General features: G+C 41.6%; 4 protein-coding genes across 9 annotated transcripts; 1 reads left to right on the top strand and 3 right to left on the bottom strand.

Annotated features, from left to right (window-relative positions):
* Window positions 1–5,972: 5,972 nt before the first annotated feature.
* LOC6618225 lies at window positions 5,973–75,529 on the bottom strand. Of its 5 annotated transcripts, XM_032718514.1 has the most exons (5): window positions 75,307–75,529; window positions 60,668–60,723; window positions 55,291–55,292; window positions 28,624–28,768; window positions 9,285–9,966 (listed from the first exon to the last, which is right to left on the bottom strand). In XM_032718514.1, the coding sequence occupies exons 1-5, from the start codon at window positions 75,390–75,392 to the stop codon at window positions 9,746–9,748; spliced, it is 510 nt and encodes a 169-aa protein (XP_032574405.1). In that variant the 5' UTR covers window positions 75,393–75,529; the 3' UTR covers window positions 9,285–9,745. The 5 variants fall into 5 exon arrangements, with proteins under 5 accessions (XP_032574383.1, XP_032574394.1, XP_032574388.1 ...); XM_032718492.1 differs by lacking the exons at window positions 9,285–9,966; window positions 28,624–28,768; window positions 55,291–55,292; window positions 60,668–60,723 and adding exons at window positions 5,973–6,543; window positions 6,761–8,184 and having other exon boundaries at window positions 75,307–75,505; XM_032718503.1 differs by lacking the exons at window positions 9,285–9,966; window positions 28,624–28,768; window positions 55,291–55,292; window positions 60,668–60,723; window positions 75,307–75,529 and adding exons at window positions 5,973–6,543; window positions 6,761–8,184; window positions 8,784–8,953.
* A 1,087-nt stretch (window positions 75,530–76,616) lies between these two features.
* On the top strand, window positions 76,617–81,583 carry LOC6618226 (integrin beta-nu). 2 transcript variants are annotated; one of them, XM_002042465.2, is made up of 6 exons: window positions 76,617–76,772; window positions 76,836–76,912; window positions 77,089–77,275; window positions 78,784–79,534; window positions 79,593–79,788; window positions 79,897–81,583. In XM_002042465.2, the coding sequence occupies exons 1-6, from the start codon at window positions 76,685–76,687 to the stop codon at window positions 80,998–81,000; spliced, it is 2,403 nt and encodes an 800-aa protein (XP_002042501.1). In that variant the 5' UTR covers window positions 76,617–76,684; the 3' UTR covers window positions 81,001–81,583. The 2 variants fall into 2 exon arrangements, with proteins under 2 accessions (XP_002042501.1, XP_032575414.1); XM_032719523.1 differs by lacking the exon at window positions 77,089–77,275 and having other exon boundaries at window positions 76,680–76,772.
* On the bottom strand, window positions 81,506–95,473 carry LOC6618227 (estradiol 17-beta-dehydrogenase 11). Its single transcript, XM_032719538.1, has 9 exons — window positions 95,341–95,473; window positions 93,463–93,690; window positions 86,169–86,322; window positions 85,975–86,099; window positions 83,748–83,858; window positions 83,548–83,673; window positions 83,368–83,489; window positions 83,162–83,278; window positions 81,506–82,299 (listed from the first exon to the last, which is right to left on the bottom strand). The coding sequence occupies exons 1-9, from the start codon at window positions 95,362–95,364 to the stop codon at window positions 82,065–82,067; spliced, it is 1,242 nt and encodes a 413-aa protein (XP_032575429.1). The 5' UTR covers window positions 95,365–95,473; the 3' UTR covers window positions 81,506–82,064.
* A 1,045-nt stretch (window positions 95,474–96,518) lies between these two features.
* On the bottom strand, window positions 96,519–98,362 carry LOC6618229 (KH domain-containing, RNA-binding, signal transduction-associated protein 2). Its single transcript, XM_002042468.2, has 6 exons — window positions 98,105–98,362; window positions 97,926–98,047; window positions 97,497–97,864; window positions 97,289–97,378; window positions 97,109–97,185; window positions 96,519–96,858 (listed from the first exon to the last, which is right to left on the bottom strand). Exons 1-6 carry the CDS (start codon window positions 98,259–98,261, stop codon window positions 96,731–96,733), a joined length of 942 nt encoding a protein of 313 aa, XP_002042504.1. The 5' UTR covers window positions 98,262–98,362; the 3' UTR covers window positions 96,519–96,730.
* Window positions 98,363–101,122: the final 2,760 nt, after the last annotated feature.

Below are 101,122 nucleotides of genomic sequence, written 5' to 3' on the forward strand. Positions count from 1 at the left end.
TTATGAAAGGATTATCCAGAAATTACTGCTAATATGTATATTGCTTTTATATTTTGAGAAGACATAAAAACGAAAATTAAAAATAAATAACTATTATTTGCCAGCTAATTCAGGGTGTAATGTCTTGAAAAGTTCATACTTCATTTTTGGATGTAAACAGCTCCTCACATCTGATAGTTTAGTAAGCAATTTTTCTTATGGCTTTGGCTTTCCTTTCGGCTGACTTAAACTATTGATAAGCCATGATAGTTAATTCTCCCGGGCTTCCGGCTGCAATTTAACTTTGCTCAAAGGCGACTTAAAATTTGATTTATTGCACACTCAAGTCGGGCTGTCGCTCCGCGAGTCCGTCATTCAGCCAGTCAGCTGTTATGGCTGCCGGTGGCTGATGATGGCCAGGGTATCTGTATCTGGCGGATCGACTGCTGCATAATAAAAATAAAAATTTTGAACGCTGCATAAGAGCATAAAAAAGCAGCAGCTCTGGCGGCGGGCAAACAGGAGCGTGTAAAAGTGCTGTAACTTGGCCGGTTCGCCAATAAAAACAACAGCAGTCCGCGACGAGGCTACAGATACTGCTGCGCTGCTGCTTTGATCAATCAAGCGTCAAAATTATTGCCCCGTGCCAGCGACAGTTCGCGTTGCAAGATGGGCTCGCTGCACTGCGAGATACATGCCACTAATTCCTGAATTCGTTCTCTAGTCAATCGAAAAAGGAAAGCTCTCAAAAATGCATAAAAATAGTGGGTATTTTTAAGTGTAGCCATTCAGCATTTCATTGTCCTTTGTTTAATAATTTCCCCAAAAGTGAGGATTATTTTGAAAGTAAAGCCAGTAAATTAAAGTCACACATTTAATACATTCGTTTTTGAGTGCACAAGGGGGCGGAACGGCTAAGGTGCGGGGAAGTGCGGAGGGGCGTAGCGCGGATGCAATTATAACCATTTCCACGTGACGCTTCATTGGGCCGCGCTCGCTCATTCGCCGCTTTCCCAGCGGCCTGCGCGGATATCGGGTCGAGTTGAGTTGAGTTGAGCTGCGCTGAGTTGGTCGGCGGCAGAAGCCGTTAGTTGTTGTTCATGGCTAAATGGAAATTTATTGCCCACCAGCAACGCCCACACAGCTGCCACCAATTCCAGACCCCAGAAACACACACTCAACTTGCTGTTGCAACTCTAATGAAAGCGAATCGCAGGGGCTTCACCAGAGTTCACCGGAGTACGAGTACGGTGGCCCCAGACCCGCGTAACGTGGCCCCAGACCCTCGTTCTGGAGTGGGTCTCGAATACATAGAGTAGTGCCAGGCATAGAACCTATTTAACTTGCTGTCCAGCAATACATATGTATGTGAATTATATATTTACTGTTCCCTTCTTCCATATTCCAATCAATAATTAATTGAATTTTCTTTATATTATCTAGGAAAGTAAATTGGTTACTTCTAAATGAATGCTGTGATTTAGAGATACATTTACCCTTTAACCAATATAACTTCCCAATATAGGTGTTCCTCCCTGATTTTATGGATTTTTGAGAATAATCCAGTTTGATTTGAATAAGGTGAATCCTGGACCTCTTTTCTGAGTAAATGGGGACCAACTCTGATGATGCAACTTGATGGAGATACACCTGAGGGCAGAACGTGCATCCGTCCATTCTGGAGGCCACCATGCTGCCGCTGCTCAAGAGGCGCCCACTCACACATGCAGCTGCGATGAGGAGGAAGTGCAACATGGCCAGCTCGGATCTTGGAGTGCGCCCAAGAGGTTGATATTATGCCACCGGTGTGGCGCATAATGCAGCTTATCTGGGGAATTAGGCTAGGAATCTGGGAAGGCTGACGAAAGCGACGATATTGCGCTGCACATTGCAATTTCGTATCTTATTACGCAAAGTAACTTGGCCTGACTCACGCTTATCGTTGGCCAAGTGTCCTACTCCTGTCCCAAGAATTCCATTTTTTCTCCCTTTCCGTTTTTTCTTTCAGGGATTTACGACAGCACGCACAGTCAAAGTAGCTAAGCGAATTAAAAAAGTAAACTCGAAAGTAAATTAAATGACGGCCAACTCGAAGACGGAGGAAATGAGAGGCGGCTCAGCCAGCTGATAAGGCGCTAAGCCCGGGAGAAAACAACAATGACTAAGAAAGTGGAGCGGGGATGGATATCGCCAGCCGAAGGATCAGGGGCAGGAGCGGCGACCGCAGCGAGGAAAATGTTTTAAAATGAAATCACTTTTAATGAGTCATTCAAGTGGCATGAAGACGGCAACAGACTCGACTCGACTCGACTCTACTTCACTCCGCTCCTCACCTCACTGGCGAGGAATCCTCACTCCTCGAATTCACTGGGCAGAGAGTCTCGCTATGCTCGACTTGACTAGCCAGCCAGCCAGGCAGCATAAAAATAATAATTTTTACAGCGCAACAAACAAAAAGAACATCGAAAAAATGATGGTAACGAAAGCTGCATTTTAGAAGTTCAACTCCTGAAGACTTAATACCCTTATGGTAGAAATCTATGATTATTATATGTTCGCAATACTCCGCTTTTAATTCTTTCCAAGATGTAATTGGTTTTATAGCTTGCAATCAAATAAAACATTTATTTGGGTAATAGTTTTAAAGTGAATTGGGTTTCCTTAATATATGAAATAGTACTATGATTTTGAATGAATATTAGAAAAATCATAACTTTTTCACTAGTTCCTTAAGTTTTTAATAAAGATTAAAAATCTTAACTACTTTACTAGTTCCTGATTCTTCTCCTTCTTGATCTGAAGATGGATTCTTCCTTCAGTTTCAGAAGTACCCTCCGATAGGGTATAAATAGATTGCCGCGAGAAGGAAGGCAGAGCAATAATGATTTCTCGTACGGACACTGCCAAGTGGAAGCGCCAAGCTCCAGGAAGAGTCAGTCGCCTCCAAACGCCCCCGCATCCTCAGATGCCCCTGCCCGACCATCAGTGCAGGAAATCACTGGCAACAAGTGGCCACGACTCTGGCGGAGATTCAGCTCCTGCGGCCATTTCACTTTGCTTTTCATTTTATTGCTAATTTTTTTTCGCTCTCCCAGCGAGTTTTTGCAAATTATAATGACAGCCCCCGGCCCAGATACAAAATACGGAATACTGTCTAGTAGTCTAGTAGTCAGTTGATGTCGAGTGGAGGATGGGAGGAGACGGCGCCTGGGGGCTGGTCAATGGGGCGAATGGACATTTAATGAAACGAAACAACAAATTGTTTAAACATTATTTGCGCTTTCCCTTTGCCGTTTCGCCTTTCCTTTGCTTTCTTCTCAGCCATTTTCCGAGCAGCCTTTTTTATACACGTTATTGTTAATAAACAGACATTACAAAGCAGATAATGAACGACAAGTAGGAGTAGTAGGAGCGGAGCAGCAGGGCACTTGTCAGAATGGAAATTGAAATTGCGGGCGCTTTGACAGGAAACTGGAAAATCATTCATACAGCAATTTTTCAAAGAGTTGAAAGATTAAATTGAGGGAAAATCAAAGGGTCCAACGTTTATTTTAAAATATGGTGCATACTATATGGCACTATTTGTATGGTCTAAAAAAGTTCTTTGTATAAGGTCATAGAGAAATATTGTATATAGTGCATTTGTTTAAAGATTAAGTTCCTCGAACTTATTGACATCTAAAAGTTTACCCACTTTTCATTTTCCATTTGCGCAATCCTTTGTGCGGATTTTTAATCGTGTCGCCAGTTCCTTCGACTGTGAATGATTTCACTTAACGCTCTCGGGATAGGAAAACAATGTTATCGCTTAATACTTATATTTTCCTGTCATTTAATTTCTTTTCCACTTGGTTCTCTCCGCTTTCTCCTTTGATGCTCGCTGGTAAGTGGTTAGTGGGACTCACTCTCAGAATCGACCCGGTTTTATGGTTCTTTGTTTTCGCGCCAAACGATTTTGTTCAGCGCGATGCCAAATAGAAAATCATCATAATTTTCCTTTATTACCAGACTTCTTACCCATTTGCCATACTTGTTTCCATGCTTTTTACGGACCAACTTTGGACCGATTCCGTAGCTGAAGCTGTAGCTGTTGCCCGTAGCTGCTGCAGCTTTAATTGCCATTGTCATGGCTGGGCTTGCTCATTGCCGTTGTCATTGTTTGTCACAGTCTGTTCCACCAGAGCCCCAGTGCCCATCGGAAAAATAAAAAAGAGGAAAAATAACTTTGTCGGAAACTCCTTTGATTTGTTTTCAGCACAGCAGTATAAAAGTTTCGTACGGAACGAAGAAGCGTCCTGATCCCGAACTGCGAGGAGTGAGCTTAACTTTTTGAAGACAAAACATTTTTGAGTTATTAATGAAAAGTTGTTGTCTATCCGGTGTAGGTACAAGCAGGGCCGGGGCTTCAGTTTATATAGCGAATGCACAAGTGCTAACTAAATGTTATGCTTTCATCATGCTCAGTAGCCCCCACAAAAGTTTCGCCTCCGTCGAAGTACCGAGCAAGTTCCTCCTGGTTATTGGCTTACCTGATTTCTCTCCTGTCCCATTCAATTTGGTTTTGTTTTGAATTTTTCGTTTCTTGCAGACACGCATTTGTTTGCCTAAAGTGCACTTTTTAACTAACTTGTCTAACGAAACTAATGAAAAGATTTGTTATTGGTTTGGTTTGTCTGGTAGGAGTGCGAGAAGTAGCAGCAGCCACACCAACTGCCACCTGGTGGTAGCTGGTAACTTTGCCCAGGGAATTATACATAAACATTGGACCAAACCGGGCAAGAAGAACGCACAACATATACACACACACGGCTCCCAAAAAATATAAAGAAATATGCTCGCAACTTAAAAAAGTAAATAAATATTTGAACAACTTCTTATGGCCAACTATTTGTTTGGCAGGCGAAAAGAACAAGTTTTGGGCCAGGCCAAAGCAAAAAGGTAAGCTCAATACTGCGCCGGGGTGTGGAACTTTCGAAGCCATTATGTAAAAGTTTTATTTCTGCTCGGCCAGGGCCTGGCAATCGACAAGTTTTCCTCTTGGGTGGCTCTAAGTTCGGCAGGAATTGGATTGCCAAATTGTTCAGCACATAATTTTAGAGGCAATTTAACGAAATCAAATTTAAGATAAATTCTTTCAACAAGAATGTGCAAAATTAAGTGTATAAATATTGCTGTAAATTTAAAGTTAATATGTATCCTACGGTTACTAATCCATAAGTTGATTTGCCTAAAACGAACAAAGAGTGGTTTTATTATACCAGACATCTATCTATGTAAATCAATTTTATGAATGAATTCTGTATTATATGCCATATATCTTCACTATTTCCCAGGTGCTTTCAAGCGAATTGTTAAGCTGCTCAAATGGCTTGTTAATATGTTTATAAAGGCCATTCCGCGCTATGTTCGAGCATCTCTAAAAGCCAGCGCTAAATATGGTCATAACCATAAGCCAACTGTGGTCATTGTTCGCCACACAATTGGCATATTAAATTACCGCTTTTGTAGCATATTTAACATAACACTCACACGAACGTAGGCTATTTTTGGCCCCTCGGTTATCTAAACAGATAATTAAGTCCGCTTTGAGCCGCGGCTGTCTGCCAGCTGATTGATTGACTTTATCGGCCGTTCGAGCGGGTCTTATCAACACTAGACCGGAGTCAATCTTTTTGGCCCGGTCCGTCCCCGGCCTATCAAGATGCAGTCAGAAAGTGCATAAAAGACGTATCTCACTGCAAACGGCAATAACAAGAGCCACAGCTCAGCACAGCACCGCAGAACACACCGCAGGAAGGTAGGTAATAGTCTCAGATTAAAACGAGTTCTTAACAGCAATCGTGTAGGCCGAGGAGTGCCATCTTTATGGACAGGTTAAGACAACTTCCTGCGTCCCCGACCCTCAACTCCATCGGCAACGAGGAGTTGCTTGATCGACAGTTCACCATGTAAACGAAACCAAAAAGGATGACACACCACAAGACCATTCCCAGTATTTTATATAAATTAGTTTTTATTTCCAGATCTTAAGGTTAGTTAACATAGTTGTCAGGGTGCGGACGGACTTAGTTACTAACTGCTACATTCTTGTACTTTATTTTACAATTTATGCAGGCATTAGGATCATATAATTCCTAAAGTTCAGATTATAATATCGTTGACGAATGAATATATCATTTCTTGAGCACAAGCATTGCGGTTTCCATACATAGTTCAGAATTTTATACAATTTTTTAAAAATACAAGGCAGTCTTAATTTACCAATTCGTTAAGCAGAATTTCTTTTAAGAAATATAAATTTTAGCTTTATTTCTGCAGTCTAAGACGATTTGACATTTTTATAAACAATATCTACATTTCCATTTCGTATACTTTGAGTCGTGCAGCTGACTTCCAGAAAATGTATCCCAAGTGTAGTAGAATCCCGGCAAATTTATTATCCTCGACATCTGGCGTCGTTCCAGGTGTTTATTTTTTGGCTGGTGGAATCAATCAAGCGCCAGGTAAGATGGCCTGGCGCATTCTGCAGTTTATGACACTCTGTCACACAAAATTTCCAGGCGGCTGCATAAACGTAGCGACATAAATAAACAATTTAAAAATGCATGTAGTAAATTTGATTAATAGCGACAGCTAGAATATAAAAAGCACAGAAAAAATTATTCATAAATGTTGAATGTGTTAAAATGAGTTATTTATGACTTTACATGCAAATCAACGTTTGCAACAGTGGCGTTTCCAAATTAAAATGATTCAATTTTTTTCTTTCTACGTTCATTACCTGCTCATCAATTTGTAATTGGATCCCATGTTATTTAAAACAAATAAGGAAACCTTGGCTGAAAAAAACATTTGTTTGCTGAAATATTCATTGTTAAATGCTGCGAAAGAATTCATATTTATTGCTGAAATGATTTGTGTGAATTATTTAAGCTGAAAAAAATTGAAAATCAATGGATTAATGATTATGATTTCAGCTTCCACTCCATTTCCATTTCCAATCCATATCCAGATCCAGTGACCAATCCAAACCAAACTACAACAATAGCGCCAACGCCTGTGAAAGAAGGAAGAAACGGCACGGAACACGAAAAAGTCTGGACAACAGTGCCCGGCATTAAACCTATAGGATTAGGTGGGTCTGGGGAATTGAGACCTGGACGTTGGACGTTGGTTTCAACACCGCCACTTGGGTGTTTGCTGAAAGAAAAAAGCGCAAGGGAGCAACTCTTTTCCAAAAAAAGCATAGCAATGCATATATTTGTATATGTAAGCATGGAGCTGTGAAACACGCAGCTAGAAAATACTTAGAAGAGGCCAAAGCTCCGGAGCTGTGAGCTGAAACCGTAACTGCAGGTGAAAATGGATTCTGAAAATTGGGTTAATTGATGCTTAGTGTTTTGCTTCAGTAGCGGGGTAGAGTGGGCGTGGGTGGCGTTGTTTAGCGCCAAGTGGCTAATAGTTTTTGCCACCCCCGCCGCGTGGCAACCGGAAGCAGAAACCGGAAATGCGCACAAGGAAATACACACAGACATCGGCACGGACGTATATTCTAAGTTTATGCTAAGAATATCATGAATTCTGCACTTGGCGAAAAGCGACATTACTTATTTCGTTACTCGCTGGTCCTAGAAAAGAATAATATTTATTTTAAATCATATTCTAATTTAATTTGTTCGTTCGATTTGAATGAATGCTCTTGTAAGCGATTTTCATAGAAACGACTCCGCATAAACCTCTAGCAAATACCAAAATGGCGACGTCGTTTACGTTGAGGACCAAAAGGTAAAAAGGTCAGCAAACTGCCACGTAAATGCCATGTATATATATACGGGTAATTAGCATTAACCCATTGTCGAATTATACACACCGGGACTGCCTGGTTCCGTGAGATTGGCAATGAGAGTGGGGGCTCCACTGCTTAGACTCCCCCCACCCGCGCCACCGGACGCGGCAGGACCTGCAGCTCCGGCCGCTGCGCCACCACTTCCGGCTGATCCACTGGCAGCCGCCGGATCGAGCGTCTGGGCAATGAGGAGGAGCAGCAGCAGGGATGCGAAGGTGGCTCTAAGCGTTGGCCGCTGCCTCATCTTGCAATTTGGTATTTTGGCTATGTGCTTGTTGTACTCCCGCACCGGCATCAACATGTTCCATTGGTTGCTTCTTGGCTCCCTGGCTACGATGGCGCTAATTGTGGACGATGCTCTGGAAATAGAAGGGGTAAATGGGTCAGTGATGAATTGGTTTCGGATAAACTGCATTTGTGGAATTAAGGCGGCAAAAAAGCGGTTTATTCTATCTCATTTCGTGTGTCTCACATCTTTCTGGACTGTTAAAAATTCATCTCATGGATACAAATTCGCTTAGCTTTGAGATCCAACTAAACCATCTGCCATACGACTAGTAGCAGTTGCAATTAATGTTCTTTGCAAGTTTATTGTAGCACATCACACACGCAGACTCACACACATACGTACGCAGCCTGTTGCAAAAGTATCTTATGGATACGCTTTGTATCTCAATGTTGTTCGGTTTGCTGCACACACTTCACTTCACCAACTGGTCGCAATTAAAGTTCCTGCAGTCCTGTTTAGTCGACATCTGTTCGACACATACACGAAATGTATCTCGGCCAAACATCAAAATTACACATTTGGCATATAAATTGCTCAATTTAAAATATTTTGCTTGTGTCGAGATGCTATTAAACCAACACACAAAATTACAGACGCTACGCTAATGTATCTTGTAGATACAATTGCGGAAATTGCACTATTATCACACAACCACGAACGACGGCGCACCTTGCTTCGTAGGGAAATTCCATTTCTTGAACACCCATTGGGTTAATTAATTTTTCACTTCATCGATTTATGATCACTTTTGCTTGTTTTCACATACATCCCAACTGCAGTTGTTGTTGCAAAGGGTTAAGTTTCACCTTATTTTGTTTGCTTGAATTATAAATATTAAGATCAGGCAATTGATTTGGTTTAAATTTACAGCTTAGCAGTTTAAATTAAATACTTCTGCCCTAAATTATGAATTTATAGCAGGACTTGTTGTTAATCACAAAAAAAAAACATTACACCTTGTATTTTCGCTGTCTTCAGTTCGCATCTCTTTGTTTATATTTATGCATTGCACTTGTGCCAAGAGCTTTCAGCTTTTCACTGTTTTCCCCGACTTTTTCCCGTTTCGCTTTTCTGGTGGCGTTGGCGTGTGTGCGTTGCTTTTGTTACATTTATAAATGGTTTAGAGCGCACATGTGCCGCACAGCACCAAAACACACACGCACAGCTGTGGCTACAATTTGTAACTGTAGCGCATTTATAACCGCTGGCTCCTTCGATGTCCTTGCTGCCGTTTTCAGATGCTCTCCGCTGCTTGCTGCTGCTACTTTCTGTTTTTCAGCATTTCCAGGACTGGCGGGCGGGCCAATGTTTACACACACGCTCAAGAACTTTTGTTGGTCGTCAACAAACCATCAAGCATTTGCGTTATATTGCTTATCAGCGACCGAGATATGGCAGAGGGTATTGGGTCGTGGGTACTGGTTACTGGTTCCTGGGACCTGGGTACTTGTTCCTTTCGATGCGGTCTGGGCCTCGTATTTGATTTACCCTTCGGAAAAGCGGAAAACGTGCTCACATGCGGCTTGCCTGAATTTTCCACTCGTCTCTCCGTTCGCTTTTGTTGTTTCAGTCAATTGCCGCATTTTAAAAACGCATAAAATTGCTTTATGTTTGCCTTGCCAGTATTCTTCTCATCCTTCCCCCGCTTTCTTTTTTGGGCTTATCCCCTGGCGTAAATTTATGCAAGGCGCCTTAGTTAGGGGCCACAAAACTCGCACATGACAGTCGGCGAGACGCGTTGGCGTTGGGTTTTCCTCCTTCCACTCCACCTTCCATTCCTCCAGGAAAATAATGCAGGCTGCACAGCTGCAGTTCTCCAGGTATGTGTGTGTCTTCGTCGCCGGGTAAGTATCTGTAAGTGGTGCATAAGTGGCAGAGAAATGTTATTGATGATTTATTTGCATTTGGCATTGATATATGCTAATGTTTTTCCCTCGCTATCTGCCTCTTTCGTTGCCCGACTCCCTTGAAAATGAAAACAAAACCGAAAAAGGTTGCTCACGGTTCCAGGCCATGGATTATGTTATCTTTGAACGCGGCCTGGCCTGTTGGCTTTTCAATTTTTCGTGCCGCCGCCAGGCCAGCGAAAGAAGAAATTATTATGGCATTTTCCCCATCTTCCCTGGACTTTCTTAAAGTCATTTTTATTTGCATTTCGTGATTTCGAACAGACACACAGCGATAAGCCTGCAATGCTGTGCCAACTCAAATATTTGATTTAATTCCCTGACATAATAATTAATCACTCGGCACCTTTTACGGGACGTGAATAACCCCGGGGTCTCGTTTATTTGTTTATAATTAAATATTATTTGGCAGTCCAAATGAGACAGCCAAGCCGAGTGGCATTTATCAGTCGTTCACTTTGGCTAGTTTCGTTTTTCTTACTTTGTATTTTATGTCTTTCCCTTCCCTCCCTTCTTTCTCCCTCCTGCCTAATGAGTTACAAATTTGGTTTTTCAGTTGTTTAATGGCTGACAGCATTATAGATTAGTGGCCGAAAGTTTTTCTAGGCCGCCACTCCGCCCTCCCTTCTATTTTTTCTATGCCATTTACATGGGAGATCTGGGGACCGTTTGCCCCGCGGCCCTTTTTGTCGACCGTCTGTCGCCGGTTCGGTTTTTTTGTATCTGGCTACTTGGTGGGTCTGCAGATACAAATGTATCTACGATGTGTGTTTTTCTGGACTAATAGCTGGCTGCCAATGGGAATTTGTGTTAATTGAATGCTCGTTATGAATGTCCGTTGGCATTTTAATTTTGGCAGAGATTATTTGGTTATATAATACTTTGGACAAGGGTAATTAAGTGCACATATATAAATATATATAATATACAGCATAATTACAAGGTCGGTAATCATATACATTAAAAAAATTTCAAACGGTGCTGATGATATACCTGTTGCCCTTGTTCGCCGCACAGCATTTACTCTTCGGGAGCATTTCTTGGGTTAATTTACTTAGTCAAATCTGGGAATGAAAAAGTTTTCCGCTTGATGCGACTCAACTCGCTGGGTCGATTAGCATATTGGGAGGAGTACGGGCTCCCTAAGAGATTGCCCCATTCCGCATTAAAAATTCATGCTCCCAACTGACAGGCCTTGAGATACATTTGAAATTCAAGTGCCAAGGCACACGCGCATCGCTAAAAGTGTCAAATTGGCAAAAGTGGACTTGGACTTGAAGGGGAAGGCAGCGCCAGCAAGGCAAAGCAGAAACATTCTAAAACAAACTTTGATGCCCTCTGCGATGTGCTTTGTGTGTAAGTGTGCTTGTGTGTGTGTGTGTGTGCGGGGTCCATAAGAAGAAGAAATTGATATCATTTATCAAACTGACACATACACAAAACAGCGAGTGAGGCTGTGGAGCGAATCTTTTCTTGGGCAACTTTTGCAAATGAGGCAGGCAGCCAGCCATTCGGCAAACGCCACATAAATAAACGGGGGATGGGAGGCCTAATTGAATTCAGCGTTGCGAGAGTAAGCGAGAAATACATAAATAATCGGACGAGATCGCAGCTCTGCCGCAAAATTAGTTCATTAAAGAAGTTCGGGCGAGATTTGCATACGAAACAAAAAATCGACATCCCCGCCGAAAAACCTCAAAAATGAAACGCATAAAAGCGAAAAATAAATGCAAATTAAAAGAAGAAAAAACAATGCAGAGAGGGCTATCCAAATGTTTTTTTCATTTTCGTTTTTTCGGGGCCAACCCAAAACTCCGCCCACTCGACAGAAAGAAAAAGTTCCAATTGCCAAAAACTTCAAAAGTCAGCAACATGCAACATGAATATCAAAATCAGAGAGGCAGCTATAAAAAGCATATAAAAATGCTACGAAAGTGGCTACTACTATGTGTATGCATGAAAAGAGTGTTGGCGCTGCTTGTATTTATATTTGTATTTCGAGGAAACGAGTGCAGCAAATCAATGCCCAACAAACGGAACTATGAGAGCTGCGTGTCAGGGCCAAAAAAGAAAAGAAAGAGCTGAAAAATGGGAGGATGAGGAGGTATGAGGACTACACGCATATACATAAGTACACAGACCCCAACGAATAATTCCGGGAAACCCTCTCAGCGATCACAGGCCCAGCCCACTTGTAATAAAAAATATTTTCAATAATAAAGTGTATTAAGTTGTGAAGTGCACACAGCCATGCAGGCTGGAGTGAAAATAAATGAAATGTGAACCATGGAAAAGCTTCGAAAAGCAATAAGAGCGAAAATTCTCCATCCGCTCCTCTTTTTTTGTATTTTATAGATACATATTTGTGTATGTGTGCTATTCACAAAACAGAGAAGTACAAAAAATAACGAAAAATATATATGTGTGTGGAGTGGCGACGCCGCTGTATGAGTTGCGTGTAAATATAAATATTTTTTCCATACAAATACCGAAAAATGGGTGACGGAGATGGGAGTTACATTCCATGGAGACAACTCTGGTTTGTTGATTCTACGGATACGAATACGAAATACAAAATACGAAATACGAACGAATGAACGATCGCATGAATGTGTCAATGGCTCAAAACGATTTATACAGCATATTAAATTCTGACATCAATGTTTGATTGTCCATACATGAAATGTAATAAAATGGAGGAGTAATGAAATCGAATAAAGTGTAGCTGCATCTAAAATTGATTTCCACTCCCTGAAATTGAAACTCATGTGGGGTTCGATTGTAGTTTCACGTTTAAGGGGATTACACTGAAATTGAAGTGGCTGCTGCACTCTGGAAATCTAGACTTTCCTCTTATACATTTTATTTTATTTCACTTCACTCTTCTTTTTTCCGACTGACCCCAGGCTGACTCTGTGCACCCATTGTTGTTGTTTGCGCAGGAGGGGATTCGAAGAGGCCACCAAAAAGCTGAACCGAATTGGATTTAACCTCTTTCGGGCCAGACATCAGAGCAGAGCAGAGGTGGATGGATGTATAAGCCCACTCGCACACGTGCCGGAGGTGAATGCCAGAAGGGATTTCTGTTATGCAGAGAAGCCAAATTCAAATTGCTGCATACTTGTTGATGCAGTGAAATGTCTTCTGGCTCAAAATGCCACTACTGGAAGTCTTTGGGAGGCGGGGAGAAGCGATGCTGAGATTTATAACTTTCTCAGGACTCACAATTACGTAGTAAAGTGCTCACGATACACACGATGAGTGAAACAACCATTTACTATCTCTAGAGTTAGCTAAATATGCAGAGATTTAGTTGTGAACGTGCCTGATTTATATTTCCTTTCCAAACCTATACATTATATGCTGCCCACAAAGATATTTCTCCCTTTTAAAAATTCCTGTTAACCCTTTTTAAAGTGCCGCAAATTGATGACCAATGCCCGTTGAGCCAAATTCCATAATGAGCAGGTCAATTTGCAATTCTCTCTGTGCTGGTGCTGCCCCATTCGACACCAGTGTCTCATCCCAGTCTCACCCCTTCGGTACGCCCTCAAATGGGCTCTGTGCCCCAAAATATTCCTTAGTTAAAGGGGCAATATTCAAATGGCAGTCATCCACAAATTATCGCGCTTCGCACAAACCCGCGCACCTGCCTCAGCATATGCTAATTAAAGGGGCCGCTCGCTCACTTTGGGGCGAACTAACTGGGTCACGGGAATGACATCGGGCGAATTTGCACACCGATAGATTTATGTAAGTATGGAGCCGGCTAACGGCATTTGGCCAGGCCCCAAAGAAGAACATTATGACGGGGATGACGCCTATGGAGCCTGCAGAGAACTATCAATCTTGTGCGAGCGAGCATAATTCATAGCCAAAGGGGTTGGCTGCATCTCTCGAAGCTCTTCTGCATATGGCACAATAACCAACGCCTACTGCAACGCCTACACTGCAATCCGAGTTCGAGTGCGTTCTTGAAAAGTGCATCCTTGAAAAGTGCATCCTTGAAAAGTGCTGCGCCATGTTTGGATTGCACGAGGCAAACGCTTCCTACTAAACACTTTGTTTGATAAAGATACAGGGCTAGTTACACAGACTAGTGAAGTTTAATACAATCTGGTTAATGTCTCCAGTTAACAATAATATATAGTGTAAATTGTTCTCAGTGCTAAGGAGGCGTGGTCGGTGTGTCCGTGCAAGTTTTGGGACAAAAGGCAATGTCAGTTGCGGTTCTTTTAATGAGCCGCCAAAGCGTGAAAAGCGCAGCGATGCCGTCCGCCTTTTCCTCCAGTTTTCCCCCGCTCTCAGCTGGAAAAGGTGAGACGGGCAGGCAGGCAGCTTGCCAGGTTGATAATTATGAATGGAGCCAACTGTGAGCTGACACAAAACAAACTCAACCCACATGGGGCCATTGAGCTGTCAGCTGTGGCGACCTCGCTGATGCGGCAGCTACACCCAAAATGCAACGCCCCTGCAGAGGTAAGCAGCTTAATCGAGCTGCATCTACTAGCTGCATCTCTGCCACAGCCCCTAAAAGCAAGCCGTGCCCAGACCCGAGCCCAAGCCCATCCACATGGCCATAGTCGGTGTCTGTGCCGCCGTTATCATTAGTTGCATCTTAGAGGCACTCAGCTGCAGCTGAAAAGCTTTCAAACCCGCTCCCCACCTCCGCACTGAGCGAAAATATGCACACCACTTGGGTAGGAGGTGACTTAACTGCAAAGTTTTGTCACTCCATTTGGTCAGGTGAATAAAACAGTATTATTGTCATCTTACCAAATTGACGATCAAATCGCATAAAATCACCCTAATTCGTTCGAGTTAGCTGCGTTTGAGTATAATTCTTTCAGTGTAATGCCCATAACCAAGCCCCAGCCAAGTGCAGAATGCATGGATAGGCCAGAGCTAAAGGGAAACGCTGAAGCGGGACTGGAAAAGGAGAAAGAAGGCAGGTTGGTCGCTGCGGCTGAGCGTTTTATTAATTTATTGCCCTGACGATAGTGGAACAAATCTATTAAAATGCGCATATTAAGCCGAAAGCAGCTTAAGTAAATTACGCACTTATAGATGGCAATAACGAAAACGAATCGGGCTCAGAATCAATGGGGAACTGGGCACAGGCAATCAGCGACGGGAATTAAAAAGAGCAGCCCAAGATGGCCAGCTAAAACAAAAGTCAGGTCGTGGCTGTAAAAATGGTTTAATGAAGGCTCTAAAACTTATGAAATAAAAGTCAAGTAGATTCGGAACGGGAAGGGCTGAGTCTAAAGTCGAAGTTATGGTACCCTGCTAGTAGAACAAGATTGAGAATAAAGATAGTCAGAGGTAGCTACATAAAATCCGTAGTAACATAACTTTTCCTAAAAGGTTAAATTAGTTTATTTAGTTGTTGCCAGACTTTATAATAATTTCTTAGTTATGTCAAACTAGATACAAACAGCCTTTAAAGAGAAATACAAACTTAGTTTAGTGCTTTCCCATTCAAATTTCTTTAAAATCTGATTTACCATATATTAAAAACAACCGATTTTATGGCCAGAAAAACTCCAATACATCCAATCCAATTTCGTGCTTCTGTCAACGATTTCAACGAAACCTTTCAGGGAAGCGTAAAAACAAAAACGGATAACACCACATCGATTTTTCAATGGCATGGACATAAAAAGAATTCAAAAACGAACAAAAGCCGAACAAAAACTTATCATTAAGACCATAAATAATTAGTAACCCTTAATGGCGAAGCGAAAAACGCGGCCTCTGATTTGGCTCAAAAATTGCCTAATTAGTCACGGTTCCATCGGTAGTAAAATGCGTAAATAATGCATAAAATATGGCAAGTTCTTTTTTTTTTTTGTATGATAAACGCTAGTGTGTTTTTTGTGAGCTGAGAAATTTGAGAAATTGTTTTCGTGTATTTGTTGTTTTCTCGCCTTTGTGTCGGGTTCTTTATTCTGTTTCCCCCCCCCCCCATCCAACCTGGGCGGTGGTTTATTTATGGCTTTGCATTTATTAAATATATATATATATATATATACATATTTGTATCTGCCTTGCGTAACAGGTTGTACCGTGTGTGTGCGTTGAGTTATTTAATATCAATTAGGGACCCACTCCACAGTGTCTGGGCACAGCTGATTTCAAAATAACGACACGCATTTCACTTTATTCCGCATCGGGTTCCACAGTTTATTTTCGCTCCTAAGAGCCAAACAAATGGCTGCAATTAGAACAATATGGCGAAACGCGGACAATTTGGAGGTTTACGGGGCTTGGGGCTACAACAAATGTGTGGCAAGAGGTCAAATTGATCGGCCCATGAATATTGATAAATGATCGACACTCGATCGTTACCGAATGAGAACGGCTGAAGTTTTTTCTGCATGTGCTGTAATTGCTTGACATTTGACTGAGTTCATTGTTCGCTTTTTATACTCGCTTATACATATCTGCTTATTTAACCAAGTGTTTGTACAATCAACGGGGAGACATGACATTGATTGATTGGGGAAGAGATATTTATATTATCTGGAAGTGATTGTTCTGGACGCTTATTTGGGGTCCGATGTTTCTTTAAAATTAATCAAAGAGCACATAAGGGAGGTGGCAATGAAACCAGTTTGCTTCAACATTTATGAACTTTCCAATCAAATTATACTTTGCCAAGTATCTAGCCAGGCATATAATTAATATATACGGACTTCTTATATTTTTTTCCTAAAATCCTTCACTAATTTATGGTGAAGAAATGCTGTGCGGTATCAGAATTTTGCACCACAAAAATCACACGCTAAGTGAATCTGATTTGTCCATGAAGCAATTTGTTTGAAATCCAATAATAGGACCACAACCACAATACAGTTTGTATATGGGCAAAGAATCGACGCACAACAGCAACAATGGACCTGGCAAAACCAGCTCATTATAAATTGGATTGAAATTCATTTTTAATAATTAAAGAGCTCGACTAAGGCCGAAAAAGAATGATGCCCTGTGTAGCGTTTTATATGTGCGGAATATGTTCCACTAATTTGCGGCCTATCTAATTAATGGTTGCTGTTCCCCTACTTGGAATTCTTTGGTATTATTATTTTTCCGATGAGCGCTCCGAATGGAAAATAAATAAATTGATTGGAGGCGCGGATCCATTGGTTGCGGCCGATTGAGTTTGAAAAACGTTTACAAAATATGTGCCCACTAATTGACAATTAAGCAGGAAGTACATAGTTGAGCGCAGCATATACATATGAATGTATATGTATGTACGTCTGAATTGGATGATTGATAAAAGCGCTTCGAGTTTGAATATCGAGGGGCGTGGAAGCGTGCCAGACATTCTCTCCACGGGGGAGAAAACTAAGCGGCTAACTGATTTCCGAACAAAACTTTCAACATATTAAAACTGCACTTGCCGGGATGGATATTTCCCCTGGTCTGCAAAGGAATGGCAGCACAAGGCGCTCAAGTATGTTGAACACGCGTCAAGTTCCTGCGGAAAACTTTTGCGTCAACTTTTGCAGGACCAGAAGACCCCAGACGAAGGTGAGCTTCAGTTGGCCTGGGCACTTAAGAGCCATTGACAATGGCAGCAGAAGCATCAACAGCAACAGCAGCCAGCAGCAGCAACAACAATAACAATAATTCTAATTAAAGTTTTCAATTTGAAGTTTCGACTTCCCCAGCCACCCGGCCACCCAGAAAGAGAGACTCTTATCGCAAGGCAACGTCGTAGGCGATGAAAACAAAGCCGAGCAGACAATGCCAGCAAACAGACAATGGAGCGCCATCGAGTACAAAGCAGTCCCGAAATGATCCCAAGCTCAAAACACTGGGAAAAAAGACGAGATAAACTGGCTGTCTTCCTGCAGTCTCACATACTAATAGTTGCTATGATAAATTTAAGATCAAACCAGCAGCTCATCGGAAATAATCGACATTCTATCGGAGTTATCGATTAAATCGATCCTTCGAGGGATACATAAATATTACAAACAATCTTTTACATGAATTTGGTCTATTATCTAAAGTTCTCATTGACTAAAATCCAATATATTTTGCATTGTGCACTCCGGCTAGGTGTAATCTAATAACAAATAACTTTGGGAAGTATTAATCATATTCCCCGGCGGCGTGTGCGTCCTTGTGTGTATGTGTGTGTGTGCCGGGGTGTTTTGTGCGTGTGCTGCTTCTACTAATTATAAGTTTCAATTGTTCACTGAATGCATTCGGCTGGCGCTCCATTATAGAACTCTACTTCGGCCCGAACCCATCAGGCGTGCCTAAGCGGCTCAGACCATTGAGGCATGCACTCGGCCAACTAACTATGAATCATGCAACGAGATGAAGCTCAGTCTGAGACCCACGGCCTATGCTCTGCCTGATAATAATAATCTGCATAATCAACATCATAATGCAAGCAGACAAACACACAGACACACACTCACACGCCATGAGCCACAAAAAGGGAGGCTGGCTGTCTGGCAAAGAGCTTTTGGCCAACGTCAAAAATAAAATTTCAACGAGAATCGGCAAACAAAACAATTTAATAAACGAAATTACATTTTTGGAAGATGTTCTGGCAAGGGGAAAAAAATACGCTTTTAAATTGGTAGAAATTCCAAATGTTTGCCTTCATTGTCGTTTGGTTTTCATGAAATGCAATGGATTAATTTTCTCAAAAGAGTTTTATATTTCCGAGATACAATAACTTCGATGTTAACATGGAACCAACATTTCGATGAGAGATGTTTATATCGGTTTCGAGGTGTTTGTTTTCATAAATATTTAGCAGCAGCAATCACCAGTAGTTATAAATCTTCCTCGAGCGCAACAAAGCAATTTGTAAGTTGGGTACATAGTTTCTTGGATCTATCCAAGTAGATGCAGCCACAGAGAAAAATGCTATGCAAAAATGGGGAGAATGAGTTTGCGGCACGGATTGTTTGCATATGGCGGTGGCTCTCTGTGTGCTCATCCGAAGCTGTAACCGAAATTATTAAAAGCGGTCACAGCATAAAAAATAGAAATAAAGAGAAAACAAAAATAAAACCGTAGAAGGCAGCACACAAAGGAGCGTTGACAGAGAAGCGATGAACCAGGGAAAATCCCCCCCAAACCTCACCATCATCGCTCCCATTGAAAGCTACCCGCCCACGCTGAAAATCCAGCGCCATGACAAATCAATATTGGTTATTTTTGTATGCATGAAGTGGGGGCGTGGCGGCCGTCTGCCCTACCCTCCTCCCCGCCACCGACTCCTCCGTTGCCAAAATAATCATCACAAACTTTGACGCAGCACTTAATAAACTCGCAGATACGGGTTCAGAAAAGTATCTCATAGATACGAAATACAAGTACTCGGCACTCCAGCATGCATAAATTAGTCCGTTCGTTGCCTGTCTCGCGGAATGTTGGCCGAAAAGCATTGGCGGCGGACGGGGAGAAGGATACCGCGACGGATTGACAAGCGCGATTCCGAGTAATTAAGAGGGAGTTGGGTTCGACTCCCACCCCTTAGGAGTGGGTCCTTGAGGCGGAATTAGATATTAGCCCGCTGCAGGTATGTGTATGTGTATGTGTGTACCGATGGCTGGTTAACCCCCAGAATCAACGAAACTAAAAGTGTATTTCGTTGGAGGATAGCTTAAATTAGTGATCACAAACAGGTAATCGCAATTGAGGTATTCAACTGTGGATTGGAAGAATGGGTTCCCTAACCAAAACCAGTATAATGATTGATGGAATACCGATTATTGCGATATTAAATTAGCTGTGAGGACTTTATTTCCTCATTAGGAAGAACTGCTAGAACAAAATTCGGAATAGTTGTTCCTACAAAAACAGGTCAAATTAAACTTTATCCTATCATTCAAATGATTAAAGATCCTATCCAGTTTGGCCGATCATTAATTTGATGTCTCTAGTGTATATATAGCCTCTTGCATTTATTCTCCGACTTGCATCGGTTGCACTGATGAACGTTTTATTAGCTCAATCTTCGGGCTGGCAAATAGCAATTACCAACTTGGGTGCAAACTACCATTTGTTCACTGCCCATTGGATGCAACGCAAAGCGACCGAGCAACAAGTGAGCCAGCTGCTCCTCTCAAATTTCCGACCTCGATGCCAACGTACAGCTAAACGGAAAAAATTAGTCAGAGATGGATAAAAGCCGAAAATTCAAAGCTGAAAATGTGCATTTGTATTTCCGATGGCCACAAAATGAAGAATCCCTTGGACGCAGACATCCGACCCAAAAAGCGAACGGAAAACTGATAATGATTGTGGCCTGCGGGGGCATTCGATGGTCAAAAGCCCGAATCGAATGGAACTCTGCATATCGAAAAAGCCAACGTAGCCCAACAAATCAAAAATCTATCAAATTGAAATTTTGCAGGTAATATGGCAACTGTTGAAACTCGTTTCCTTAATAAATACACATGGGAACATAACAGCAAATGAAATAAAATATTTTTAAGACGTGAAAACCTTGTTACCCGGAAATGTAGATCCCTTTTCGCTCAGTCTGCGGATTCATGGATGCAGAGTGAGAGCCATGGCAATAACTGGCGCCTGCCTAACCAAAATTAGTTCAGATCCAGGGGCCTACCACTGATGGTGGGCACGAGGGGCTGCAAAGGATAAAAGGCAAAGGATATTTCGGGTGCATATTAAAAGCCAGGCAGCAGGCGCAAGAGAGGCAAACCAAATCAAATGACGTCCCCGCATAGACAAACAAATTTCTCATGTGCATGTGCATGTGCAATGGAGGGAGTGAGTTCCGGGGATATGGGTGGGGATGCCAAAATATTCTATGGGTGGTTGCCCCACTCCGGCTGGTTGGGGGCGTGGCAGCTGCAGGAACAGCCCTGGCATCATCATTAAATATCATTAACACAGCAACGAACAAGCAGCACAGACAACAGACAACTGACAGCAGCCACATCAGCAGCAGCAACAAAAGCAGCCATTCGGTGATATCATTAACAAGAGCAGGATGGTGATTTTAGCTCGAGATCCGGGGAATGGAGGGAGAATGGGAATGGGCATGGGTATGGGTAGGGCAATGGCAATGGCAATGGGAGTACTTTAGGCAAAGGAAGCTCAGGCAATAGCAATTGCAAACGGAATCGCAATAACACACAGCAGTAGCAAGCAGAAAGCAGCTAGCAGCAAGCAGCGAGCAGCATTCAGCATCAGCAGCAACAATCTGGATATCTGGCAAAAGGAAGCAAATGTGTATACAAAATGTTTTTAATTAAACGCTTCCTCCCTCTCCCTTTGAGCGGAGCGTCTCCTTGGCAAAACGAAGTTGACAGACTTTCTCGACAAGCTCGGAACTGAAAATGCCAGTTGTACCTTAAACGCTATCAGCGGCAAAAGTCATCAGCAATTTACAGGGATATTCCATGAATATTTCAATCAATTGGGTTTCCCCCGGTTTCTCATTTCATTTTCTTGTAGTTTGCATTTGGATGTCGCTCGGTTTATATAATGCACGGATAGAAAAGAATACATGCGATGATATTTTGACTCGTTTAATTGATGAGAATCCTCGCAAACATAATTAAATTAACCAAAAACTGTGAAATATTTCAGCGAAGTTGGATGGTTACGAATCAGAAGTGTTTTGGATTGAAGTAACATTTTCACAAGCTCTTGAAATTGCTTCCCATTTTCCAGCACTTGACAAAAGAGCCTCAAATGGTTTTCCGATTTTTTTATGTGTGCTCCAAAAGAGTATATTAGTTGCAAGGTATTTTTCCCATTCGCCGGCATTCAACTCGATTGCTGCACTTCGCATTCTGCCGGGAAGAAGAAAGGGTCATGGATATTCAGTGCTATGGATGGATGGATGAGTGCTGGCATAGACGAATGGATGGATGGATGGATGCCTGGCTGGATGGCTCGTTGGATGCAAAAGTATAAAATTACCGAACGGCATTCCACACATTATGCAATGCGCGGATGTTGCCGCTGGTTGTTGCATGGCAGCGTCGCAGTCCTTTGAAATCACATAATAATGTGCAGCGCCCGCTGTCAGCTGGTGTTTTTATTGCAGATTATGAAGGCAAAACATAAAGCAGGAGCCGGCGCGGCGAACCAACATTGCCATGATTTGTATAATTGCAGTGCGAATAATTACATCGAAATCAACAATGCCGAGTGCGGAGGGCAGACAGACACAATAAAGGATTATGCTCTGTGATTGCCAGTGTTCCGTTTTGCGTTCGGTTCGCAACAAATGTTCTTATTTATGCGCTTGAAAAAGTTTTTAATTGATTTAATAAGTAATGCGATTAATGCCGAACAATATGCGATAGCAGAGAGATACTCGTATCTACATATCCACATGGCCGTAGCACGGACAGTAGCGCACTTCTATCGGAGACCTCAAGAGCACGGTGATTTGCTTTTCCTGGTCGTTGGTTTACTGATTTGTGGCATTTGATATCGGGGGTCTTTGAAAAGCTTTTAATTATGTGTTCGACTCTTGAATTTGCGATGTATTCGAGCTTTGACGGCTTACTTCTAATGAATGGCCCGATTGATTGGCGGGGATTATGCGACTCGGGCAGGAATCCGGGAATCCGGGAATCCGTTTACCTGACAACCGCTTTCCACCCTTTATAAATGGGCTCCCATTTGGTGGTTTTCACCTAGAGTTTCTGCTAACTAGATGTAAACAACCTTCCACATTTGTTGCCCCGAGATAAGCAGTTCGAGAAAGCAAAAGGACAGATAAGACAGATAAGATCTGTCCATTTATCATTTTTCCCATTTATGTTTATATTGCGATGCTCCCCTGTTAAGTCCTGAAAAATTGCAGCACCAAGGCGAGCAGAATCGCCAAGGAGGCGTGTGAAAAGCGCCCTCACAATGGCCCAGAGCTGCGGCCCTGATTGCTCCCCTCAGTTCGGATTGCCCATGACAAAGTAATGACAGTTTACAGCAGATGAAATAAACAAATGACCAATGCCCATCGGAGCATCTGGGCATCTGAGCTGAGCTGTGCGGGATGATTGGTGTTGGCGACTGTCAAAGAAACTCTGAGCTGCACTCGCAAAAAAAAGCAACTGCATTCGCACGGTCTTACATTTCGTGTATTTGCAGCTCATTAGCGAAATGAGATTCATAGTATCGCACTGACCTCAAAATATTGGCTCGCCCTAATTATTCCATAATTCAATTTTGGGGACTTGGCATCATTTTTTCGAGTGCCAAACGAATTGCTCAAGTACTTTACTCCGAGTTGGAAGCCAAAGCTGATCTCGAGCTTCGTTTCATTTGTTTGTTCGCAGCAGTTAAATGAAATGGCAAGTAGAAGGCGGGCCAGTGGGCACTGGTGGTTGTCGATGGACGGACGGGTGGATGGGATGTTCCTGGGGGTGACAGTGACTGACTATCATTACGCATTTATTGTTGCTGCCCAGCGCCATTGTGTTGGTCAAGATGCTCGTATGAGAAGAATCCCCAGATGACGACGGCGAGGAGGACGACGATGATGATAATAACGATAGGAACAGACGTTCGTTGCCGGTGGCCGATGGGTGTGAATTTAATAAAGCCCCCATAAATACACACATGTGTGAGCGGGTGTACAAAGGCCGCCATGGCAACAGCCCTCCATATCCATCCACCTCTTAATGTGCAACAACTATTTTCAATTATTGCCAATCAAATGTTGCATTCAATCGATGTTTATTTGCAGCAGAGGCGACCTCATTATGAGGTTGCCTCTCAGCCTGCGGGTTACAAGACCCCAGTGGGTGGGGGGTTTGGGGTCGATTGGTCCTTTTCGGGGCATGAGGCGTTGCCTAAGAGCCATGTAATTAGTTTGCAAGTGAGTGTCAGGATTAATCTTTGAGTGTGTGTTTGATTGTCGCCACTTCACATGAGACTCTCTCTACCGCACAGATACACACACTCTCGTTAATGCAGCCAAATTGGAGATGCGTGCGTGATGGAAATATTAGTCGTGTCATTGCGATTTGTGCGTGCTGCAAGCGCTAATTAAAAACAGACATCGCAGAGATATTTGTGTTAATTTAATTGTGTTTTTAAATTATCAAGAACATGATTAAATCGCAATCGACGCAAGCAGATTTCCCCAAGTTCACAAGAAAAACTTGTTCGTAAATAGTTAGTGGAAAATTATTTAATGGGAAAAACCCTCACTTGTACAGCTATAGTGAAATAGCTCTCATCTCGATTGTCTGTGCGTATGTATCTGGCCAAAGAAAGTGCGTAGCGCACATGTTAATTGAAGGGAGTGCAAACACAGCAGAAACTCAGGCACCGAGATGCCGCTTCAAAAAGGAAAGAGATGGCAAAGGGAGCAGAGCGAGAGACAACCATATAGGTGATGAATACTTCAATGGCCATGCCATTACGACCGCCAACGAAGCCTGCGACAATGCAACATCAGTAATCAGCCTTTGAAGAGCTATGATGGGCTTTTGCGATACCCGATATCCCAGGTGGGGAGGAGTAATAATTGTTATTTAATTAACTAGTCGATTCCCATGCTTCAAAGTCCATTGAAGGTTTGGCTATTTAGGGAACTCATTTCGATTCAATTAAAGCTGAGATTATAACGGATCAAGTGCAACAGTGAAGATAATATTGCTATTTTTCAAGATTAAAAGTAAAAAGTTATACCTAATAAAAATAGCCATTGCTTGCAACCACCGTTGGAACTTTAATGCAATAATGTGGTGTTCTTACATAACTCTACTTTATACGAACCACAAATTCTCGGGTTCGCATGGAACAATCACCAGCCACAAGGAAGCCAACGTCCATCTAATTAGGTTATGTTTGATTATTGTAATATGGCCGATCCACCGCTCCGACTCCTTGTACTTCTTCATGTGCCCGACCCTATCTCCAGAGATTCTCGGGTCAATTCCATGGCCGACCCCAGAGCTCAACCCGAGCGAAATTGGAACCGCCAATGGAATTTAATCAAGTTTTATTTGCACTATCCGAGGTCCCTGGGCAGCGCAGATGAGCAATGAGAGCACATCAGCAATAAAATCTGCCATATGTGTGTGTTTCTGCTACAGTGGGAACCCGTAGGAAACGTACACTTGTCGTTCACTACTTCAGTGGGAATTTTAAGTGACTTTGTGCGCCTTTAGATAGCATTGAAAATGACTTTTAATTTAGTTTGCCTGCCTCTGCAAACAATTGTATCTTATTAAATTGTGTCAGAACTTGTGCTAATAAAATCACAGTTCGATTTCTAGAGGTTGAACTGTATATATTCGAGTATCTGTGTGGCAAGTACACCAGCATGTGTGAGTATTGATTGTCATAATTAAACGCTGCTGCTGTTGTGCAATTTCCCTGACCATCACGTATCTTTCCCCACTTTCCCCATGTTTTCCTTTCTTGCTCTTGCGTTTGCTCCTGCCCCTCGTGCTCCACCAGTTTGTCTGAGTTTTGTAACTGCGCTTTAAAAGTTTGTTGATTGAATGCAGCGCTGCACAATTGTTGCGAAAGGGCAGCCATAAAGTGGCCTTATACAAACACAATCCCACCTATAAGTCCACTCCCTCATGTCTTTTTCCTTTACACCCACACGAGCAGTTTTATAGCCATTCTTTTGTATACTCTGTGGATTAGTTCTTCATTGTTTAGTTGGCAGCGTGGCGCTCTGCAGATAGCTGACAGCCCAGAGAGAAATGCCAAGAAATGCATTGCAACTTATCAGGGCGGAGAATACCAAATACCGAATACTGAATAGAGGGGCAGATGTGTGCAGAATGTGAGGAGATAGTTGGGTGTGTGGAGCTCCAGAGATGCACAGAAAGCGAAAGAATGCACTACACGCTTAAAGGTAACATTCAAACTGCACTTTCTGTACCGCACCTAATGTTTCAGAAATATTAATAATATTAATATATATAGAACTCTTTCGACTGGCATGAAATTGAGGAGTACCTTGAATATTTCATAAGCTTACAACTTTCGGTGTTTTTTTTAGTGCATCATTTCCATTGCAGCTGCTAAGTAGTTCTGGGGGCGTGCCAAAATGCATAGCTAACTAGCTGGGTGAAGCTCACTTAAGCAGCTCAAGTCGAAATAGATTTCGGGTGCCATGAATAAAATATCTCAGTTAAGAGCTCACAGCTCGGCACGTGTGCGCGTTTGATAAAGAGCAGGTTTGCTATATTGTGCATGTGCAAAGATTTCAGGTTTCTGCTAAATACCTATTGTTGAATTACTCACTTTTGTGATTAGCTAGCTCGGCGAATGCTGCATTATTTATAATCTTAGTCATTGAGACATCAAATGCGGCACGTGATGTTTGCCAAAAATAACTAAAGACGCGATTCCGCTTGTTATTAAATAACAACAAATTGTAATAAAATCACACCTAGACCTCAATCGTCTTGCTCGATTTAAATCGGCATCACCTCAACGAAAGGTTCCTCTTTCTAATCTAAGCAACTTTTGATTCCGCATACAATGCCTGCGCCATTCACTCGACATTTTCATTTAGTCCAGCACTCCAGGGGCATATTAAAGCGACGGCTTTCGACATTTTCGACATTTTCACTTAGTTATTACATTTTATTTGCTTATTTATGGGCTGCTTTCACGCTGTCCGCTACTCTTGGGTTCCTTAGTTCCTTCCATTCCCCTCCTTTCATGTCAATTGTCGGCACATCGGTTGGCCATTGACAAATATTACAAGTCCACCCCCTGGGCAGTTGTGCTTCGCAGTCTGGGCACCACCCCCGCCAAGAGTTGTTATGATTATATTGTGTGCGACATTGTCAGAGGCCGTTTCCATACCCAAAACACGTACACTTCTCCATCGCCAGTCGTATAATATGATATTTGCATGAAATTACATGGACAACGCTGATCAGGGGATGTGATGAGGGGGTTGGAGATGGGGGATTGGGGATTGGGGACTGGAGGTCGGAAGGCGTGGCACAGGCCCTTTGGGTTATTAACATGCTCCAGAGATTAGACCGACGCCGGCAATGATGACAACACTTGATTTCTTTTCCGTTTACTCAGGACTCAGGACTCGCCTTGCAATTCGCAGCAAACACTTGGGAAAAAGCCAGCTTATCAATGAGAAATTGAAATTATTTTTTATTTATGTATTGATATAATAATATATAATTTCTTCCACTTTCGGATTTTTGTGCATCTTTTTGTACAGTGTATCCCTTCCCTTCCTTTTTTTTGTGCTAATCAGCGCAAATATCCAAAATACAAAAGCCAAATCGAAAGTAAAAGCAGAAATCAGTGAAAGAATGAAAGAAAGGAACTCCTCAAAAGAGCTTCCAGCTCAGACAACCTTCTAACCGCCGCCGCCCATTTTATTGCCCACCCCGAAGCCAAAAAGACGTCAATCAAGAAGGGAAAAAATTTGATATGCCTTCTGGGTTTTGTGTTGATTTTTTCGTGGGGTTTTTGGGATTATTGATTTGTTCTCTGCTCGCCTGTAAACTGATATTTGGCATTTGAAATGCGAGCAATTTTGTGTATTTCCTTCTTTGTCAATGGGCAAGGGAAGTTTTTTTCTGTGATGTATGATAAACTTCAGGCGGCAGCCGTCTGCGGCTGGATTAGCCGCTCAACGATTTAAGTGATTGTATATCTTACAGATATACGATTTCGACGAACAAGTGGCGAGATTTAATAGCTCGGGCCAAAGCAAGTGGCACACACTCAGGTGAACTGCGGATGGTAGATTTCGGTGCGGTGGTCTGAAATCAGAAATCCCCATCTCTGTGGCCCGAGTTTGTCCTTACAGTTTAAAGTGATTTGTGGCGCTCGGAGTGGCTAAGAAAGTTTCCTTTCGCCTATTCCCATTCCCACTCTGTCTGTCGGTGTGTGTCTCACTTTATTTCGCTTGGCTGGAGGTTTTTATGGCTGTGCAGTTGGCAGTTTTAGCCGGGAAACGGATCAACTTCTCTGGAATCTGGTAGCAATTGCGGAATTACACTTTGATTAACAAATGCTAATGTTGTTTCTATGTTTCATTGTTTAGATGGGCTTTGACTTGCGAGCCTCACTTGACTTTATTGAATGCAATTGTTTGGAAACTTTTGTGGATAAAGTTGTTGTTCAACTGCAATTGGAGACGATTGATTTATATGCGACAATATTTCAAGATTGTGATGCTAAATGTCTTTGGGTAAACGGCTCTTTTAACGACTTTTTAGGGATATCGGCTCCTTATTTCGATTAATTTAAAAGAAAAAAATAATGATAAGCACTTCCTGACTCTGGGATATGTAATTAAAACTGCATTAAATCGTCCTGATACTTTTGAATTACCTCTATCATTTTAATGAATCCCAACTGAAGCGAAAAGGCCAAGCTGCGGAGATTTTCATTATCAAATACCTATTTTATCCTTTACCCTTGGATTGCCATATCCTTAGCCTAATTTTAATGTGGATATCCCTCTGTTTGGATAACATTCCCAATGACCTTTTGCAGAACTTGTGCCCGCCGCTGCCGTCAGTAATTAAAATCTGTCCAAAGCCTTGCAATTACACCCCAAAAATAAAACCAATGGCTAACCCCTCGCCGTGAATAAAGGCAAAATACATATTACAATGTATACCAACCTTGAGCCTTGAGTGTGGAAGGATCTGGCCTGCTTAGTGGGGGCAAGGAGGCGCCAGGAGCTCGGCACACAAAGCAATTAGCAGAAAGGGACGCATGACAGGACGAAGGGTTTCGGTTCCAGCTGGAGAAGTGAAACGGACTTGTCTGTAAAAAGAGAGCAAGGTAAAATATTTGCATTAGCTGGGGTATAAATAAATGAAATATACAGGTGTGTCCAGAATAATAGCCGGTGGTAAGCGATTCAGTAAAAAAGTGTTTAAGCGGAGAGTGGTGCTCTCTTGTTCGATTCTAATGAGTTTAAAGGCCTTATTGTTGACCGGGACACACTTTCAAGCTCTATGCGAAGTGGATACTAATTTTTCGAGCCCTGCTGTTTGCATAGCTGGAAAGCAAGAAAGGACCTGGCTGCGAGAGGTAGAAATCCTTTTTTAATTTCCTTACGCGCCGTAATTGTAATTTGTATCTGAACTGTTTGCCCGGGCTAAATAAAGTTATAAAAGCATAAAGAGAGCGCCCAAACACGCTATTCGGCGGAGGATACTGTTGAAAATCTGGAGTGCGTTTCTGCTGCACATAAAATTTCATTGATTACATTTGTTTGCCGTTTGCCAGTTGGGCGTTAAAAGCCCTGGAGTGGGTGTGTTGTTCCCCCAAACCAAAGGACCAAGTGTGTGTGTGTCTAGGATCGCTTCCTGTTTACACAGCCAAGACCTAGGGTCCTGGCACACGCGAACCCCGGGCACAAACACACCGAATTCATGGCCAGGCCACGAGAAATACTTAACAAATAAAACGGCGGTAATATATCTTTGTTGCGGATGGGGGAAAATACCTAGAATTATGTGCGCCTAGAAATATTTAAAACGCTATTTATATGCTAATAGCAGCGAACACACAAATTCAGGGAAATGGAAACACCCCGAACTGCAATAGAAACCCGAAAAGCGAACGGCGAGGGCGGTGGTGCAGTGGAATTTCCTTCTTTTTTATTTAATTCCAACCAAACCGAAAACAGTTTTCACTAAATCTTCATTAATTAGTAGCATTTAGGGCGGCATTTTTCTGCGCTCTCGTTTGTGGGAACCACGCCCACCGCCCCCGCTTAACAGCCCAGCGATGCGGCAGCATTAAAGCTACTTAGCATTAGGACCGAAGCCAGGCACAGTGGGCCCCAGCCCGACGAACCGTCAGCCAGGCCAGTCGGTAACAGGTGTTGAAAACCGGCCAATGACATTACTCAGCACTTTGGGTGCCCGAAAGAGCCCAATGATGCATGAAATGAACAGGTGTCTGCGTCATTCATTGGGCTTACCCAACCATTGATGTATATTGAATGGGGAGAGGAGGACCATCCAAAGTCTTTAAAGAACATAAATCAGTTAAGGCTAATTTTGCCACATCGAAAAGTTCTCCTATGCCAGTAAAAGTTATTCGAGTGCGTTGAGGAAAATACAAAAAGTTTGATGCGCTAAGTGAGTGAACGAATTTTGCATAATTTAAGTGAATTAAAAGATTTTTTTGCTGTTAAAGGGGGACAAAGCCTCTGAATAGAAATAACTCTTGGTCGGTATTTGTTACATTACGCTATATAATATTTTAAAACAATCATATTTTTCATTGCATAAGTTTGCACATAATATTCGCCGTGTATTTAATTTTCGTATCAACTTCAAAAAAGTAATTTCGAATAAATACTGATCCCACTGTGCCAGCGCCAGTTTTAGCAACACCCAAAAATGTAGGCAACACAAAAAATAAACACTCAAAGCTGGTGCAAAACAGGAGGGAAAACATTTCATATATACCATCAGGGGAACTCTGCCCTTTATGCGAACATACAACAACGACTATGCAACAACGACTATGCAACAACGACTATGCAACAACAACTATGCAACAACAAGAACAACTACAGGGCAGTGCGAGTACAACATAAAACGACAGCGACTAAGACAACACTACAAATACCATCGGACCGTCGACGGTCGAGGCATTTGCCTGCATTTAATAACGTTTAGCCTGTGTGAAAACAGAAAAAGAATATTTGGAAATAAAAAATAAAAGGGAGAAGGAAAAGCGAGCGGAGAACAAACAAAAACAGAGTTTTTCAAATTGTATGGGAAAATCGGGGAAAAAGGGAAAATTCCTATCCCCAATGCCGAGACACGGGACCGTGCAACGCATTAATTTCATTCACACTTTGAAAAAATATCTACATACATATATTTAAGGCAAATATGCAATAACGGCGTGTCGGAAACAATAATATTTGTCTAGGAACCCGAGCATCGTTCGGATGAAAGAAGGAAAACCGGGCAGACCCAGCAGCAGCCATACATGACACTGCTGGGCATTCTGGGGTTAAGGGTAATATGAAAATGAAGCACGCGCAACATGGAAAAGAAAAAAGCAAAGGGCCTAAAAAAGAAAAGATCCCGGATCGTGTTGGCCAACAATGAGGTACCATAATAATAATTGCTCAAGTATGATGGCTGCAATAAATGGTAGTACCTTGAAAGCAACAAGCATTCCACTTTTTTAAGTCCTGATTTTTTAAAATATGTCAGCAATAAAAATAGGTATAAATATACTTAAAATATTACTTATATATGAGACCATTTAGAGCAAGATGAGGCTTCAACATCTCGTTCAACCATTTCCGTAAAATGTGATCGAAGCAACGGCAATCCTTCCGAGGCCATTTGATGACCTTCCCCCCAAACAAATCGCAGCCAAATGCCGATAAATCCCCTCAGCACACCCCGTTTTTGTGTGCTACCCGATACTAGATATTGAAAATATCCCAATGCCCATGCTGCCCAGTGGCAGCTGCAACTGCTGAGCTCTGAGCAAACAAAGGAGCGTGGTGGCTGGGGCTTTGTGCATTTGTCTCGCGTTGCCTTGATCCCAGACCCATTACATTAGGGAGCCGCCATCCCCATGTATACACACAGTAGCCACCTTAACGGTAGCACAGATCCCAGACGAGCTAAAAAAGAGGAACTGGGAGAAAAACGAGTGGTGTCACGGTGCTTGGGACTTTTCAATGTGTAAAACTACCTGTCGCTGGGCTGTGTGATTGGGTTTGGGTTTGGGTTCGGGTTCGGGGCAGTGTATTCCATTCCATTCCATTCAAACTGCCGGATTTCGGACTCGCGTTGAGCTGGGCAAAACTATCTTTTAACACGCACAACGCATTATACGAGCACCTCACATGCACACGTCGTCGCTGGTGCCACGTCAGTACAGTAGAACCATGCCAGAACAACCAGGACCCGGTCGGAAAGACGGGTTGGGTGGTTGTCCCAGTCAACGTATTTCCCGGGTGTTTTCCAGCCGCGCCGCCACCTGAATTTCAATCCTGCGATTTCCCCAACCACCACTAGATACACCGCCTCCCCTTGATTTTCCCGCTTTTCCGACCGCCGCTTTCCACTTCTTGCTGTTTGCCGGCGACATTTGTCGGCTGCTCCCGCTCCGCTCTGCTGCCTCTGCGTGGCGTTTCCCACTTCTGTGGCGATACTCTGGAAAGGGGTATTCTTTTTGCAACAAGGATGGTGCTGTGAAGAGTTGGTATTCTAGAAAAACGTGTACTTTTCAATAAGCTTGTATTGAATGGAAAATACTTTGAAACAGTTAGTCCCTCAGAGTATTTTATTGATTGCTTTTTAACGATCTTAAAGATAGACTTGCGATTGTACTATTTTTAAAAATCGTTTCAAAACTAAGCATGGAAGCCGGAAAATCTGGTGGTAGTTACTTATGCAAATACTTTCAGAATGCGAAAGTGCCTATGGAACGAACTCACAAACTAACTTGCCCACACTTTCAGTTCTTTCTTTTAGCACGGTATAGTTCAGTTTAGGTTTGGCCTGGGCTTTGCTCGCATTTGCGTTGGCTTTTCCTTTCAGTTTTTATTTCTGCTAAGTGAAATGTGCAGTAACCCGCACACCGAACCCAAATCGGAGGACACAGAGAGCGATGTGGAAAAATATTCCGGCTGGAGCAGCAGTAGTCGCAGTTTCGTGGCTGGCTGTTCCTTAAATAAATTTAGCTTAGTTTTGAATGGTTTTTGCACTTGAGAGGTTTATATTTTGCACTGCTCCCTTCTGTCTGAATGTGCGATTCTGGGCTGTGTGTGCGAGAGACATTCGAGAATTAGATTTGCATCAGTTGAGTTGGCGTAAATGCATTTCGGGGGCTATGGGGTAATCTCGGTGTGGCAGCAGCATATTTACGCCTCAACTCGTTCTACTCAATTGCCGGGGCGTGTGGAAATGCGTTCGCACTGTTTGAGCGATTCCTTTGGCTTGAAACCCGTGCACCGAAAAGAAAAGCATTTATCTAGCGTAGTTTAAACGACAGCAACTATGGGATACCGAATGATTTAAGCTGCTTCACGATGCGTTTTTAAAGATTGGAAAATTACCTTCTACCATTGGCATACAAAATAAATGTAGAAAGAAATAATAATAATAAATACTACTAGTTGTATAATATAATATAATAATATAATATAAGCCTAACTGTATCTAATAAGTTTTCTTGGAAATTTAAGAAATACTTTACTTATTTTTCTAGGTGCCCTCCTAAACTTCTAACATTTTTCTTGACTTTGAATCGCACCGAAGTTTTGGTCCAACCGAAATGCAATACTTTTACTGAGTTTAGAACTTTTCAAATGGATTCTCGGACGATCAAACTTTAAGTTGAATCTTTAACCTGTTTATTGCCCCATTTCGCGCACTGAGATACATTCGTATCTGGATATCTTTATGCGGAACTGATGCCTGCAATGACAAATTGCCTAAGCAGTGGCAGCAGAAACTTCAAGCTCGGTGCCACGAAATGTTGCAATTTATGCAAAGAAATGCAGCAACCAAGTTGCCAGCCCCGCCCCATCGCCCATCTGTGTGGCTACTTTTTATGCTGCCGCAAACAATTCAGATTGTATTTTTTCCTTTTTGCTTTCGCCGCTGTTGAATGTTGGCCATAAATTGTAGCACACAGTGCGTTTCGTTTGGCTTGGTTTCGTTTCGTTTTGCAGTTTGCAATTCGCAGTTTTGCAGCATATTTCAGTGAGATGCCCTTTGTTGCAGCTACAGGGCTTTCATTCGCCGTCGTTGTTTATGCTTTCCATTTTATACTCATCCATAAATACATGTTCTGCAGTGTACATGCATAACTATACATAGTACATATGTACACGTGCTGCACGGCTGAAGTAATTCATAAACAGGCAACTTGGGTGGCACTCGCGTCGCAGGCCCAAGGCAGAAGAAATAAATACGTAGAGTAATGTTTAAGTCCACAAAAACCGTACTGAATTTTACTGATTGAACGACTAAGTCTTGCGATGCAGAATGTTAACGAATATTTTATCATTGAATAATCTAAATAGCTTTTTCTTTATAAAATTGATAACGATTCAAGTCAATTGAGTTCGGATTAATTGGACGAACAAAATTAGATATTTTTCTTAGTTATTAGGCAAATTTAATATCCGATAAAAGAGCGAGTAGTTTAACCCGATCAGGATTATTAGTCGAGTCTATCTGTCCGCCTGTCTGTCCTTCCGTATGAACGTCGTGATCTCGAGGTCGAGAATTCTAGAAATATAGAAGACTAAGCATGCATTCATGTATGTTTCAAAACGCTGTCACGCCCACTCTAACGCCCACAAAGCTCAAGAATCTGTTTTATATTATTATACTACTCTTCTCCCTAAATTTGATCTAGCCATTCTACTCGAACTAGCTGAATAGCGGGAGCTTCTAATTTTCCAAAACTTAGTACAAATACTTAAATTAGGACCTGACCTAGGCGGAAAGCGAACAACAGTCTATATAGGGGAGAATCCGCGGCTTGGAGGCTCCGCATCCTTCGTTCAATCCACACGAGAAAACCCCACGGAACTAACAACTCCCCGGAGAGTATTTATGCGGCAGGCCGGACGGCAGACATATTTGTATTTTTTTTAACATTGCCGTTTCCACTTTCAGCGTGCGTTAACTTTTCTGCAGCACTGTGCGAAGAGTTTCCAGCAGCAGTTGCCAGCATTCCCATAGTCATCGCCATCGGCAGCGGCAAATATTTTGCATCTTTTGTCTATCTTTTGTAATAAATAGCCCCTTCCTTCATGATTGTGTAACTTGAGACGCAGTGCGCCATGAGTTGAATGCGTGTGTGTCAGGTAGCCGAAGGAAAGTTCTTTTCTTATATTCATCACACTCATCAAAAGCCGCAGTAACCTTCTTTTGCACTCTTCCTCAAGAATGAGTATTGCAAATCGATAGGAATAGTGAAAATACAAGGAATTCGATGCTCAGTTTGCACTCTATTTACATTTTAGGGTACTACTCAGTCGACGAGGCTTTTTCGCCTTCAGAGGCCATCATTTTCCCCGAGTCTTTTATTATTATTTGATGGTGGAACGTTGGCGGCGGCCTGTCAAACTCCATTTGCATTTGCCAAAACGTTGTCGAAAATTGTTTCTCCTCGTCTAGCGACCAGTGAGAAAAGAAAAAAGGAGGATGCGGACGGAGATGGCGCACTATAGTCATCCATCCATCTATTTGCCTAATATATCTTCATAGTCGCCGGTTTATGGCCTGCTTGGTCCGTCTATAGCTATCTGCCAGCGGAATCTGCCGCCCCTCCCACATTTCTTCCTCCTTGCCACCACCCAGTGCATCACGGCTTCTTCTGTCATCGTCTGTCTGCCAAACGGTTGAGATTGTAATTTTTTCGAGTTCTCGAGCTTCCGTATACTAATGCGACCGACAACCTCGGACTCGGACCCTGCGCCTCCTTTTCAACTCCACTGATTTCTGTCTGCTTTGTTTGTGCTTCATATTTACGACTGGTCCAGTCGCAGGAGGATGGAATCTGGCACTGGGGCGACTGAGGCACTGTGAGAAAATTGCTACAAAAATAGTAATGTTGAATTTCGACGTAGAAGAATTGATTTCATAGGACGAAGGTCCTATTTCTTAGTCATAGCTTCAAAAACGTATTCAAATTTTTATTTTAATGTTCAACAGTCACGCCCAAAAAATTTTACTTTTATTGAAATTTATTTTTTCCTTTCCAATTCCCAACTTCTGTCGACTAAGGGGTATCCGGTAGTCGAGAAACACGTATTTGGCTTGTTTCGACTGTGTTTTCCAGGCAAAGCACACATTTGCACACTCGGCGAAACGAGTATCTGATGCCCCCATCTTTTAAACGACAGCGGCGGCAATTCCTCAAGTGTTTGGCTGCCACGGCCGCTGGTCGCTCCACTTGAAAATTTGGCATCAAATGTCAGCGTCAGCCTTTGTCGTTAGCATTTGATTTTCACTAGTTCCCGGCTCGGTCCGTTCCCACCCTCGAGTTGTCTGTCCATTGGATTTAAATGAGTTTTTCAAATACTTGTGCACGTACGTACTACGGTAGTCGGCGGCATCATCACCAACTTTCTTTTATTCCTTTATCTTCTGGCACGCACTGACATTTCCTCTATATAGCCCACTACTATTCCGGATCGTATTCAAACTTCAGGCCCCAAACGCAGCACAGAAAACACTCAACTCTAACTTCGGCTCTCAATTCAATTCATGCTCTGTCATTTTTAATGAATCACTTAATTGTCGTCCGAGTTGGGTGGACTTGAGTTCTCGAGTGTTTTCAAGGGATCTGGGATCTGGGATGGGGTTGGATTTGGAATTGGAATTGGAATTGGAATAGAAGAGTGGGAATTGAGGGAGGAGGAGTCTTAGCAGGCTGCCAAAACAGTCGAGAAATACGAGAAGCAAAGATGTTTCGCTTGAAGTAAGTCGCAACGATCCGAATAGTCGAGATTTGATGAGGGATATTTTCTGGATTGCGATGTTTTTCTGATCTGCACGCTCTTTTGACGGCTGAAGTTGATTGGCAGGCGACTGAAATGGAGATCTGTGAACTGGTTGTACATAGTGGTGCTGCTATATTAACAAAACTTCTTCCTGAAGTACGTATACAGCACTCCCATACTTGTAAATTTTTTATTATGTATTGAACTACTTATTTAATTTGCATAGCCTTGCAGTTCGTATGCAAATGATTTATAATGCCACTACTGAGTATATAACCAAACGCTCTGAGCCCAGGTCAATTACGCATATTAAAAAGATTTTTATGACACTCGCTTACTGCAAAGCAATTAAAATTCCATTTGCAAGCTGTAAATAGCCGAGTTATTTGTAAAGCATAAACAACGGAATCGTAAAGCGCTGACATGTTTTATTTCCATAGCTGGAGCTACTCCTTCACAATCAACACCTTTTCAGCACTAAATGTACACTCCAGACCAATTCGACTAGCCCATAAAAATTCCGAAAAGAAACTCCAAACAGAATGTGAGTTCCTGAAAAAATCCCATTCCCCAGGGAGGACATTGCAACTCCATCAAAACGGTTCGCACAACATGGAATTACTCATAAAAGTGCTACCCCAAAACAAAAAATAAGAGAAAAAAGGAACAATTACGTATGGTACACCCGAGTAGAAGTGAAGTGTCTCGTGGCTGTCGTTTCACGTCAACATCTCTCTGGGCCTCCTCCGTTTGATGGCACTGGTACTGGTGCTGGTACTGGGAAGTTGAAAGTGGTTTTACCCATTTTTGGCAGGGAGTCACTACTCTTTGGCACCTCGCCTCGTTGTTGCCGGCGGCTTCTAACAAATTTAAATGGTTTTCAACTTAATTTTGGGGCCCAGTTATCATGGCTCAGTGTGTGCTTCCTATCAAGACAACTGGATTTTCTACACATGCAATGTGTCCCTGAAATATCTGTTATCTACACTTAAATACGTCCACACTTTTTGGATACTCCTTTTTGAAATGGAAAATACAACTTGATCATTTGGCTAGAGTTAAAAAATGAACTTTGATTCAATGACGAAATATCATCAGATTTATTTCCCAGTTTTTTCGACTGTAAATCTCCTTCGAAAAGCATAAACAAATGAAATGAGGCACGTAAGTATATATCAACGAAGCGCGGAGGAACATAGAAACTCGATGAGGCCGGCTTTCCTGGCCGCGGAGGCATCTTCATCATTTTCCACGCATGATTCGGCATAAAATTTCGTTCACACCATTTAATTTTGGAGCACGGGGCGTCGAGACGAGACAGTGGGAATGTGTTCCGAATTTAGAAAAAGACATAGGAATGGGAGTGTGCTTATTGTTGACATTTCGGCTCAACACTCCTGGCACACGCATCAGCAAATCGTGTGAGTTATAGTCGTTGGATATCGAATGGGAAGAAGGCTCCTCGTCGCTCCTCCGTATTTATGGAGAACGAGATGGGATCGTAACAGACATATGGGCATGACACTCATTCCGCTGAGGTCGGCCGCTAATTAAGTGCAGCCGAACATGACTTTTTATAACTCAGATTTATGTTGATTTTATGGCCGCCCAACTCAGAGGGACCATCCACTCGAGGACGGTTTTTGGGGCTTCCACGCCTTCTGCTTGGCTTGAGATCAATCAGCGAGGCGATATATTTGATATGTAATTAAGAGTAACGTAACTGTTTATACATCTCCGCAACCTTGGACCCGCGGTGCACTTCTAAGGTCCGCATTTCGTCGTACTGCAATGAAATTTGATTGAGTTTTACAGCCCCCATTCTAACAGACTTGCATGTGATTAGAGAATGCATCTTCAACCATAGAGTAAACGGTGGGAACTCAGTGGGGCACGAATAACAAAAATCTAGAACCGTAGCCACAACTTTTCCGTGCGGTTTTGATTAAGTCTACACACATTTCTGTTTGTTCAACTTTCTTTCATCTGCTGGTTTTCTACTTTTTGTTGCCACTATTTTTATTAGCATTGGCATTATTATATAGCATTATACAAAATATTTTGGTAGCACCGCTGTCAAATATGACAACTGAAAGTCCACACATTCCATTAGGCTGACAAAACTCAAGGGCTAAGTTATCGACTACTGTATAAGTAAAATAAATTAGAAAGCATAATTTAGGTAAATGTTTCTATTTCAAATTACTAAATGTTTTGTTGCAAATCCATATTTATTATATAGTAAATTACTGTGAGATTTAATTTTTAGGGTTGAAAACATAGCGAAATCGATTGTGCAAATTGTATATCGAATAGCAAGAGCTCTCTTTATTTATGAACACAAATTTGATTCGCATTGTTTATGAATACATTAATATATTCATCACTCCGAGGAAATGTCAGAAATTTCACCCTCTACCGAACAATTTTGTTTTGATTCACCCATTCAATTTGAGAAGGCAAATGCAATGGCAAATGCCCAATTCGCTTCAGTTCACTCTGTCGCGCTTTAAGCGAGCGATTTAATTCCAATTTAATTCGAGCCTAATCCAAGGCGCCAGCCAAGAAAGAAGCATTTCCCAGGCATAATCCTCTGCGCTGCCCTACTCAGAATAATTTGAAAACTTTAAGCAGCAACTTTTTACCAGCGCATGCAGCTGTGACGCGATTGCTCCGAGGCAGGGGTACGTGGGTGGTAATCAGCGTTGCGAGGTAGCAAAGAAATATTTTACATTATTTAATAAATATTTAGCACGTTTGAGCTGTGTTACGAAGAGATTTACTTCGAGAAAAATATATCACAAATGTGATGTATTTATCTTGTCATATAATATTAAAATACTTATTGTCTTTTGAGCTTGCAGCTAATTCGCTAGTAAATAGCTAGACACTCATCACTGCTGGTAAGGAATGTTTTAGTCCGTAATTGTATCTGGCCAAAGTTGTGGACACTGGAAGGATCATCTTGGGTCCCTGGGCCAGTTTATGCCTACGGTTATCACATCATTATTCAAGCATCAACTGCTGGTTTTTCTCCTCTGCTTGAATTTTTTTCCTCCATTTTCCCTCGTTTTCCGGGGGCCTTTGTCAAAGCCAAAACTTAAGTTAAGCCACTTGAGCGACATTGTTGAAATCGGTAATTTGCCTGCTGCCCCGTCTCCCGATTCGATTCTCGTTTCCCTGGCTCCCCGGCTCCTCGCCGACCATAAAAAACGCGACGAGCGGCTGGCAAAGACGGCTAACGACTTGAAAATCCTTATTAATCACGGACAGTCGCAGGTCCGGTCGGCCTCCTCCTGCTCGTGGCCATAAAAAGTCAATGCTGCCACTGATAAGCAAACGGGCGACATGGCCAACGAACGCAGCAGAGCAACAGAGCAACGCCAAATAAAGCGAGGCAGACCAGATATCTTGTGGCTTCTACCAACTCCGATCCCGGTCCCGCCACAGCTCATTTTCAATTAATTAATCCAACAGCATTCCAGCACTATTATCTTGGCATATCTCAAATATTTCCTTTAATTACGCCAAGCGAACGAAAGGCCGGGCAGCAGCAGGAGTGTTGGCCGCAACAACAAAAATCTGACACCTCTAACAATCAATACATCATCATAAGTGCGGCATGCAAAATAAGCGAAGAAAAAGCCACAAAAAATAAAGGAGTACGGATAAATAAGTAACAGACACGCACACACAATTACAGGCACGATCCCAAGGACTGGGCCACTCCATCTTCCCCTTCTAATGTAAAAAAAATTTATGCCATTCAAAATTAGCAAAGTGTTATCTAAACGCATAAATTACATGCACGTACAGAGCAAAAGTGGGTGGCGGGGGGGTCCAATGGGCTGCATGCAAATTGCCAGCGAGCCTCCTCACATGGTTCCACAGGATATATACATACATATACACACATATAGATGCTATATGTGCGCTAGTGCGATAAGTTGAAAGACATTTTGCTGAAGAAGCTGCCACAGCAGCCAACTAGTTACTATGTGTACAGAAGGGGTCAACAAAATAGCAGCAACTCTGGGTTTGGTTTGTATCGTATTAAAAAAAAACTAGAGCCTGAAACTATATTAGCTTATGTTCCGTTCAATATATTGTTTTGTGAGCATTTGCCTACCATTTAATAGGTAGATAGTATGATTCGTTTCTTCCTATAAATGCAACCCCACCTGTATATTGCGTCTGTGTTTGTGCGGCAATGCGGCATAAACGATGCCAACAACTGATTGTAACGTGAACTAAGCTCGTAATGAAAGCATATATACAAGTCGGCCAGGAAAGGCCAGAACTGAACGGAATATAGCCAAACTGCGCTGGATAGAAAAGAAGAAAGGAGAGGAGACTTGGTCGAGCGCAAAGATTGCCAATAGACCCAGCCTCCATCTCCGCTGGTTCTCTTGACCAAGATGACAACGTGGCCATGGCTTTGGCGTCACTGGCGCTGCATTGGCCAATTGCCTGTCGCCGTCATGTGAAGAAGTGCTGCAAAGCTTGAGTCATGCTCAGGCACAGTGGGGCCAAGTGCAGATCTCATCTAGTCCCGATAAAAAATCTACTTCATTGAAAAATTGAATAAAAAATAATAACCTAATTTAAGAATAATGAACTATAGGAAATTATCAAAAGAGTTATTATCAATCGTTAATATTATTACATAATATAAGAACAACCTATACCACATACAAGTTCTAACTAGTTAAAACTGAACCACATGGAAGGCCAATTTTATAGTATAGTAATATAGTAAGTAGTAGTAGTATAGTAAGATACCCAGTTTCAACCACTGTGGCCCACGCAACCGCGCAGTTCTTTAACTGCCTGCAAAGCAATCTCCCAACGCAGCAGCAGTCCTCCAAAGAGCAAGCCAAACCAAACCGAAATGCCGCATGGACTCCATAGACTGGGAGTCCCAACTCTGGTCTGGACTTGGACTGCGAAAAACGATTCGGGATTCGCGACTCTTGCGATGGCACGACTGTGGCGAAATAAGATATAAGCACGACATAAATGGTACTTTATATCTGCAAGATATTGTTTCTCCAACCATACACAGAAGGTTTATGATTTTCTCTAGATATTTTGTCATCTTTATTATCAGAGCGCGCCTGAGAGGAAGTTGTGGAGTCGAAGGAGAAATACAGGTAATGGCGTAAAGTAACCAAATAAGCTCAAAGCAGCTGAAGATGCGGCTAACCGGTGTCATGGGAAAAGGCCAATGGCAGGAAAATGAATAAATACGAGCGCAAGAACAAGGATGCCTGATGCATTGAATGCCAGACGCAGAAGCAGAAACTGAACCTGAACCTGAAGCCGAAGCATAAGCTGAAGAAGAGCAGAGCACACCAGTGCTAAAGGCCATGTGAGTGTCAGCCCGAAAGGCAGGAAGCAACTGCAACACTTGACCAGCAGACGTCTTGCGATTCTGCAGACGACACCACAATGGAAATGGCACTGGCCAATGGGAATGGGAATGGGAATGGCAACGGGAATAGGAATAGGAGCAGTTGCGTACCTTACACTTGACCACTCCACTGTGCAGCTAGGTTTCAGCTGGGCCAGGTTACTCCCTTCCTCCTCGAGGTGCGTCTTATTTATGGTTCGGTCCCCCACATAAACAACATTATTTGCCACCCCACACCAACTCGACCCTGTCATAAACTAGTTTCACACACATCTATATCTCTATGTGCAGAGAAAAAATATCTACATAGACGTTTGTAAGTTTGGAGGAATATTGAAGAATGTTTCCAAGAGAAACGATTTGTGAAATTAAAACATAATAAACCTCCTAGATCTTTCGGTTGGAAAAAAGCTAGTTCTTAAAGGTTTGAAGATAGTACTCTTCAACGAGATACATTTAAAAATTTTCCAAACTAATTCTTTTCTGTGTACACCTCTCTTGCGAACACTTCGTCTTGGAACTATATTAATGCGTGAGCACACACAACTTGGCTACCAAGCTCAATGCCTCCACCCCACGATCCCCATCTCCTCGGAGGGTTTTTCTGTACGTATAGATATACCTATATATATATAACAAAAGGCGCCGTCCAGGGCATTGAGGCTTCGCTTCTTTGTTGTTGACTTAGGCCCACGCCAAGAGGCAGAAAGGCTTCTTCTTCCTAGAGTCCGGCATAAAAAACCACAAAAACCAGAGCTGGCATATTGCCGCTATTGTCTTTTATAGTTTCCTGGAACATTTGCCGCTTTGGCTTTCCATCTCGGGCCACAGCAGCACCACCATTCCATACCATACCATTCCATAGCATTCCGCACCACCACCGCCGTTAGTGTGGTGCAATACTTGTGCCCCAGAGCTTTCCCTGTGGTTATTTCAACAGTGCCTCGTGTGTTATACGTCTTCGCGGTTGCCATCGGAACAGTTGGGCCCGAATCTACTGCCGTATTCTTTAAATATGATTTAAAACTTTACCGCAGCCATTTGCCAACTGTAATGTGACCCAGTTAGGGGTGGACTGTGGGTCGAGTTAGTGGTAGGGCTATTGTATGAGAAAGTTAAAAGAAAAGTTTTTTAGGGCAAAGCGAACATATCTTTGTCAACTTTTAAATCTTCTTCTCAATTTACTAACAATATTCTATCATTTTAAAACAGCAAATAAAGTAGCCTACCTAAAAAGCATAGGCATTTGTGGCACTGATTTTAAATTGTGCATCAAAAACGTATCCCATATAAAATCAGTGTGACGAACTGATTTAATTTCCTAACTAAAACTCCCACATGGCATACACTTTTTTATTCAATTCCAATTTCGAAGAGATCTATATGCCCATATGCACAGGTATTTGAAAGTGTCGTCTTTTGGTTTTATGCGAAATCGAAAACCGATAAAATCCAAGAGCGACTTCCAGGGCAGCAGGACAGTTGGGAAAATATATAGATGTTTTATGCCAATAGGCTAAATCGTATTTCCCATTAGAGCACAGTGGGCTTCCTCGCTTTTACTAGCTCCATTCATCTGCAATCATAAACTGCGCAATGGGGTGGCGCAGCTTAAACTCAATCTGCTCGGGGAGTCTAGTTTAATGCGGCACATCAAAACTTAACGACAACACCTACTCCAGTTTGTTTTATGGCCACAAAATGAAACAAAAGACCGACTCGGATTCGCTGGCTAGCTGCTGGTGCTTATGCCGTGGAACCATGCCAAATGGCAAATACGGACGGGAGCTCATAATTTTACACAATTGTTGCCCCCAAAACTTATGAAACATGCATGTCCGTCGACACCCCGAAAAAAACTAAAAGCAACAAATTACGACAGCACCAAAGGCACTTGAACTGATGCGGCACACACAAAAAACTGAAACTGCGGAAGACAGAGAAACAATACTTAAGAGGGTATCATTAAAAAAGCACAAACCCTAAAAACAGAAAAACCCAAGACCAAGACCCACGAATCTCGCTCCGAAGTTGAGTAAACGCTGCAGCAGCGGCGTAACGAATTTTTATTTGGCTTTTTTCTGGCCAAAGAGCAGCTGCCGCCGTGATCCGAAAAAGGCGAAAATCTCAGGAGAAGAAAAGGCAGATAATACAGTTGATAATAATCCCCAGCAATGTAACTCAATCTCTGCTTCTAAACCCCGCCAATGGGATACGAAAGCGGGCAGGATGCACGGAGCACATACATCGCTGAACCTCACCAGAAGAAATAAATATGGGTATTTGGTATTGTTTCTCCCGAAGCGAATACAAAATATGCTATAAGAAATTTTCAAACTTAAGGATAGACTCCTTAAGAGATCAAAATAACAAAAAGTGCATTACTCCCTTTGTTATTAAAAGATGTAACTTTTTGCTTTACCGGACAACTAATGCAGCACATTGTCAATGTAATGTTATCATAAGGTATAGGAAATGAGTTTACTTTTCCTGCTCCAAAAATGTAAGCGATTTAGAATCTAGTAACTTCCCAGAAGCGTATCAGAGTCACCACACTCAATCCCAGAAATAACTGAGATCCCAGCAATGCGCAAAATAACGTGCATGAATGATGAAATGCAGCGAAGGCTGCCAAGAAGCGGCGCTCAGCAAAGATGCAGCGGCACGGGTAAGAAAAGAGCAGAATAAAGCTGAGGCAGGGGCGGAGCAAGCGGGGGACTTTGACTGGCTTTGGGACAATGGTGCGGCCTGCTATTAACGTCCAGCGCACACATGAAACAAGATATTTGTACCAGGACCCGATGAAGTATACTTCTTCGTGGCTCTTAAGTCGATGCTATTATTGCCTGTAAGACTTCGCCTTGGACTTCTTCTGGCCTTAAACTGGCACTGGGACTCCGACCTGGGTTGCGACTGAGGCTCGGGATTGAGGGTCTGAGGCAGGAGGCTCTTGCAAGACAGCGGAACGGGTTTGTCAGTTTGACTTTGACTCCTCGCAGGCCGGCCAGTTTTCGTGATGCACTGCGAGCAGAGCAAACACGAAGTGCATTCCATTTCTTTGAATTTCATTTATATTCTAATGTATGGAAGGAAGTGTTTTAAAACGAACTTGAATCTACAAGAATCTCATGTATGAAAGGAAGAGTTTTAAAGCGAACTTGAATCTACAAGTGTGCTGCCAACATTAGAAACTATATTTCGATTCCAACTCAAATTAAACAAATATACTATTATTATTTTTCCCACTGTAATGATGGCACTCTGGGTGCTGCCTTCCCGCAGTTTCATTTCGGACCTCCTTGCCGCTGCTAGCTCGTCGACTTGTGTTCATCTTTGCCTTCGTTTTTCAAATTTTTTGTTTCTGGTTCTTCTCGGCTATACCAATATACAACGAAACGACACACGCTGCATGCGGTGGGGTCCGTGGTGCGATACTCGGACCAAAAACTCGAAACCGAGGACCCAAGACCGGACCAGGGGATCTTCGATGGACCGGTGTGAGTAATAGGCGGCGTTGCCGTTGTAGTAAATGAGCTTACCAGGTGATACCAAAACACAAAAGAAATTATAGTAATCAAATCATTTTTATGTTAAATTATGATCGACAGCAGGCAGGCGATGCGGCGCGCTGCGGTGCGATCCGATGGCAACGATGGGAAGAGGGTCTTCTGTGTTCATTGTATCTTTGAGATACAAAACTGCATGATGGTCCGTGCAGTCAGTCGTAGTGGGTTTTTAATGAAACTTTATACTAAATAGCAAATTGTTGTTGGCTCTTGTCTTTTGGGTTTATGTGATGTGTGCAGCGCGGTTGGTCGGTCGGTTGTTCGCTGGTGTTGCTCAGCTCTAGCCATGGCTAATTATCTTTTGGATTGCAACAAGTTTATTAATGTTTATGCGCTGGTGTATAGAGCGCCCGACTTCGTGGCTAAAATTTATTGTTGCACTGCTTCATTGAGGCGCGGCGGCTGTGGTAGCTCGATTTTTAAAAGGTTTCAATGAACATTTATTATGATTGCAGGCCGGTCCCATAGTCCCCGGGTTGCAAGCTTCAAGCTTCAAGTCCCTGGTATCTGGTCCCTGGTCCCTGTTCCCCCGATCTTCGGATTTGGTCTGGAGGCGAGCCTTTGGCTAATAATAAACATGTATACATAGTTGTTGTTGGCTAATATATCAACATTCTGGGACCCAACAAAATAAATGCTCATGTGTTCCCGATCTCCTTTGCCCATAGTCTGCACTTTGCCAGTGTTTATTCATTGTGCCAAATCCATAAATCATAGGAATTATGTTTATTCGACTGGGAACACCCAGCAAGTGCAGTTGCAGTTTTTCTTAATGAAAATGTTTAAATAAAAGCCCACTCAGTGTGTGCAAAATAAATCAATGGAAATAATAGAGAAGAGGACACATGCACATAATCCGGATGCCGTTCTGAGTGGATTTTAATTAAATTTGGTTTATGTGTTTGTGATTTAGAGCGCGGCAAACATAAAAAGGATTTTTTATTCGTTCTCACATATTTTTTTTTGATGACACATGCATGCAGTTTCAACAGCAATCAGTCAATTAAATGCGAGTTCCACCGATTGCCATTCATGGCAAATAGGTTAAAATATCTTTGAGTTATTACTCTCGAGGAGAGAGTGTTGAATGTTGATTGGAAGTGCGAGAAACTTAATTGCAGCTCAGAATCCGAAGATTTAATCTTAAGATTGTTGAGAGGGGATAAAACCGGATTTATTTCATTACCATGACAAGTACCAAAGGCAAAAGCCAAATGGCATCAAAAATTATTAACTAATAAAAAATAACAAGTTAACTATAAAATAACACTCAACAATTCAACCCAGCAGACCTCTTAATTAAATATTATTTAGTCATCTAACGACCTAGCTTTTATCACACAGCATAATAAATTAATTTGCCAAAATGGCTGATGAATTTCACATGACATAGAAAACACACAAAACCTTGACATCCAATAGACCAGATCCAAGTCGCATAAATTTTAAATTGATTTCCGCACACACGCAAACACTTTTGACTTGAGGCTGGAAAAATCCGTTCGAGCACTTACATCTGCAAATAGAGAGGGAAAATGGGAAACTTAATTAGTTAAATTCACAAACAAAGGCAAACACAAACAGAGGCAAACAGAGATGAATGAAAAAGAGACTCCGGAGTCAGTTAGCAGATGAAGACAAATAAAAGTGAAGTGGAGTCAAGTCGAGTCCACTGTCAGGTGGAAAAGTGAGGTAAGCTGCAGATATCGGCTGGGGATAAGGACCAGACCAGCGCCAACCAAACCAAACCAAACCAAGCCGGGCAGAACGAGACCAAAGATGCCCAAGATACCCGGGTGTTGTGTGAATCCCCCAGAGAGTGAAGTGCAAAGGATGCAAGCCGTCACGTAGTTCTTTGGCATGTGACGTCACACACACACACACACACTCGCACACACAATTGCAGACATTTTAATGGCTAATTAAATTGAAACAGAGCAATGCTTTTTCCACAGCCACCCAGGCATCTGTTTCCCATTTTATTCCTTCTTTCCCAACGACACAATTACAAATTGCCTTTCACAGCTGCAATAGTTGTGCTTGGAAATGGTAAATGGCAAATGGTCCGGGATCTTGAAATAGTAAGAGGGCGCTAAAGATAATGAATCGAATGACAGGAATCCCAACTCATTACGTAAAGAGCTCAGGTGCAGCGGAATTTTCATTTAATGCACAAGTAAAAAATGCATGTCGTTAATGAACTCTGTAGAAGTGATATTATGTGGTTGGAAATAAAACATAAATGCTATCCGAAATCTATTGCCGCTTTGTAGAACATCATCCACAATAAACATGCACAGACGTAAGATAAAATAATCCTAATGATTCATAATTTTAACGAGTCATTCATAAATTCTGCTCTTGATACTTCCCAGTTTATTAAGTTAAATCATTTCAGAGCCATAAAAGTGATTTTCTCCCACAAACACGCATTCAGAAGCACAGAAGAGCGACGAAATAATCAATATATTGTTTTTATTATGTAGACTATAGAGTGAATATCGAATTAAACTGACCAAAAAAAGAGCGGGGTTAAACGTGTGGCGGTTCATCTTCAAAGTGAATAAATCGAAATGTGTCGGGTTCCTCGCCTCCAATGGCTGCCAAATTGTTTCCCAAGAAGCGTATCTCAGTGTTGCCTTTTTCTGGTTTTTGGACAACAGGAAATCGCTGGCAGCCTCCGAATTTTCAGACAACGCTTTTCGGTAGATTCTAATACAGTATGCTAACACCTTCACCGCGCTCAACGGCAACTCTGCCGTATTCCTAATCTCCTCGGGTCTCTGCTGTATCTCCTGGACATGTGAGAAATGTTGCGCATGTTCGGACAACTTTTGCACGATAATTAAATATTTTTAATTGCTGCCATGCACAGAATGCTGCCGCCGCTGCATTCAGCAGCACTGAGGCAGCTTTGCAGAGGAGCAAAAATTATTTCCATAAAAGTGCAAATCATTAAATCTTTAGCCGCAGGAACATAGCTCTAATATTTGCCACAACCATTCGAGCGCATGTATCTACCAGATGCAGAATGTTTCTTTCCTCTTTATTCCTCTTTTTTATTTCTTCCTCTACAGCTTTTCCACAAATCTGGCTTGCATTTTCGGATATACCAGAGATTTAGTGGCTTGGAGGAGTGGACAGAATTAAGGCGCAGTCGCAGTGGCAATGCCACACAGTGCTGTTAGTATAGCTTTTTTCGAGTTGAGCCTGAGTTCATCCAAAGGTGAAAGCAACACGGCAGAATAGTAGTATGTGTGTATAACTTGTATTTAACAATAATGTTAACGAATATTATGCACCTAAAATGTAGGAATGCGAAAAGTGCAATTCAGATATGGTAACAATATATTACACCAATATTAATGAAGGAAATCAAATTTGTTTAATAATTGACTAATGTTTTAAGAAGTCGCTTGGAAATGTTTGCACTCAGATTTAGCGGCTTTTCTAGTATAATATATGCCAGGCAGCACCGTTTGCCAACAGAAAGAAGCAACAAAATTCATGGAGCCGCAGCAGAAGTAGAACTTTGTGTGAGTTGGTTTGTTTGTTTGGCGCTGCCATAAAGCTGAAGCCAGTTTTGTTTTTAAGCATACATCGCACACAGACGAAGATCCCCTCTTAACCCCTACTTCATGCTTAACCCCCCACTACCCACTCCAGTGCCGACTCGCTCGTATGGCTTCCTTGCCGGTGCAGTTGCAGTTGCAGTTCCAGTCAGAGTTGCACTTAATGCATTTTTCAGTAGATGTTTTTTCATGAAAATATTTCGTGAAATTATAACGTGGCGTTCTGTGACTCCCTCCTCCCTACCGAGTTTCCTCGTGATCTGTGGCCACTTTGCCCCATAATCGTATTTATAAGATACAGTTTTACTTTGTCAAGCCACTTTTTCAGCATGGCATACTATATTTAGTGCGCACTTGGATGGGTTTCCTTTGTGGGCCAGCTCCTAAGAGTTTCCCTCCAGCCCCGGGACGGCTCACTGGCCGTGATCTAGGAGATGATCCATCAGTGAGTTGCGTAGGTGTGAAAACTACAGGTATGCTAATGAAGCTGTTGGACCATGGGAAAGAATTTAGATTCCCGGAAGGCGGAGAAAGTTCAAGTGATATTGGCATTGACTTCGTATACAAGAAATTATCTGTGATTTTATTAGAATAACTTGCCTAATTTATCTCAAAATAGTAATGTAGTTAATTTAAACTATACGTCATCTCGCCCTATAAGCCCCTAAAAATCTTTACTTAAGTCGCCGCTTTATTTCATCACACAGCTTATTAATTAATTTCCAACCCTTAAACGAATTTTGAGCTGTCTTAACAGCTTAAAGTGTTTGTTTGTTATCGCAGTATGGCAAATTACTTGGGCCTCACTGCCCAATAGTGGTGTAGATAAAAAAATATCTGAACGGAGATCTGCATGGGATTAATGCAAATTTCACTTAGACAAATTGCTGAAATAAACCGCGAGTTCTTTTACCCACCCCCGAAAATCCCACCAGAACAGCAATTCCATCATCGGAATAACAAGCGGAACGAAGGACGTATCTAATTGAAAGTCCCCAGTCCTTCCGTAAAAGGCTTCTATCAACAACAGTTTTTCCAACCACTCCACTCAACGTAGCTGGTTGCATGAGAGCGTAAAATCAGCTTTCGGCCGAGCCGAATACAAAAAACATTCCAATCAGCGGCTTAAGAAGAACCTGGATGGTCCAACACAATCCATCGAGGGGTTGATACTGGCCACCATGAAGAAGGATTAGGACTACGACAGGAGGGTGTTTGATTTGGGCCCACATGGAAAATTAATTAAATTTGATTGTCTTGAAATTTATGGCCATCGCTTTGTGATTGTATCCAAAATCGCTGGAATTTGTTCAATGGCATTAAATAGAAACGATAAAGTTTTAAGCAAACAAAATATATATATAAAAAAAAAAAAACAATAAGTATTTCGAGACAAAAATCAGTTTTGTTTGCTTTGGGAAAGATGTGCAGCTGAAAACCGAGATTTATTCTGAAAAACAGAATACAAAGCTTTAAAAGTTTGCACTTCTACTCGAAATGAAAATGTCGTAATAATTTTTCCTGTGTAACCTAGGCATCCCTTACGTCGGTTGCTCCCTTGAAATGTATCTTTTGTATCTTTGTGCACTTAACACGCATTCTAATTGCAAAAGCCGAGCTCCGAGAAGTGAAAAGAAATTATTAACAACAAAAGCAGAAGCTGGAATTCCACTTGGCTGCGATCTGGGACTGGGTCTTGGTCTGGGAATAATACTCCGTCTCCAGTTGGCGTGTGAGTAAGTGCGCCCCGAAACGGAAGGCGAGTTTGGACCGAGTGGAGAGGTAAGGGTTAAGGCGCGGCGGGGCTGCGGATGCGGACGGGGATGGATGGGGGTATATAAAGCGTAGCAAAACGTTTGCACGTTGAAGGCATAATAATAAAAGGTTAAAAAAGGCGCAAAGAAGATTAAATGCTTGAGAAGATGCAATATTTTTTGCTTCGCCTGCTGCTGCTGCTGTTGCTGCTTTTGCTGGTGCAATGGTTGTTGCTGTTGCTGTTGCTGCTGCTGCTGCTGATGGTGCTGCTTTTCCTCTTCCTTTGCCTGCAGAAAGGGGCGGGGCAGGGCGGGGCGGGGCAGACACTGCACTTATGTTGCTTTGTTGCTGTTGTTGCCGGCCGACTGCAATGTTGCCGTTGCAGTGCTGCAGTGTTGCTGCTGCTAGCCCGCCTTGTAATTGCACATCATGTAGCTGTTGCCGTTGCCAGCTTTCGACCTGGACTTCAGAGCTCCCCTGCCCCACTCCACTCCACCTGCCCCTCCCCCGGCCGACAAGCACTTGCCTTTTAGTTAACTATATTGTGTTCAAGTTGAAGGCACATGGTAATGGCAATGGTTGCATCTTGCTCACATATTAATTGCCGCACGGCTGCGCGCCTTTCTGTGGCTCCCCAATCACTTGGGCTTCCAGTTTAGACTTAGACCCCTCCCGTAGGTGCATATACACGTATGTATCTCCCGCTTGGTCTTCGGCTGCATCACGCAATCGCCTTTCGCTTTATTATACACTCGACCAATGGGGCTTATTGGCCGGGTGAACCCAAAGGATAGATGTGAATTTTTGAGAGTATCATATATTCCTATCTGATCTTTGAAAGAACAGTAGTTCATTTAAATAGGAAAACGAGATGAGTTAAGTTAAAGCACGTCAAATTATGGGACTTTATACGCTTGATTTTTAAATTTCACACATAAATATTTCAAAAACGGTTTATATATTCCCCAAACTAGTCTGCTCTTTTTAGAGAGCATTCTTAGTTCTACCTGCAAAGCCGCGTTTACCTTAGCCTTGCTGCTTTCCCCTTCCCCTTTTATGCGATATTTAAACAAATTGCTTGTAGAATATTTGTGACATTTTGTCATGCCCGGCGAGTTATGTGAGTTCGCCTCGTCGGCGGCGAGTGTGAGTGTGTCTATAAGCTCCAGGTTCCAGGCTCAGCGGGCAGTGAAAATTGAGTACAAGTTGCTTTGAGTTGCATCATCAATCATTGCACACGTTGAATGATGTTTTGTCACAGATATGCCGCCGGCAGCAGCAAAAGCAGCATCAGGCACCGCCAGCGACATCAGCTACACCGGCAGCATCAGAAACAGAACCCGAGCAGACGAAGATATTGGATGGAGAACGGCGGAGGTATCTGTCAGCTACAAAAACAAGTCAAAATATTTATAAAAGTCAAAATTGACGCACAGTTGGTGGGAGGAGGTGGAAGGTGTGGAAGGTGGGGTAGGTGAGTTTGGGATTTTCGTAGTCGTTCTCGTATTCGATTTCGATTCGGTTGGCTGCTGGTTAACTTACACACACACCTAAACACACCTCAAACCATCTCATCTCTCATGGCATTGTAATTAATAATCCAAGATGCGCGTTTCGTCATTTTGAGCTTGAGAAATGACGCCGAGAAAAGTTATTCTTGCGAACCATTGTCCACATCGATTGGATTTCTGCAGCATACATACGTAGAAGAGTTTCGTGTAATGACAAAAGTATTTGTAATTTTCCGTTTTAGTTCCGCTCTTTATTATTTTCTCCTTCGTTTTCGGTGCGGTGTCCCCAAAGCGTTTTGAGTTACAGCAACGAAAACTAGAGGAATTCCTCTAATCAAAACTTTTAGAACCAAGACGAAAAAAACTTGAAACTTTAGCTTAACTCGAAGATAAATGATTTGAGTGAGAAAAATACTAAGAGCAAGTGTTTAGTTTAGATTAAAGTTTCATAATTAGTCGGCAAATAAAACGGATTAATTCGTGAGTAAATAAGTTTCTCACAAACAAAAAGATTCGTCAATGCGAGGCTTATGAAAGTATTCGATTGTGAAACAAAATGTGATTCACAACACACCGAAATTTGAAGCTTAATCTTACTATGGTAAATAGTGTAATAGCGTAAATTTGTCTATTACATCTTAGATACGTATTTCCTTAAAATGATTCAACTTTTTTTCACTTAATAATCGCGTATTAAGAACTTAAATCCCAAGAAAATATAATCCCTTAAGTTTGGGTTTCTTGCAAAAACCACAAAAACCGAGAGGAAAAATTCAACAATTTAATGCAAAATTAGTGACCGTGTCTTCGTTTTCTTATCCGCATCTTTCCCCTTATCCGCATCTGAGTTGTCAACTTTAATTATTGGCCACAAAAACCAAACTGAGACTGAGACACGCTCGGAGAACTTTAAGCCTAACCATGTCAATTGTTTGACATTAAAATGCGCAGAGAAAGACAGTACAGAACTGGCTCTAAACAAAAAGCCAAAATTGAATTCCAAAAGCGAAGTAACGAGGGATGCAGGAAGGAGGCCAAGACGAGGCGAGTCGAGAGTAAATACCGCAAATAAAATAAATTAAATAAGAAAACTACCGCTGTCAAAAGGTTTAACATTTCACTTAAAAACAAAAACAACCGAGAGTCGAGAAGAAATGCTGAAGAGCCGAGTTGAGAGTAGTGTTCTGCGTGTGTTTTGCCTGATTCTCGGTTTCGGTTTCGGTTCTTCGGTTCTTTGGTTTTGTGCCTCCACTCAGCTGAAGTCGAACAACAATTTCCAAGAAAATTAAAACATGTAAAGACATATCTTTTCATCTGACAAACAAACATGGACCTGGACGGTGTCCCATGCATATGTAAATATATCCGTGCTTCTGCCCCTCGTCTGCCTGTTCGACTCCTACATTTAGCATTTAACTCTTTTGTCGAACATTTGACGATGGGGGGCACCCGAAAAATAAGAAGAGCGTAACCTAAAGCTCAAAAGGAAATTACAGAAATGCCTGAAATCTCATAAATACTTCAATCAAGTATGTCCAAAAATAAGTAAAGATATTTAAGCCCAGGGGCCGGGAGTGAGTGCCTCCAAAATGCTGAAGGTACATATATACCATACATAGTGCCTAGTCCCCAACCCGAATGGCGACAACATCTTCTGAGGGATCGGGATCGGGATCGGGATTCGGATCCCAAGACAAAACAGAATACTGCTGTCTGGCATTTCTTATTTTATTTTTTATCCCGACTTGAGCCCGCTCGTTGTTGTCCGTGTGTATTGAAGTATGTGTCTTGTCATGACATAAGAAATTGACTCCACTTGAATTCGAAAAAGGAGTGCAGCGGCAGCAGCATCAACAGCAAATGAAATTAAAAAGTAAATGCAACCATAAATGCAAGCCCCAGACAACCGAACGATGTCGAAGTATCTGTATCTGCGGAACTTGAGCGGAGCAAATGAAGTGCCTGGCCCCGAATTGTAAAGACTTGGCAATAGCAGCAGCAGCAAACAACACATGAGAGTTCCTTTTGATTTGCTCAAGGAGTTTGGAGGCGAAGTTTTAAAGGGAGAGTAGGTATTGAAGTTTGCAAAATGTCTAAAGAGACTTTAGACTATGCTCTTTTACTATTCATGTTGAGTTTTTGCTTTGTTGATAGCTGTCAACAGATGCGATTTACTAATAATTATTTATTAATAGTTATGCTATAAAATTGCTAATATTAAGTTGGCACAGCAACAATTGTGTTACAGCGACTTTAGGGCTCTTTTAAAAGTCCCAACTTCTTTAAACTACCTTGCGAAGGTGATTATTTTTTATTAATGCACCATAATTTAAAAAATTGGTAAGCCCCAAGTGGCTGCCTCCTTATTCTTTCTTTGAAACCTCTTTTTACCTTTCGCACACCAACTTTTCATTTATCAATAATCAATAAAATATTAAAACTTCCCTCGCCCATGTTTAAAGCTTTATTGGAGACTGCAACTGAAATGAAGCATCCTCCTTTTTTGTTTTCCTTTTTTTTTTTTGGTATTTATATGTCCGCCAATTCATATACATACATATATAGGAGTATGTGTCTGTAGGTTTTGGCGCTCGCCGTATTGAGCATTGTTTTTGTTGTCTGCGCTGCCTTAATTTTTGTTTGGCTGAAGAAATCCTTCTTCCCTCCTGCATTTTATTTTTTGGATGTGAGTTCTCAGTATAGTGGTGCGTTACTCAATAAAATTATAGATCTTTATAAAGGTAATAAACTGCTTTTACTGAAAGATTTACTTTTTCCACTAATCATGTTTTTTAATCATATTTCCCGTTCGACTTTTGGTATTCCGCCAGTATTTCTTCGTTCACTTTTTTGGTGGGACTTGGGGCCTTTTAAGCACATTGCCAGGGCAGCAAAAGCAGACAAGAAAACAAAACCCACATGTGAGCATTTAATTTCAACAACTGTCGCCGTGGCTACCAGGCGAAATTCCAATACGAGGCCAAGAGGCGCTGCAGCCACATCCTCAGCAGCAACATCTAAGGCAGCAGCAGCACCAACCAACAGCATCAGCAGACTCCATCTGAGCTCCACATTCCCTGCCCCATCTCTTGCCCGCTCCCTCACCTCTCCCTTTCTCGCATTCTCCGGTTGCAGGGAGCAGCGTTGCCGACACCAACGGCCCTCATGTTGGACACTAAACAGCGGGCGCTGCCAAATGACAACCAAACTACATGAAGTACAACAGCAACACCAACAGCACAGCAGCGACGGCAGCGAGAACAACAACAACAGTGGCCAAGTAACAGTGGGAGCCGCATTAATATGGCCAAGGTAAAGGGTATTTAAAAGCAGCCAAGCCACCAAACCAGGCCAAAAAAACCGAATTCCAACTCAAGCCAGGAGAACCCTGGTGAGGCCAGAAAAAAAGACAAGAGGAATGGGAGCCGAAACGACAAATGTGGCTGCACAGTGGTGCCGATCGAGCAGATCATTAAAAATATAACTTTAGCTGAAACATAAACGGAGTTAAGCCTAAGTTTAATATAACTTAGTTAAGCCTATAACTTATATCGTTAGTTTGTTGATGAAAATAAGGGAATGAACAGTAATACATTTGATTTCATAATTTATTTCGCACTTTTATTAGAGCGACACACCTATTTTAAGGCATATTAGTGCAATTGAGTTCCCAATTAAATTTGAATTAACCTTTTGCATTAGGGATCTCGACGCGGAACCACTGTGCCCACTGGGCGTTGTTTGCTGGCTCGACAGTTCTGTTCAGTTCGCCTGACGTTGGTTGTTCGTTTGGGGGATACGAATACGAGTATGTTGTTGCGGCTGCTGCTGTTACTGCTACCTCTGCGGTGTGTGTGGGTTTTGTGAACAGGTAGTTTTCGTCTTATTTGGTTTTTGGCCAACATTTTTAAGGCCGAAAGGAAAGGAAAGTAAAAGCCGCTGCGCTCGACTGTTCTTCGTTCTTCGGGGTTCCCCTGCTTCTGCAACCCCAGCTCTCCGCACTCGAAAAGGATGAAAATTAAAACAGTCTTAAAAAACATGACAGGCAGGCAGTCAGTCGGCCGCACAACCCCGAAATTAGTTGACAAGGATGAAAGGAGCAGAAAAGTGGACTGGGACTGAGGAGCCCGAAAATGAAACCGGCTCCGGCTGAGCCGTGTTGTTGATGGAAGATTTACATAATGCAGATGATGGTGGCACCGTCGTGTGGGAATTTTATTAATGAAAGAATTATGAGAGGTTACATAATGAGGAGCCCCACGCCGACCAACTGGCTGGTGGCATCGATAAAATCCGGTTCCCGTGCGTGTGCGTCTGTTCTCTTGTTCCATTCGACGCGGCAACTAATAACGAACCAATGTCCTAGCCCTAGTCCTCATTCCAATCGAATACATTAGCCCCAGCTCATTGTTTGAGTCGACACAACAAATTAACAAAGTTTTCCGAAGAAATGCGTAATTGAGGGTCAGTTAGGAGAGACCTTTCCCTTGAACTAATTTGACAACTCTCAGGGCGAAATTAACGGTCACATTTGGATAGGGTTTCGGGTTATTCAATATTTTACATGACAGAATGGAACAGCAACAAAAAACGTAATGGTTACACATGCTGCTTTGCTTTTAGCCAATCTGCGGATGCGAAATGGAAACTGTTGCCAATTTCAAATCGCAATACGCACCTGTCACATAAATCACAGTCCAAATGTGATTTATTAGCTATTCATATTAGTTACTTTGGCTCCTGAGGGGCTCCCAACAAAAGACACACGCTAATATAAAATAAGCAATATATGTAGGTATGTGTATAACATATGTATCTATGAGATATATTGTGTTCGCCGTCTTGCCAGCTGCAAAACTGAGTCCTTATTTTTTGTTTTTATTTGTGGTCTGTAAAATATTGAAATTGAGTGCAAACTACTTGAACTTTTGCCAGTGCCCTGTGTGGCGAACCACCTCGCAGATACATTATTAAAATGATATAAAGTAGCTGAGACATGAGTGCAAAGTATCTGCAAGTTGCATGCGAATTGGCAATGAACTCGGGCCAAGTGGCTGCCGTGCAATGGCCCTAAGTTATGGCGAAAGTATCTCGTTGTGCTGCTTTTTTCGGGAATTTCTAACGGAGGCCCCGCTCAACTGTGCTAAGCATGTGAAAATGTATCTGCGGATTAGAGCGAGGAATGTATGAAGAAATATTTACGTAATCTGCGCTGTGTATCTTTGAGTTTGGGTTAACTGATGAGTGATACAGCTGAGGCTGCGTGAGAAAGTTATGAAACATGGAAGTGATTCGGATAAATTTGTAGATATATTCATTCATATATATTACGATAAATATCGTTTGGAGCAAACAAGAATTAAAGAATTTCAAAAAGAATCTACCAAAATGCGTGCTGATAGAATACGAAATTGTTGTCGTTGGCTGCAATTTTATCTAAAATTACCCACCACATTAACCATAAAATTTACGATACTTGCAAACGTCCGTTAGCCATAAAATACCCACCCAAGTGACTGCGGACTAAGAACCTAAGGTGTATGTATGTATGTAAAGGTGGAGGCACAAACTACCAACTATCTAAATGTATATAAATATCGTAGAAACCAAAAACATGCTCTGCCATCCAGATAGAGCTTCTTCTGAAGCAACAAATTTTAATTACGATTTCCGTGCATTCCACTCAGTCTTGGCCCAATCCCATCTACTCTTTCAGCATCCCTTTACAACGGCGTTCCATAAAAACCAGTCTCAAATGCGTACATTTTGGCTAGATTATGCAGAAGATACAAAAAGCACACACTCTGAGCATAAAGCTGGAGAGGATAGCCACGCTGTTAACTTTTATTGGCGAGCTTTAAAGCAAATTTGTCTTGGCCATTTCAGTTGGCTACTGCCTCTTCCCGCTGCATCATGGCTAAAAAAAAAGATTTATGACACTGCCGCGCGTACACCGCGCATTCAAAAATTGTTGAAAACAATTAGAATATTTTAGCAACGACCAGGGGAGACTATAAAAGTTATATGAAGAACCCGACGAGTTTCGAGTTAACAGAAAAGCGGGGCAAGCGCCGAGGGACCCGGTTGTAAAAATTATGCGCCAAAATGACTTTGACAGCAGTCGCGACTGGCGTATAGCGACCATCCCCCGGTTGGCCTCGTTTTTATGGTCATAACTAAGTAGCAGTCATTGTTTCATATGACTTATAATTTGGCACACATTTACGATCTCTTCGGCCGTAGAGAAACGAGGAACCTTAGCTGGGGAAAGACCAACCAACCTCCCGGGGCAACGTCAACAGGCCGTCATCAAAGTCGCTGCTGCTCCATGATACAACATAAATGACGCGAGCGTGGGTTGACAACAAAATAGGGTAAGTCCGATGCGAAGGTAAAAAATGACATCAAAAAGTATTTTAGTCCTTCGGAATACCTGGAATACCCTTTACGAAATACGGATACTGGATATTTTAACCATCCACCCATAATCATCAGCAGCTAGGTCCAATCATATTATAAAAACGGCTTATTAAGTTCTACTATCTCTCAATCCCACCTCGCAGCGACGATGAGCTCTCTCCGCCATATCCTTCGCAGCACCGGCAGCAGCCAAAACCCACTCCTATTTTACGGTTTCCTCATATCTATCTGCGTGTCGATTTAGTAAGCGCTCTACGACTCGAACTTCAAAATGAGCCGCAGGCCTCAATCACATCCAAGCACAAGCAAACGAGGCAGCCAACCAAACAACCTAGCATCCATCCATCCCAGCTTTTCCATCGACTCGGAATAATTTTATTTTGTCCGCCTGCCGCCGCCGCCTGGCCTGTGTTTTCTTTCATTCGCTGCACATTTTCCATTTCATAAAGCAGCCAGCTCGGCCTGTTTATGATTTAAGTTCGCTGGGAGAGGCTGCTTATTAGAGGCCGACTTCCTTCTCTATGGAAAGAAATCCAGAGCGGGGAGGGGGGTACGGGCGGAGAAATGTCGGCGACGCATTAATGATTGTTAGTGAGTTGTGAAATTGCTCTAACTGCACTTCAAGCAGCAAGGCAGCAAGGCAGCAAAGCAGCCAGAGCGGCTTCCACACCATTTGGCCTGACCAGCATCGAGAATCCAGCATCCGTATCTGACTCTTTCCGGCAGGTTCTCGGGCTCAGAAGCCAATGAGGCAACGGACCAACCCGTTCGCATATTAAAGAGTAAATTTTTCAATTTCACAGACATTAAACGCGGCTGCTGCTGTCTCCGCTTAACTTAAGCTAAACGCTCTGCCTTGGGCCAATTCCAACCCCCGGCTCCCTGATTCTTCTTTCGTCGGCTTTGAATTTGAGCCGAGTCGAGTCTGCTCTCAGTTTAGCCATTAAATAGTTTGTTAAAATTTGCCTTATTAGATTATTAAATTTTCGCAATTTAAGCAAAATTCGTTTTGGCATTTTCGGGGCCCCGAAACGTACACAGAAAACAATATTTTAAGTCTTTTGATTAATAGACACGGGTAGAAAATTTTGGAATGATAAATGTAAATGTAGAAATGTCAAAAGTTTTGGACTATGTTCATTAAATAAGGGTTTTTGCATTAAAAGTTAAGAAAGTAGCGAGAAAATTGCCCACGGGAAAATAATTTAGTTTTTGATGGTTTTTTGAATTTGGCCAAACTATTCCGTGTTCAAAATAAGGTTAAAATAAATATTATGTGCAATTACTGTTGTGAATGCAGAAATTTAGGATTTTTGCAACTGGACGATGGGCGGGAAGTAATGGCTGAACATTTCTCCAACTGGCCAGTAAATCATTTCTAATCCATCGCTTCTCGGCATTGTTTTGGCCCCAACTACCATCCTTGCTAGCCCTGGATCTACATACCACTCACAGATACACACGCACATGTGGGCAAAAACGTATCTGCAGCTTGCATAACTCTTCTTTCGCCACGTGTAGGAAAGGGTCAGCAGGAAGGGTGGACGGGGGGAGGTGGAAATGGGGCTGAAGGCTGAACGGCCAAATTCGCATTACCCCCCAGAGTGCATGCCTGGCATGTCCTCATCATCGTTCTCAGGCGCTCCGTTTCGAAACCTCCTCGTCTCCCTGCGAACCTCATCATGGTGTTCACTATCGCCATCGATGTGTGTAAGTTGGTTTATCGACATGTGCGCCCTGGTGAAAGACTGGTGAGGAAGATACGGTCGAAATTCCTAAAGAGGAAGTTCCTCAAGATTAAATTTATTTTGGGCAACTTCAAGAAAATTCTTGAGAACTGACGTTTAAGTACAGAAAAGAACTGCAGAGTGCTGACATTTGGTATTAAAATATTGAGAGCGAATATGTATTTATTAATACTTCTGGGGATATATAGTTTTAAGTGCGTAAAAAGATTTGTATCTAAACTCACTTGAGAATTTCGGTCCGATGGCGATATTGTCTTGCGCATATAAAACTGAAAGTAAACTGGGATAGAAATGAAATTTTTTAATGACGAATGTGTTTATGTACGAACATTTTAAATATAAGTAATGAATAATCTATTAAGTTTTTTAGCTGTAAACCTTTTTTCTAACATCCTGTAATCCTGGCTAGTCTCACAATTTTATTTGTTGAATGGTTCGTTGTAGGCAGCATAAGCTGTAAGCTCTATACAAGGCAATCGGGAAGGTGTGGGCAGGAGGTAAGTGGGTGCCTTTGGGGGTTCAAATGCAGTGCCCTGTACGGGGCTTTTGTTGCTACTGGCCATATGCCAATTTTCGGTAAACTAACTTGCCTAAACTCGACAAGCAAATTGCCTTCATTAAGATACATGCTTGCTACCTACAATTTAGGCACACATACGTGTAGCCATATACATGGCTAGGCGTGTGTGTACCTCCGTGGACATGTAGTGGAACCTACCATCTTCATTCAATGTGCATTTTACTAGCGACCTGCACTTCTTCTACTTTGGGTATCCCTATTTTCCAACGTTTTTTTTAGCTTTTTCCCAATTTTATTTTGAGAGCTTCTCTAACAAGCGAAGCGATGACGACGACGTTGACTACGTCAATTGGGTCAGAGCGGCAAGAGCAAGAACAACAATATGGACAACAACAACTACAGCGATTTCAATAGATATATGGAAGAATATGGGGGCTCTCGATGCACTGGAAAAGCGGGCGCAACAGTAGCCACTTTAAGACGCCCACACATCGAGCCCCCGAAACCACACATTTCCAAATCAAATACTTAAAAAAATTATAACAAAATGGAAAGCCTAAGCCCGAATATACAAAGCCCAACAACCCATAATGAATGGAGCAAGAGTGTTAGAAATGCTTTTTGCTTTAGTTTTTTCTTCGCATTTCGTGTTGCTTTGCATACACATTAGAGTTAATTTCGAATCGCTTTTAAATTAGCTTAATTCGCATTAAGTGAGCTGAAATAAAACTCACGCCTACAAAAACTAAAGGAAGAGGCTACAGCAAACAAGAAAGCGTGAGTGTGAGTGGGATTTTTAAACGCGCTGTGATTGGGGATATACCCAAGACTTCGGACCGAATTCTAATTTATTATCAATTCAATATCTTTAATTAATATATTTTTACTATAATCGTAAAAAAAACAATTTTATATGTGATTGAAACATGTAACGATTCTTTCAGTACCTTTTACATATTCATTTAAATTTAGTTTTTTTATGCCTTGAGAGATCTTCAGGTGCCAGAACACCCTTCGTACCCTTTACACTCTCGAAAGCCAAGCTCAACCGGCAGCTAAACATTTAAATGTTGTACAAAAGCAATAACAAACGAACTTAAGCTGCGGAGACCTCCGAATACGAAAAAAGTGCTGAGGCTGAAACTCAACCTGAAGCTACATGCTCGAAAGACACAATCCCAGCTGCACACACAGATACATTTTGTATCTGGAAAGCGTCGAAGGCGTTCGACGGAAAGAAAACAAAAACCGCCCGCAGCCAAAAAGTCAAGCCGAAGAACCATCAACATCAACACCATCAGAGGAAGATTCAGAAGGCAAGTGGCAAACTTTAAGATACATTTCGGTTGCTGCTGTCGATTGGCGACGGCCACAAAATTTTTTTAAACGCTAGAACGCCTCTTTCCAACACTTTTGCAATGAAAAAACCGCAAAAAAGTTTTTCCTCTCTTTTTGCAGTCGCTGCGGTTTTTTGGTTTTATTATTGCTGGGTTTGTTTCTATCTTTTTTTCTGGTCCGGCTTGCAGATTCTTTTGAACAATTATTTGGACTCGCAGTTTTGCGGCCTTTTTGGGTTAAAGTCGCCAGAGCAATGAAACAAATGAAACGAAATGATGTTGAAAAATTTAAATACATTGCAAGGAAAAAAGAAATTCCAATTATCAATTAAGTCAACTCCGTGCTGCTGCTGAATGTAATAAAAAACAGAGGCAGGCGAACGATGCAGCAACTGGATTCTGGGATTCTGGACCTGGACTGCGATGTCTGGGATTCGGTTTCCTGTGTCTCTGTCTCTCTGCGAGAGAAATATTATTCGGAGAAAACGACGAGAGAAGGCTGAACAAAAAGATAAAAACATTAATTATTATTAATTGCTTTTTCTTTCTCTCTCCCTCGTTGCGCATTCTGTGTATTCTTAATAATATTTTTTCCTGTGTTTTTATTGTATTTAATGCCGTTTTGGCCTTTGTTTCATCTTGTTTTATGTGCGCGCATTTTCTTTCATTTGGACCTTTTTTCCCCAAGATCCTTTTGGCCACAATGTCTCCGTGTCCCTTTTATTATTCCTGAAGTTTTTCTTCTGTGTGTGCGATTTAAGCCCTTGAAGGCAATCTCTGGGTCGAGATTAAACCTGTTCTTTAGTTAAGTTTTTTGGCTGAGAATAAAAACTGAATCATTTGACTGTGTGTCTGAAGCTAATCGGAATGACAAGATTCTAATTTGGAAGATTTACAAATTCTTGTTTTCATTTTGCTGTTTGTGTTTGTATTCTTTTTCATTTGATTTCTGCGTAGGCAGCAACTTGTTTGACAAATTGCTGGGTTTTATTTGGGCCGAGAGCTTCAGGGCTGACTTACAAAAAATCGCAAATTTATAAACGATTAAATTTATTTTATTGAAAAGATATGGTGGAAGAACAACCATCAGCTGTAAAAATTCAGTTTTTCGTCTCGGTTTAATTGATTCCCAATCATACAATACGATACCATTTACCATGATGTTCGTGTGAAGACTTTTGTGTTTAGGTACTTGTGATATGGCTTATTCCCATTAGTCTTGGATTCGGTTTTCCCGATAAACTCTTTTACATCCTTCGAGGCCCGGTTATGCAGTCTTGCCACAAAAGTTTGCCTGTTAGCAGGCGATGAACCGAACGGCCAACCGAAAATTGCCAAGTTTATCGATCAGCTCGGAAAACTAAATAAAATAAACTGCAACAATTTGCAAAAAGCCAAAAGTGGCAGCTCGTTGGCTCCCAGGACATTGCTGCCGGTCCTGGCCACTGGGAACATTCCCAGCATGCCTGTCGACACTTTCGCTTTAATTAAAAACTTACAAAAACCTCCTTGCACACACACAGTGTCCATAAAATTTGCCAAGCAGAAGTTGAAGATGCCCCACGAAGAAAAAGGAGCAGGAACTGAAAAATTCGCATAACATGCAGCTAAAGCAAGTCTAGTTAAACCCACAAGCAATTACAGCGAATGCAAAAAATTCAAATATATATGGGGAATAAAAAATACAAGAAAAAATGACTTAAGTAGACATATATATATATTTATATATATAATTTAGTTAAACATTTGTTTCTAATATGTTTATTATTGATTAGAACAGATATTTCCTAAGCAAGCAGGCCTCACTCAACACTTTGATCTCGTCCAGGGGCTAAAAAGGGTATCAGAGTGAAAAGAAAGTTTCACCGCATGCATTTCCCCAGAAAACTTTATTATTATTCGTATATTTATTTTTCTTTGGACTAAACCAGAGGCAGAACCGAAACCAGAATGAGAACGAGAGCTCGAAGCCACAAACGACAGTGCATAAAATATATTTTTACTTTTTACTGAAAATTCCCATGCATGTTTCATGTACATGCATCCCCCTCTGAAGGCCCACCAACCTCAAAGTTATATCTGGTGTATAAATTTGCGTATGCATTTTTTGGATGATGAGGTTTGGGGTGGGTTTTTTGGGGTTCTGGGGGATAGAAAGCGATTGTCTGCTTGTTTATGCTAAAGCAAAGAGATCCGGGCAACTCGGCGAGGATCTGAAAAACGTAAACAAAGCCTTTTTGTCGGGGCCATATGCTGGATTTCGCTTCCTTTCAAAATATTCCCTTTTGCTTTTGGATCTAAAAAATGTTTAGACAAATTAAAAATAGTAAGAGTAAAGGTTCTATGGACGGTGGAGAATTTATTTTCTGCGTTGGTAACGCGCATTTGGGTCAAGGTGTTTGTTTTCCGTTTTTATTATTCTTATTGTTGCCGTCGACTTGTTTTTGCTTTATTATGAAAATTGCAGCAACGACAACAATGTATTGTTTTCCTTGTTATTATTTTTCTTGTTGGCGCTGTCATTATGAAAGCGAAATGCAGGACAACGACAAAAAGGAATAAACACCCACTACCGCCCACATGTGCATATAATATGTGCTTGATTAAAGTGTTCGTGGCGTGTTAGCCATGCCAAAACGCTAAAAAAAAAATAAGTTGCCAACTATAAGTCATTTCCACGTGAAGCTACCATTTATATATCGGCACACTAAAACTGCAGCTATTCTACATGAACGTAAATACGGAAATCGTTCTCAAATCGCACTTCTAGTGAATCATCAATGGAATTGTTTCAATTGATATTTAATCATATTTGTGCAAGCTTTTCAGGTTTTCAAAATTAGTGATTAACGGTTTGGTTGCCGAGTTCGTTGGCCGTGCAAGGGAATGTCCTTTCGGAGGCGTTTGAACGTGTTTAAGATGCGGGGGCGACGGTGTTCCTTTGAATCACGAGTCAAGAAATAATCAATAAAAATAAAATATATCACACGGCGTTCCCATTGCCGCCAGCCGGTAACGGTTAGCTTTACCGTTACCGCTACCACTTCCCGATATGCCCGTTACACCAAGTACCCGGTTCCATATTTTTCGGTTTGGCTCCGGCTCAGTACGCTGCTCATTTCGTGTTCATGTGCCATTATACCGAAAAATAATATTCTTCTTATACATATACACATGTACGCGCCGCACACATTGTACTCTGCTACCTTTCGCCAGTTCTTGCCGCTTTGGTGTAATTTTTCTGTTGTTTCTTTTTGCCACCAGCGCGAAGTAGGAGGAAGAAGCAGCAGCACGCACGCGCAGGGGCGGCTAGCGAGGGCGCGGGGAGGGGTCTAGGGGTCGGGGGTTATGGCACCCCTAGCTGGCTTGGCTGATTTTCATGCCTGTGTCATGTTATTGGGCAAATTTTACAATGTTAAAACCAGCCACAGTAAAATTTCGCTGGCAACGCGTTGAGCGGAGCGGAGCGGGGCGGGCGGAGGGAACTATGAAAATTGTATAGTAGGGGTCGCCTATAAGCGACACATCAGGGTGAAGTGAAATTCCTTTCAAATCCTTGCCACAGACAGTTGTTGCTCGCGAAAAACGGCGATGACAACCACCATCGCATCGTATCGAAAACAAGAGCTATGGGTATGGGTAGGGAAAATATGGAAAATGGAGGGATGGGATGGGAGCATATTTAAAATTCAATCGATTTATGGGGCGGAAAACTTCAAACTGATTGTTAAGGAACTTCGGAACTATCAAAAACGTCAATCTAAAATGGGAACTATTGAGGATTGTGGTTTGATTTTGGAATTGAATGAAGGGTTCATTGATGAAGAAATCAAATACCTATTAAAGTGAATTGAGTTTAATAGTTAGATGGTTTTAAATGCCCTTCCTACGGAAACATATACCTCCTAAATTGGGAAATTATTGCCGATTAATTGCTGCAACTATCCCAAACATATCACTTAATGTTTCAAAAAGGATGATGTTTTCCATCCCATCCCCTGTTCATCTGCACTTCGAAACTACGGTTTCCCGCTGGCTAATTTTACTGGCAATCGATCTGTTTTTAATGCCCTTCGGCCTGCAGTTTCCCACATGTCATTGTTGTTCGTTGCCACTTCACTTCATTCATGCGGCTCCGCACTGAACGGCAATCTTTTTGGCCTGCTATGGAAAGAGGGAGGGAGGAGGAGCAAGCAGTTTTTGGATTTTTTCCATATTTATTTCAGTGCAGCAAAATGTCCTTTGTATTGTCGGGACACGGCGTTGATTTTGTTGCTCAGTTTCTGTTCAACATGCCTCCGCTTTCGCACTCCTTTTCTTGCTTCCCTCACCGATTATGCCCAGCCAGCCACCAGCCAGAAAAGGTAGAGAACATCCTGCAGCCACATTTATACTATGCATGTATGTAAGAATATATCTGGAGGAGGATTCGTGTGAAATTTCGTATGCGGCCTTTGTGTTTGAGTGTTGCGCACACTTGAGTGCACAATGGGGAAACCTTTTCGCACGCCACACACATTCTCACGCACACGCTCGCAGGCACAAGGATTCAGGGGATGCAGGATGACGGCAGCAGGCAGCAGGCAGAGGAAGAGCCCACAGAGGAAGTTGTCTTCTGCACTAAGTAACTGTTTTAGTTTCAACCGAGGACTGTGTTAATTGCAATTATGCAATGACTGCCTATGTTCCCGTTTTCCCCGAACCCACGTCCCACACCACCACCCTCGCATCCTCTTCCCAGCACATCGTTGCGAATGGCACATCCCGGCAATTGCATTGATGGCAGAAATCTGCTGCTGCCACTCCTCCTTGCCCACTTCTTCTCCTTCTTCTTCCCCACTCTCCAGGCGTGGCAAGATTATTGTGACACAATTTTATGCATTGCGCCCGTCGGCACAGTGTGTGTGTTCAGGCGGTGGGTGGGCGGTGTAACTACAGTGGTTCCACGTTATATAAATCTATGATTCGATATCCTGCAGCCGATGCTACAGCAAACTTAGCTGCTGCCAATGCAGTTCAGTGCCTAATTAAAGGCGTCAGACACCAGATTCCCCTGATGTTCTGGCCAGGCTACTCAGGGTCTCGTTTTGCCATCATCAACATGTGGCTCAGCAGGCATCAACACTGTGGTGAAAAGATACATTCGCTTAAGAATGAAGAATTAATATGTATGTCCAAAGTCCAATTTGATTTCAAGATATTGACATTTGCAGTGTAGGACCTGCCATCCTGCACTATTATTGCACAAACGCACACAAATATGAGCTGCTGTGTAAGAGTGGGTGGTTGCGTGGCTGGTGGAGTTATGGCACATGCCACACACCGCCCTACCACATGCCACATGCTTCGGCAGCGCCACGTTCCGTTCTATTATGCCACTCTCGACGGCAACTAGTTATGCGGCGGATGTGTCTGTGGGCGTGGCAGGCGAATGGAGATTGGTGAAAGGAGGCAGAAGGCAGGAGGCGATCCACCCAACAATCAGCCGCCTTGGAAGGCCAAGAAAAACCACTAAGACTATTATAGAGAAGGTCCCGACTTCCAAAATACCTAGTGCTCAGCCTGCCGCAGGAAAGGATTTGGTCGCTTCCAGGGGCTACGTTTGGAAAACGATTTGCTATATGTTTCGGCACTTTCGGGCACATCAGACGACTAAGAGGTACGAAAGCGAGAAGGAAAAGGGGAAGCTGCCGCGTGTCCTGGCTCCACTCTGCGTCCCTTCACTGATTTTCCTTCGCTGTGAGTCTGCATTTAAGTGCTACCAAAATTGCCTTTTTAAAGGATTTCCACACGCACACATGTCCTCAATGCCTGGGTGTCTTTTACGCTTGTCAACGTCCTCGACATCGTTGTCGATTTTTGTGCCATTTCTTCTGCCTTTCCAATTGATGCATCTATCTTAGGGCATTTCCCTTTTCACTCCCCTGCAATTTTCATCGCTCCTTTCCCTTCCTTTTCTTTTCTTTTCTTTTCTTTTCTTTTCTATTCTTTTCTTTTCTTTTCTTTTCGATTTCCTTCCCTTTTTTCTGTGGCACTTTGCCAGGCTACGCATTTTCAAACTCAATTCGTGTGATAAACTAGAATAAAACTGCTCGTAATTCCATTTTTTATTCTTTTAGGTATGGTTGTTTTTGATTCGGCCTTTCTCCCACATGCATTTCACTTTTATTTGAGCCCTCTCGCCATGCAGATAAATTTTTTCAGCAAATTGCATTTTCTATGTCAAAGGCGCTTAATTTAGTTTTCCTTTGCCTTTTTTTCTGCTGCAACTTTTAGATTTACTTGGTTGAAGCGTTTGTCTTGTGTTTTTGGCATGTAATTTGCCATGGGATTATTCGAAAATTGCTTTTCTTGCCAGCGGTTGTCATTTTGATTTATTTTTTATCGAATGAATGTTAAATGGCAGTTCGTTTCGTGTCTGGTCAATAATTAAAGCGCCAGCAATTAAATAATAATAGCCCAATGGGGAAGAAGGCCGTAATGCAAATGATAAGTTCTTTTTAACACGATTTACTTTGCACATTTCCAGTTAATGCCCATAAATTCAGCAAGGAGGAAAATTCTCGCCTCCTGACGAATGCAAAACCCCTTTTCCCGCAGTAATTAAAGCGCATTATAGACGTACTGGCCCAAAAATTGAGCGAAAAAAGTGGTAAAAAAAATACTGCAGTTGCATTAACACTAACAGAAACGGAAAATGCGGAGTATAATTTCGTAAAACACAGGCTTGCAACCCAGGAATTAATGTTGCGACCCTTAAGAAAGCCCCAAAGGAGTTGAAATTGTTTTGATCTCTTTGGAGAATTGCGGTGCTGAAGTTAGGGTAAACAAAGGCACCAAATGTGGCACGTAAACATAAATGAATTCAGGCTAAGGCCAGTTGACAGAAATACGAGTAAACAATGAGGTTGTTTTTCTACGAAACTCCCAGAAAATTAACCTCCGCAAAGGTTTCAATTGCATTCCAGAGTAAACAAATTTGTAGAATCGAAAACAATTGGAAATCAGTCTTTGTAGGAGAGTAAATAGACGAGGAAGTAGTCTAACCCAGTGAAAAGTAGTTATTTCTAGGCCAGTGACTGCCTATCAATTTCTTTTTCATCGAAACATCCATCTCTTTAGCTCACTTTATACATAAAACTTGAGGCATTCGCCAGAAAAATCTGCCTTAAAGCTCGTTTTGGTTAGTTTATATTTGCAAATAGGAAGCAATAACATTCTACTTTTAAAATGAAAACTAAGAAACTAATTAATATCAGTTGGGAAGTAATGGAAGACCTAGGAAACTCCTTCACATAATTTAATAAAATTAGCCCAACACTTTCCCCAGCAGGGCTCAACTTCTTTGGCCATTTGTGAACATATTCCGGCTTAAAAGTTTTTTGCCACCAGCAGTGGCGGCGCTTGTTTGGTTTATGTTTGCCATGTAAACAAATAAACAAATGAACAATAAACAGCACACACTCACTCACGTACGTATACACCCATATATATTTTCCGGGGGAAAACACAAATATAGCAAGACGAGGCCGACGGGATGTGGTTAGTAGAACTCGACAAGTGTATTTGCATTTGCCTTTTTCAGCTGCGGCAAAACTGAAGTTGAAGTCGAGAGAACCGTTTAAGATGCTATTAAATCCCTTGACCCCACTCGGCTCATTAGGCATGACTCGAAATTCCAAACTAATTGCACAAGCGGGTCGCTCTGAAGACAGCAAAACGTGGGAAATGGAGACGCATTGGATTGCAGATGATATTGCAATCATGACGAACCCGAGAACCCAAATCCGAGCCCCGAGCTCTAAAAACAAACCCAACGAATCGAAATGGAAATATAAAAGGAAAATGAAAATGAAAAACGGCTCCAAGGTGTGGTCTTCGAAGTGAAGTTCAAATTGCAAGCCAAAAGATTGCAAAAGCCCAGCGAATGCACGGCCAATTGAATCATCGCCAAGTCTTCAATGCAAAACTTCGTTGTTCAGTTCATTTAAATGCTAAGCATGCGATGCTCGCTTTGGAAAACTTTAAGCGACAAAACCGCAGCCAGCCGACCGAACTTTATCTAGACCATTAAGTTTTACAAAGGAAAATATGTCAGCTAAGTGCTGTTTTTCGAAAGAGAGTGGGGGTTTTTGGGGGCTCGAGGACGGGCAACTTCTAACATCAAACCGACGAACCGCGAGATGATGACTCAGCCAAAGTCAACAAGCGAACTTAGCAGCAATAAAACACGGCCTCAAAAGACACTTACAGCTCAAACAGGCCGGGTTGCCACAGACAGCTTAAATATGTATCTATATCGCTCATATGCGCTTCAATATTTGTTACACTGAGCTACAGGGAAGCGAGTTTTGGGCAGAAATAAAAATGTGCCGAAACAAAATAGTCTGGTAAATCTACACTTTTACGAAGTAACTAATTCAGCTAGAAATTAAAATATAAAAACACTTGTTTCAAATTTAAAGTTGGGGTTTCCCTTGCTGGGAAGTGTAAAGAAATGGTGTCTTTGCGGATGCAATGAATTTTCTTGTAGTTCTAATTTGCCCGGGTCATGCGTCGAGGTTAATGAGTCATATCATCATTATTATCTCGACACTGAGGCAACCAAGAAAAGTTGAAGAGCGGGATAGAGGGACATCATCATCATCATCACAATTAAGCGGTGGCCGCACATTAAAATATAATTTTAGATACAAGGCTGGCAAAGCGCTTTTGTTTTGTAACTTAGATGCAATTAAATGTAAATAAATTCACAATTTAGTCGTATGTTCTTTTCGAATGTTTTTCGGGGGTTTTCGCCTCCGTTTGTCTGCTTATTTTTTCTTTTCTGGCCCTCTCATTTAGTTGGGTTTGTTGTCGGTTTGGTGACCCGATTTCCGCAATTTAATGACTTTTGTTTGACCAGCGGATAATTGCTGGGAACAAAAAAAGTGACCAAGAACAAGAGGAATTGCGGAACTTTCTTTTTTCCTCATTTACTTTTTGCCAGGCCTCACTTAATTCTCTTTCAGTTTCGTCCGTCTTTTGTTTGTCTTAGTTTTTCCTCTCATTTGATTGTCTTTCCCTGCCACTGTCTTTTCCTTCATCTCATCTGCTATATATAATATATATAACTATATATATAACTATTGTATATATCCATTTTTGGTCATTTTTCTAAGGCTCCTAACGAGCTGTTGATAATACTAAGCAAAGGCGCACATTTATTGACTTTTTGTGGCATTTGTGGATTTTAGATTTGTGGCATTGCATCTTTCTATCTCGCTTTAGCCGCGTGTATTTGTCTTTGTCTGACCCGCTACGGAAATGAGCCCTGCCTGTTTTTTTCTAGGGTTTAAGGTTCAAGGTTGCCCACCCCCCCGCACTCTAATTTCTTTTTTTCCGTTGCCATTGATATCTTTGTAACACACCCGAGCTCGCACACACATTTCAGGATAAGACAGCCATAGAAGCCAATTTGCTAGAAAGGGACGGAACGCACGGAAAGAGATGGGTGGGCGAGAAAAAAGGAGGGGACGAAAACTAAGAGTTTAGCTGCAATTTGGTTGGAGAGACATTAAGAAGCGGAAGTTGATAAGAAAGGCAAGCAAAATGTTATTTATAGATAAGCACCAAAGCTATTCGATGGAAATGGGTACATACACAGAGAATGGGAAATCTGGGATAGGTAATCGGAAGGAAATATAACGCCAATCAAAGGGTTGGCTCAAGTGGATAGGAAAGTATTTAATTTTCTTGTAATTCGTGGTACCCAGATACGAAGCATTATTATTTTAGACACTGTGCAAGTCGAACTCGACTCAACGTTGCTCCCAATTTGTGTCCCCAGACTTCTTAGTTAAAAGCTAGGAGCCATTCCTGGAAACACACTTCAAAGTTCATATTTTCATGGTTTCTTTTTATTGTTTTCAACTCGAGCTGATTCATCCTACCGAAGTGCAGTGCTTAAGGCTTAAGACCCAAGAAATACGCTCTGGGGGGAGAAAAAATAAAACAATTCAACCCAAAGACCTTAATCCGAGGAACATTAGACATACATAAGCTCACAGGCAGACAGAAGAAATTGTGTGTGCCTGAATTATAATTCAATTTATGACCCCGTCCAAATGGCTTAAACTACTTCCCAAATCCTTTATCAGCGGCCACTTCGATATGCAAGACCTGAGCTGCATGCATTATCCTCCGAAAGCGATTTCCCGGCCGAAACCCTCGTCAAAAACCTGATAGATTTCAGTCAGCGGTAAAAAGACCAAGGGAATCCCGCCGGAAGCACCTACCCAGGCCAAACAACCTCCATATCCCGCTCTCTCATTAGCATACAAATGTGTCAGAACAAACAACCAAATAACCGAAAGGAACTGAAATGTTGAAAGTCCGAAAGAGACGAAAAGAACCGTCCGAAGAATTACAAATTGGGAGTGGGCAGCGTGATTTCTTGACTAATTTTTATGACACTTTTCACTTTATGAGGTGGCCCGGCTAATTCCAAAGGCCTTTTTCTTTTTATCCCCTACTTTATTTACCTTAGGCTCTTATTGAACGAAGGAACGACGAATAAACCATATGCATGTAGCCCGGGGCAGTAAAGATTTTTATCGCTCGAGGATGTGCCATAAAATTCCCTAGCTCTCGAGACTATTAAAAACAATAAATGTCAAAACGAAACGGATTTTCCAGTATGCGTGCACCTAGAGTGCCATTCCCCAGGGAAAACTGGACAGGGCACCGGGAAAATAATGGGTCTACCGTAGGTTAAGGTGTTGGAAAACAATGCACTCGCTTTATCCATGGACAAGGATATAAAAGAGTGCATATAGTGTATTATAGTTAATATAAGCAAACTGCGCTCAGTCTGTTGCTTGGCAACACTTCCAGAGATTCTCTTCAATTTAAGCTTCGCATTTTGAATTTTTAAAAATATATATAGGATAAGGCTTCAAACATAATATTATTATCATAACTTTTTAATTTTATAAATGCCTCTCTTATTTCGTTCGCCAAGTTAAGCATCAATAATCCATTTAGCTGCAACTACTAATCTTCTCGGGGCCCCAACTGCCTGCCCTAATTCCTCCTCATTTGGAACAGCCTCCAAATGTGAATTCTTCCTTGGTTTTATGGTTCCCGCTTTGTCCTCGTGTCATGCGGCAGGACATTAGGCAGGCAAATCACGTAAATTATGACCGGGCCACTATAATTTCTTATCGCCGGGACATGATTTCAAATGATAGACTGCGGAAAAGACTGGAATGAAGGCATCGCAGAGCCCTCGGGCAAAGATTTTAGTAGGCGCGACAAGTTTTTTTTTTTTTGCATTTGCATATGTATGTACATATGCATGTGTGTAATGTTTGTACATACATACATTGGAGGAGTAGGACGCTTTGGAAGGTGGACTGCAATTGGCAACTGGCGCAACGCATAAATTGAGAATTTTTATCTAATCCGCGGCATCTGGGAGACGCGTACATTAGCTGGCACCAGCCTGTCCCCTTGCGATCCGTCCCGTCCCGTCCCGTCCTGTCCAATCCCGTCTGGTCTCTTGGACCGCTTTTCGGATCGGATTGAAATCGCTCCGAGACTCTGGGACTGGCCAAAAAGCAGGGCCTGCGACTACGAGTACGACGACAATCGACAGGCAATAAATCACCCAAAGTTGCCAAAGAAATTTATGCGCAGCAGATTAGGATCGCGAAAAGCGTCATTAGAATACATTTTCATTGGAAAATAAGCGCCGGCTAAGTGAAGCGAACGAATTGATGAGGAACAACTCTCTTTAATTCAAGTGGCAATAATTATGGGTTCTAGCATTTGGAAATTCCTCAGTGAGTTTTACAGTTCAAAAACAGGAGTACTATATAAATGTGCATGCATTAGAGTTCTTTTTTAATTTAACCAGTTTTAAAAAAATAACTGAAAAAGGACACAGTCGAAAGTATGCACAAAAGTATGATGTAACTTGCTCTTGCTGGGAGAATATGGACAATATAGTAGATCATATTAGATACATATATAGCTTTATTTGTCAAAGGTCAGATATGACTTCACGCGAGCTAGTCCTCCAAACTGGATTTAAATTCACACAGCTTGTGTCTGCTTCATTTACCATAATGTTTTGTACATACAGATTCAGTTAGTTAGTAGTTATTGCTCATTCCAACAACATAAGAACATAATGTTGTATTCGTTAAATTAAATATTACGATAGATAGAAAACCCTTTGGGAATTGGATGTTTAAACTCACCCTTTCTCGCCTTCGTCTCTCCGTCTGCTGCGTCCTCTTCCTCTCTGCTCCTTGTTCTTCGGAGGTCCTGTTCTTTATATCTCAGGACATTAATGATTAATCCCAGCGTCGTCTGCTCTCCCTTATCGCTTTTTGTTGTTTTTATTGCTGTTGTTGTTGCTGTGCGTGTGACGTTATTGGCGGTATAATCCAATAATCCAACACGAAACAGCGTGTGCAGTGGGAATTGCAAAAACTAGAGAGACACAGCCACACACACAAACACACGCAGACTCAACCGCCCACACACACGCACACAGTTTTGCCGCTTGGTTTAGTAAATTAAACTTTTCACTTTTCTCCGCCACGGAAAACGAAAATGGACAATTTTCTTATTCAATTTCAGTTTTTATTTCCCTTTCCTTAGTTTTTCTGCTTTCTTTCCTTTTCTTATTTTTCCAATCACCAAAACACAGAGGAGCATAGGCAAAAGCAAAGCAAAGGCAACAACATACACACACACAAAACAAAAGCAAATACACGACGCCTACAACAACAGCAACAACAAAGCGCCGCCGTAGTACACAAAAAATTCCTTTTTTGCTGCGGGTCGTCTCCTTGCATATATTCATATATATATGTATGTATGTATATATATTTGTATATTCCACAGAGCAATTCTATTTTGCTTTCTTTTTTTATGACTTTTTCACCTTTAGACTTTTTTGCCGCACTTTGATTTGACTGCATACTTTACATCTCCATCTCTATCGCACACTCACCGTTTAATTGAGGAAAACACACACGATCTCGTCAATTGGTCGCGTATTTGTCGCCGCTCATTTGGTAAACATTTGGAGTTTTTCATCCGATTTTCCGCTACAAACACAAAAATGCGAAACTCCGCGCTCCGCTCCAAAGTTGGACCGTTCCGAATGAAAATCGTCCGCTGCACAACCACGCGATTTGAAAATTTTTCGCCGACTGGCCATTTGCCTTGGGCTTCAGTATTTTGCGGTGTCTTTTTACCCACGATTTTGGTCACACCGCTGCACCATCCATCTCTTGTTCACACAGCATTCTCTCAAAGTGAAAGAAGAGGACAACAACATCTTGGTAAAAATGTTTTTCTTAGTGGGGGAGGGCGGAGGCTAGTAGGACCGTGGCTCGGATGGAGAAATATACCGACCGAAGAGAGTAAGAGAGCACTCACTTGAAACCAGTTTTTACAATTTGAGCCTAACAGTGTGACCAGGCATTAACTACAAAATATCGTTATTAAGACTTTAAATTACATTTTATAAATTCTATTTCACGTTTAAGATCATAAAAGCAATCTGAGTAACGTCAAGACTAACATTATGCTTTTACTGACCGTTAATCCTATTCATTTTCCATATTCATTTCCTATTAATTTTCCATCACTTCTTAAATACAACATTTTTTTTAAATGACGAGTTGCAATAAATCCAACAATATAATTATTTTTTTTTAAATTTGTATAGTTTTGTTTCTATTTAGCTGTTGGTTTGTTATTGTTTACTTTAGACTCTTATATGAATTCGTCTTGGTTTATTTTAGTATTTTCGCTCTCTTACAAGCTCTGACAGCTACAAAACGTATGGCTCCACATATTTAAAGTACACATAAGTAATTTCTTCTCTGCCTCTAAATGGGAGCTGGTTGATTATTTATTTCTAATGGGATGGAATTTTAATGACATCTAGATACAATATGTATACTGTATTATTTATGGTTTTGGTTGCGACTTAATATGATATCTAAATAAATAAAGAAATGGATCTCCAAATAAATATATATGTATGTAGTGTTTGGAAAACTAATATTTTATTTAAACAAAACATAAGAACTATAGCAAGGATTTTTTTAATGTATTAAAATGTAGGGAGTGAATGAAATTTGTTTTCATTTATTATCTCTTATAGCTCCCATTTCTTTTTTAAGAGTCCTATTTATTCTAATCATATTATTTTCCCAATAACTTCTTACACTTTTTATCACGCTCACCTGATAAGATACGAGCGGAGCAATCAACGTTTTTCGTACTGAACAAATATTAGTTACGCTTGACTCCTAATGCCGAACGGTCGCTGGCTCCCTTGGCAAAAAAAAATATATTAAATTGCACACATTACGAAAATGACGTCACTGCGCGGAAGGGCGTTCTTGTGGATATATTTGCTTTTTCTAATGGCTGAGATCTCTTATTCGGATGCAGATTCAATTGGTTTGTTAGCCAGCAGCTTTGCCGTTACATAACGGATTTGTTATCGCCATCTCCCTTACGCAGATGATCAGTGCAGGCACGCGGACAGCTGCGAAAGATGCTTATCCGCTCATCTGGAATGCGCTTGGTGCACGGACAAGGTGAGTGCGAGCGAGATGGCAGGAAAACAAAAACGGTTCCTAGCTGGCAGATTATATACCGAAAAGTAGGCAAGAAATTAACACAACTAGATGAATCGGTAAAAAATTGCAACAATATAGCAACAATGCTCTCATCCTTGCGAAGTCATTCATTTTATTATTTGCTTGCATCTCAGAATTACCAAGTGGGATATCGTTGTCTCTCTCGCCGGCAACTACTTAACTACAACTGCAGTGAAACGGATATATACGAGAACCAGCCGGTCCTAGATGTCCTTCAGGATAAGCCCCTAAAGGACTACGAAACCAGGGATCAGGCTGTTCAGGTCACACCCCAGCGGGCATACCTTAAGTTGGTCAAAGGTGTGCTTTCCTTATCTTATCAAATGTGATTCACCGTGTGGCTAAACCCATCTCTTTCCCACCAACACTTTTTTCCTCTATCAAGTGTGTCACTCTTACATCCCCCCCCACTACTTCGTATTTGTTCCACATCATTTTTAAACATTTTGTTTTGTGTCCGTGCTTTGCTTATCAGCACTTGGTGGATGTCACATCTTGTTATTGTTGTACCATTTAGCGTGGGAATGCCTCTCTATCACTCTCTTTCTTTCCCCCTTCCTTTCCAACACTCAAGGGCGTCGCAAGGCCGTCAGCCAGGGGGGGCGAAAGTAGAATTAATCTTCCAACGCTGGAAACTCTTAGTGAAAGCACCTATCAAACAGCTTATGTATGGGAAGCAGATCGATAGAATTGGAGGCAGATTGACTAAGAGAATAAGAACAGTGGGGGGCAGCTGACCCCCCTGCCCAACCCTGGCGACGCCGTTGCCAACACTGTTGAAAGTTCACTGAACCAAAGACAATAGAATAATAATAATCTAATGTCTGACTTAACCCACTTTATAAGTATTGTGATCCCATAACTAGTAGGTTGTTCATTCGTTGTCGTGTAGATATAAACAAGCAAAACTGAATCATAAGAAAGTGCTTTTGTTGTTTATGGGCATGAATCGATCACGTTTTCTCGAGGGTTAAATAATATTTCAATGAGTGAAACACGATCAATTGCAAAAAACATACATACATATTTTGGAACTTTGTACCTAATTTATACATAAATTACTAACTTCTGGGATTAAATCACACAAAACCACAACGTATAATTGTATTATATTATTTTAAGTTGTTAACCCGTTTTCGGGACACTTATTTTTAGCATATTGACCCAACTAGCACTTTTATTCCTCAGTCTCCATAATGCATTTGCGTTTATCTCAATTGATATGGTGCTAAGTTGTTTTCATCGAGCCGCATTCTGATGTCTGTCAATAATTTTGATTCTCCAAGAGCTTATTAACCAATTTAATAACCATTAGCATCGCTTGAGTGGAAATCTAGCTAGGTTAAGAAACCCAGTTATTAGCACAAACAGTGGTATAGGGAAGTCGGCTAATTGCACGCTTAAGGATTACAAGGAAGCGCCAAACATTTATCCTGGGTGTGAACTGGCTCAAGTGGTAATCAATGGTTACAAAGCAGTAGCGATGCACAGAGAAAATGAGTTGGCACACAATATTTATTTTCATCTTTAACGAAAAATTATTTATTTATTTTAAATATTAACAGAACTTTCGACGGACATAAAAGTGTGTGCTTTAAAAGTTAACACCCTAAAATGCACTCCAATGATTACTTAATATAAGAAGCGATAGTTTTTCTCACTGCGAGACTGAAATGGGTGCAGAATATAAAGCAGACTGGTTTCAGCTTGTGTAGATGTGTCAGCCCATAAAACAGCTCATAAACAAGGTTGCCTTTCAGGTGCATAGTAAAGCGATCTATTACCTTTCATTCCTTTTTGTCTCACAGGAAACACGCAAAGAATCAAGCTGAGCTATAGAACTGCACGCAACAATCCACTCGATTTGTACGTACTGATGGATCTAACCTGGACAATGAGGGATGATAAGGAAACCCTGGAGGAGTTGGGAGCCCAACTGAGTCAGACTCTAAAAAATCTAACAGGAAACTACAGACTGGGATTCGGTTCCTTCGCGGACAAGCCAACTCTACCCATGATTCTGCCTCAGCATAGGGAAAACCCCTGTGCTGCGGAGCGGGCCACGTGTGAACCAACCTATGGATATAGACATCAACTTTCGCTAACCGATGATATACCAGCGTTCACCTCAACCGTGGCGAACAGCAAAATCACTGGAAACTTGGACAATCTCGAAGGCGGCTTGGACGCTCTGATGCAGGTTATAGTGTGCACCAAGGAAATCAGCTGGAAGGAACAAGCTCGAAAAGTGGTGATCTTAGTGACCGATGGCTTTATGCACTTAGCGGGGGACGGACTTCTAGCAGGTATTATCCAGCGCAATGATAAGCAGTGTCACCTGAATCAAGCAGGTGAGTACACGGGTTCATTGGACTACGACTACCCCTCGCTGGAAGAAATCTATCGGGAGTTGCTTCGTCGCAAGATTAATGTAATCTTTGCTGTCACCGAGGAGGTGGTAAGTAGCTATTGGGAACTCAGTGGCCTAATGAAGGAAATCAGTTACGTGGATATTCTGAGTGCTGATTCCTCTAATATATTGGAACTAATCAAAAAGAGGTAAGTGGGACGGTACTGCTCTTCCTAGACCCTAAATCTCACTAGTTCTACCGTTTAGCTATGAGAGTCTGATTAAACGCACTCAGTTTGCCGATAATAGCCCGGATTTTATTGACATGGCTTACTATACGGATTGCGGTGGTCAGTTTCCCAGCTTACAAAAGCGGAATTACTGCAATAACGTCACTCTGGGCAAGCAGATTGATTTCTACGTGGACGTCACCCTCAAGAAATATCCCGATAATCAGGCTTATGTAAGACAAACAAAATACTAAGTGGAAAACAATAATTTAATTCAAGGATTATCTTTGGGATATATGTTCGCACAGTTCACTTACCACTTCATTCTCTTTCGCTTTCAGACGCACAAAATCCGGGTGGAGGAAACCTCCTTGAGCGAGTTCATGGATTTGGATGTTGAGCTTCAGCGGCCGTGTCCCTGCCAGGAAACTCCACATCCGGAAAACGAGAAAGGCCGTTTCCTGTGCGATTATAAGGGCTATTTGTACTGCGGAATGTGCGAATGCGACGAGGGGTGGACTGGGACCTATTGCACTTGTCCCACAGGTGCCACAAATGTCACCAGCAATGAAGCTCTGCTCCAGAAATGCCGTCAACCGTTTTCGGATAAATCCACTTCCGAATTGGTTTGCTCCAATCACGGGGACTGTGACTGCGGAATTTGCCTGTGTGATCCTGGATATACGGGTCCTTTTTGCGAGTGTCGCGAATGCCTGGACTGCGATGAAAAGCTGGCGAATTGTTCTTGCGGCCAGTGCGTTTGCAAATACGGATGGTCGGGTAGCAAATGCAACTGCTCCCCATTGCATACCGATGCCTGTGTGGGACCCACTGGCGAAATATGCTCGGAAAGAGGCACCTGCCAGTGCGAGAAGTGCCAGTGTGAGGAGCCGTATTTGGGTAAATTCTGTGAAATCGATCCAGAGAAGGACAACAAACTGTGTTTGTTCTATGAGCCCTGTGTCACATGTCTGATCGAGCAAAAACAGGGAATGGGAGTCTGCGAAAACTTGACTGAAATTTGCAGCAGTTTGGATAGACAAGAAACCTATCCATACAACTTTGTCCACGAGCTGGATCCCGAGCAGGATCAATGCTTGGTGCGACTGGTGAACAAGCATGGCATCCAATGTGACAGCTTCTTCGCCTACCAGGTCGTCGACCACTCAAACTTCTTGACCATCCAGGCAGTTGATTGCGAGCCCTCGGATTACGTGGCTCTGGTGGGATATATATCGGTATTTACTCTGCTCATTGGACTCTTGACCATTTTCCTATTTCTGTGGTACATTCGAGCTAAGGATGCTAGGGAATATGCCAAGTTTGAGGAAGATCAGAAGAACAGTGTCCGACAGGAGAATCCCATTTACAGGGATCCAGTGGGAAGATATGAAGTGCCCAAGGCGCTAAGTGTTAAGCATGATGAGAATCCTTTCGCAAGTTAACTTTGAAAAACGTTTTTTAAAATTTATTAGATTGTACTTCAGCCAACCTACGTCTGAACATTTTTTCAATATTTGTTTATGCCCGTTACTCGTAGAGTCATATGATACACTAGATTCGAGTTGAAAAGTATGTAACGGGAAAAAGTAAGCGTTTCCGTTCATATAAAGTATATATAAGTATATTTTCTTGATCACTATAAATAGCCGAATGAATCTGGCCATGTCCGAGCGTCCGTTTTTTTTCTAATTTCGTTCCCAATTTCTGTCGGTATTCAAAAAAATCTCTCCTTCGAATTTTCACTAGATGAGTAATGGATAACTGATAGTCGGGTAACTCGACTATAGCACTCTCTCTCTTGTTTTTAAGCTCTTTTAACTCGAAATTGACGAGTTTACGAAAATATTAATACAAATATTAATTTTAAGTGTTTATTAGAAGTAAGAAGCCCCGTTCTGTAATAACAATCCAATTCCAAGACTGGTCACAACAATAGCACTATTAAGATCAATGTTTTTATATAATATATTTAGAACATAAATTTGTTTTTTATACATAAAAATTTAATAAATTTGTGCAAAAATTCGTGTATATCTAAGCTTAATGAAAAAAATCAAAAATTTATTACAGCTAAAAAACGAGTAAACGCATAACCAAGTTAGCTTTCAATTTTCGAATTGGACAGCTCCTTTGAGCAAAACGATTTGATTGTATTCATATAAGTACAAAAATAATGGCTTATGACATCGTTTACATTAATCCGCTTGGGGAGGATTGATTAAATTAAATGATGACTACTGGCAATCGGAAATGCAAAACATTACCTTAACTTAAGAGGCATTACAAAAATACAATTCGATTAATTAAGGCTAAACGCTTTCCCCTTCAATCTACTTTAACTAAATGTAATATCACTAGATTCGTAGCTTAGACTAAGTATTGGTTCCTCGCGGCCAAAGCGCCAAAAACACGAAATTCAATTACACATGCTCGTACCTCCACGTTGGAAAAAGAATAATTTGAATACAACAACAGCAGTGGATGGTGTGCTCTTGGTGTTGGGCGCTCAAAGGACTCGCTCCCCCAGCGACGGTGTCCTTTGGATGAGCATCGAGGGTGGCTTCGCCGGCAGAGTAACGCTACTTAGCTCAGCATCCAAAGCGGCGATATCGGCGGCCGTCGACTTGGAACTGGAGTTCAGCGGTACGGCGGGAACGGCTATGGAGCTGGGCAGGCCGTGGGGGGAGGCGTCGGGCACCAGTCGCTTCAGCAAGCCACCCACGCAGCCCCAGGGGAAGGTCCTGTGAAAAACAAGGAGGGTGGGTGAGTAAAGGTGGGCCCAGGCAAAGGTAAATATTGTGCATTATTTAGGAGAAACACATTAAAGCGAGGCCATTAGGCATGGTAATGTGGACGGGGTGCGCTATGATTTGGGGTTGGGGCTACCTACCCTTCTCTAAGGCTTTTCTTTTGCTCGACTAAAGAAAATATTGGTTACAATGGAAATTTGTTTTGTATATTTTTACATCTGATTTTATATAATATTTATTATATCTCAGTGGTAGTTTAAATAAACCCATATGTATTTCAGGCCTAAAAGGAATATTACTTTCATTGCTGACACCTTTTTTTTAACAGTGTACTGGACGACAGAGCACTCCTGCTTAGATCTGCATTTTATCTTTATTTTTGATGCGGCAGATGGGGATGTGGTCACGCTTTTAAACCGTGGATTTCCTACATTTTATTGGGAGTGCCACATAAAGTGCACATTAAGGTTTTATTAAACATTGGAATATTACCCATGATACTGCAAAATGTGACATTGGATGGAACAAGTTCTTGTGACTTCAAGTGATTTGCTTTTTAAAAAAATACTGTGCAGATGCTGTGTTCTTTTTTAATGCTAGTTATTTTCCCTGACAAAAGAGAGCCCATCATTAAATCAACATTAGCTGCAACACCTGCACCCTTTCCCCCTGCCACGTATGGCTTACTTCGCCCTCGACAGCGAACACGGCATTAAATAAACTCAAATTAAAATATTCAAGTCAAGCTTTTCCCATTAGGGGCCTACAAGCACCTTACAACCATTATGGCGCCTAATTAAGTGCGGCAAATTATCATTATTAGGCTGGGGCGAAAGTTCGATTGTTTACATACCACTTGAAGGAGAGGAGGACCTTCAGGAAACCGGGAATGACGGCCAGTTTCTCGTTCTTCCTGATGGCCGCAATGACACGATCGGCCACATCGTTGGGATTCAGTGTGGGTACCCATCTGCAATCATTTACCCAGTCAAGACGTCAGTTCAGGTGGATGGAGGTCGGGATCCGGATCTGGATCGGGATGGCGGCTTTGGTACTCACCTGGCATTCACGTCGTCGAACATGCCAGTGGCCTGGATGAAGAAGGGGCAGATGCAGGTGGTTCGGATGTTCGTATGTCCAAGGACTTCCAGCTCCAGCCTCAAAGCCTCATCAAAGCCAACCTGTAATTATCGGTAACTCAGGAGGGGAATCGTAGGGGCGAAAATAAAGCACACTCACCGCTGCGAATTTACTCGCACAGTAATCTACCAATTTGCTAATGCCCACATGGCCGGCCAGCGAGGCTATCGTAGCAATATGTCCTCGATCATTCTCAATCATTTTGGGCAGAAACGCTTTTGTCGTCTGCAACATTGAAACACCGGCATTAGCATCCACATTCTGGCCACAAAGTGGTTTTATGGACGTCGACGACTTACCCAAAAGTGTGCCATGACATTCACATTGAACGATCGCTCGATCAGATGGTCAGGTGTATCCAAAAGGTGCAGCCCAGATACAACGCCCGCATTGTTGATCAGCAGAGTGATCTGCAATGTAAACGAAAAGTGGCCAAAGTTAATTTTATTTGAATTAAATCGTTATCTGCCAAAGAATCTGACTGTATTTGGCAGATTGCTCAACTTCTTGTCATGCCACAAACTCCAAAAGGCCGACAAATAAATGCTTTTTTCTCGACTTATGATCTAACTGGTAAACGCCTTAGAGGTGTGCCTAAGATATTCGCTTTGGTTGATTCATAAAGTATTTGATTTACAACCAGCACAAAAAAATATATATTTCGAAGGTAGTTTTTCCACGCCAATCAGGCTTTTCAAGTTTAGACAAATTTAGTAAGATGCGATTGTCAGTTTTTGAAATCACTTGCCAAAAAGTGAAATCCTTCAAATGGCAGCCAACCGTAATGTCGAGCATGTCAAGGTCTTAATGCGAATAATGTAAGATGCTTGAAAACTTAAATAACAACTATAACTCACTTTGTCCCCCTGAAACCTAGCCGATTACAGCTGGTGGCTAAATAAGTTAACAACAAGTGCACAACAATGATCCCATTTGAGGGCGAGTTCAAGTGCAAGTGGTGTGTGGGGCAGGGGCAGGTCATACATTGCGTATGAGCGATTTCAAATTTGCCCCGCTGCAACCGGGCAAAAACATTTAACGAGGCGTGCATTAAGCAAAAGCAGCAACAACAGCGGCGAGCCATTAAGACAAACAACAACATCGCCAGGCCATTAAAAAATATTAAATGTAATATTTCAGAGGGCTTCGAGCAATAGTAAAACTGAGAAGAAAACAACAACAGATTTGAAAACTAAAAAAGACAGCAAAAAGCAACGCGTCATCTGCATAACGCATGACTTACTAAGCAGTTAAATTTTGTTTTGCTTTTTTGTAGCCACTGCTTTTTATCTCTATTTAGTTTTTCAGACTTTCAGGTTCAGCTATGTTGCCGCCTTAATTATATAACTTTTATGCTTGAGTTTCTGACATCATTTGAACAACTTTTCTTTTTCTATCGTTTTTCTCCTATAGCCGTAATTTTAGCAAATAATTTGGGGGTTTCGGCAGTTCAGTACACTTTGGAAATTGACCTGGACATGCATGAGAAATATCTTAATGATGGCAATCACCCAAAATTTAAGATTATAAATGGAGAACTCTGGAGACCGTGAATATGGGAAACTCTTATTGGAAGTGATTCAAGGCACCTCCAGCTAGAAAAATACGAAATCAGAGCCCACACAAACCTTCTCGATTAACATATTCTGTCTAATTACTCTCCCTTTAGTTAATGGACTTCCTCAACCATGACTACTCATCGTGTCTATTAAATGTGAACAAAGTTCTAATTGAAGGAACAAAGGTACAACAAAACATTTCCATAATTAGTAAATTGATTAAAATACCCTCGCGAAAAGTCGCAAGAGCTTAACCGAAAATGTGAGGATTACTTTGAATATCGCTCACTTGCATGCCTGCAATGCATGGAACTGCCCCAGATTGTGATAAATGAGCAGATCGAATGCGAAATGGCAACCAGTTTGTAGGAGACCGGATTGGACTTGGCTTCTGCATTTTTTGCCGCCGTTTGTGTAATGTGCAACAATTTCTCAAGGTTGCCGCAACGATGACGATGCGCTCATGCATACAAATTTTCTCCACTCCGCCCTGGCTTTGGCTTAAATTTATGACATGAATATGCATAAATGTGTTGCTACGGGGTGTGGCAGCCACTGTTGCAAGTCTTGGATGGTGCCGGCTTACATGTGTTCCGCGCTCCCAAGAAGCAGGCTGGGTTCTGGCCAGCATAAAGGCCATTAAACGCCCCTCAGCAAACAATTATATAACGACTAGTCTGATGCCACATTAGGCGCTCGACTGTAAACAGCAATTACTGGACTTTTATGCTTCAATTCCCGCACGCACTTCCCGCCTTTCGCCCTGGTTTGAGAAATATGGACAATACATTGAATATTCGACAGATAGCACGGACAAAATAAATGTTTCTTTACTCATACGAGTATTGTCGAATATCGAATATGTATTGAATTCCAAAGCCAATTCAAATGAAGTGGTATTTGGAATGGCCAGACAATCAAGTATTGAATTAAATCTATAACGATTGTATTATTTCTGCATACTTACATCACCGACTTCGTCTCTGATGACATCGGCTGCCTTGTAGACCTCCTCCTTTTTGGATATATCCACCACATAGCCCTTGCAATAGCCACCCGCCTCTTCGACAATTTGGACGGTTTCCGCAATGCCTGCCAAGAAGGGATTATGATGAAATTATTTGATGACCCTCTTGGATGTCGCGTGATCCAAAGACTCACCCTTCTTGTTGATGTCCCAGATAACGACCTTGGTTCCCATTTTTCCCAGTCTCTCAGCCAGAAGGCGACCAAGTCCGTTGCCACCACCTGTGATCAGTGCAATGTCTGTGTTGAGCTCCTTTTCGGGATAGCCGAAGGCAATGTAGTAAAGATCCTGCAAGCGACAGAAAATTGAATTTAATTAGAGGAGGGCTATCATTAGTTTTCAAGAGAAGTTAATTAAATAGTAATTTGGCAAGGGTTCCGTGGAACACTTAAGTCTGATATAGTTCATTGCCTTTTTATCGTTTGTGTGTAAGTAATATATGTATCTCTTCCTATACATTCCTAATAATTACAAAGGATGCATAAATGAATATATTAGTATTTTTGTATTGTATGCTTGTGATTACTATTATTATATGACATATTTTTAATGAGCAGATATAACTCAGAATCATAAATAATACATAGCAAATTCACCAAAGTTCTTTGAACACGTAGGCAATCTATAATTGTCTAAACAAATATTATAAAAAATATGTAAATTTAAAAAACAATACCATAAAATAGCTATCTTTTTTTCCTATGCTACACTATGCAAATGAGTTTGTCGCCTAAGTCTTTTGTTTTCTCGTCTCATTCATTTGCTGTATACACGTATGTCGGCTCACCAAAACCGATACGATTCACGCGTATGCAAATAGAGACAAATTTAAAGCTTACACAATACCCAAAGGAAGTCCAAACAAAGTGTAAAATTGTAAACAACTTTTGCCACTTGGCATCTGCGTGTTAATAGACCGCAATTTGCTGCCTTGGAAAACCTATTGAAGGCGGCAGTGGGCAAGGCGAGCAGCTCACCTCAATTGCCGCGCAATTAATTGATATATGTAGGTAGTTCAAGAAATTTTCATCAAAAACGAAAAACTTAATGCGCCCATTTAGTGTCAATAAGCTGTCAAAATTTATGACCATCGCGCCTCCCTGGCGGCCGAACATAAATTGCTCGAAAGGGAAAGGCGAAACAAAAGATTGAGGCGGCGAATATTTTACATGTTGCACAGTAGCACTTTCTGCGTTGCACGCGGGGGCATCCCATAAATTTTCATGCCACACGCGAACTTGCCGCCAGCTATTCGCCCCATCCGCTCAGGGCACCTGGTTTCCTGGGATGGTACTTTTGCACCTGAAACTGAACCCGTGTTCGAACCCGGTCCGGCAAGCGTGTCCAATTATTTTGACATTAACAATGTGTCGCAACTTTGTTGCTTTTGATACACTCAAATGATGATGTCCCTACTAATAAGTATGTAGACCTAAACAAAATCTATTTAGCCGATTAATAAATAGTTTTGTATAAAGACAATACTATATTATACATATTTTCATTGTATAAATGGATAGTATAAAAAAATAAATAAATATTTGATTGAAAGCTTTAGAAGCATAGATTTGTTCATATCATTTAACATGATATCTTTTACAATAATATCACTTGATAAACGTTTAGTTTGTCTAAACAAATACAAGAGTAAATGGCTTTCGGTGTATGGAAAGTAAAAATCTCCCCTTTATTTCTTTATTGCAAACGTTTTCCTGTCTCCCCGAAAAATTTTATCATAAATTATACAAAAATTAATCAAAGGAAACTTGTTACCGGCGACTTGTGCAGGCTAAAGTCGCTGACAACAATGATGATGGGCTGCTTTTGGCCCTTTTCTTTCCACGCTGCTGCTGTCAGCTCGTTGACAGACATTTTGTCACATAATTCAACAGGCAATGTGCTCTTTTCCCGGCTCAACTCAAATAAGAAGGACAGGAAGCACGCAATTATAATTTATACATAATACGATAATCAACATAATGGGAGCAGCGATTTCTTTTCATGTTGTGATGTGGCATAAGAAGACAAAAGTATGCAAATTGAAATCGAATTAAGTGGACAAGAATGAAAGAGAAAGAGGTGCGCGAGATCACGGAAATTTTTCGAGACTTTTATTCAACAGATGTAAATTTTGCAGACAAGTTTCAAAATTTGGCCGTGTCATTTGAGAATTTGTTAGTCTGCTAAAAATATTTCCCCGACATAAAACCTGCCGAGTCAGCACAGCGTCCATTCAGTTGGGTTTATTCGTCCCGCAGCATTTGACGCTAGTTTTTGTCTGTCTTCTGATTTTCTGGTGATTGTCAAGGTTCAACGCTTCGACCTTTGTAACACACGGAAGGCCACAGATCGGATTGATCTTGGATGAACTGATTTTTATTTGATTTACCTGGTAGGAAATTTTTCAAAGGTCTTTGCCGTTTGAAAGTGATTAATGGTTATTTTATTTGTAACGGAAGCCTGTACATTATGGGCTTCGAAATCAAACAAGTTAATTATGAATGCAATTAAAAGTAAAACCACTATAAAGAGCGAAACATAATTAACGTTTGAAGGTTAGATTTTTGAATTCTGCATTTTGATTTTCAATTCATTATTTTCAGATCCTTGCAGTTTCGATGGCGAACAAATCACTGCTTTGATTTTTAAAGGTGTGAAGTGTTCCCAAGTCGCTGCAACCAACACAACAAGTACTAGCAATCCGATCTCCAGTCATAATTGACCCCAGTTGCACAAATGGAAAAATGTTTAGCTCATTAGAGCTATTTAAACATTAATTAACACGATCTTCCCCCTTCATTAGCTCCGTTAAATAGCTTTGGAGTTCTCTCATGTCTGGGGATTGCGAAAATCTTGCATAATATATGCAAACTAAATGCCAAACGTACGATCTCCGGATCTGAGGCTCCTTTCGCGCGCAGACTTCTAAGGCGCTAAGCCGGCTGGGCTGTTCTAAGGCGCTAAGCCGGCTGTTTCCATTCCCGCCATCATCATTACCATCATTTGTGGTAGCTTTGCTCTTAGCCAGTAATCAAATGTTTGCAGACAAAAGCAAATGGACAAACTTGTTTCGCTCTCTCAGTTTTTTCGGTACCAAGAGAATTGCGAAAATATCAACAAGCCGAGTCGCCGATGTCTGGTTAACATGGTTAAGGTGGTTAACGTGGTTCTAGAGCCAGCCGAAAGTGAAACCGAATACCACAAGCTAGCGGCCTCTTGCCCAACCCCAAAAGCTTGATATCGAACACAGTGGCACCTGCTGTCGGCCAAATTGGCTCAAATTGTGCCCACTTGTTGAGAGTCCGGCAAAAAACTCAAAGTGGCTTTGAGTGCACTTTGTGCGAATGAGCCAAAACAAAAGACTTAAGGCACGAACTTGCCACAAAACATTGTAAGCGCCAATGCAATGTTGCCAATGCACAAACACTTGGCAGACGTCGACTGCCAGACCGCCTCGTTGCCCTTCCCCTCTCTGAGCCCCCTCCGAATGACCTTCTTTGCCGAATCGCTTTAAAACAAGACACCAACAGTTGCAATAAAAATAAAAAAACAACAGCAGCAACATTAGGTGCATCGAAGATTCGGTTTGCTTAACCTTTAATACCCTACGAATTGTCAAATAAAAAGTTTAAGAGTTTATTTTAGTCAATAATATTGTAAAATAATAATTGGTGTAAGATATACATCAATTATCTTCCTAAAAAGGATTTGAGGGATAGAATAGACACTTACATTTTTCCGATTCGTCTTTAACTTTAGGTTCTTTTATTTTAAAAATCCCCCCATATTATAAATAACAAACAAAAAACAATTTACATATTTAAAAATTCAATTAAAAAAACTCATTTTAATAATTTTACAGAGACCTAATCTATTTAGCAAAACAATAAAGTCCCGATACCCCCAGAAAAGTGCAAAGTGCATCAGAAAATAATAATAAACCTGAAATTGAACCCCTCCAACAACAAACGCAGAAAACACAGCAACGTTAAGCTTTAGCATTGTGTATTGCATTTGAATCGAGTAGTCTGCATTCCCCTCCCCCCTCTTATACACTTGAAAGTTTCCAGCCTGCCTGACCAATTGGCCAATGATTTTGCACTTTAAGTTTTGTTTGCTCATGTCTGGCTTCTCATAGTTGTTTTGCTTCTTTGCGCTTTTTGCTGATTTTATATGGCTGTCATCGGTTGACGGCACGGCCTTCAATGGCGATATTCATTTATAGATTTGTGAAAAATTAGCATCATAATAAAGGTTTCTAGCAGTGTATTTGACTAAGATCATAGATCGCACAATCGAGTTCTATGCGATCTCGGCTACTGCCACCTGTGGATTGAGTGGCTGCGGTGTAATTTGTCTGCAAAAGCGGATATTTGCCAAGCCGAACTCAGCTGCAACGGATACGTCGAGTGATTAGCTCGAAGCACATTTATTTTGAGACAGGGGAACTTGCAGTGTCATTTTCAGTTCTGTGAAAATTAAAGCTATTTCGGGTAGTCAGCATTTTGTATTGGTATTTGGTATTGTAAAAGTACCAATACCATAAAAGTATAAAAGATACGATTAAAATAATATGGACACACAGACATCGAATATACAAGATTATAAAACTTGTTTATTTAATTTGACATCTTCAAAATTATAGCTATTCAAAGAACGTTCAACTGGATTTCAATTTGTAAAAGTTCGTTCTCAAGGCAATTAATGAAAATATTTTGCTTCCTCAAATAATTTTAAGTGCTTGCTTGCCACAACTTGAGGTTGTTTTTACGATGATGTACGATGGCCAGCCAGACAGTTTCTTTTCTGTTTCTTGTCACGAGTACATATTACATCCCCCGCCCAGTAACCCATTTTTCAAGCTGACACACACACTGGCAGCGTAAATCAGTCGAAAGCACAAGGCCGCATGCGGGTTATGAACCTACAACCGGCCCGATCTCTAAGCCAACAAACGACTTGCGGCTTGCTCGGCTTGCGAAGAGGCGATCTAACCCATCCAGTAGTAAGATATTGTGTTTAGCTATTTGCCTTTTGGGGGGCCGCAAACACTTTCGGTTTCAATTGCGTTTGCGTTTTCGTTTGCAACGCACACACAAGAGCCAACGAGTGCCCGCGAAATTGCGGTGGCTGTTGTTGTTACCACAAATACAATGCGATGTGTGTGGATGGATGTGTGGGTCTTGCGGCTAGCTAATAAAAACAGGCTCTCCAAGTGGCCAGCACCGCCACCACGGGCCGGCAAAATGCAAAAGTTGAACTAGGTCAACAAGCCAAACGCTGCCGCGCAGTTGACAGCGACTTCGGCAGCGCGCAGTAACTCAGCTGAATTGACTCTCATTACATGCGCCGCCGGCACTCGGAGAAATATGCCCCGAATTGGTCGGGAGACATTTTCATTCTTATTGGCCACAGTTTCAAGAATACAAATATTGCTAGATGTAAACGTGTATTTGGTATATATTTGGTATATATTTGGAACTAAGCTCAACTAACCATTCCCAAATGTATGAAACATTTAAAATGTGTTGTGTGAAGCTCTTGGATGATAAAGTTTGGTATCATGCCACAAGTTTACCGAACAAATTCCAAAAATAATTAACATATCAAAAACTATATTAACAGAATTTAAAGTAAATTTATAACTGTGTAACAGAGCCCACATAAGTTCTCCTCCGATCCAAGATCCGACTTGTAGGTGGAACTTCCAGCGCAAGTTTGTTGCCCAAGTCTTTTGTTAAATGCATGCCAGCAATGCATTGACATAAATCGGGCTAATAATACTCCACGGGTCCGTCCACCCAGTAACCGATTGTTAATTCAATCACAGCAACCGGCGTGCAATTTGCACATCTGCCAACTATCGTTGAGGAGCAAGTCAAGCGGATAGCGTTTAGAATCATCATTTAAGCGTTTACCAAATCCGCGAATTAACATGCAAATTCATTTGACTTTCTGAGTCGCTGGTTTTGCATTCGGCATGCTAATGTCAACAGTTTCGAATCGTCTCTAATTTTATGGCCCGCTCCCATGCAGCTGAGGAATACCGATGGAAGTGGCTGTTGTGCCACACATATATCACGATCATATCTCACTAACCCCTGGCTACAAAAGGTTTTTTTTACCTTTTTTGCGGTAAAGTGAAAATATAATTACCGCAAACCAAGGCTTGCGTAATAAAATTGAAATTGCTTTCATTGTCTTTTATTTTTGGTTATTTAAAAACCACTTAGCGTGTCAGAGTGTTAGTTTGAGTCCGATACGGGTCTGGGCCCCATTTTCAAATTTCCAGCGATCTTTGGCGCCTATGAGCTGATTCATTGACTCTATCGGCCTAATGGTTGTAGTGGTTGTAGTTCTCAGAGTTTGTACTCTCACTCAACTGTGTAAATCAGTTAGATATGTGACCAATCAAGCATTTAAAATTCGGATTATTGTCATTTCAGCTAATTATAGTTTCTGGCAACGCAAATTCAAGTAACGAGTAATTTCTATTTTCCAAATATCGAGTTTGAGTAATTAATATTTTTGTGCAACCGTCTAGCTCATGTTCATATTATCCGAGGCTAGTTTATGGCCTTGATTAAACATGGACATGATAACTCAATTCCTAACTGGTTCCGGCCATCCAATCCCCTCGCTTCCCGATGGCATCTCGAATGCCAAATTCGCAAGTCAAAATAAATAATCGTTCACAGTCTGCTTTACATCATCTCGGGCAGTCCCTAAATCACCAGAACTCCTCCCTCGGGTCCACAGATACGATCTGAAAACCCGTCTGCGCTGGATCTTAATGCCTTAAATCTCTTTCACGGTTCCAATTAAAAGCAACACGTGCTGCCATCGGCAATGCCCATTCCCTTTGGCCATATATCACACACACATCACATCCTTTCCGCTGCTAATTAAATAAGTTAATCGCTGCGCTCGTTATTTTTGCCAGACTGTCTGAATTCTCTGCTATATTCTCCCAAAAACTTTGACACATTTGGCCGAGTGCCGAAGGTGAAATGCGCTTACTAAATCGCACAATGATGCTAATCAAGCGCAAAGGCAGCGCGAAGGTAAATTATTCTTCGAGCTGAGGGAGCAAATGAGTCTCAACAATCGCTCAACCGTTTTTATTAAACTGCTTTAAACAAAAGTGAGAAGGTCTCGGGCATGCAGCACTTCGAGCGACAATACGGTCTTTCATTTGATCGCTCAGAAATTAGGAACCTTTTGTTTATGGGTATTTTTTATTTGCTGATAATGAAAGCTGAAGCAAATTTTGGCTTTGCTTAATTAAATCAAAATGGTAGGAAGGTCAAAGGCAGTTCTTTATTGAATTCTCCGTTTGGAGAGCTGTGATATCTTTTTGAATCGGACTTTTGAGTGTTACATCACTTGTTCATTCTATCAGTTAATTTCTTGACTAAGTAAACTTGCCTGCAGGATGTATCCAATGCAGCAGATGATGAACCAGGCCACGTCCGCAAAGGCATCCCAGGTATTCCACAGGACTTGACGCCAGCCATTGGCAGCAGGAGCGACTGCCTTCTTTTTAGGGTGGACCACTCCATTGGCATTGGGGTGGGCGTGTCCGTTGGCCAGGATCTGCGCGTTCTCGGCGGACAGCTCGTTGTTGTTTTTCTCCATTTCGGCACAGAATTGGATCTGTTTAGATTTCGGGTAGTTAGGTTAATCACACTTCGCTAAGGCACAGGTTTTCGTTTTAATTAGCTTTTGATTTATGTAATTTCGCGCAGTTTTTGCCCGTTAATTTAAATGCAGACGAAACACAACCGCAAGCAGCAGACGCGCTGTATTAATTTGTCTTTGTTTTGAGTTTGTTTTTTGTTTGCTTATTCCGTATATAGTTTGGATCTGGGGACTTTGTCTGATTTCGTCGGATTTTTCCGCACTGCACGTCCGCTCTCGTGAGCGTAGCAAACGAATTTGAACGTTGTGGGCTCGAAAGGAATGAATTTCGACTTCTTATTTTGGCGCGCTATTGGATATATAGCCGGCGTCGACGTCGACTGCGCTGCTTACCGCTCGCCGCTCGGCCGAAGCCGCGCTTGTGACGTCATCGAGCTTGAGCCGCAGCTTCGGCTGGGATTATCGTAGTTAACAATATTTTTCTTATTTTTGTTTTGCTCGCGGCTCGGTTCTTATGCTGCTTTCGGCTGCGCTTCGCTTTTGGCTATTTATTTCCCCTTTGCTTTGTGTAATTATTTAAAATAATCAAGACTTATGCTTCTATGTATTTTTCATAAATTTATCACGCGGCGCATTAGAGGGTCGGCGTGAACAGGGCTAATTAGCGTTATGAAACACGAAAGATAAATTGCACTGCTTGGGTGATGCATTTTCGTATTATTTTTAAGAGTTTAGCTGGGGTGAGTATACCTTCGAGGCCCTTTCAACACGCATATTTGTTATAAAGACTGAGTAAAAGTGCATTAGCACCTTAAATCGTTAACACCTCCCACGTGGCTCATTCATTTAGTGAAATGACCTACGCTTACTAATTGCTAATTTGAATTAATGTGTTTGCATATTACTTGCAATTAAGGAACTGTGTGCATATGACTTATTTTGATTCCAAACAGCGAAATGTGAACTTCGCAATTCTTGGATGAGGAAAAAAGGTAAAAAAGGTAATTGTACAAGAAATGCACGCATTTTATAAGCAATAATCATTTTGAATTTTTTTTAACTCGTATGCAAGTTTCGCAATAACTCATCACCAAGCCGTTACTTTCCTCTCAAAAGCCGACATATTTTAGTGTACATTATTTGTGCCTCGGATGAAAGTCGACTGCCCGTAAATTTGGTTAAATGCATTTTTTTCCAACTTATATCCTCTTTCCTTCTTGTCGACATCGCAATGCACTTCGGCTCTCTTTCCTGCTCATTCCTTGTATTCCTTTCCCCTTCTTTGACGCACACATACTCGTACAAAGCTACCAAGTTCGAGAGTTGGTCTCCTTCTGTTTTCTCATTAAAAACAGGTTATGTTAATCGCATGAAATGGTGTATGGCTAGCCGTTCTTAAAGATTTCGTCACATCTTCGGATTGCATAATAGGCAAATTTTAGTTATTTGACTTGATATCGTTTGTTTTGTATGCGTGCGTTTTTAGACTTCGATTTGCATTTTGAGCAAGAAGTCTTGCGGGTCAAGAAACTGATGAAAATGTTTAAGGCCATTTGCGGAATTATGCGAGCACTTTTGGGCACAGAAATAATAAGAAATTCTTTAACTTTCTATGCCTATATTAAACATACTTAAATCCACTTGTTCACCGCTGGGTTTTATTACCTGCAAATACATATGTGCGTACATATATAATATATAATTTGACTTTCAGGTCAACCGGCACGAACTGAATCGATTAATTCCCAACAAATGCAAATTCATGTACTGGACCTGCCAGCATTCTTCTATGTCCGTCTAGTTTTGTTTCGTCCGTATATTTATATTTATATTTTCTTTACTGCTTTTCGCGACGATTTTTGACACTTCTGACGCAGGCGCAGTGAGAGAAAAAATGCGGATGAAAGGGACTGGACGGAATGTTGAAAAGGCGCGAACACAGCTCTTCCTTTGGGCTTCTGAGGTTTCAGTGGTTGTTTTTGGAGAGAGAAATTTAGAGAGTGACAGTCTAGAGTTTGGTAATCAGAGTTGCCTGGTGGTTTCAAAAAATACAGTCGTTACTATTTAAACTGAACAAACCTACAGTACCCGTTACTCAGCAAGTGTGAATGCGAAATTTCATCATTTTTCTGGGATTTGGATATTGGGAAATAAAATGAGAAAAAATTACATTTTTTTTCAGAAGTGTATGCTTTTTTTTTTTGGCGAATGTATAGAAATTTACAAGACGGATTAGATTAAGAAAAAACACCACAAATTCTTCAACGATGTTGGCGTGGCAGGTATGGCGGTTTGTTGGCGTTTGAGTGGGCGTGGCAACCTTCTAGCTTTTCTAGTTCCTGAGATCTCGACGTGCATACGGACAGAAGGCAGGCGGACAGATGTGGCTAGATCGACTCGGCTATTGATTCTGATCAATATGGTCGGAGACGCTTCCTTCTACCTGTTAAATAGTTTTCAACGAATCTTATATACCCTCTTTAACGGGTATAAAAATGAATACTTTGCTTAAAAACCTGAAATATTTTAGTTATTTTATTTAATGTTCTTTCGTGTTCATTTATAAAATTATAATGGTTTATTAAATTATTTTTAAGAGCACTTAAATGTCTTGATGCGATCTTCACGTCGCTTCATTTAATAAAAGGATGTGATAAGTTCGTACCGTTTTATGTAATTACCAATTTATTTTTAGATATATAACTAACCAACTTTTAATGCTAGTTGTTAATTGTTTATTTAGGTAATGCATATATTGATTGTAAATCGGGCATAGTTAGATCGGATTGAATTTATAAAATATTCAATGAGTTTTATTTTATTAGTTTTTTAATTTATAATAGAAAATTACAAACGCAGGATATCATAATTTAAACATAATGGGCATGCCAACAGCTCAACATAATTAGGGAAATAAATAATTAAGATTAATATTGTTTGTAGGAATTGATAGCGCAAGTGGGGTTTTTATAAATGTTAATATTTATTCATTTTGAAATCTGCTTCCATCTGGTTTAAAGTATTTTCAATGTGCTCCCATCATGGATTTTATAACTTAAGTCCGTTTAAAAGGATTGGGCTTAAAGTTCTTGATGGGCGGTTCGCGCATAAATTTCATGTCAGTAAGATACGGATATGGACGTTTATATGCCACTGCGTTTTCCGGTATTTTTAATGGAAATACTATAAAATTGGTTGATTATTATTAGTAGTAATTTATGCGTGTATGTAATTACTATAAAGAAGTTAATCGTTGTATAATATTATAATATTAGTCATTGTAGTGTATTATATAGTTTGATCTGAGATCTTGCTCATTCACTGTTGTCAGTTAATACTCGATAATAATCGTATCTAAATCCCAAGTTCCCGTCAAAGATGCATCCCATAAAACAATCTTATGTAATGGACCACGGCACTACCAAATACTTACGTTTCCTGTACTCATAGCTCGTAGGCGGATGACTGGGGGGCATAAGATCATAGGCCACCTCCTCCACATCGTCGACTCTATAAAGATCAAAATGTTAGTTGCTGGCTCAACGCATGTTGGGTAGGATTCAAAGAACAAGGACATTAAATGATACAAAATAATACTTTACAAGTAACTTACTCGGGTGGATTTCCCGCAACTCGCTTAATCGGGTTGATGTACGTGAGAGCCCCATTGCTGTTGCCTCCCAACTTCTTGTCGAGGACAGATCTGCAAAATAACAATAGATTTTTACTCCTTGCCCAATATCAAGCCTTTGTATACCACATGCTCAACTCGCTTGTCAAGTAAGTCAAGTTACATCGGTATGCAGAGGGATCCCCATTACCTGTAGACCTCCAGACTCCAGAGTCCGTTACTGTTCTTGGCCGACTCGGGTTCCATTTCCTTCAGCTCGCGCAGCTGCTCGTGCGAAACCGCGTCGTTCTTGTCTGGAATAAGATACTCACGGATCTCGGCCAGGGCGTAGGCTATGCGGACATAGCACTCCGCCGGGTTGGCCACCGTGCTGACCTCCAGAAAGAGATTCTTCTGAAGATGGGCATATCTCGGGTCACCTGTGCTGCGCAACTGCTCCTCTTTGTTACGATCGCGCATCGAACCGCGACCCTTGATGGCAATCTTGCACTGGGTCTCCTCCTGAAGGCGACGCAACGAGTTCCCCTTGGGCCCCAGGATCTTGCCAATGAAGTTGAACTGCGCAAGGGTAAGGATTCATTTTGCGGACGGGATGGACAGCTAATTGTTCAAAACCCACCTTGGGATACTGATTAACGGGCACAAAGACCGTTTGGGTAATCTTCATCGGCTTTTGGTTGTACACGTCTGCGTATAACTCCTTGCCGGGAATACGACCAGTGCTGTAGACACGGTCCACAGCTGCAATGTGGGATTAGTACTATTAAAATACCCTGTAAAGGGCCGAATTGATTTTACCCTCGGCGATTAGCAGTGCGCAAAGTGGAAACTCCGCGGACAATCGCTTCCGCTCCTCGTCCAAATCGGCGAGAAACTTTTGGGCCACCTCGTTCAGACGCGGCTGGTGGTCGTGGGTAAGTGGCTCTTTCTCAGTTAACTCGCTTGAGGTTTCCATTTTTATCGTAACAATCTTTACCAAAAAATCACAATTAAAATTGATGTAGACTGAATAACGCTTTGTATATCAGTGAACTAAAATGATGGCAGACCTGCCAACCGATTGAAGTTTTGAGGCATATTTTTCAGTGCTAAAGTGATTGTTTAAATGTCGGGTATCCCATTATGTGCAGAAAACTGAACACCACCATGGTCTCTGGTACACTTAGGCTACTTACCCATCAGATTAAAAACATGAATGCTATAGTCGAGATTCTCCAGTTTATTCCAAAACGAGATATTTTAATATATTTTGGAATACCGGTAGAAATGGAAAACAAAATAATAAAATGAAAAATTAGATATAGTGTTGTGGGCGTGTCAGTTTTGGGCGCTTTGTGGGCGTTAGAGTTAGAGCATGGGACACGGTTCAACAAACTTGCGCTGCATCTATGTCTCTAGAATCTGTGTTCCTAATCGTTACCTTCTATCTTTTATAGTTCCTGGCATCTCAACGTTCATACGGAAGGACAGACATCGATTCTGAAGAATATATATACTTTATATGGTCGGGAACGCTCTCTTCTGTCTGTTACATACTTTTCAACGAATCTAGTATACCCTTTTACTCTGCGAGTAACGGGTATAATAAGCGTTAGGCGTTAACAGGAACTCACAATGAAATTTTACGTTTCTAATTAGTAATTTTAGCCATAAAACATATGTCCAATTCTTTCTCCGGAAGACAAACTCCGCACATACCCAGCTTACACAGTGCGATAGTAGCTTCAACAACACTACGCCACCAAAATAAAATATTTCCCTTTTCCTAATCGCATCACCACAATTTATCGCTTGCCAATTTCCGCCATAATTACCCCCAAAACAACAATTTTCCATTTGTTCTGTGCCATCAAAAGCGAGCAGGTCTGCGCGCATGTTTTCAACTTTTTCGAGAATTCAACCTCGTGGTCAACAGGGCAAGCGAAAGCGAAATATAAGCTGCACTCTGGCCAAATCCGAGTCCGCGTCCAAGCTGAAACACACAGAGATTGTGTTGGCCAAAAGAACCCCGTGATAGAGTCAGACAATCGCCAATGAATCAACAGGTAGCCTTCGCGAAAAACCCGTTAGAACCAGCACAAAGGTGAGTCTTGAAAGCCAAGCGCCAATCTGAACGTTAACCTATTTTACTTCCTATCAGAATTCTGGTTTTAGCATCTGACTTCCGGTTAGTGTTTCGTAATGACCGAAAACGAACGTGTTTTGTGCCATGTGTTATCCGATGACTTGGACATTATGCTGTTCACATTTCCTATGCCGGCGATGATGGCCCATTTGGCCAGAACAGCCTAAGCCTCGGTTGTTATTATTAATTATGATTTATCTGACTACAATAAGGAGCACGATAATTATTGGCTAAAAATCATATGGCGTCAAGGTCATCTACCAAGGGATACCGTAAACAATTTTTTGTCAGTCTTGGGAATCTCATTTGTGTGGTGCTAATTGCGCTTCGCCTTCTGAAGTATTTGATATTTCTTGGTTATTTGCAAATTTGAAATGCTTCAGGGGATTCTCGTTAAGAATATCGTGCTTTTTTAGTTCTTAGTTCCCGGGAATTGCGTTGCAGATCTTGTAGAATTTTGTGGATTTGGGGACTCAATAATACCGGTTCTATTGTTTTAGGAACTAATGTTCGTTAAAGTATATTAAATATACTTATGTAGAGTTAATTTCTAACGATTAATATCAGTTCACTTTGAACGTTTAAGCCCCAATTACATTCGTTTGGAGCTGCAGTTTAAATACTATTTGCAATTAGCTAACACTATTTAATTAACAAGCTTATATTATTATTCTCAGTTTATATATTCTTACTAGCTTAGTCAAGTGAATCATAAGAATTAATATGTTAACGACTATATGTTAATTACTACGTCAAAACTAGCATGCGTTTAAACTGTTTTTCGGAATATTAATGTCGATTTCGCATAAACTTTTAACATATGAGAAAACAAATCTCGACGAGTCTGTTAACCATTGATCTGCCACACAGCAAATCATAATTGTTTCGTCCAATAAAGTGCTATTTGTAAACCTGACCAACAACTTCCGACTTCATAGCGCCACATTCCCAAAGCCCGCCGAAGAAAAAGCCAAATGAATCCGAAATGACATTGAATTTTGATTATATTGTCTCTGTCTTTGATTTCAATTAACATAAATGCTCTAAAGTCTTATCGTGAACATCTGTCATGCCTGAAACCTATGTAAGATGTTGTAAGAAAATCGATGGTATGGTATTGATTCAATATAGTAACAGATGTACGAAGTAAGACAGATCTTAACCCAATCAGAGTATAGTAGGCGGATTGAAACACTAATAAATTTCGCCAAAACTTTATTTATAAACCGGACAAGGTAGCCTTTGCCAAAGATAGAATAAACTTTATTTTTACTTGAATTAGTAAATAAATCACAAGTAAAAAGGCCAAACATCCGAAAAAATATGACCAACGTCGGTTAAAGTTGGTCAGAAGGTCGATCCGCGGAGTCGTTGATTTGTCGAGAGCAACCTCTAAAAAATCCAGAGATACTTTGCTGAAGTGCACACGTTCGAATTAAACGGCTTGGTATAAGTTGAGATAGTTTGCATTTTATTGTTTTGGTTTTTATGACAGCTGTCTGCCGTTTGATTGTCCACAGAAAACCCGTTTCGTTCTGGACGAATTCACAGATTGCTGCTAAAGCCAGCTTCACTAGCTCTTAGTTTTTCACCGATAATAGAACACTCTCGATTGGATAGGATTCTATGCTGCTATGCGTATGTTTATCTCGTTGATTACCACAAGGTCTCCAATCGGGCTTGAAGCCGTC

This window comes from Drosophila sechellia, chromosome 2L (genome assembly GCF_004382195.2).
Source record: "Drosophila sechellia strain sech25 chromosome 2L, ASM438219v1, whole genome shotgun sequence".
NCBI lineage: Eukaryota > Metazoa > Arthropoda > Insecta > Diptera > Drosophilidae > Drosophila > Drosophila sechellia.

Excerpts from the sequence above, each read along its gene's own strand:
- LOC6618225 (XM_032718514.1), bottom strand. The coding sequence starts at position 75,392 with ATGAAAAACTCCAAATGTTTACCAAATGAGCGGCGACAAATACGCGAC. Across the intron at positions 60,724-75,306 it reads GTGTTTTCCTCAATTAAACG|TTTACTTTCAGTTTTATATG; the intron begins GTGAGTGTGCGA and ends TTTCTATCCCAG. Across the intron at positions 9,967-28,623 it reads TTCCACACTCAAGGCTCAAG|ATACTTACCCGGCGACGAAG; the intron begins GTTGGTATACAT and ends CACCACTTACAG.
- LOC6618226 (XM_002042465.2), top strand. The coding sequence starts at position 76,685 with ATGACGTCACTGCGCGGAAGGGCGTTCTTGTGGATATATTTGCTTTTT. Across the intron at positions 76,773-76,835 it reads TTCGGATGCAGATTCAATTG|ATGATCAGTGCAGGCACGCG; the intron begins GTTTGTTAGCCA and ends TCCCTTACGCAG. Across the intron at positions 76,913-77,088 it reads GCGCTTGGTGCACGGACAAG|AATTACCAAGTGGGATATCG; the intron begins GTGAGTGCGAGC and ends CTTGCATCTCAG.
- LOC6618227 (XM_032719538.1), bottom strand. The coding sequence starts at position 95,364 with ATGTACGCACATATGTATTTGCAG. Across the intron at positions 83,674-83,747 it reads ATGTCATGGCACACTTTTGG|ACGACAAAAGCGTTTCTGCC; the intron begins GTAAGTCGTCGA and ends TCAATGTTGCAG. Across the intron at positions 83,279-83,367 it reads TTCGACGACGTGAATGCCAG|ATGGGTACCCACACTGAATC; the intron begins GTGAGTACCAAA and ends AAATGATTGCAG.
- LOC6618229 (XM_002042468.2), bottom strand. The coding sequence starts at position 98,261 with ATGGAAACCTCAAGCGAGTTAACTGAGAAAGAGCCACTTACCCACGAC. Across the intron at positions 98,048-98,104 it reads CGCACTGCTAATCGCCGAGG|CTGTGGACCGTGTCTACAGC; the intron begins GTAAAATCAATT and ends CCCACATTGCAG. Across the intron at positions 97,865-97,925 it reads CCGTTAATCAGTATCCCAAG|TTCAACTTCATTGGCAAGAT; the intron begins GTGGGTTTTGAA and ends ACCCTTGCGCAG.